The 139156-nt window shown below is 42.3% G+C and overlaps 2 protein-coding genes across 2 annotated transcripts; both read left to right on the forward strand.

The window, feature by feature from the left end:
- Nucleotides 1–24659: 24659 nt before the first annotated feature.
- LOC121451365 (beta-galactosidase-1-like protein 3) lies at nucleotides 24660–53446 on the forward strand. The gene is made up of 20 exons (XM_041656828.1): nucleotides 24660–24787; nucleotides 26501–26614; nucleotides 26768–26980; nucleotides 30565–30633; nucleotides 31218–31313; nucleotides 32515–32623; nucleotides 34104–34196; nucleotides 37618–37699; nucleotides 38566–38630; nucleotides 40391–40475; nucleotides 42089–42226; nucleotides 42755–42835; nucleotides 43533–43639; nucleotides 44459–44599; nucleotides 44919–44990; nucleotides 45436–45514; nucleotides 45963–46050; nucleotides 46336–46447; nucleotides 53062–53178; nucleotides 53309–53446. The coding sequence occupies exons 1-20, from the start codon at nucleotides 24660–24662 to the stop codon at nucleotides 53378–53380; spliced, it is 2061 nt and encodes a 686-aa protein (XP_041512762.1). The 3' UTR covers nucleotides 53381–53446.
- Nucleotides 53447–74825: 21379 nt separating this feature from the next.
- LOC121451366 (beta-galactosidase-1-like protein 2) lies at nucleotides 74826–114275 on the forward strand. Its single transcript, XM_041656829.1, has 19 exons — nucleotides 74826–74917; nucleotides 75461–75658; nucleotides 79915–79983; nucleotides 80971–81066; nucleotides 81891–81999; nucleotides 85525–85617; nucleotides 99382–99463; nucleotides 100486–100550; nucleotides 101244–101328; nucleotides 102123–102260; nucleotides 102858–102938; nucleotides 103517–103623; nucleotides 106668–106814; nucleotides 111252–111320; nucleotides 111771–111858; nucleotides 112613–112700; nucleotides 113141–113261; nucleotides 113945–114061; nucleotides 114171–114275. Exons 1-19 carry the CDS (start codon nucleotides 74826–74828, stop codon nucleotides 114273–114275), a joined length of 1950 nt encoding a protein of 649 aa, XP_041512763.1.
- The last annotated feature ends 24881 nt before the right edge of the window (nucleotides 114276–139156 follow it).

Below are 139156 nucleotides of genomic sequence, written 5' to 3' on the forward strand. Positions count from 1 at the left end.
GACCCAGGAACTGGGTTTCTTCACAACAACCCTGCTTGAGCACTGACCTCTACACACACCAGTGGCTTCAGTGGTGAGTTTTCCCGATCCAGAACCCTAGGAATAGATCATTGTGCCAGAGGCAATCCTATGGTGTTGCTAGAAACAAGGGGATTGCCCCGACCACACTCTTCATGGCTACGGTTGAGCCCTTCACTGACATTCATGTCTGCTTGCCTCCCATAGCTAAAAATATGATTGGATGACCCAGGGAGGTCGTCCCACAGTACCACAGCTCATAGTGAGCAGTGCATTTGCTGTGGGAAAAGGGGTCCCTCAGGTTTTTCTTTCTCTTTTTCTTTTCTTTTGGACTACTTGTAGTGGTCCCCCACTGTGAGAGACTGCTCGGAGTGGCCTCTGGCCTCTCCGGCTTCCAAGTTGCCCAGACTGGGGCCAGTTGGCTTCATTAACAGGCAGCCTGTAGAGAGAAGACATTCTCCCACAGGCCTTGTGGAGTCACTGTTTTGGCAGGTTTTCACGCTTTCAGCTATGGAATATAAAACTTCAAACTATCAACCACCCGTCTCTAAATGCTCTACTGGTGGCCCGCCAGCTCTGCTTTTCCTTTCTCTGGGCAGCCCCTTCCCACCTGCCTGTTAAATGCTCTTTTACTCACTTCCATTCCTTCTGTTCTGTCTCTGCCACCGACAAGAGTAGTCAGATCCAAGAGGCAGCTGTTCTCAATTCCAGGCCTTGCTCCCCACGGCAGCTTGTGATACAGCAGCTCAGCAGCAGGGCAGATCCCACCTCTAGGTCGCTCTTGTTATTATGTTGAAAACTCCCACCACTCAAAAACCATGGCATCTCCATACAGCATGTGACCACCCCTATTCTGACTGAGGTCAGGTAACCATACCGCCATCTTAACTGAGGTCCGGTGACCTCACTGCTATCTTAACTGAGGGCCAGATCATGTGACCAAGTCCTGCTATCTTTACTGAAGTATTCCCTGCCTGGTCCTCCAATGTTTACTATGTTATATTTGTGTTTTGTGCAGTGGCATGCCTTTGGTAGGGTCCAACAAGAGCATCCATTTTATAAAATTCCTGTTTAATGTGTGTGTGTGTGTGCATGTATACGTGTGACTTAAATGCATATATGTTTACTGTTAAATATTATAGTTGTCTGCCCATTTTATCTCATTCCAGAGTCACAAAAGTAATAAATTTCGTGTCATAAATTGGTATGTAGTTTTAAGACTTTTACAAAAATACTATATATTTAATCCAACCCTGCTTTAAAATACATTAAGCTGTTCTCTACTATTGTCAGTTCTGCCATTAAGCTTCTATTACAAGCAGTTTTTTTTCTTCTTTCTGTCTTTTATAGGTATAAATCTTAACTGTTAAGAGCCAGTACAATCAAGCTTGGACCCAGCTCTCCAGGCAGATTCTATAACTTATCTATACCTGGTAAACACCCTCAACTGCTCAGAGATCTGGGAATATCACATTTAAATGCTTAATTATTAAAAAAAAACCTTTTCATAACAAAAAGAGACAGATTGGCTCCTAGCAGCAGCACTCTATTTCCTCCAAAGAAGACAGAAGACAAATGGGGAGAAAACAACATCCACCTACAATTCGCTGACCACTGGGAAAAACTGCCTTTCATCTAAACTGAAGATCTTCAGACAGTAGATAGAATCACTAGAATTGACAGCCTAGCTGGTCAGGTAAATGTAGGCCTGTCTTCATACAGATTTCTTAACCTACAGGATTTTCTGGAGCCTGGAAGGTCCTGTGATAAACAGCAAAAGGCAAATATGGCTCTCAGCAACCATGGAGGACCCTGAGGAGTAGCTCTAGGTGCCAACCAAGTAAGTTCTCTGTCATTTTTTTTAGTAAATAACTAAAGTAAAATTTAATCCTTCTCAAAGATCTCTGATGCAGTTGGACAGCTGGGAGGTTTTGTCAATTTAAAAGGACAACCTCACCAAACAAATTTCAGTAAAATTAAAACACAAGTTATTAAGGTGTGTACCTGCAAGTTATACAGGTGTGAGGACAAACACTAGTTATCAAATCTCTTTTTCACGCTGCCTTCCATAGTCTTAAAAATACTATTTATTGTGAAAAAATATCTGTCACAGTCATTCTGATATAAATATGCTGCTCTTTTAAAACTTATGTTTTCACAAACCCAAAAACTTCTTGTGAGTTCCAGAGAGCCAAATTAAAGTGTCCACCTTAAACAGGTCAGATACACCCCTCTCAATTACCTGGTCCTAAAAGAATTTTTTTTCCTAAACTTTTTGTCCTCTGTTCTGTCAATATCCTAAACAAGTCTAAGAGATACTGGATTCCATACCATAAATACTAGAGAGGAACAAAGAGACCAGCTACCCCGGGATGTGACCAGCACCCAGCTTTCTCAGGTTTCCCCAAGACAATAGCCACAAATAAGCAGGAAACAGTCTTGAGAATCCACTATCCCAATTCCTTTAACCTGTTGTGCCTAATCTCCTGCCTTTTTATTATAAAAAAAAAGAGATGGGAATGTAATGGTCTATCCTGTTCCTCTAAGAAACAAGCCCCATCCAATCCCCGATTCTGCCAAGGCAAGCAGATCTTCCTTCTGCTTCTAGTCTGCAATCTCTGGGCCCTGTCTCTCTTTGGAAGAGGTGGCTGTTGCCATGCCTTTTCTCCTCTTCACCCTACTCTGTTTCTCTCTCTCTCTCTCCCTCCTTCCCTCCCCTCCTCCCTCTCTCTCCCCATCTCTCCCCCTTCTTTTTCCTTCCATAACCCACTAAATAAATACTCACTCTGTCATGCCTATCCATCTCCTACCTGCTACAGTGCCTCATGGGACCAGCTGCCCCACCACCGACCCACCGAGGTCTCTCACCTGCTGCCTCCCATCCACCTGTGACCCACAGAGGCCTCAGGTGGTGGGACCCAGCTGTCCCTCATGGCCCACTGCTGCCCCTCAGGAACTTGTGCCATTTTATCATTTCACTATGAGAAAGTTAGACTGTGAAGATAGATGGGGACCCCTGGTTAGGTGTCAAATGCACAACTAGCAAAATCTGAATTTAAGATGATAATTATGTAGGGTTAAGCCAGTCCCTTTAGGGGGCGGGTTTGCCTCGGGCAAATGTGTATGGATAAATCGGGCGCGCGGGAGGCGGCTTGTCCCTTTTCCTGCCTCCTGTGAAACGGCTGTGCGGGAACCTCAGTTCTGTAAGTTTATTTAAACATTAAAGCTGGATATATTCTTTAATATCTGCCTTGCATTTATTTACGCCGATACATTTGGTGCCTGCCCCGTGGGGCTTTGCGGATACCCGCCCCAAAATCGGAGGCTCCTGGGGGTGACCGCTCCCAGTGGCACCTCCCCCCGGAGGTCTCCCTGAGCGCGCTGCACCATGCCAGTCAGACTACGGCTGCGGACGCAGCTGAGATTCTGAGCGACTCGATCTTTCCTGGTGCCTGCTAAAAAGTCAAACGGGATGGAGTATTAGCACTCCCCGGCCCCGCCCTGTCTGACAGTGGCACAAGTGCCTCTGTAACAGCGTGATCAGTCTCTGTTTCCCTCCCACCTCCACCGGCCAGCGCTCGGGTCACATGACAGCAGCCCTGCGAGCCGGCTCAAACACGCCAGCATTCCTTTGATTTGTTCACTTTGGCGGCTTTTCTCTCTGTTCCCTTTCTGGCCCAATTGCTATTTATCAGCCTGGTGTCTGCTCCAATTTTTGTTTTTGAGTCATTTATTTCAGACTTAGGCCACGTGGACTCAAGTGGACACTTTCGCCACCACTGGCAGGAACCGGTCATTGCAGGTAAAAGAATTTTTTCTTTTATAAATAAAATGTCTGAAAACGTGACTGTTTTAGGTTTTCACAGATTTTTTGAGTGTACCATATGGGAGATTTTACAAGAGGTGTCTATCACCCCACATCTATGGATATTTCTAGGATTCGTAATTTTCCTTAGCACTATATGGTTTGATAATAGGAAAATGATGAAGTCTCTTAAGGCAGAGGTTGAACGTTCAAAAACTATTGAGAATGACAACAATCTTCTCAAGAGTCAGTTTGAAGTTCTCCAGGAAGAAAACTCGGTTAACTGAGCAGAAAAGGTACAGGCTGATGTTAAGGAGAAATTCATTACTATGGAAGAAGGAACAGCTGAATTGGATCATAAGTTCCAGCAGTCCCTTTCTGTATGAACTGAAACATTAACTGAGAGAATCAAAACTGCTGAATGTGACAATCGAATTTTGTCTAAAGCTTATGACAGATTGGCGGAAAGATTGTCAATACAAGAAGGCGCGGTTTATGCTATAAAAATTATGTCCAAAGATGACAAGTTATCTCTAATGGACAAATTTCATACTTTAGAATCCTCAATAAAGGCTTTGGAACATAATTCTGGACAGGAGATTCAGACATTGCAAAAAGCAATGGTGAATAGAATTAAAAAGATTGAGGAATTTCTAAATTCTGATGAAGAAGAGCAAAGGTTAGAAAGGCAAATTTTAACTACATCTGTGGATAAATCCCTCCGGGACAATTTCCACAAAGCTCTACCTACAGCTCTACATGCCTTTCCAGTAATAACAACAGAAAAAGTGATTGATTCCAGAAACCCTAGGGTCATCAAGGAAGATACATGGGAGCCTGTGCGTATGAATGATCTCAAAGAAATTAAACAGGCTGTCATGACTTTTGGGATGCATGCCTCTTTTGTTAAAGAGATGCTAAAATCTTGGGCCACAACAAGCAGAGCAAGCCCCTCGGACTGGCTCCAGCTGAGCTCCGAGGTCCTTGAGAGTGGACCGCAATTGAAATGGAAATGCTTATTCAGGCAAGAGGCTAGACTTTTAGAACAGCAGGAAAAGGCGAAGGGAATTGACATTTCCCTAGATAAAATTCTAGGTGAAGGGCTCTTTGCCGACACTAAGGAACAAGCTAATTTGGATGAAAACACACTCTCCATGTGTACTACAGCAGCCTTAAGGGCTTGGGACAGGGTACAAGACCCAGGACAGAGAATGGAATCATTTGTCAGAGTTAAACACGGTCAGAGAGAACCCTTTAGTGACTTTTTACAAAGACTAGCTAGGCTGTACAAATAGGGATATCTGACCCAGAAGCAAGACGTATAATGATTGAGTCTTTGGCTTATGAAAATGCAAATGTGGAATGCAAAAAGATCTTGGGGCCTTTAAAGTTCAGATCAGCGCCCTTGGAAGAATGGGTCTTGCATACACTGAATGTTGACACATTTGACTATGGCACTGAAGCATGGGTAGAAGAAGCAATTTCCAATGGTAAAAGGAGACACCAGAATACCAAATGTTTTAATTATGGCAAAATGGGTCATATGAAAAGGAATTGTAAACAACGAATTTTAAGAAACAATAATAATGCATCTTCTAGAAATAACAGAAATAGAAGGACTCAGCCTTCAGGTTTATGTGGAAAAGGCAGACATTGGACGAATTAATGCAGGTCTAAAGAGATAGACAAGGCAATCTGATACAGATGGGAAATGTGAGAGGGGGGGCCTCACAGGCCCCCATGGCAAAAATGGTTCAGTCATTTCCAGTTTCTGCAGAGAACATGCCTCATCATGACAATTAGGAAGCCACATGCCTACTGTTACAAGCAATAGTGATCAGAAAGATGAGTTACGTGTGTTTTGGCAAACTTCTATAAATGATCGAAGACCTAAGCTGAGAGTGTGTGTAAATGGCATTTTTATTACTGGCCTGCTGGACACAGGTGCTGATGTAAATATCATTACCCCAGAATCTTGACATCCATATTGGCCTCTTCAGAATGTAAATGTTCAGCTCCTGGGAATTGGAACCCTATCTCGAGTAAGGCAGAGCATGAGATGGGTTGAATGTATAGGGCCAGAGGGACAAATAGGAAAATTAAGGCCATATGTAGCCAATATTGCAATGAATTTATGGGGTCGTGACCTATTACAACAATGGAATACCCAAATTAACATTCCTGCTACTTCTAGAGCCTATATTTCTGAGAATAATATTAAAAGATATTACAAACAGAGAAAACCGGCCATTAGGGCTGTGCAAGAACAAGCAATTGATGTCCCTTCAGAGATACCAACAGCCTTGCCTCTAAAATGGTTGACTGATAAACCAATATGGACAAAGCAATGGCCTTTAGCTGAGGAAAAGTTACAGGCTTTAGAACAGCTGGTACAAGAACAACTAGATGCTGGACATATAGAAGAATCTACCAGCCCTTGGAATTCTCCTGTATTTGTGGTTAAGAAAAAATCAGGTAAATGGAGAATGGTGACAGATCTCAGGGCCATCAACAAGGTTATTCAACCTATGGGCCCTCTGCAATCTGGAATTCCTTTGCCCTCTTTATTACCAAAAGGATGGCCTCTCATAGTTATTGATTTAAAGGATTGTTTTTTCACTATACCTTTGCAAAAAGAAGATAGAGAAAAAATTGCCTTCACAGTGCCTACTTATAACAATTCTCAACCTTTGAGGAGGTACCACTGGACCGTCCTCTCCCAGGGTATGTTAAATAGCCCCTCCCTGTGCCAATATTTTGTGAACCAACCATTGCAAATAATACGCAAGAAATTTCCCAAATCTATAGTATACCATTACATGGATGACATATTGTTATCCGATTCAAACATAGATACCTTGAACAGACTGTTTGAAGAAATACAGATACTTTTACCCAAATGGGGACTGCAAATTGCTCCTGAAAAGATTCAGAAGGGAGATTCTTTTAATTATTTAGGTTATAGAATAGGTTTGCAAAAAATTAAGACACAAAAGGCACAAATTCGGAGAGATCGCCTATGGACTCTTAATGACTTTCAAAGACTGTTAGGAGACATTTCCAGTCTACGACCGGCTATTGGAATAACACCTGATCTAATAATTCATTTGAACAAAACCTTGGATGGTGATAAAGATTTAAACAGTCCCAGAGAATTAACAGCTGAAGCAGAAAAGGAACTGACAATGATTGAGGAAAAATTACAACAGGCACATGTGGACAGGGTGAATCCAGAGCTCGATTGTATTCTCGTCATACTACCATCAAAAATTTCTACTACAGGAATTTTAATGCAGAGAGATGATATTATCTTGGAAAGGATCTTTTTACCACATAAACCAAGTAAGAAACTGAAAACTTATGTGGAAAAAGTCTCTGAGTTAATTATAAAAGGCAAGCTGAGACTTCGTCAACTAGCAGGCATAGACCCAGCAGAAATTATAGTGCCTTTCACTGCTGATGAACTAAAGAAATTATGGGAAGATAATGAACCATGGCAAAGAGCTTGTGCTAATTTTTGGGGAGACATTAATAACAACTATCCAAAAAGCAAGCGGCCTAACTTCATAAAGAGAACTTCTTGGATCCTTCCTCGAATCGTCCGTGATGCTCCAATAACTGGAGCCCATACATTCTATACTGATGCCAATAAATCAGGGAAGGCAGGTTACAAATCAGAAGACTTGGGTAAGGTGGAACAAAGTCCCAATGATTCTGTCCAGAAGGCAGAATTATATGCCATTCTTATGGTACTAAGAGATTTTAAAAAACCTATTAATATAGTTACTGATTCACAATACACAGAGTTATTTTACATATTGAAACTGCTGAATTTATACCTGATGATACAGAACTAACCTCATTGTTTATCCAGGTTCAAGATCTGATCAGGAACAGGCTTTGCCCTATGTACATAACACACATCCGATCCCATATGGGTCTTCCAGGTCCTCTAGCACAAGGTAATGCAGAAATTGATCAATTATTGATTGGTAGTGTGCTACAAGCCTCTGAATTTCATAAAAAAAAACATCATGTTAATAGCAGAGGTTTGAAGAAAGAGTTTTCTATTACATGGCAACAAGCTAAGGAGATTGTATAGAAATGCCCTACCTGCTCTTTCTATAACCAAACACCACTGTCAGCAGGGGATAATCCGAAGGGCACCCATAGGAATGAAATCTGGCAGATGGATGTGTTCCACTTTGCAGAATTTGGCAAATTGAAGTATGTTCATCACACCATTGACACTTATTCAGGCTTTCAGTGGGCAACTGCTTTAAGTTCAGAAAAAGCTGATTCAGTAATCACTCATGTATTAGAAGTCATAGCTATCATGGGTATACCTACACAAATAAAGACAGATAATGGTCCTGCTTATGTCTCTAGGAAAATGAAACAGTTTTTTGATTATTACAATATCAAGCATGTTACAGGTATACCATACAATCCTACAGGTCAAGCAGTCATAGAAAGATCAAATCGAACTATAAAGGATATTTTGAGCAAACAGAAAGGGGTGGAAAACACCCCCAGAAATAGGTTACATAATGCTTTGTTAACCTTGAATTTTCTCAACGCTAATGAGAAGGGAACGACGGCTGCAGAAAGACATTGGATAATGGAAAAGTCTGCTGAACTAAATCAACCAGTTTATTTCAAGGATGTGCTGACCTCACAATGGAAGCCAGGAAATGTGCTGCGTTGGGGAAGGGGTTTTGCTCTTATCTCCACAGGTGAGGAAAAATTATGGATACCGTCAAAATTAATAAGGATTCGGTTTGAAGAAGAGAAGTCACTTGGAAAAGATAAATAACAATTCATTCACAAGGATGGCGAGCATACTGAGGGTAAGGTTTACAGACTGGTTGGGGGCAGGGTTCTTTTCTTATCTCCACAGGAAAATACTCATCTTCAAAGAATTTAAGGGACCCTGAGTATTTAATTACTGATGGATGGAAAATAGTTACGACCCACTAAGTATCAACAATAAAATTCTATACATACTGTAAGTATTGATTTTTTTTATATATATTTATATGTTTTATTGAACACTTCTTTATAAATTTGTAGAGCTGGTTTTGGAGTTGGACTATGGTTCAGTCCCTCTTCAATTCCAAGCCTGCTGATAAGAGATATTTCAGTTTCTGTCTCAGGTCAGGAGCCATGAAATGGGACAGAATAAGAATAATTTTATATGTGATGAACTTTCTTTGCCTTTCCTCATATCTGTGTCTTTCTTTATATGTCAGTATATGTCCTTGTTGTTAATGTTTAAATTTCCCATAACAAGCAACATATTTTCCTACAGTAATCTTTGAAGTTTCCAGGATGAAGATGGGGCCCCACAACATCAACTCAATCTGGTTTTTATGACGTCTTGAATTTCTTTTTTTTAAGCGCTAATATTAGACCTGTTTTTTGGTACCAACTGCAGGAGACAATTTCGAATGATGCACATTTTTGACAACACTCTGGCCGGACATTCTCAAAACGCTCAGAGACTAGTTATAATTTTCTTAGGTCAAAGGTTAATTTGGGAATTTTACCATCATTTGCTTTCACAGGGACCCCAAAGAAGAACGTCGCCCCCATGTCAGCTAGAAGCAATCTAAGAGGACAACGTTCCCTCTCCCAACAGAGTTTGCCTACAGGGTTAGGGACATCTTTTAGTGGTTGGTTTAGGGTTGAGGGGATGGGGAGATATTGTATGGAATTAGGGTTATATTAAAAAAAGGGGGGGGATTAACTGGTTTGATGGGATGATTGGTATTTGTGACTTACTGTTTTTAGAAAATTATATTGGTACTGTTTCTTGTATATTGATATATTGAATATTGAATGTGAGTGTTCCTACCTCTATTTTTGTATAAGAGTATGCTTAGCCGGGCGGTGGTGGCGCACGCCTTTAATCCCAGCACTCGGGAGGCAGAGGCAGGTGGATCTCTGTGAGTTCGAGACCAGCCTGGTCTACAGAGCTAGTTCCAGGACAGGCTCCAAAGCCACAGAGAAACCCTGTCTCGAAAAACCAAAAAAAAAAAAAGAGTATGCTTATATTGTATGGATACATCTATCATATCACAATGTAAATTTCTACCTCTGATACTATTTATGTAATAACATTGTTTACATTTGATATGTAATGACATTGTTTACAGGTGAAGATCATTGTCTTCATATATTGCACAGTTGTTTATTCTCTTAGTTTTCAAATTAGATAAGTATTGAGAATTATATGTTTGTCATATTTATTTTTAGGTTAATCAGGTCTTTTAGATACATAGAGATTATATTTAGTATAGATAGTATAATCTTTAACCTCTTTGAAGAGCTGTAGAAAATGGCCTTTAATCTAACCTAGAATTCTGTGCCAATGAGACAAATTACTCCTGGCAACACCACTCTACTCCCGAGAGAACGTTGAGCACCAAAGACACTCCACTGGGAGATTGTCTTCTTGGCAGAACTGGCCTTTGGGTTAAGAAAAGCCCATACCTCAACTATTGACTAAGATATGAAACAGGATTGTCTTATCTTGCCAAGACAGGGAAGGATAATTCTAAGAAAGTTCCTTGCACTTGATAATGATATGTCAGTTATGTTAGGCCTTAGCCAAAGTTGGTTGACTCAACATTGCAAACGAGACTTTGGGTGATTGCCCAGGTAGTCAGTTGTCTCTGTCATTTGTTGCACATTTTGGATATCTCTCATTTTTTAAGTAATATTTATTCCCTTCTCAGATCTTTGATGGAGTTGAAGATTATTTAATTGTAGTTACTCTCTATATTATTTAGACTACTTGAGATAGAATGTCTAGGAAAACTTTTGTTCTCAATATTGTTTGTTATATTTATCATTTGTTATTATTGTTTATAATTATATTTGGTTTAGTTCTGTCTTATTTAGACAAACGGGGGAGATGTAGGGTTAAGCCAGCCCCTTAAGGGGGCGGGTTTGCCTCGGACGAACGCATATGGATAAATCGGGCTCGCTGGAGGCGGCTCGTCCCTTTTCCTGCCTCCTGTGAAACGGCTGCACGAGAACCTCGGTTCTGTAAGTTTATTTAAACATTAAAGCTGTATATATTCTTTAATATCTGCCTTGCATTTATTTACGCTGATACATAATTACAGACTCTCAGAGGAAGGAGACATTCCCAAATAAGAGTCTTTGGAAAGAATTCAGACAGTATTGCAAACTTCCTTAAGAATATGTGCTCAATACCACTCTTGGGAATATACCCAAGAGATGCCCTATCATACAACAAAAGTATATGCTCAACTATGTTCATAGCAGCATTTTTTGTAATAGCCAGAACCTGGAAACAACTGAGATGCCCTTCAATGGAAGAATGGATGAAGAAAGCATGGAATATATACATATTAGAGTACTACTCAGCAGTAAAATACAAGGACTTCTTAAATTTTGCATACAAATGGACGGAAATAGAAAACACTATCCTGAGTGAGGTAAGCCAGACCCAAAAAGAGGAACATGGGATGTACTCACTCATATTTGGTTTCTAGCCATAAACAACGGACATTGAGCCTATAAATCGTGATCCTAGAGAAGCTAAATAAGAAGGTGAACCCAAAGAAAAACATATAGGCATCCTCCTGAATATTAACCTGCATCAGGCGATGAAAGGAGACAGAGACAGAGACCCACATTGGAGCACTGGACAGAAATCTCAAGGTCCAAATCAGGAGCAGAAGGAGAGGGAGCACGAGCAAGGAACTCAGGACCGCGAGGGGTACATCCACACCCTGAGACAATGGGGATGTTCTATCAGGAATTCACCAAGGCCAGCTGGCCTGGGTCTGAAAAAACATGGGATAAAACTGGACTCTCTGAACATAGCGGACAATGAGAACTACTGAGAACTCAAGAACAATGGCAATGGGTTTTTGATCCTACTGCACGTACTGGCTTTGTGGGAGCCTAGGCAGTTTGGATGCTCACCTTACTAGACCTGGAAGGAGGTGGGAGGTCCTTGGACTTCCCACAGGGCAGGGAACCCTGATTGCTCTTTGGGCTGATAAGGGAGGGGGACTTGATCGGGGGAGGGGGAGGGAAATGGGAGGCGGTGGAGGGGAGGAGGCAGAAATCTTTAATAAATAAATAAAATAAAATAAGAATATGTGCTCACCTATGTTCATAGCAGCATTATTCAGAGTTCTCAGAACCTAGAAACAACCTAGATGCCCCTCAAACAAGGAATGGATAAAGAAAATGTGGTACATTTATACAATGGAATACTACTCAGTGGCAAAAATAATGGCATCTTGAAATTTGCAGGCAAATAGATGGATCTAAAAAATCCATATTAAGTGAGGTAATCCAGACCCAGAAAACCAAATATAACCAAATGTACTCATGCATAAGTGGCTTTTAGACATAAAACAAAGAAAAACCAGCCTACAGTCCATAGCCCCAGAAAACCTGGGAAAAAGTGGACCCTAAGAGAGACATACATGGATCTACATAGGAAGGAGAAAAAGACAAGATTTTTTGAGTAAATTGGGAGCATGGGGGTTATGGGGGAGGGTAGAAGAGGAGAAGAAAGTAAGGGAAGGGAGTGGAGAAAAATGTATAACTCAATAAAAAACAACAAAAAATTCTTATGTGTGAAATAATCTGGCATGTAAATTGCCCTCTAACACTAAAATTCTGAAAGTTTAAAAAAGCCATATAAATGAATATAGGTCTTTTCATGATTTGAGGACTATAAACATATTGTATAATATATTCATTCCATCATGAAATTCTTCAGCAACTGTTATACTGGGAAAAAATGGGTAGTTTTCAACTTGTTCCTTCAGGGTTGTTCTGAGGTTTATTTCTCTTGTTTTGTGTGAGTGTGTGTGCATGCATGTGTGTGTGTGTGTGTGTGTGTGTATTTGGTGAGCAGCTTTTACTTTAGGTTATGTTTGCTTGCTTGGGGAATTTTTATTTTTTTATTTTGGTGTTGGTTTTACTGTTTGTTTGTTTGTTTTTACAGCATACTTGAAGGCAAAGGCAAAGATTGTTGTTTGCTTTTGAAAACAAGAATCCAGCATCAAAAGCCTCCTAATACTTCTGGGTGCTTTCATCTCCGAATTTCAAAAGCTCTCCTTGTTTGCCTGCACAAGACTTGCCTGAGAACAATCCAGTCAATAGTCCAACACAGGGAGCAGAGGGGCTCACAAGCACCAACCCTAGCTGAGGACTGACAGTTGATGAGTAGGGGGAGGGAGAGTCCTGTTTTTTAAGGGTATGGTTCTGGGGCTCAAGCACCAGTGGATGGCCCCACGACCTACCACTGAGTATATGAGTATATTTAACTCCATAGTTTATTTAAAAACAAAAGGAGGAAATAAAGTTTTTAAAAAAGATGGCATAAAGTGAGAAGGAGGTGAGCTGGGGATAGATCTAGGAAGAATTAGGGGTAGGTGTAGGGGTGGTGAATATCATCAAAACATTTTACCCATGTATGAAATATGAAAAGTTATATTAAAAATTCTCCTATTATCTTTGGTGAGATTTTAGCTAAAGACTTTAGAATTCTCTGAGACTGTATACTTCTGCCTCATTAGGTACCAATACTGTTGGAACGAAAGAGGAGATACTGGTCAACAGCAAATGAACGGGGAAATAGCAGGTTTCAGGCTGGTGAGATAGGCATTCTAGAACTGAGAAAACAACTACAATAATTAAATCTTGCTCAAGGAAATTATTTCCAGATTTATGGTACCAAGCTCTATTCAAGACAGTAAAAAGCAATTCTTTGTTTCTGACATCACCTAAATGGTGAGCAAAGATTTCCAAATAACCTAAAGATTACATTCGTCATGGACATTCTCAGATTTGGGTTATTAGGGAATCTTTAGGTTAGTGTGATCTAGTCCATCAAACAGTGTTGTAATACGAGCGGCGGGGCTGCGTCCCCAGCACCCGGCCGCCCACATGGCTAGCTCTAGCTTATGCCCCGAAATAATTACACGGAAACTGTATTCTTTTAAACACCACTTGGCCCATTTCTATCTAGCCTCTTCTCGGCTAACTCTCGCACCTGGACTAGCCCATTTCTAATAATCTATGTAGCCCAAGAGCTGGCTTACCAGGAATGATCTTAACCTGCATCTGCCTGGAGTGGGAGAATCATGGCGACTCCTTGACTCAGCTTCTTTCTCCCAGCATTCTGTTCTGTTTACTCCACCCACCTATGTTTTAACCTATGAGGGCCAAGCAGTTTCTTTATTGCTTAACCAATGAAATCAACAGATATAAAGATGACCGTCCTCCAACAAAACAGCTTTTGTATGAACAGCATTTGGGAAAAATGAAAAAGATGAACTATTTGCTTAATAAGGAGGAGCTGACCAGACAGTGGAGACCTTTTATCCCAGCACTCAGGAGAGAGAGGCGAGTTCGAGGCCAGCCTGGTCTGCAGAGTGAGTTTCAGGACATCCAGGGCTGTTACACAGAGAAAATCTGTCCCACAAAACAATAGCAAAAGGTGCAGCTGGAGAAAAGAGTCAGCAGTTAAAATCATTGGCTGCTCTAGGCTGGGGTTCTGTGCCCAACACCCACAGGGTAGCTTACAACCACCAGTAACTCCAGTTCTAAGGGACCCACTGCCCTCTTCTATTCTCTGGAAGTACTACACACTGGTAGAGCTCTTACATACAGAAAAGCAAAACACTCAAACAGAAAATAAAGATAAAAAACTTTAATTAAAGAAAACTACCTTTTCAAAATACCTACTAAACTTTCAATGGTCCAGTTCTAGATGAGTGTGACTCCCGAACCCAGACCTAAGTCTCTTTAAAATTGTGTATGATAGAGACTTTCTAGCCTCTATGATAATTGCTATATCTGGTAAGTTTGGAGATTAAGCTGGAATTAAACAGGAGGTACAGCAATTCAGCCACATTCTGATGCCTTTCTATTAATCTGTGCTTTCTGGATTTTCACATCCAAAGGATGGGCCACTCCATCCCATTTACTCACGATAAAAGATGCTGATAAAACCTGGAACCTAAAGAAAGCACTGACCAACAGCTAAAAAGTGAACAGAGCATGAAGAGATGGCTCATTGGGTAATCGCTCTTGCCATGAAAGCCTGGCAGATTTGGTTTGATCTCCAGAAACCAGGTAAATGTGAAAGGAGAGAACCTGCTCCTCAAAGTTGTTATCTGACCTCCACACATGCACCATGATACACATGTACCTATAACACACACACACACACACACACACACACACACACACACACACACACACACAGTTTTCTAAAAAGTAAAGGTAGAAAGAACTCTGTCTTATACTACTAAGGACCAATACCTCACTGACTACAGAGGAAGATATTTCTAACCTCTCCTCACATCCTCCCTGGACCTGAAAGAAGAGCTTATGTATTTATTCTAAACACATGATAACTAATGTAAGTTATCTCCCCCATCTTCAGCTAACATATATGTGAAAGAAAGAAAGAGAGAAAGAAAGAAAGAAAGAAAGAAAGAAAGGAAGGAAGAAGAGAGAGAGAATACTTTTTTATCTGCGTTAAAACATGGAAGATACAACCCAAGAAAGATTCTGACCAACTTTGAATTTCAGAGAAAAAGACAAGAGACTATATTTAGAATAAAACATTCTACCCAATACCACTTCAAAGAAAGGAGAGGCTGCACATGAAGATTCCACCAACTGCTGGATTTTCTACCAAATATTCCACAAAAGCCTTTAACACCTAATTATGTATGCTGGCTAGTCTTATGTCAACTGGACATAAGCTAGAGTTATCTGAAAGGGGGATCCTCAATTGAGAAAATGCTTGAACAAGATCCAACGGCATGGCTGTTTGATTTGTTGTTGTTGTTTTGGACAGACTTTCTCTGTGTAACATCCATGACTTCTACTTTGTAGACCAGTCTGGCCTTAAACTCATAGGGATCTGCCTGTCTCTGCCTCCCTAATGCTAGGATCAAAGGCGCATGCCACCAACTCCCACCTTTTTCTCAGGTGCATGCTAATCTTCACTCTATCATTCCAATATTAATGTACGTGCTGTCAAAGTCAGCATGGTATTTTCTTAATTAGTGATTTTTGGTGGAAGGCCCAACTCATTGTGGGTGGTGTCATCTGTGCACTGGTGATCACGTAGTCTATAAGAATGCAGGCTGACTGCCAAGAGCAGCAAAGAAAAAACACAACCCTGACCATCACCCTTAAGACTGAGTGGGAAAAGGAGACCCACATGCCTACCCTGAGTGGAGGGGAGAAAAGAGAGGCCTGCCTGGTGCCTTGTGGCACAGGTGGTTTGGCACTATTACAGTAAGCAAATTTATGGTGGAGGATGTGTGTGTGTGTGTGTGTGTGTGTGTGTGTGTGTGTGAGAGAGAGAGAGAGAGAGAGAGAGAGAGAGAGAGAGAGAGAGAGAGAGGAACAGGCTGAGAAGAGTAGCTTCCTTGCCACTCACGGCCGTGTTGTGTCTAGGCATGAGCTGTTGCCAAGACCCATGTCTGGGTGCATGGCACTGCTGCAACTGTGGCCTGTGTTGATGTCCATGGTTCCTGTTAATATTGAAGGTCAATAGGCTAGGGCTGCAAAAAATGGCCCGCCCCTCATTGGCTGTAACACTAGGGATAACTGGCCCTGACCATCACCAGCTCCAGTATTCAGAACAGTCCTACACCTCCCCAGGGCAGCAGGGTAAAACTGACCGAGACTGGAGTGTCTGTGGGCATGCTGACGCTGAGGGCATGAGAATGGCAGATCTGGTCCCACTGCCCTTGTCTGCCGTGTGGTGGCATGGGTGAGGCAAAGATGCCCTCCCCCCTCCCTCACCTCTCACCACCTATGGCAAGAGGAAAGATGGCATAGCCCCTCACCAGCTTGGCAGCACAGGAGAGAGTGGCTCCTATCCCTCACCTAGGCAACACAGTAGGAGCTGACCCTTATAGCAGAAGTGTGGGTGATCCAGCCCTGAGGGCAGGAAAGCCTGAGAACTGGTCCTGCCCCTTGCTCCTTGCTGCATAGGTTGAACTAGCCAGGGCAGTGCTGGAGAGCTACCCTGGTGGTGAGGACAAGGGAAAGCTGGCAGGCTGACCAACTCTGGAACCAATTAGGCCCAGAACCAGGGCTATGGGGTCACCCACCCCAACACCTACACCATCTATGATCTGCTGGAGCATGTGAAGGGATTGGTCCTGCAGATCCAAACTTGCAGGATCTCAATGACACAAAACAACATATTACCCAAGAGGACTACCAGAGAGGGCCCAGTGTTGATAGTGTATCGGAAACCAGAAACCTTGAACCATACCTATGACTCTTTGCAATGAACATCTACAAGGAAAGGCATATGAACTAAAGGGTATACTGTGTGACTCAGTGTCACACTACAGTTCCTATGATGATAGTTTTCTTTTTCTTTTTTTCTTTCTTTTCTTTCTCTTAAATTTTATTTGTTTTTGCGGGGAGTTTGGTAGGGCAGAGGGAGGATATGAAGGTACAGAGTGATGCATGGCATGCAGATATATGATGTGAAAGTCACGAATAATAGATTAAAAGCTTAAAAACAGAAAAAGAAAAAAAGACAGCAGAATGAGCAAGACATAGAGAAGAAATCAGTAAGTAGTGATCGTCTGTCAGCACCTGCCTCCTGTTTCCTGCTTTGAGTTCCTGTCTTGACCTCTTTTGGTGATGAACTATCAGCTGGAAATGTAAGCTGAAATAAACCCTTTCCTTCCAAAATTTGTGGGTCATAATGTTTCCTGACAGCAACAGAATCCCTAACTAAGACACCTTGCTCCCTTAACATGAAGGTTTGAGACAGAAAACATTACACTCCTTAGGGCTGGTCTTAAATATACCCACTTCCTGCCACCAATATTTCTTCTGTGTTTTCACTACAGCAACCAACCCAGAATCCTACCTTTCTACTAAAAGCACCAGCAGATGAGAACGAGTTTCCCAAAAGCACCAGCGATGGCCCATTTCCTGACTTTGTCCTCTGGGAGGAAGGTCACCATTTGATCCCTCTAACCGTATTTACTTCTCATCTGACATAAGACCCACATGCTTCCCAAAGTAACCTCACTAACTTGACCAATGATTGGAGGCTGTGGAAGAAAGTTCACTCTCTCCATTTCTCATCAAGTGGCTTTGAACTCCACTAAGGCTCGGGGTGAGCCAGTCATAGCCCCGTCACAACTCCTGTCTTCCCTAACATCATTTGCATAGATAGCATAATCGTGAGGGAAGACAGATAGAACTCGGCTTGTTTGAAAATCTCACCTGCATTTGATGAAGCTTAAGAAAAGAATCCTTCTCAAAGGCTGGCGTGTTGAGAGTGACCAATGCTGTAAAGAGAGAGAGGGGTGCCTCTGAAACATTGTGACTCGGGGTGAGTACACAGGGTGACAAGACAGTGTTTGTTACCTACTTTGCAAAGCACAAAGAACTGTCCTAGCTATTGCCACACCACACACAGAGGAACACTGTCTTTGATGATGAAGACAGTTAAATTTAACCACACTTTGAACATACAGGTGGACCAAGGCAAGGTCAGCTAACATAGCAACACCTAGGAGCTGAATGAAGGCTTTGGATCCCAGACTCTGCACTTTCCAGGGTATGGTAATAAGAGCAGATGTATCAAAAGGAAGAAGGAAGCAGTCCACAACAGCTGTCACCCTGCACTAGATGACCTCAGTATTGTCCCTGGACCCATTCACATGCTCTTGGCATTTTCCCATAATACTATCACTTCATGATCCTAATAAATTCTTTAGGATCTGCTAAGTATCTACGCTAAGTCTAGGACTATGTGATATCAGGACTGGTACTTTGGCCGAGGTGAGCTTGTTTACACCCGTCCAATAGTTCCCTATGTGACTGTCCATGTTAGTGGGGATGAGCAGGGCCCTGATCCATGTCCTGCACCAGCCTAGAACTTACCTGTGCAACCTGACTGCTCTTCAGACTGGAGAGGAAGGGGGAGAGGAGTGGGGGGGAGGGGGAGAGGAGTGGGGAAGGGGGGAGGGAAATGGGAGGCTGGGAGGAGGTGGAAATTTTTGTTTTTTTTCAATAAAAAATAAAAATAAAAAATAAAAGATAGATTCAGAATGAAGAGTTCCATCAATTCTCTGCTCAAAGGGGAAAAAAATAAATCAAAAATGACACACGTGGTATTTGAACTCTGAACTTTGATATTGAACCTCATTTTGTATCATATCAAATCTCTGGGATCCATCACAATAGACATGGGAAAGAGGATCAGTTCTCTTTGATACTTGTCTACAATTTCTATTGGCTGCCTAAGAGCCTTGGTTTTCCTATAAAGTGGCTGGGCCCTACCACACCAGCCATTCACCAGGTGTCCCACGGTGCTGAGCTATTGAAAGCATTCTCTTAGTTGAGGTTATCCCTTCCCAGATAACCTATCTTGTGTCTCATTGGTGAGGAAATTAATCATTGTGATAGGCAATTGATAGCTTCCAGGAGGGGATGAGTCAGAAGTACTGCCCCTGGGAAGCAGAACATGCTCTGGCAGAAGGCCACACATCTCAGACTATATGGCCAGAACTGAGTGGACGTTTTGGGTAAAAGAAAAAGAGGCTATGGGGGGCGGGGGGATGGATGGATATAATCAAGGCACATCACACAAAATTCTCAAAGAGTGCAGTTAAACAATTTTACGATAAAAACAAACCCTGGGGTCAAATTCCTGTACATCTCTGCATGTGGGCATGGTGGTCTTTTAACAAATCTGTCTCTAAAGCCGCTTGCCCTCTCCTCTCAAGACTGAAGACACAGAGAAAAGTACTTAAACTATTTTCAAGATTTGCCAAGATGCTATAATCTACAGATTGTCCAGTTCCAGGCACTGCCCTAAGCCTGGCAGAAATGGTAGTCCTTAAGGAGAAGGCCCCACCCACAAGCAGAAGGAAGGGATCATCTCCTAGGAACCAAATTACCCTCAAGGGATGCCTTTTCCAAGTCTTGCATATCCAGGACTAATCACCAAGCCCAGTTTTGCCAACCCTGCAGACTGTATAGTGTTTGTCCCCTCTTCCCTTAACCGTCAACACAGGGCTAACCCCTTGTTCTCTTTATTGTCCCAATATAGCTAGCTACATCAAATAAATTTCCTTTCTGCCTCTCAGAAAGGGAACTTAGTCAATTAACTGTTCAATTGACTTCTGGACTTCTTCAATTGACTTGATTTTGAGACTTCCCTAAGTTAGTTCCAGGGCACCTGTAACAAAGTTAGCTGAAGAAGCTACTGCTATAAATGGTAATTACAGCATCATTCTGCCATGCAAAGGTGGCATATATAAAGATGGAGAACACGGGGAGAAGTCTTGACTCACGTTCAGGAAGATCGTCCATGTCTAGGATTTAGCTACTTCAAGAAAGAAATTGTGGGTCAGTGTTACCTTTGGGTTTCCAATGGGCATAAAGCCCCAGAGGCTGGAGGAGCCCGTCTGAGTTGTGAGAAATAAACTCAGGGTTTCCAATCCCCAAGCTTTTTTCTGTGTAGTGTGGATGTGAATACAACTTGGTATGACCATTCCACAAGGTTCAAAGTCGTCCTCAGACATCATTTCTAGAAACCTCAGTCGCTTGGCTTTTACATAACGAAATCTTTTCTTGCCCTCAGTATTGTTTTATGAAAAAATTTACCTGATAAAGCATGGTGGCACAGAATGTTAAGCCAAGTTACAGCCAGAGGCAGAACAATCATTACAAGGCCACCCTGATTTACATAGCAGGATCCTGTGTGAAAGAGGAGGAGAAATAGGAGAAGGAGAAGCAAAGAAAGAAATGAGGGATGGAGGGAAGAGGGAGGAAAAGAGAAAGGAAAGAAAGGAAAATGTGCTTTGACACTGTATGTTGGAAATATCAGAGTTTATAGACATGGAATGGAGGATGTATACAGTTCTATTTTTAGGCTACATAGGTATTCCAGTGTCCCAGTAGAAGTGGATAGGAGTACCATCAATCCATAATGCTTTCAACAAGGCAATCTAATCAATGAAGTTAGATTTGTTCAATGCTATTATATTCATAATAGCGTATTCAATATATTCTTGTGTGTCCAGAGAAACCGATATTGACAAGGGACCAAAAGGAGAGACAGGAGTGTGCTCATGTTCTGTATTCTAGACGGCCACATCTCTATCCCGTGTTGTAAAAAGGAATCTGCACATCTGTGCTAATTCCTTAGTGTGCACACAGTATTAATGTTTGGCTGTGCTGAGTTGGCCTTCCCTGCTTTCCCAGACTAGACACCTTGGCGGAGTACAAAGGGGAGACCAGCAGAAACTGACTGTTTCTAGAAGTGTCTGAGTCCAGTCATCTGCAGGAGGGAATAGCGCAAAGGATGGGAATGAAACAGACAATCCGAGTGTCAAAGGCACTGCTGATCCCCTGACAAGGGGGAGGAGGGGCAAGGCTGAGCTCCAGAAACTGATTGTCCTTCCTGGCTACAGCCTTCTCCCTGTCTGATCAGAATTCTGGCAGGAGATGGGATGGAAGGAAGAGTTTAGGGTGTTCATGTGCAGTCTTTTCAGCCAGTACAACTTAATGATTCAATTCCTGTCTCTCAGGCCGTGGGCCTTTGCTGTGACAACATGAGCTTTGGTGTCTCCAGCTCTGGGGATTCTCCAGAGACACACATTTGAAACAACCCTCATCTACTCTCTCACAATGGGTCTTCCTCCGTGGGGAAGCTTCCACACAAACAGAGACGTTGCACTGAAAATGTCACTTGAGTGCCACCTCTCTACAAATGACCTCCAAAGCTGCAAGTACCAGAAGTCTAAACCATCTTCCCTGAATTTGACGCCTGAAAAGCCAACACTTTTATTTAAACTGATTTTAACAGTTTTAAAACATCAGCCCACACAGTATTGTTTTGTGCTCTGCCTAATCTAAAAGGAGTCACGAAGCATAGAACTCCTAATAACAAGAGCACTAAGGATTCCAGAGGTACAGACAACTGCCCACACTCTTATGAGTTCATACCCAAAACTGGATTTTCATTCTTTTTTCCTATTTCTCTTGTTGTTGTTGCTGAAACAAGATCTTTCTTATAGGCTGACATGTAACTACTAATCCTCCTGCCTCAGCCTCCCAGGTGCTGATATTCTTGGTGTGAGCCACCAAGTCCCAGATATCCTCTTTGTTTGTATTCTTTTTAGATTACTTTATGTGTATGAGCTTTTTGCCTGCATGTATTTACTTACATCACATGCATGACTGGTGTGCCTGGTACCCAGGGAGGCCAGAAGAGGGCATTGGATGCCCTGGAACAGGAGTTAGAGATCATTGTGAATGTATTAGGTATTAAATGCAAATCCTCGCCAAGAGTAACAAGCACTTCGAACCACTGAGTCATCTCTTCAACCCCATCATAATATCCTTTAAAGGCAATTGTGTTTCTTCATCTGCATAGCACTGTTTATTAGATAAATCATAAACTGTCACTCTTAACTATTAGTTTCACTCTTTCAAATGGGTTACTGAGGAGTGTTGGCCAAGCCTGGTTTAGGGCACAGGCTGTGAACCCCAAGTTTGATAACCATATCACCGCCAGATGATCTCAGTTTTCTGTGACAAGGCCCTGGAGCCAGGAACAATTGTGTTCTGAGAGCCAGTTTATTCTCAAAACAACAGAGACTTCTTTGGAACATCGTATACAATTCACAGTGAGGAAGTGATTGGTCAGATAATATCAGCATTTAGAACTACATTATTCTTGTCTTTCATTTTGGTTTATTTTCCTTTGCGCCTCTCTGAAAAGTTTCTGCATCCCATTAAGTCTCTCTGCTGATGCAGCAATCCAAATCACACCAAATCAAACTGAATTAGAAAAGGCCTAAGCTTATTAAATATAACACTCCCAGGTGATTTTCCAGTTCACCAGAGAGGAAGGAGATCAGAAAGAAAGACCAGAAAACCACCTGTATATTTTCCTGGGAGGCATTTAAATACATTGTGGGAGTGGACTTGAGCATCTCTGGGGAAAGGGTCATCATTTGGCAGGCTATCTGAGATGCAGGAGAATTTGGAGAGAGATGGGGTAGGGGGCTTGAAGTGGAACTTCCACTAGAACATTCCAGACACTTTGGATATATGGATGCCAGGGCCTGGGTAAAGTTATAACCCAAACACTTGTTGAGGGTATGCTGCATACCAGACATTCTGGAGCTGCTGGGATCCAGTAAAGAATTAGACACTGATGGTCTCTGCTTCACCAGAGCACAGGTTGATAGACATGGCATACTATAGAATCCCAATCCTTCGCTTCAGTCTTGCTCAAGATATGGAACTGAAACCTAGGATACATGGGGTTTGGAGTGTGGACCAATGGTAGGGTGCTTGCAGGAGTCAAGGTAAGACAAAGGCTCACAATTCAAAGTGGTATCAAGGTCAACCTAAATGTCCTGAGAGTGAAAAGTTCTAGATTATTGTTTCCCTCTGCTGTGGAGATGAAGGAGAAGATTCTGGCAATGTTCAGTTAGTTCTCAAAAGGACCCAAAGAGTGCCAAGAGCTGCCCATGGGTGATGTTTCTGAAGGTATTAGTGGACATTCCTCGTGTCTTCCCATCAAATGAAGTTTTTGATGCATTTGCTAAGGAAGGCGAGAAGCTCTCCTCTTCGAGACTATATCAGTTTTAAGGAATGATGATAAAATTTTTGCTCTCCAATGTGGACTTTTTCCTTGAATTTTTATTTCTTAAGTTGTTAGAGTTGAGCATGGAACTGTGGGCATGCTTGACAAGCGAGAACCAAGTTACCTCCATTCCTGGAAGGAAGTCTTGAGATTCCTGAAGCTGAGGTGTAGCTTTATGTGGTTGCTGTGGATAATTTATTCTCTTTACCGCCTTTGACTCCAAGGAGTGCGCTGGATGTGTTTACTGCAATGTCAGGAACTGAAATGTCCCTTAGCTGTGTCCTACGCCATGCCTCACTAACCATAGTCTGTGGTGTTGCCGTTCTTTAAATGACCGGTGCCCTTGCTAGTCCTAAGACAATAGATACTTTGGTTTTGACTTTATGAAATGTCCATGACCATATTAAAATAAAACATTATGATGTCTAAGACAGGAATTTCTATCCCTTTTCAGTGTTAAGAATTGAACTCAGGGTCTCATATATGTTAAACATATATACTATCATTATATATAAATGAAATGTTTATTTCATATATATTTCATAAATATATATGAAAGCCTGAGTTCAGCAAAAACTTTTTTTTTTTGGTTTTTTTTGGTTTTTTGAGACAGTGTTTCTTCGTAGCTTTGGTGCCTGTCCTGGAACTAGTTCTTGTAGACAAGGCTGACCCTACCTCTGCCTCCTGAGTGCTGGGATTAAAGGCATGCTCCAACACCGGAGGGCTTAGCAAATTCTTTTTTTTTTTTTTAATGCAAAGAACAATCGCAGTTGGTTTTTGATCCTACTGCACGCACTGGCTTTGGGGGAGCCTAGGCAGTTTGGATGCTCACCTTACGAGACCTGGATAGAGGTGGGTGGTTCTTGGGCTTCCCACAGGTCAGGGAACCCTGATTGCTCTTCCAGCAGATGAGGGAGGGGGACTTGATCGGGGGAGGGGGAGGGAAATGGGAAGCGGTTGCGGGGAGGAGGCAGAAATCCTTAATAAATAAATAAATAAAAGAAAAAAAAACATGTCTATCTAAAGTTCATGGTGGAAAAGAGCAAAACAAATAAACAAAATCCCCAAGAAATGAGTGGACAAGTAAACAATGTAACATCAGGTAGATGCTAGCAAGGAAATATCCAAGACATTCAATGCAAGAACACAATCGCTTCTGCTTAGAGTATCATGGCCTTTGGAGAACTACTCTGTGAGGATGAAGACAGTGAGCTATCAACAGAGTTCTACCAGTGTGAGCATGCACAAGGCTTTGAGACAGCTGTTGGGAACTGGGTAGAGAAGGGATGCGAGAGTAGGTGATTTGCCTGTGTCTCAAGCCCTGGGCATTTTCTCCCAGCTGTGTCTTGTGGTCTTTGGGTTTCTTGTTTTGCCAGTTATGTGTTTTTCCATCCAGAATCTGGCATTACAGCCACAAACAGGTATTAAAGGTGTGTTTATTCAGGGCAGTATTTTTTTCCGTTCCTTTGGGTAGTTTTTTTGGGTGCTGAATTTTTATAAAAATTATAATTATTTTGTGATATTTTTCTAGACTAACTCAGAGCATGTGGTCTGTAGTGGACGGAGGAAAGAATACATGTGCTGAAAGCAGAAGAATAATTCACAAAACCTGAAAACATGAGCGAATAAACAGAAAATCCAGAATCAAAGACGCCCATGGGAAATGACAGAAGTCCTAATATTCATATCACTGAGTGATGGGAGGAGACGGGGAAACAGCAGGCTGAAGAAGTATTTGATAAAATAATACATCAAACATATCTATGGTTAGATTGGCTCTGGAAGATTTTTTTAAAAGGCTATTGGGCATGAACTTGCTTCCCTGATTTCTTTGTCAGTCTTTCTTGGTAGAAAGGAAGGCTGTTGATTCTGGTATATTAATTTTGTAACCTGTGACTTCCCTCAAAGGGCTTATCAACTTTGAATTCCCTGAAGTAATCTCCTATTTTCCCTACCCTCTCTGACCTTGTTGTTGTGAGACAGCTGCCTGTACACACTGCGTGAGAAGGCCAAGGCCGAGATAACCCTGGTGATCCATCCTCCCCTCTCATTGCCAGCACTGAGAGGCATTTGTGTGCTAAGGGAGTCTGGGACACCCTGCAGTCTCTGATGCACACTGTCCAGGAAGACCCTGACCTAGTCATTGGCTGTAGTGACTGCTGGCCTGGGGTGGCACGGTGGTGTCAAGGTTCTGGGACCAGCCCCCAGCTTTTGAGGAATTTCATCCAGTCAGCAGCACTGAATTGAGGCTGGATCAGGCCTGGCAGCTGTTAGTCCTGACTGAAGGTCGTGTTTCTGAGGCACCCGAGAGAGCAGGAGCTGCCTGGTCCTCTTCTCCCTGACTTCCTGCAATGGCATACCTCAGGTGACCTTTTCTGCTTCCTCTGGGGTTACCAGACTCTAAGATTCAAGTTCTGCCAGCTCTTAGAGACACATGCCCTTCCTGAACTCCCTCAACCCCATTATCCTGAGTGTGCTCGTGGGGTGGCCTCTAGACTTCTCACAGGGTATTCTGTAGGTCTGCCAGTCAGTCATGTGCAAGGATTTGTGGTGCTAGCACCCAGATTCCCATTTCAAGTCTCTCTACCCCAGCTCTTTCCTCTGCAGTTTCTTCTCTACCTTGCCCTGCTCACGGCTCTGTACGATAACTCTGAACTTGACAGTGTAGTTGTGGATGGCGAGGAGGTGCTTTGGCGGTGTCCTCCCTGGATCCTGTGCATGGAGAGCCCCACCTTTCCTGAATCCCGTACCCCAATATCCCAGCCTTGTCCTGTCGTGGTGTATCCTGTTTCAGGTGCTAAGGGGAAGGATTTGTGGGATCCCTGGAATTGGGGGACTTGGGTGGAGCCAGTGGAGCTACAGCCTCTTTTACACTAGGTTTTTTGGGAAAACACCTGCCCACGATGGGTGTCCTTTGCCATGGGCCTCTAGAAGTTTCTGGAACAGCCTCCTAGCCCCTATGGCTCAAGGAGCCACTGTGTTCCCCTTGTCAATGTCTCTTTTCCTTGCAGAAAGTGTCCTTCCTGGAGGAGAATTCTGGCCATCTTCTTCTTGCCACTTGTCTTCTCAGGTCTTGGTCCTCACTCTGAATTCAGAGATGACGTGTTTCAAGTGTCTCCTGCCAGGTTGGTGTGAGCAGGGAGCGGGGAGCTTTGTTTCTTTTCCTGGGGAGACTAACGAACACAAGCAGTCTAGTGTGCCCTGCTAACAGGAGCCTCATTGGTCCAGAGGCCCACATTGGCCTTGACACACCCTCCTCTCTTTCCCCTCCACTCCAGGTTTAGGTGGTCTCGTTTGACCCCTTCCAAGCTGAAGGACAGATCTGTAGGACTTAGCACTGAAAAGAATGCTCAGGGCCAAGTGTACTTCACCCTGGAAGGTCACAAGTTCATGATCATTGGAGGCTCCATCCACTACTTCCGAGTGCCCAGGGAGTATTGGAAGGACCGCTTGCTGAAGCTTCAGGCCTGTGGTTTCAACACTGTCACCACGTGAGTACCTCTCTCCAGCCTTTATGGCCAGCTGTAGCCTACAGGGCTCCTGTCAGGGTTGCAGACTGGCAAAGTCAGGGTTCTGTGTTTGAGAGCACAGCAGGAAGACTCAGCTGTGGACCAGCCATTTCCAGCTGGTGCTTTTACATTGTGTCCAGTTGTCCCTTAAATAGCATCCTTAGTTTGCTTTGTGATCAAAGTCTTGGATAAAGTTGATAGAGTATGTGTGCTTTTACAGAAAGTGTCATTAGTTTACTTGGCGGAGATATAAACAAAATGATCTTAATTTCAAACTTCTATAATAGCTACTCGTTCATTATTTTCTTATTCTCTGGCAATCTCTACATGTATATAGTGAATTTTGGTCATTTTCACCTTCCTTTACATCTCAGCTTCCCACTGAAACTCTGCTTTTCTACAAATGCCTTTTCTATTTCATGTCTATTTTCACAGACTCGGTTTAGTTAGGGTTTCTTGCATGAGTATGAATGGGAGGGTATTTCCTGGGGCATGGACCTATCATCAGTGGCCACACCACTAAAGGAAGTGATGTCCCTTCCTTCTCTAGCCTATCAGTTGTCCCTGGGAGGTTCATGAACCTTTCTTTCTTCCATGACAAAATGCTGTCAGGTCCAGTCTTGTGAAGATCTTTACAGGTAACAACAGCCCTCCTGAGGTCATGAATGCAATGACCATGTCATGTCCAGAAAAATTCTTCCAAAGTACCCCTCACCATCCTTTTGTTCTTCTATTTTTTCCATCTTCTCTTTGGTGACATTTCCTCAGCCCTGGAGTGCTGGCACAACAGACAGTGTAGAGTGAGCACCACAGCATTCCTTCTTCACAGCAGTTTGATCAGCTCCTATTACTTGAAATTAATTTGATGATGGCCAAGAGCAGCGCTAATCTATGGATATAAACACAAGCATTTATCCAGTCACTTTACGGTCCTTTAATGAACTCTAGTGACAACACATCCCCAGGTGTACATGCATGCATCGACTAGTAGACATGGTTTCGTAGTGATTTGTTATAAGTATGTTTATCTATGGTTATAAGTGAAATTGATTTAAATTTTATGTGCACCTTTGTCCAGTTTCATCTCAGTCTTATATGTAAGGTCACAGAGTGAATCTTTTTCTACTCACTGAAAATGATTTACACAGACTTACCCTTACCCATAAATGCTCTTAAAGTTTTACCTGTAAGAGCATGGGATGTAATCCACGCCTATGGGGTGATGATTTAGGGCCCTTGTTGATTATGACATCATGTCTTCTCTTTCCCCTGAATGTATTTGATGATGTCTTTTCCTTTCCTTTCTATTTATGGATTTATTCAGACTAAAATTTTTCCATTTTTCTGTCCTGTGCTTGCCAGAAATTATACATAGTGTTGTGCAGTTGGGCTATTCTTCCTTTCTTAATCTCATCTTTTGCTTTTTTGTCTTTCCAAACAAGTAGTTTACAGCTTTCCTGGTGACTTTTCCAAAGATTAACTAAGGCTGTACTATTTGCTTTTCTATTTCAATTCATTTAATATCTCCTTCTCTTACATCTTCTTTTCTTCTGAGTTGAACTCTACTTTAAAATATTTCATCAATTTGGTGGTATTTTTCTTCTTGACCTATTAGCTATTTGGAGATATGCTTTCTTTTATTTATTTATCTTCGTGTTTATCATTTTTAGCTGTCATTTTATAATTTTGTTGCAATATGGACCTATTAATGACATTTACTGTGATAGGCCCTGTTAATATTATTTAGTTGCCTTTTCGAAACAGGATGTGGCCAGGTGTGGTATGGTCGTGTGTCTGTAGTGTCAGCACACTGAGGGGCTGAGGCAGGAGGATTGTGAATTAGAAGCCACCTTGAACTACATAGGGTATTGAAAATTAGTCTTAACAACACCTCATATAAATTTGTTGGTTATTGAATTATTTATGCTTTTAGTAGACATGCCATGTGTATGTCTGTGTATACTGTGTGTGTGTGTGTGTTTGTGTGTACGTGTGTGTGTCTGTCCTCATTGTTTACCTTGTTTGATATGGAAACTCTGCTGTCTTTTCATTGTGTGTGCCAGGATAACTGACCAGTGGGTTTCTCAGAATTTTCCTGTCTTCTCTTCCACCCCAGGCAGGACCATTGTGGTTAAAGATGATTGAGGTACACATCCTGTTTTTATACTCATGAGTTCTAGAGATTTTCACTCAGGTCCTCACACTTGTGGGACAAGCCCTTGTCCCTGGACCACCTCCTCGGCCCAGATCCTGAAGTTAGTTGTCCATTGAAATCTGTATCCGTATCATTCCTTTGCTGTTTTTATCTTTGTTTCTTATCCATTTCATCCCTCTAACTCTGGCTTTAGAGCTGCTCTCTCTACCTCCTCTCAGCCAGTTTCTTCTTTACTCAATGCTACATTATTAAGTGGATAGAAAGCCGTGAGAGTGCGTTTGCTGGATGGATCCTCTTTTCCCATTTTTATTTCAGGCCACATTTATTATCTGTTCACGATTTAGAATTGATTTTCCTGCTAATAGTTAGAGGAGCAATTTTACCTTATCTCTTTATTTTTTATTTTTATTTTTATACTTTTTCCTTAATGTCACTTGTTAGTAGCATTCAAAATTTTCATTTTGTCCTCTCAAGTTATAATTATAAGTGTTGCTATGGATATTCTTTTCAGCAGACTAAATTTTTCACTTCTTCACCTAAATGCACTTAGTTCCATTGTGATACACCACATTTTATCACCCCAAATCACTCACTGCACAAAAACCGCATGTTTAAAAATCAATTAGTAGGAAACAGGATGTTAGGAGTCCTAATTCCAAACTGTGTTGTTGACACACACAAAGTCACATAGTATGAACCAAACACATGTCCTTTGACACGGGGTACCCTTAGCCCTGTGGGTGTTGGCCCTGGCTGCCTCTCTCCTTCCTGAGCATGAGAGGGTGGGACTGTCCTTTATCATTCTTGCTCATAGAAACTATTGACTTTTCTTGTTTTAGTTAATTCTTACTAATAATTGTTGAAAACTGTACATATTTTTGGTTGTGTTTTCCCATTTTTTAATATCATTTCGTAGTTATTTAAAAGAGTTGGCCAGGGTGGAGTTGCAGGCTGGTAGGACTTACTGAAGGAGACAGAGACAAAAGGATCTGGAGTTCAGGGCCAACATGAACTATACACTTTTATCTGGGATATGGTGGCCCATGAGTTTAATCTAACGACTCAGGAGGCAGAAGGAAGTGAATGTCTAATTCGAGGCCAGCTTGAACTACAGCAGTGAATTCCAGGATAGGCAACAAAGATACAGAGAAATCCTGTCTCTAAAAACAAAACAAACAAATAAAATAGAAGGCTGTGGAAGAACATATATAATCCAATGAAAATCTAGGATTATTGGTTATCTTGAAACACAGTTGAATAATAAGGGAGAGATGGTTATACCTGTGTAGCGGAGGTTAATTTTCATTGGAAACCTCAACTTGATGCAACATAAACACACACTAGGGCTTGGTATGTTGTATGAATAGGGGGAAATATGATGCTTATTGTACTTCTTTGTACCCTCTTCCAGCTACATCCCTTGGAACCTCCATGAGCAAGAGAAGGGGAAATTTGACTTCTCTGAGATCCTGGACCTGGAGTATGTGGTCATTCTGTTACTGTGAGATAACCCAAGCAAGTTTTTTGCTGGGGAGGAGTATGCTTGACTTTTAAGAGGAGCCCTCATCATGTCTTAGCTCTGAAGACTTGTTCTTAGGAGAAAGGGTCTGCACACAGAGTCTGAACACTCCCTAGCCATGACCTGCCATCCTGTAACTTCTGACCTCCCCTTTCACAGAAGCTAGGGGTCTAAGACACTAGAAGTTGCCAAACTATAGAAGAGTCAATCACCTGAGTTGGGATGGGGACTTCCTCAGGTTAGCAAGGCTGAAGATAGGGACTGAGCCCCTGTACTCAGTGTGACCCTTCCAGTAGAGTCCTGGGAATGGTTGTGATACTGAGAGTTAGTAGAGACCCAGCACAGAGGGCCTCTGGTCTCCTTCCTGGAGCAGGGGTTCCCTGCTGTCGTGGGTTTAGGGGAAGTCACTCCCCACCAATGGTTGGGAGAGGAAGGGAAGGAAGATGGAGGACATCCCTACATCCTGTTGTGTCTGTGGGCTCCCTCTATGCCCAGCCTCCCCTTTAAGCCAACCAGAAAGGGGCTGACTTTGTTTCCCTTCCTAGGGCCTATGTTTCGCTGGCCGCATCTATAGGGCTGTGGGTGATTCTGCGACCAGGGCCATACATCTGTGCTGAGGTTGACCTAGGTGGGTTACCCAGGTGAGTTACCCCAGAATCCAGAGCTGTGACTTAGGCAGGTGCTTTGCTTTACAATAAATAACTTCTCAAGCTGGTGAGCATGATTGCTCCTGGCACTGTTTGTGCCCTGAATTGAACTCTGCACTTCCTGCCCCGGCAGTTATGCCAGGCATGTGGTGGGGAGGTTGTGTTCTGAGGTCACCCTGGGTTGCAGAATCAGACTTGAGATGTGGGTCCTGGTGCACTGAGCATGTGCCCATGAACAGCAGTGCGAGGGCAGCTGTGGCAATGCCAGGGTCACTATACTGCTCCTCCACAGAAAAGGGGTAATGGACACCTGTGTTCTTTTCATGAGCTGGAAGAAAGGGACTGAAATCTCTCAGGGAACATGAAGACAACATCTGGGATTGTCCCAGAGAGCTCAGTTCCTTCTCTGTCTTCTTGCTTTTCTGGCATGTTCTCTCATCATAACACTGGCCATTCCCTTATCCCGGTTGATAGAGGCCCAGGTGAGAACACAGGGTCCTTTCCCAGCATCCTTCTGTGTGACAGGACACTAGTACTTCCAGGTTCGGCCATCAGGTTATCCCTGTGGCTCCTCAGGTCATAAATCAAAACAGAGCATTTCTTCAAGCTAAGGATATGCGACATCAGGTGATGCATAGCAAAAGCCCGAGCTTAAGCTGTGGGAGCATTGGGGAAGCCAATTGCTCCATGAATGTCCTGGCAGCCTGGCACTTACTCTCCCCAGGGACACATGTAGGATGTTTCTTGGCCTGTGAGCTACTGTTTTGCTTGGAGTCTTAGAACTTAGTGAAATAAGTGGCCATTTGTGTGAGGAGTAGAGGCCATGAGAGCTAAAGGTCGTGTTCTATCCTAGAGAGCTAAGGAGAATGGAGGCCTGGGTAGCGTGGAAAAAAGCTTAGACTTGGGAGATTTTCCTGATCAGTCAGTACCTCAGCTTGATTCTTCAGAGCTGGGAAGGCCTCTTTCCTTGTATGACTCACACATCTCTGGAGTCCTAGAGGATACTGTGAAAAGCTGATACGATACAGATCCCTTGAGCCCACTGAATTTTCCAATGCTAGGGTTATTAGGTAGACAGAAAGACATCTGGAAATAGGCGGCTCTGAGCAGAGACCTTTGCTGAGCTCAGCTGGCCAGACCCATCTTCTTTCACGCTTCCTGTTTCATGAACTAATGTTTTGCCTCTTGTCCCCAGCTGGCTTCTGCGCGACCCCAAGCCACAACTGCGAACAACCCACTGGAACTTTGTTGAGGCTGTTGATAAGTACTTTGATCATCTGATTCCCAGGATTCTTCCTCTGCAGGTAATCAATGTCCCTGCTCACGTTCGTCAGAAAGAGCAGGCAGCTGTAGAAGACAGCAGTTGGGATGAGGGGTTCTTCAGACGCACTTTAGTAGCAGGTTAGAGAATCACGGACTGCAGTGAGAAGAGCAATGGTTTCATACCACAGGCAGCATGATGGCGTCTCAAGAGCTACTCAAGTCCCAGAAGACAGGGGGAGTTTGTAATTCTGAAGGCTTTATTGTGTTTTGGAGAGGTCAGCATGAGCTCCATTCTAAGTGACCTAGCTTGACCTAGCCTGTATGTCAGGAGTCACAGGCAGGGAAACACTAGATAGAAGTGAGATGGTAGCTCAGACTTTCACAACACGGTTTATGAGTTCTCAGTCTCAGAGACCTGCAAGCTCGGCCTGATTTCTGAAGGGTGAGGGCTGCTAGAAGATCTGTGACTAACAACATTCACTTCAGAGAACCACTGTGGCTCACCGTCCAGTAGTCATTCCCAGTGCCTCTGGGATATTACACTGACTTTCTTACAAGCTAGGTCTAGACCCTCAAGGTAAGCATAGAACCATTGTTTTGCTCTTGTGGCTTAGCCCCAGAGCTTCTAAAAAGGTATCACTGAGACAGGGATCACATAAAGTTAGCTCTAGTTCTCTCTATGCACCTGATATCTGCTAACCTCACTGATCAGCTAGCTCATTGATAAAGAATACTCTAAATCATCTTGTTGTTTTACATGGTTAATGTTGGGAGAAATTAAAAAATGTATAAAAATTATGAAAAATTAAATTCATCCAATGCTGTCTCATAGTAACTTAGTTGTCTTTTTAGGGGACAACCATTTTTAACAATATTTTTATATAACTAACCCCCCCACAATTTTCAGCGTTTAAAAGTGTGTGTATACATGTTCTTTCTAATATAAAGTATAAAACTCCTCATGATTGAAAACAAGAAACTGATGACTAATGAAGCCAGCTGTGTTCTTCCTGGATATTGGTAGCATCCAATTAGTCCTTACTGAGCACAGGCTCTGTGCAACTTCCATGGTGACAGGTTATGTGTTGACAGCAATGCAAATCAGTCATTTTAGAAGGAAAAGAGGACAGTCCATAAAAGAGAGGGGGGCTCATGGGGGTGGGTTGGGGAAGGGAATGGAGGGGGTGCATTCTAAGGCAGGAGGAGTGCAGAGGAAGCCTACACGATGGATTAAGTGTAAAGGTAGATAGGGTAGATGTGGAAGGAGTTCATAGGTTTGAGAGCTCATAGCTAATGAACATGAGAAACAGAATGGAACCCGCTGATCCTGTATCCACAAAGCCCTGTGGAGGTAGAACACCTCAGGAGCTTACATGCCTGGAGATGAATGAAGGTGCCTGACTCCAACAGACTCGAGAGAAAGCACCTATCACTTCTGGTATCTTTATTAGCAATCCTGGACTCTAGACTTCTGCTCCAATAGTGAGGCTGCTCTTCAACCATCATCTGTTTGCTTCTCAGTACCACCATGGTGGCCCTGTTATTGCTGTCCAAGTAGAAAATGAATATGGGTCGTTTAGGAAAGATGGGAGCTACATGGAATACATTAAGGAGGTAAGAATAGTTTTTTGCACCTGTATTTTTATTGCTTTTTTTTCTAATTTCGTGCCTTGCTACAATGTATACCTGATTTTCAGTAGCATGGGTGTTATGTGACTTTTCTTGGGGAGATGTGATCAACTTACTAGGAAACTAGTGATCGAATGAAGTATTGCTTTCACCCAAGTCTAGGTTAATGAATCAGTGAGCATTTTGGGGTTACCTGGAGGAGCATGGGTGAGTCAAGGATAGCTGCCTCACTGAAAAGCCCATCCAGCACTCTCTTTGGAGCTCCCGGCATGATATGCAGGGAATTTGGCCTGTTGTCATCGCCTCTCTACAGAAGTTGTTACTGATTGTGTAACTCTGGGAGGAGCCTTGTGAATCTCCTGTTTCATTGTATGTTTTGTTTACTTCTTGGGCTTTGGAGGCTTCCTTTACTTTCCTCGTTTTATATGTTTGTCTCTTCCAACCAGGAGGTACTGTTTCAATTTGGAGCAGATACATACTTACTCATGATCTCCATCATGAACATGTGAACATCAAGTTTCATTTTTTTATAAATTTCCTACATAACAATGTCAATCAAGCTAAATATGAATAGCTTTGTTATTAGACAATATAGCTGTATGTTTCTCTTCTGCACACCACTTCCTGAATAATCATTCACAGGCTTTGCTTCCTTGCCAGCTGACTGGTGTCTCTAGGACTCTTTTCTTCTCTTCTATCTCTGCTTGGATTTCCCACCCGGCTCTATCCTGCCTTGCCTATATTCACAGCAGAGAGAAAGACATCCCACAGTAGACAAAATGCGATGTTAGAAATCATTGTTCAAAGGACCTTCTTAAAACGTGAAAATTTGGTATTCCCATTCAAAGTCCACCATGGCTTGCAGCTTTTTGGTTCATAGTATTTATATCTGTCTTCTTGGGGGCAGCGGTTATTCACAGCCATGCTAGTGTCCTTTCTTGTAGCTTAGACCCTCCTTATGTAGACTTTCCTTGCTTAAGGAATCCAGAGGTCTCCAATCTCAATGGTCCAATGGCCTCAGGGTACACAGCATGTTATAAATTCCAGGTTCTGAGATGACTCAACCAGACATGGTGCTGCCTACTTGGCTCTGCCAACTGGAGACAGATAGCCTGAACTTCATCATTGATGTTCAGCTAGTATTATTTTTTTCTTGATTTTTTTTTAAGGTTACTGAGCTGGATGGGTGGTGTTTGCCTGTAATCTCAGCACTTGGGAGGCAGAGGCAGGAGGATCAAGAGATCAGGAGCATCCTCAACTCTATAGCAAGTTCAAGGGCAACTTAGGCTACAAGAAAGAATATTTTTTTAATTTTTTATTTAAAAGGTTTTTTTCTTTTAACATGCCAACTACAGTTAACCTTCCCTCCTCTTCTCCTGCCCCTCTACTTTCCCACTACCTAATCCCCATCTATTCCTCTTAAAGGGTAAGGCCTCCCATGGGAAGTCTACAAAGTCTGGCATATCAAGGTGAGGCAGGACCAAGCCACTCCTTACTGTATCATGGCTGAGCAAGGTATCCCTCCATAGAGTATGGGCTCCAAAAAGCCAGTTCATGCACTAGGGATAAATCCTGATTTAATGCCAGTGGCCCCACAGACTGGCCAAGCCACAGAGCTGTCACCCATAGTCAGAGGGCCTAGTTAGTTACTATTCAGGTTCCCCAGCTGTCAGTCCAGAGTCAGTCAGGTCCCACTAGCTCGGGGTTTGTCTCATGGGTTTTATTATTATCTCTACCCCTCTGCTCATATAATCCCTCCTCCCTCTCTTCGACTGGACTCAGTCCAGGGCTTATCTGTGGACCTCTGCATCTGAAGAAGCCCTATTTAAACATTAGTAACAGCAACAGTTACCACTTAACTTTATTCCCAGGACTCTATGTGTCTACATGAATGCAAGAGATGTATAGGAAAGACCCTGGGCTTTCTGAGCCATCAGTCTGAACTCTAGGATCCAAGCAGAATTTTCAGAATCTAGCACCTCTTTCCCACACAGTAGAATTTCTTGTTTCTGCTGATAGAATCCACATAGAACTCAAGTTAGTTTATTGGTACTCTTAGGACCCAACCAGGTCAGCCTTTCCTGTATAGTGTTGGGAAATTTGAAATCACTGAGAAAGTCCACCAAACAAAACTTGAGTTTAAAAGGTAAAAATACAAGTTTATTTAGAGCAACATCACGACAATAGCCACTTTTGCCAACCTGGAACCTGCTGCAAAAGGGGAAGACAGACAGGGGCTGGAGATTTTAAAGGCACAAACCACAATTCTCTCAACCCTAGGGATTTTCTGCTATGTGAGACATTGGCCTTTTTCTCCTGAGCAAGTAGAAGTTAAGCGAGGTAATAGAAGCAGACCGAGAATCTGGTTGATATTGTTGAATAGTAATTATAAAATAAAAGGGGAGGGAAACAATTTGGGGGAATAAGTCAAGTGGCTTTGAGATCAGTGTCCTCTTTAGATTGCTTAAGGTCAACTTCTGACAAGGCTGACATTATAGAGAGTCATGATCTAGGCATACTGTAGTCACCAAGCCTTGGGCTAAGAATAAGGTCCTCTTGATTCCTAGGTTTTTTCTTTTTCACACGGCAGCTTAGCTTGAAATGAAAATAGTTTTTAAGTATTACAGTAGCACCAAATTTCTTCCATTTCTTTCTTTGTTATATTTACATACTTCCGTAGTGTGGTCATTGAGAAACTCAACTTTCATTTACCAAGCCTGTAAAGGGCCTCAGCCCTCCACTGTTTTAGTGAAGTATCTCGAACCACACCAAACTGAGCCTAAAGCAGCAATTTTAATGGCCTAAGTTGTACATGGTCACTCTGACTGTACACCTTTCCCACCACTGTAGCAGATACCTTAATACAATCAAAGCAGTCATATGCATGTATGAAAACTTGTGATAAAAAACTATTATTCTATATACTTACTATACACCAATTACAAAGTAAAAGATACCTGAAATAATCAACCTACAGGCACAATAGACTTACATTCAAGAACAGAGTTATCATTCAGTTCATGATTGTTCAGCGCTAACGCACTTGTATTGAAAGACAGTGCACATGGCCACAGAAGTACCAGACAGAACCAAGCCACTTACTTCCTGACCTGGTAGGGTAGAGAAAGAGAAACACATAGAATTACCACTGTCTCCTTTCAGAATGTATCTCCAGTGACCTAAAGATCTCCCCTTGGGCTCACTTTCTAAGTTGTCTGCCATCTCCCACCAACATGCTGAGCACCAACCCCTTACCATATGGACATTTGGAGACATTTCTTATATCTGTTTTGAAGATCACACACCTTCCATCTGAGTCAAACTGTCTTTGTTATCTAATTTCCCAATCTCTGCTCTTTGCCGTGGAGCAAGAAACATGGATTAATAATCTTCATTTTCCCAACAGGCTCTGCTGAAGAGAGGGATTGTAGAGTTCCTCTTGACCTCAGATAATGACAATGGGATTGAGACTGGCTCTGTCGAAGGAGGTACTGGCTTACAGCTGCTTTATAGGAAAACCAAGGCTCTTAGGCAGCCAATAGAAATTGTAGACAAGTATCAAAGAGAACTGATCCTCTTTCCCGTGTCTATTGTGATGGGTCCCAGAGATTTGATATGATACTAAATGAAGTTCAATATCAAAGCTCAGAGTTCAAATACCACGTGTGTCATTTTTTATTTATTTTTCCCCTTTGAGCAGAGCATTGATGGAACTCTTCATTCTGAATCTATCTTTTATTTTTTAAAATAATTGCACAAGTAAGATCTAGGCTGGTGCAGGACATGGATCAGGGCCCTGCTCATCTCCACTAACATGGACAGTCACATAGGGAACTATTGGATGGGTGTAAACAAGCTCACCTCAGCCAAAGTTCCAGTCCTGATATCACAGTCATAGACTCAGCTTAAATACTGAGCAGATCTTAAAAAATTTATTAGAATCATGAAGTGATAGTATTATGGGAAAATGCCAAGAGCATGTGAATGGGTCCAGGGACAATACTGAGGTCATCTCTAGTGCAGAGTGACAGCTGTTGTGGACTGCTTCCTTCTTCCTTTTGATACATCTGCTCTTATTACCATACCCTGGAAAGTGAAGAGTCTGGGATCCAAAGCCTTCATTCAGCTCCTAGGTGTTGCTATGTTAGCTGGCCTTGCCTTGGTCCACCTGTATGTTCAAAGTGTGGTTAAATTTAACTGTCTTCATCAACAAAGACAGTGTTCCTCCGTGTGCGGTGTGGCAATAGCTAGGACAGTTCTTTGTGCTTTGCAAAGTAGGTAACAAACACTGTCTTGTCACCCTGTCTACTCGCCCCTGTCACAATGTTTCAGAGGCACCTTTCTCTTTCTACAGCATTGACGACTCTCAACATGCCAGCCTTTGAGAAGGATTCTTTTCTTAAGCTTCAACAAATACAGGTGAGATTTTCAAGCAACACTGGGTTCTATGTGTCTTCTGATAGATTTTGCTATCTTTGCCAATGACGTTAGGGAAGACAGGAGTTGTGACAGGGAGATGACTGACTCACCCAGATAGGGTGGTAAATATTAAGAATAGACACACAACCCAGCCATTTTTTTCTGTGAATGATTTGTATGATTAGTGTTTTTCTGGCTTAGCATAACTGGAGATGAGAATTGACTGTAAGTTCATTAACGTCTTGCCGCTTTGTTCTTCTCATTCAATCCTCTGACCTGGTACTGTGTTAAAGGAGAGCATCTTGCCTCAAAATAGAATTTTTCCTAGCCGGACTGAGTACTTGGTTGATTTTCTAAGGGGAAAATATGTCTGCTTATATTTCAAATGATAGGAGTGATTCCATATATGAGAACTGTGATGTGGCTTCAACACTGACTGGAGATGGATTTAGAGAGTTAAAATACAATAACGCCAAAACCAAACCAAATCAAACACACACACAAAACCAATTTATTACTTTCTGCTTTCTGCCAAGAAGTAGAATAAGATCTTTCACTACTGTCAGAAGCTTCAGCTTGGCTTCTTTCTCAGAATCCTTATTAAGCAGGAACATGAATGATTATACATGATGGGATGGAGAGATGGCTCAGTGGTTAAGAGCATTGCCTGCTCTTCCAAAGGTCCTGAGTTCAATTCCTGGCAACAACATGATGGCTCACAACCATCTGTAATAAGGTCTGGTGCCGTCTTCTGATCTGCAGACATACAGACAGAATATTGTATACATAATAAATAAATATTTTTTTTAAAAAAGAATATACATGAGGAGCTTTATCCAATTTACCTAACTTTTGACAAAATGATTCTAATTAAGAAATGGTGCGACATTTTAAGGATTCTTTAGGCGGCCATCAGTCACAAGAATCTAGCATATAAACTGGCTGATTCATGTTTTGGTAATACGCCACTCTTTCTCAGTCAGAGACCCAGAACAGTAATTTGCCCACTTAGTGAATATGTAGCTCCTGGCACTAAAACTACAACACACATTCTAGGAAACAAGTTATAAGAAAAAGAACAAATAAAAAACTCAACCAACACATGAATATTCTTCCAAGAAATACATTTTCCTGGAACTTGCTGCCCCCCTGGCTTTCATCTTACATTAACATTGCATATCCAGAACATCTGGAACCTCTGTCCAAACCTCATACAGAGGAAAAGCCAGATCAGGACAGCTCAGGTCAGTTTGTGTCAGCTCATATGGCAGAGTGACCTGAGCAAGGTCAGATGGTGGTTTAAGCTTCAAACCTGGAAATACAGAGCCCCAGTGTGGTTGTACCTAGGCCAGAACTTATCGTTGGGTAAGACAAGATACAGTCAAGTGAATGAAGTTCTCCAAAATTATCAAATGAGTATTTTCAAGCATTATGGAACTGGGAGGTAGGTCCAATTCCCAGCACCATGAGGTCGCTCCCGCCCACCTACGATACAGTCTGATGCCCTCTTCTCCTGTGCTGGTGTTTATGCACATAGAGCACAGCATGCAGAAAGTAAGTTAATCTTGAAAACTACAAATTAAATGAGTGTGAGAGAATTTGAATCGAAATAGGAACACATCTGCATTAAGGAAAAGGTGGGAAGCTTTGCAACTGCTCTCTCTCTCTCTCTCTCTCTCTCTCTCTCTCTCTCTCTCGGTACCGCTGTTCTACCTTATTTTCCAGTGTTACACTTAGCATTTGATTTGCTTTCTTTCTAGGATGATAAACCCATTATGGTCATGGAATACTGGACTGGCTGGTATGACACGTGGGGGCAAAGACACAATGTTAAAAGTGCAACTGGTAAGTGAATCATAGTTTTTGGCTCTGATCAGGAAGGTCCTGTGCCATGGGTCATGCACACAGCTCTCGGTTTATGGACATGCCTGCACAGGCACAAATATCCATCTAATCTTTGCTAATTGCAAGCACCATCCATGATCTGAAGATGACCTTGCGAGTACAAATTGTATGATACTTACCCTACAGGAATCGTACAGTTGAGTGAAACCAGCAGATTGGTAGAAATTGAGAGAGAGAGAAAAAGAGAGAGAGAGAGAGAGAGAGAGAGAGAGAGAGAGGACAGAGAGAGAGAGAGAGAGAGAGAGAGAAATGTGTGGTCTTGTGCACCCCTCGTGGTCTTGACTTCCTTGCTCATCTTCTCCCTCCTTCTGCTCCTCATTGAGACCTTGGGAGCTCAGTCCAGTGCTCCAGTGTGGGTCTCTGTCTCTATCTCCATCCATAACCAGATAAAGTTTCTTCTTATTTAGCTTCTTTAAGTTCACCAATTGTAGACTCCGTGACCCTTATTTATGGCTAGAAACCTATTGTGAGTGAGTACATCCCATGTTCATCTTTTTGGGTCTGGGTTACCTAACTCACGATAGTGTTTTCTATTTCTATCCATTTGCATGCAAAATTTGAGAAGTCATTGTTTTTTACCACAGCATAGTACTCTAATGTGTATATATTCCACACTTTCTTCATCCATTCTTCCATTGAAGGGCATCTAGGTTGTTTCCAGGTTCTGGCTATTACAAATAATATTGCTATGAACATAGTTGACTGGGACAGTGGGGCTGATCTATTGGGAGCTCACCAAGGCCAGCTGGACTGTGACTGAAAAAGCATGGGATAAAACCGGACTCTCTGAACGTGGCGAACAATGAGGATTGATGAGAAGCCAAGGACAATGGCACGGGGTTTTGATCCTACTTCATGTTCGGGCTTTGTGGGAGCCTAGCCAGTTTGGATGTTCACCTTCCTAGACATGGACAGAGCGGGGAGGACCTTGGACTTTCCACAGGGCAGGGAACCCTGACTGCTCTTTGGACTGGAGAGGGAGGGGGAGAGGATTGGGAGGAGGGGGAGGGAAATGGAAGGCTGGGAGGAGGCGAAAACTTTTTTTCTTTTCAAAAAAAAAAAAAAAAACCACACAGGAAGGAGCACAGCCAGAGTCAAGACCCAGGCTAAACTGCCATCTCCCAATTACTTCCGACAGCCAGATTAAACAAGAACCCACTGTTAAACATGAGTGCAAAAATGGAAATTTTTGTGGCAAAAATTATAAATAGTCATAGGCCTAATACAGTGATATAACATCCTAAGAAGAAAGGAATTACAGCATAGTAGTTATGTGCAAATAATTATAAAATTTAGATATTTATGAGACAAGATTTTGATCACTTAATACATGGAGTTTGGATACAATTTGTACCAAACATATGGTGCAGTGAGAAGAAAAATTTTAAAAACAGTGCTGCAAGCACCAGGACATATTATTCTACAAGAGTGGTTCTGGGTGGTTCCACCCAGTTGTTGGTAAGAAAGAAAAAAGGACTGGCTATGGTGGATGGAGCTGGAGATGATATTTCTTCACCTACAGTCTCTGTCTCCCCTGTTTTCACCCCCAACAGAAATCCAACTTACTGTGTCTAGATTTCTCCGATCTGGAATCTCCTTCAACATGTATATGTTCCATGGAGGAACCAACTTTGGTTTTATCAATGGAGCCCAGAGTATCTACCAGCACCGAGGTGTTGTGACTAGCTATGGCAAGTGATGATCGTGGGGGTCTCTTCTCTGGGATGGGTGTTCGTAGAATCTGAGGGAGGAGACTCCACAGTCATGTTCTTGTATCATGAGATTTCAGCAGGCAGTCTGTGCTGAGCAATGAGGCTTTTGTCTGTGCCCCTTTATTCTTTGACATTTATGCTGCCCAGAGCTGCCATTCTAGCAGCTAGGAATCCTGGCACTCAGTGCTCGGCTACATTTGTGTGCACTGACCCCATTGTTACCAGAACTGGCTAGGTGGGGAAAGGATACCAGGTAGAAGAGAAAGAGCATCTGTGAGAAAGTCAAAGAGCAGGGTGAGCCCCGTGTTTGCAGATAGGATTTGGGGAATGTTTCCAGGTTGACAGTTCACACCTACATCTCAGCCTGTTACAGAATGTGACAGAGACAGAGGCTGTGTGTTCCATCTATCTCAACTTGGATGAATCTGGGCTGTCACGTGTCCCCATGCAGAAGCAGGGGCTGCTGTGGAGGACTGTGTGGCCCAAACAGGGTGCTCTGTGTTGTAGACTATGATGCCGTGCTGACCGAGGCTGGAGATTACACAGAAAAGTATTTCAAGCTGCGGAAACTTTTTGCTTCTGCTTCAGGTACTTAGCCCCTTAGTGGGGGATGCCACTCTCATGGGCTGCCCATAGCTGTGGAGGAGCGAGAAAAGGGAGGAGTCTTTTTTAGGGGGTAGAAGCTTGTGAGCTCTTGAGGGACAGGGCAATCTTACATCACATATCAGGTTTCCCACTGAAAAGCCAGATGGGCTGTGTGAGCCTTCTAAACCTTTTACTTTCTTTCCTGATGTATGAAAATAATGAACGAAACTGGATTTCCATGTGATGATGTAGGTGAAAGAATTTCCCATTTGCAAAGCTGTAGTATTATGTGCTATGTAGTAACCACATATGCAGAAAGAAAACATTATATTGACTTTAACTAAATGCATCCAATTAGGTGTCCAGTGAGAGTTAGAAAAGAGCTAAAAACCAGCATTGCAAAAGGTGTAACACACAGCTTTCTACTAGTCCTCTGTCTCTACGTCACTAGGTACAGGAGGTACACATGTTATTAGGTACATGTGTCCACCAGGAAGTAGTATTAACTAGATATGTATCCATACTAGACCTCAAAATGAAAAATGGCACCAGTTATCTCCCTTAGAGAAACCTGTTCTAGTATAAATCTCATTTTCTCCCTAACTCTCTCTGGATATAAAGGACACAGGTAGTCATGAGAATATTAAGAGAAAAAACATTCGTTTTAGTCATTTAGTCCCACGATCCATTCTCATTGCAGCAGGTTCCCTGCCTCGGTTGCCTCCTCGTACTCCCAAGACTGTATACCCAACTGTGGGTCTATCATTCTACTTGCCGTTATTTGAAATCCTACCATACTTAAATAAGGTGAGAACTGCTTGGGCACTGGAGTGGCAGGGGTTGAGGGCGGGGCCATGGAGTAATAAGGGAGCAGGATGTGTATCTCAGAGGAGATATTCCATCAAGGAACTTTTCTAAGGGAGTGTTTGAAAATTACTCCATGGCATTGTATCTGAACCTGGAATTATCGGCCAGGAGCCAATTGTTTCTATGGGGAAGATGATAAAGAACTTACTTGCAGAATTAAGGAGAAAACAGGCATAGCAGGATATGGCGCTCATGGAGGATCCTACTCCCAGCTTAAAGGACTCACTTGGTGAATGTTATCACAGGATCCACAGATGGAAATCTCTTAGCTATGAATCCATGAAAACAATCTTCTTTATTACTCATTACTTAGCTTGTATTTTCATTAATTATATGTGTTTTCTCTCCCTCTAAATGAGAAACCTGTCTTATCTGTAGAAACCAAACTCTTGAATTTTTATTGGCTTCACCTCATCTGTTGCTATTTTAGACAAAAGCAGTGGTCAGTAAATGCTCTGTATAAATCAATGTTTGTTGACTTGAATATTTTTTTCTCATCTTCAGTTATTTTGCAATACATATGTTTACTGACTAATGTTTATGAATATAGTGCTTATGCAGTCGATACAATGCCCTGTTGTCTTGGTCAGTAAATGTGTTATCATAGAAGCATTGTTATAGCATCTATTACACAACTGTTTTTATTCAAAAAATCCTTGAAGACCACGGTGTGATCCAACAAATACTGACAGGAGTGTTAAGAGAAGGATCATAGCTTCTTCTCATTTGTCTTCTGTTTCTACCTTGTTTCCATCCTAGCCTGTCGTGTTATACAATCCAGACACCATGGAGAATCTTCCAATAAACAACGGCAGTGGTCAGCCCTTTGGACTGGTCCTTTATGAGACTTCCATCTGCTCTGGTGGCCAGCTCTATGCTCACGTCCGCGATTCAGCACAGGTAGGCAGCAGCAGGTATCTCTGGTGGCATGTGTCCCTCCTCTGCCTCTTAAGAGTCTATCACAGATTTTCTTCACCATATGCTAATATTTATTTTACTAATATGATGGAAACATAGAAAACTTACAGCCAAACCAAATATACTTCTACAGTTTGTTTTGCTCTAACTCAGAGTCTGCTGGGGAATCCTGTTCAGCTTCTAGTCTCCTGAGCACTAAAGTCACTACCCATCTTGCTCTTCCTCATGACCACCTTCTAACTAAAGCTCTGTCCTGCAGGCAGGCCTATCAACCTGTCTGATGCAGGTTCTTCTTTCGTAGGTGTTCTTGAATGACACAAGGATAGGAGATCTTGATGAGGATACTTTTGACCTGACTATTCCTCAAATTCAGGTCAGCAATATGCAGTCCAGGTGAAGGGTACTTCACTGCCCCTTTAAGGCCGCCTGGTTCTGGAGCTTGACTGCCACCTCTTTCCACTGGTCTTCTCCCAAAGGCTGTAGCAGGAAGGTGAAGGGCTGTAATCTTAAGGCATCTTCAAAGCTTTGGGGGTCTAGGTACCTATAAGATAAATTATTTAGCAAGAGTAGAAGTTCTTCTTGGGTTCCATTCAACCCCCCAGCTCCTGTTTGGATCGCCTATCAAAGCAGAATGAAAGATTCTTTCTGCCTGTCCTAACAGGAACAGCAATAAAGAAAGAGTAGATGAGCCCAGTAGGGTGCATGTGTGTAGGAGGGTGGAGGGGCAGAGACAGAGAGATGTACTCAAAACAGGAATGTGTTCTAGAATATGAGCTCTAGGCAGATATTTTGTTTCCACTAACTGTTTGCCTAAGCAGGATTGTCAGCTTTTGAGGATCCTGGTTGAGAACCAAGGCCGGGTCCATTATTCATGGAATATTCAATATGAATGGAAAGGTAGGCTTTCGTGCTGAGATGTATGTGTATCTTTGCTTCATTTACCTAAAGCTTATAGCTGTGGCTGTTCTGGGGGATGGAAAGACAGAAATCATTCCCTGAAAAGTGGGATACTTCAGCCCTACAAGTGATGATGTTACTTCGTGCCTCCTTTGTTCTGCCCTTTCTTGCTACCCAAGGTGGGAAAGAAGAACAAGTATGTTGGATGCTGGCCCATCTTAGATCAGGACTTGGTCTTCTGAGAAAAATCCCTATACTAAGTAGGAAATGCTTTTAGTAGTGTGGAAGCATACAACAAGAAAATTTAAGGGACAATAGGTCAGCACAGTATTTATTCTCTTGGCTGTATTCCTTGACAGATAGTATCTATACTCTTTATTTCTCTGTCGCAATCATTGATGAATATCCAGTCCCTGTTGCCAATCTTTTTTCTGCCTTCTGTCCACAGGATTAGATGCTGATGTTAGCATCAATGACACTTTGCTGACAAATTTCACCATCTATTCTCTGGACTTGAAGATGAGTTTCTTCAAGAGGTAGGTTGTTTGCTACCCCCAGTGCATCCTGAGGATCTGAGAGGTCATGAATTCTTCCTGTGTGCTGACAAAAAGCTCAAGATTTAGACACGTGGAGTGGGAGACTCCAGATCTCAGATGCTCCACTTCAGCACTAGAACCAAAGAGGCATTCTGATTGCTACTTCAGTACTTCCAGTTAAACATGGAGATGAAATCCTGGCCTCTGTGGGAGAAGGCTGCCTCAGTATTGTGAGGAGAGCTGGGAAGAGTTCTCCTTAGCTACCTCTTTTGATCCTTCCTGCAGGCTCCTGTCTGCCACCTGGAGGCTTGCTCCAGAAAATTATCTAGGTCCTGCCTTCTATAGGGGGACCTTGAAGGCTGGCTCTTCCCCCAAGGATACCTTCTTGGACCTTTCAGTAAGTAAGCCTCCTCTTCTTCTCTGAAGTTCCAATATGTCTTTTCTTTTGAGATATATTTTATTTTAAAAATTAATGTATGTATGTGTGTTTGTATGTATGTATACATGAATGTGTGTGGTCTTTCTTGGAGGTCAGGAGAGGGCATCAGATCCCCTGGTGTTGGAGATAGAAGCAGTTTTGAGCTGCTTGAAACAGCTGCTGGTAACTGAATTCAGGTCTTCTGCAAGAGCAGTCTGGGTTCTTAACCACTCGGCCATTTCTCAAGTCCCACACACAGCATTTTGAAGACTCTAGGACATTGCAGGAGAGGTGGCAGAACAAATGTCCGAGCATGAATGACTCCACAGAAGCACTGTCTCTGCATGCAGCAGAGCAGAGACATGAACTTGCAGTGCTGTGACAGCATGTGTAAGACCTGTGCACACCTAAGCAAGAGCAAATCCCAGAATGGAGAGCTGGGCATAAAGTTCCACCACTAGCTCAGGAGCGATTGGCAATTCTTAGAAGCTGGGAGTTGTTCATGGTTCTACCATGATCCAGTGGTATGTGGACACAGCCAAGATTTGGGAAGCACAAACTGACCTTGAGAGGGGGAAAAAAAGCTCAAAGTCTAGTAGGAATAGAGGCAGTGATGGAGGGGTTTGGGGGGGAGTTTGAATATGGTCAATATATATATAAAATTCTCAGAGTATATATATGTGTATATATATATATATATATATATATATGTATATATATTAAAACATGTATAAAAGTAAAGCAAATAAAACCCAAGCAAGGCCATGATATACCTGGAAGAATATTTATTTTGTACTTCCAATAAAACTGTATGATCTTCTTCAATCATCCTAACTTATTGCTATTTCTAAGGTATATGAAAATACAATATAAAATTCAAACAATTATAAAGAACATCTACAGAACAAATGGCAGAACTCTCTTTCAAACTTATCATATTCCACTTATCTGTGTTTGCCCAAAGTACATATTTACGTTTAAATGTGCTTCAATATTCAACAATAAAATTTCTTCTTGGTCAGTCTACTAATGGTTTGTAATTTTGCCTTTTTAAAAAAGCAAATGATAGTTTTAGTGATACTTTGTATTGTTTTCTTAAAATCTCCATTTCATCTTTTGTCTACTTTTTGTTACTTCTTTCCCATTGACTTGAATTTGTGACAATGAGCCTGGCTTTCCCTTCTGGTGCTGGGAATATAGATATGACCTACCACACTCGACCAGTTTTTTAAATCTTGGTTGAGTCTCTCATCTCTTCCTTCTATATATTTACTCTGTCTGGGACTTTTGCATTTTAATTGCTTTTCTGGTTTTAGTTGTCATGGTTTTGCCTTCAGATGTCGAACTCAATTCTCGGGACTGCTGGAATCCCCCAGTTTCCTGTTGTCTTGGGGAGGATTTACTTCTCTTTCATTTCTGAGGGACGTGTGTTCTAGGCATTGTGTTTTCTCTTTCTGGACTTTGGAAATGCCAGCTTATTCGCTGTTGCCTGTAAGTTTTCTTCTGAGAAAAGCACAGCTACCCTATCGAAGATTCCCTTCTGAGCAGCTGATGCTTTTATCTTACTGATGCTGAATTCTCTTTGAAGTTTTGTTGGCTTCAGAGAAAACCTTTTTTGGTAGAATGTAATTGAGGTTCTTTGAACTTCTTGAGTGTCTGGGTCTTTTCCAATATTTGGGGAATTTTTATTATTATTTTACCAAGTATGTTTCTATGCCACTTCTCCTCTTCATTCCTGCTGTGATGTTTATGATGTGAACATTTGTTTGTCTACTGACATTTCATAAGTGTTATAGGCTGCCTCCTCCTTTTTCTCGTTCCCTACCCCCTTTATTCCTCCTCCTTTTTTTTCTTTACTAGTATAATTCACAGTGTTGAATTTCCGAAGCCCTTCTGCTTGATCTGATCTGTTGTTGAGGCTTTCAACTGTGTTTCTTATTTACATTTTTAACTTTGTTGTTACTAACGACATTTTTCTGATTGTCTCTTCTTCAAAATAACATCTATCTTTGCAACTTATGTCATAAGTAGTTATGTCTTTAAATGCTGTAATAAAACAAAACAAAGAAGCAAATTATTATGTGAGTCCCCAGGGGTCCTAAGACTTACTTTATAACAACAACAACAACAACAATAATAATAGTAAACCAATCTCAGATCCTTTTATTCAGCACACCTAAGCGGTCATGGCTCACTTTCAGCATATCTTTGTATGGTGGGCAAAGGTGGCAAATTTGTTAGTAGCTAAATGAAACAAGTGTCCATAAGGGGCATAAATCTTTTTGAGAAAAAGAAGTTCAACATGCCTATAGGACTTTTTTCCATCTTTTTTTAAAATTTATTTATTTACATTTTAACAAACCATCTTTTTACATTTTTGCATACCAATCCCAGTTTCCACTCCTTCTCCTCCTCCCTCTCTATCCATCTTCCCTCAACTCAATCCTCATCCACTCTTCAGAGAGAGTAAGGCTTCCCATGGTGAGGCAACAAAGTCTAGCACATCACTTTGAGGAAGGACCAAGGTCCTTCTAACTATGTCCAGGCTGAGCAAGGTATCCCTCCAAAGTGAATGAGTTTCATAAAGCCAGTTAAAGCAGTAGGGATAAATCATGGTCCAACTGCCACTGGCATCAAACTCTGCCCCAACCATACAACTGTAAGCCACATTCAGAGGGCCTACTTCATCTTATACTGGTTCCCCAGTTGTCAGATTGGAGCCAATGACCTCCCATTAGGTCAGGTAAGCTGTTTCAATAGATATCTCCATCATGGGCTTGACCCCTTTGCTCACATTATTGCTCCTTCCTCTCATCAATTAGACTTTGGAAGCTCAGATCTGTGCTTCACTGTGAATCTTCACATCGGCTTCTGTCAGTCACTGGATGAAGGTTCTATGATGACAATTAAGGTTGTCATCAATCTGATTACAGGGAAGGCCAGTTCAGGCACCCTCTTCACTATTACTTAGGGTCTTAGCTGGAGTCATCCTTGTGTGTCTTCCATATTAATGACATAAGTTAATTATGCCCAGAAGTGTTCCTCTTAACACTTAAGCACGTGTCCCATGACCTTGAACTCTTGCTTAGGAACATGTCCACCATCTTTTCTTATTGAGTTATGACTTTAAACTGAGCACACTCATTAACATACGTCTTAAACTGAGGTTTCTCATGAATGTGCTGCTTTCTTTCAAAATGCTTTACTATACAAATATGTACAGGCTTCCTAACTGAAATTGCCAGAATAACTCTGACAATGTTATTTATTGTGTTACTTTGGGGAATATCTCCAAAAGCCAGGATGCATTTCTTATTAACTTTAAAAAGTGGGAATGGAAACAGAAGAGAGACAGTTGTGATAGAATGAATCTGTCCTTGGTGAGCCAGAATATGATAAAGTGATTTGGCTGTTGAACACTAGTTTGACCCTTCTCTTTTGAAGAGAAATGGCCCAGGCCATATCGTTAAGTACTATCTTTAGGGTTTTAAATCAAGTGTTCACGATCCCCCTCCAGAGCAAAATGTTTTGTCAGGTGTACACCAAAATTCACTTTCCTGGTTTCAAGGCAAATACTCAGAGGGCTTTATTATTTTTCAAGAACAATGTTTGTTAGCTGGGCCAGAGTTTACTTTCTTGAGATGGTAGATGATTAGAATTGTCATCAGATGCCTCTAGAGAGAAGTTTGACAATCTGTCTGTCTGTCTGTCTGTCTATATCACAGCCATGGGTATAAACAAACCTCCATCAAAGAAATATCTTGTTTCTAGCACATTGGTTCTGTGCTATCTTTACTCTGGTATAATAAATCCAGGGGCCTATGCTTGAATGAATATTCAGTAAGGTTGTGATAGTTTGAATAAGAATGGCCCCATGGGTTCATATATTTGAATGCTTCATAATAATGGAGTAGCATTATTTGGAAAGGTTTAGGAAGTGTAGTCTTGTTAGGAGAGCATGTCACTAGGGGTCAGCTTTGAGCTTTCAAAACCCATACTAGGTTCAGCTCTCTGTTTCTCCACGCCTCCCCTGCCCGGCAGTATTGATCAGGATGTAGCTCTCAAAGACTTCTCCAGCACTGCCATCCACGCCTGTCACCCATCTTCCCACCTTGATGACACTGGACTAAGCCTCTGATAAGTCTTAGGAAAATGAGTGTGTGGTACAGGGCTGCCCAAGGAGACAGGCTTAGCTAATCTAGGTAGGGATTCTGTGTAAGAGAAGGATTTCAGGTTGCAGTAATCTGGAAGATGTGGCTTATAGTTTCTGCACAATTTGATCAATCACTCGGAAACATTAATCCTCGGACCAGACAAAGGCTTTGCCAATTCCCTGAGCCTAATCTGGGGAAGCCTTTGTCTACACAGATGAGAAATGTCTGAAAGGCTACTGTTTTGTTTTGAAATGTCTTCCTCAGAGTAGGAAGGAATGATTTAGGTAGAGGCAGAGAGGGGACAAAAGAAAGGCAAAGAATCTGGACAAGCCCACACACTTCACTTTAATGCCAGCTGGAGTTTTCTTTTTCTGTTTCTGAGTCTTCCCTTCTGTGTCCTCTGCAGTACATGACTGCCATCTCTTCTGAGTCCTTTACTGCCTGAAGCAACCTGTGAATCCTCCTTCTGTGTTAGATTTCTTTTCCATCTGTGTTTAGAGGACTTCTTTCTTTCTAGATTATACCATGACCATGAAAACCAAAAAGGCATATCTGGAATCTACAAAATAAAGCTAATGATCTTCTCTGTTTTCTACTTCTGAGTCAGGATTAAATGCTCAGACTTTTGCATCAAAGACTTTTGTCTTGTGTCAAAGGTTTTTTGGCTTCAGTAGCCCCATGGGATAAGACTGTTGTGTACCCAGCTTGCTACCATAGATTGGCTCCATCTGCATATTATATTTTTTTCCTCACTTCAGTAGAGCTCAGTTTGTATTTTTATTTTTCTTTCTGCTTGATCTAGCTGGTTATTAGCTCTGAGCAGGCATATAGTAGAAGATCTTGTGAAAGAGATAAGAGAATGACTGGAATAAGGTTTTGACAAGATTTTAAAGTAAAATAGGGGGCTGGTGATGAGTCTGTTGACCAAGGGTGGCACTGTAATCATTATTCCCTTATTAGAGACCTAGTGTGGGATTCAGACTGCCATGGCTGTCTTGTAATAGTCTTTTGTTGTCTTTTATTAAACAGTGAAGGTTTAGCAACTGACCTTAAGCATGACTACCAACCCCAAGGAGGCGTCTGATTGTTGGATGGCCACCACCTTTCGTGAGGGGACCACGGCCTGTATAAACACCAGCAGCAAGCCTTAGGCTTTTTTAATAATATTTTTAAATTATTATACAGTTACATAGTTTCCCCCTTCCCTTTCTTCCTTCCAGCTCCTCTCATATACTCGCCTTATTTTCTCTCAAGTTCATGGCCTCTCTTTCTTTAATTATTGAATCTACATACTTATATATTCATAAATATATACATTAAAAAGTTCAGTACCTATAACGTTAGCGATATGTATATGATCTCAGGGATGACCACTTAGTATTTTTATGTGCATTTAAATTAAATACCTATATATGTCTGGTATATTGAATACAATACATGCATTATTGACCTTGGGTTTTAAAAGCTTTGATTATTGTGTTTATCACCATTTAAATAAACCAGTCTTTAGTTTGTTCAGCTGTTTTATGGAGGTTTTACAGTGAAGACAAAATTGGAATCATAGAGAATTTTGCTCCTAAGGGTGACTGTGTCACTCTGCTGATAGCTTATTAAGGCTCTGGTGAATGAACAATTTCTATTTCACCCTTTCCTAGAGTATAGTCCCTTAGAGTCCCAACTCAAACAGTACATTCTTTGATGAGCTTCTTTGATAGCCTTTTTTTTTTCCTGTTTGCGAGCTAAGAAAGGCTCTATTTAGGCTCTCAGCAGCTCCCTGAGCAAGATTTCTCTAGTGGAAAAAAAATCATCAAGAGGTCTCCTTGTCTCTTTGTTTTCTTGTCCTAAATATTCTTCCTGTAACTGTGATGTGATGTATTGCCAGTAGATTATAAAAGATTATATTCGGCCTGGAGAGATGGCTTAGCAGTTAAGAGCACAGGCTGCTCTTTCAGAGACTCTGGGTTCAGTTCTTAACACCCAGTTCTTAGCTCACAACTTTCTATCTCCAGTACCAGGGGGTCTGATGCCTTCTTCCGACCTCACCTAGAAGAAGGTATTCGAATACACATATGTACATTGAGGCAGAATACTTACATCTTTACAAATAAAATGAAGAAACATAAAAATATAATTAAAAGCAAGCATCTTCCCTCACCCTCAGCAGTACTGTTCGTCCGTTTACCTTGTTCTTACTTGGGAAATAAAAATCCCTGCTTTTAAATGCAGCGCACACAACGTTCACCAGCAGACAGCAGCATCTCCGGGGAAGGCTGGCTCCACTGTCTTCTTGCTCACTCTCACACAGTGGGAAGAAGCTCTAGATGTTTCCCATTCTAAGATGTCCATACTCGGTACCCTGAACTCCTTCATCTTGCTCTCAGGCCACAGTGTCTTAGGTTTCACTCTCTGTCCCTATGTCCCAAACCCCCATTCCTACAGAACTGGCATTATGGGTTCGTGTTCATCAATGGACGCAATCTAGGAAGATATCAGGACATTGGGCCTCAGAGGACACTGTACCTTCCTGGCCCCTGGCTTCGGCCGAAAGACAATGAGGTGAGTTACCCAGCCTTGCCTCGAGGTGTCGTCAACTTTTAGGTGGGCCTTTGTCCTCAGTTTCAGTGTCTTCTTCATCTTGTGCACACCAGGCCTGACTGTTCTCACCACCAGTTTTCTTCCCTCCCAGATCATCATGTTTGAGATGATAGAGAAGGGTTTTTACATCCGAACTACAAACAAACCCCAGCTGCAAGGCTAGGACAACACAAGTCTTGGATTGTTGGAGCCATCCCAGAATGTTTCCACGGGATTTTGATCACTGCTAAGAATATCAAACATCGAGTTGCGTGCAGAAAAATACAACACTAACCTTAATTCCCAGAGAAATTATTACTTATCTTACACTATCCATTTACTTCCTGTTTTTAGGCTATAGCCTTGAAAATCTTTAATAAATGAATTTATCTAGCTAAATGCTTACTCCTTAATAAATTCTTATTCTTTGTCCAGATATGCCTTTGGAAAGGAACAAAATAAAAACAAGTATTACTTCTACTTCCTCGTGCTTAGTTGGGAGGAATATAATTATCTCTAACTTAGGGAAGAAGAAGCAAGCTGGTCTTCCACTGGAGAATGGTCTTTGTGGTGTGTGTGTGTGTGTGTGTGTATGTGTGTGTGTGTGTGTGTGTGTTGGAGGAGGCAATATAGGTCACTGATCAGTGTATTTAGACATTTCCATGTCTTGTTTGTCTTCAAGGTGATCTCTTGGGTCAAATCCAATCAAAGGTCAAATAGACATTTGCTTTGGTTCTGACATATGTAGTGGCAAAACCTAGCACTGAGACCGCTAAAGTTTATTACTTCGTGGTTATTTGGATGTAGTGGAAGCTTTTCCTGTCAATGAAAAAGTATTAGTGAGATTAGCACACATCCATTAATAATCCAACCAATCCCAAATCACACCATTTGAAGTCAAACATATTCTCTCATATAAAGAATGTTCTGGCCCAAGCTCCAGTCACTAACCTTCCATGATCTTACCCCGATTATTATAGTATTATATATATAATATGTAATAACATATTATTATATATAGGGATTCAAGCAACGTAGTAGGTAGTCAAGTCAAATGTTTAAAAGAGGAAGAAACCACTCCCTTTATATATTCTAATTTTGAGCATCAGATTTTTGCTTGGTTTCCGTAAACATGGAAATACAGGAAGAGGACACTGATCAAGGAGTCTTTTCTTTTAACAAGATTTTCAGTAGTGAACGTGTGTGGAGCTGTAGTTGCAGGAGGCTTTGAGCCACCCAATGTGGGTTCCGGAACTGCAATCCTGGTCTTCTGCAAGAGCGGTGCCCACTTTTACGGGCTGAGCCCTCTCTAGTCCCCAGGTCTTTTAAAGTAAGAAGCAGACTGTGGGTGACCAGGAAGGGTGACCAGGAAGCACAAGCAGCTGCTAGTTCTCCGGGAAGCCAGCGTCTTAGGTTTGACATCACCTGTAAAAGCGCTGGGAGAGTCGCACAGGCGATGGAGATGGACACAATTCACAATAACTGGACTCTCACATGTGTAATCAAATCTCAGCTCGCAAGAGATGGTTCTTTGATTTTATCGTTTACTGGTCACATTTTCCTATCAAATACTACACCTTTTCTTCAAAATTTCCCCTCCAAAGTATAAGTTGTATGAAAAAAAATCATAAATTCACTTTTTCACCAGGCAGTTTAAAATACACAATTCCAATGTTACAAGTCCATTTGCATACTGATAAAATCCCATTGACGTTTGGATAATCTGATACACTATATCAAATCAGGGCATAGGGGAAACAAAAACACTTAGGTCTGTTACATAAGAGATTCAGCTCTTCAGCCTAGAGACACTCAGTCACATTGTCCCTCTTCAGCACTAGTGTGGTTCTACATGTGAACATGCTCCCTCCTGTAATGTCATGTTCCATTAATATTCCAAGCCAGAATTCAAATTTCAAAATCAGCCAGCTAAGCCAAACAGGTAAACAGATGTCGACCTTCTCAAGACCTTAATCCCAATAGCTATGAAACTGATTTAGTGGTGTGACTCCAAACACCAGAAGGTGATAACAAATATTAGGTTCAGCTCCCATGGTCCTATTTTACTGTAGCATACTTGGTAGAACTCAGAGTAGAATCCGGCATTGATTCTAATTCCATACAAAGTCTAAGCAAGTCATTTGGATTAGTTATTAGCATGGGACAATAAATTTTTACTCAATGTATAAAGGTGTCCTGATACACTTTCTTTTACAACTATAATAAAACCCATGAGTTGCATACTACACAGGGAACATAGGCTTCTCTATCGCAATGTTCTAGCAATTCAAAGCACAGAATGAACATCTTCCATCCTCTTATGAAACAATGGGAGTCATGAAGGGAAGAAATTCAGGTCATGAGTCAGAGGCATGAGGCGTTCAGGAGATGGATTTGCTGCTGAAGTAGCAATTCACTTCAAGAAAAATAACTTGGGTGGTCTGAGGACTGAAGGCAGCACCCCTAGTGATCTAACTAAGTTATTTTACCCACCCTATCCCTTAGGCTTCTGCTGCCTTACAACTGCACCCTGAGGATCAAGATTCTAGAACATGAACCTTTGAGAAACAAACATAAATTGTAGGGAAGTGTTGGTAATGGTGAAGGAAATTTAACTGATGAGGGAAAAACAATTTTAAACTCAATTTCCTAAAATATGTAGTCAGAAATATGTATTTCCAGTTCCATGAAGAAATAGACAATAGAAATGTTTCATATTGAGAAAAACTTGTACTACTTTTAAAATTGAGATATAATCAATTACACATGTGTTTATGAATCATAAACCCTTTTGAAAATTACAACTCAGTAGTTTTTAGTATGATCTGTTGACTGAGGTTTTCTGTCCTGCTCAGTCCTGCAGCCATTAAATCCCAAAGAATCCCACAGTGGTCTACATTAGTTCTAAACTGATTGGTCTATTAACTCAGGCTTCTTATTTACTAATTCTTATAACTTACATTAGCCCATAATTCTTGTCTGAGTTAGCCACGTGGCTTGATACCTTTTTCGGGGAGGCAGTCATATCTTGCTTCCTCTGAGGCTGGGTCACAACTGCTAACTGAAACTTCTCTCTTCCCAGAACTCTCATTGCCCCATCTCTACTTCCTGCCTTGTCACCCTGCCTATAGTTCCTACCTGGCTACTGGCCAATCAGCATTTATTTAAAATATAGGTAACAGGGTACAGACCATTGTCCCACAACAATGACCTGTTCACAAAGCTTTAAAAATAACACCACGTTGTCAGTAGTTTTTCATTGCTATGACAAAATGCATGTTTAAAGCCACTTAAGAAAGAAAGGGGTTTATTTTGCCGCACAATTTGAAGATAACGTCCATCGTGATGGGAAAGTCATGGTGGCTGGCGCATGAACTGGCTGGCTAAGTTGAATCCCTCTTTGGGATGGAGAGAGATTATACACTGGTTCTCAGTTTGCTGTCTTCTTTTTATGCAGCTTAGGACTGCAGCCCATGGGATAGTGTCACCCACAGTCAGGGTGGGTTTTCCCACAGCAATTAACCCAATCTACATATTTTCTTAAAGATACACTCATGGGTTTGTCTGCTAGGTGATTCTAGATTCTGTTAATAATGACTATAAATTATCACATCAATATTGGTCATTACTCTCATAAATACCATCTAATTCTAGCATGCTTTCCCCGCACCAAGAAGAAATCCTTAGGTCTTTAGCAGTCACTTATCATTCTCCTTTTTCAGGATTTCCTGGTAGCTACTCATCCTTCTTTGTGTCTTTGGGATGGACTATTCTGAAAACTTTGTGTTCATGTAATCATAAAATATATGGGCCTTTGTGTTTGGCTTTTATTACTTTTCTTTCTTTCTGCCTTCCTCCTTTCTTTCCTTTCTTCCTTCCTCCCTCCCTCCCTCTGTCCCTCCCTCCCTCCCTCCCTCTCTCTCTCCCTTTCTCTCTCTCTCTCTCTCTCTCTCTCTCTTTCTTTCTTTCTTTCTTTCTTTGTGTGTCATTAGGTCAGAAGACAACTTTCAGTAATTGTGTATGGGTCTGGATCAAACTCAGGTCAGAAGCTTTTATCTTTTGCTGTGATAAAAACACCAGGGCTTAAAGCAACTGAGAGTAGAAAAGAATTTGTCTCAGCTATGGTTCCAGAGGGGATCTAGTCCATTATGGCAGGGAAAGTAGAGCAGCAGCAGGCGTGGTGGAAGATGCTTGCAGAAAGGTGAGGGAGGTTGTGTGTGTTTGCCACCTATCCAACCCCTACCTCTAGATCTTTGCTCAGTTAACATTATCCAGGGAGCCTTTCTTCTCTGCAACCCTCTAGAGGCCACACTAACCCTGTTCTTTACCTACTTTTATTTTGTTTTGGTGTTTAGTACCTTTGAACATCTTCTAAAGTGTCCTGTTTTACTATGTTTATTTTTGTCAGTTTTCTTTCCCAGCCAGAACAATGAGTTTTAAAGGGAAGGAATGTTTGCCTGTTGGGTCCTCTGATATACCCAAAGTGCCTGAAAGAATCTGAAACAGTGCTCAGCATTTAACAAGTGTTACTAAACATTTGTTGTTTATTTTTATTTAAATAATATAATTGCATTATTTCCCACTTTTTTTTCCTCACTCCAAACCATCCCATGTACCCCTGCTTGTTCTCTTTCAAATTCAGGGTCTCTTTTTTATTGTCGTTACACACTTACACATACACAGAATACATACACACACAAAATACATGAGCCTGTAGAGTCTGCATAATGAACAATTTATAAAACATATATTTGTATGAATGCATTTTCAGGCCCTACTGTTTTGCATTAGATAACCAGTTTGTGTTCTCTTCCCTGGAGAATATTATTTCTCACACTCTCAGGATTCCTTAGCTGTCTGTACTTCTTTGTGTGTGCTGAGGCCTCATGAATCTTCCCAGCCCTTGTTGGCCTATATTTAAGTGAATATAATGGTACTGTACTAGATCGTAGTCACCCAGTCTTCCAAAGACTGAGCTTGGGGATGATGGCTTTGGACTATGAAGGCTGCAGACATGGTTCTGGGCATTCCTTGGGTGTACCTCAGTGTCGTGACAGCATCATTGGCATCTGGAGCTTTGTCTGACTCTCCGCTTAGTTCTTTTTTCCCCCAAGGCTAAAGTTTTCATTTTAGGATTTCCTATTTCCCTTTTTGTCTGTGATTGAACTGTTCCGAACTTATTTCCAGAAAATCCCCCATAATCTTAATTTCTTTTTTTATGAGCCCTGACACTTGTCACCATAACTGGAAATGATTCCTCCGAGCAAAGTGTTATCTGGGACAACCTCTCATGCTTTGCCCATGTAATGTCAGGAAGGAGGCTTTTTTCTAGCATAGCTAAACACTTGGTAAAGTAACAAACTGCGGAGCAGGGAAGCAAAAGCTAACTTGTTACCTTTGTTCTTGGAACTGGAATTTTTCTTAGTACTTACTGGCTTCACCTGTTAGTCCAAACCCAAATTGCAGTTCTAGAGATACTCTACAAATCCACTCTGAAAACCTGTGTTATGCTGAGGCATAGATGCCACCAAATATCTGATAATATGCTTGGGACACTTCTGTGTCAGAGGAACTATATTCAGTCTGTCCTAAAATGTAATAATCATTTTTTAATTTTTATCATTTTTTTTTGTTTTCACGGCAATATACATTTTTCTCTGCTGGAGAAATGGCTCAGCTGTTTACAGCAGAGGACCTGGATTTGTTTCCTAGTGTCCACACTGGCGGCTCACAACAGCCTGGAATTCCTGCTCAATGTGGGAGGGTGAGGTCTAGCGCAATTCCCGGCCTCCACCGGTGCCTGCAATCACAGCTGAGCCATCTCTCCAGGGCCTTGTCAGAGAAAACTGAGATCATCTGGGGGTAACACGGTTATCAAACTTAGGGTTCACAGCCTGTGCCTCAAACCATGCTTGGCTGCCCCTTCTCAGTAAGCCAATTAAGAGTGAAGCTAACAGTGAAGAGTGGTAGCTTATGACTTACCTAATAAACAGTGCTCTGCAGATGAAGAAACACAGTTGCCATTTAGAGGATATTATGATGGGTTGAAGAGATGACTCAGTGGTTAGAAGCACTTGTTACTCTTTACGAGGGCTAGGATTCAACACCTAGTATGTTCACAATGATCACTAACTCCAGTTGCAGAGAGTCCAAAGCCCTCTTGAGACATCCCTGGGTACAAAGCACACCAGTTATGCATGTGGAATATGTATATACATGCAGGCAAAACACACACACACACACACACACACACAAAATAAATCTAATAGGATACAAATAAAAGGATATTTGAGACTCAGTGGTGCACACCAAGAAAATCAGCACCTGGGAGGCTGAGGCAGGAGGATTAGTAGTTACATGTCAGCCTATATGAAAGATCTTGTTACAAGAACAGCAAAAGAAATAGGTAAACGAATGAACATCCAGTGTTGGGTATGGACTCATTGGAGCGTGGGCAGTTGTCTGTACCTCCAGAATCGTTAGTGCTCCTGTTATTAGGAGCACCAAGCAATACTGTGCGGGCTACTGTTTTAAAACTGTTAAAATCAGTTTAAATAAAAGTGTTGGCTTTTCAGGCGTCAAATTCAGGGAAGATGGTTTAGACTTCTGGTACTTGCAGCTTTGGAGGTCATTTCTAGAGAGGTGGCACTCAAGTGCCATTTTCAGTGCCACATCTCTGTTTGTGTGGAAGCTTCCCCACAGAGGAAGACCCATTGTGAGAGAGTAGATGAGGGTTGTTTCAAATGTGTGTCTGTGGAGAATCCCCAGAGCTGTAGACACCAAAGCTCATGTTGTCACAGCAAAGGCCCACGGCCTGAGAGACAGGAATTGAATCATTAAGTTGTACTGGCTGAAAAGACTGCACATGAACACCCTAAACTCTTCCTTCCATCCCATCTCCTGCCAGAATTCTGATCAGACAGGGAGAAGGCTGTAGCCAGGAAGGACAATCAGTTTCTGGAGCTCAGCCTTGCCCCTCCTCCCCCTTGTCAGGAGATCAGCAGTGCCTTTGATACTCGGATTGTCTGTTTCATTTCCATCCGTTGCGCTATTCCCTCCTTCTGCAGATGACTGGACTCAGACACTTCTAGAAACAGTCAGTTTCTGCTGGTATCCCCTTTGTACTCCTCCAAGGTGTCTAGTCTGGGAAAGCAGGGAAGGCCAACTCAGCACAGCCAAACATTAATACTGTGTGCACACTAAGGTATTAGCACAGATGTGCAGATTCCTTTTTACAACACGGGATAGAGATGTGGCCTTCTAGAATACAGAACATGAGCACACTCCTGTCTCTCCTTTTGGTCCCTTGTCAGTACCGGTTTCTCTGGACGAACTGGAATGTATTGAATACTCTCTTATGAATATAATAGCATAGAACAAATCTGGCTGCATTGATTAGATTGCCTTGTTGAAAGCATTATGGATTGACAGAACTCCTATCTACTCCCACTGGAATACTGGAATATCTATGTGGCCTAAAAACAAACTGTATACATCCTCCATGTCTATAAACTCTGATATTTCCAACATACATTGTCAAAGCACATTTTCCTTCCTTCCTTTCTTTTCCTTCCTTTCTTTCTTTCCACCTTCTTCTCTTACTCCTCCTCTTCTTCCTTCTCCTTCAAACAGGATCTTACTATTGTAAATCAGGCTGGCATTGAACTTGCAATGATTGTTCTGCTTCTGTCTATTTACTTGGGTTACCAAGCTATGCCACCATGCTTGGCTTGGCTTCAAAGTGTGTTTTTATCAGGTAAAAAAATTTCATGAACCAAGAAGTGAGTGCAAGAAAAACCTTTCTCATGTAAAAGTCAAGAGATTGAGCTTTCTAGAAATGATGTCTGAGAACGACCTTGAACCTTTAGGAACGGTCATACCAAGTTGTATTCACACCCACACTACACAGAAAAAAGCTTGGAGACTGGAAACCCTGAGTTTACTTTTCACAACTCAGACAGGCTCCTCCAGACTCTGGGGCTTTATGCCCATTGGAAACCCAAAGGTAACACTGACCCACGATTTCTTTCTTGAAGTAGCTAAATCCTAGACATGGACGATCTTCCTGAGCGTGAGTCAGGACTTCTCTGTTATCCTGGACCTGACCTCCCCGTGTTCTCCATCCTTATACACTCCACCTTTGCGTGGCAGAATGATCCTGTAATTAACATTTATAGCAGTAGCCTCTTCAGCTAACTTTGCTACAGGAGCCCTGGGCTACAGAGGACTAACTTAGGGAAGTCTCAAAATCAGGTCTGGCCGTTCACCCCAGAAGTCAACTGAACAGTTAATTGACTAAGTTCCCTTTCTGAGAGGCAGAAAGGGAATTTATTTGATGTAGCTAGCTATAGTGGGGCAATAAAAAGATTAAGGGGTTAGCCCTGTGTTGAGGGTTAAGGACGCTAGCACAGGGACCCCATAGGGAAGGGGGGGGACAAACACTATATAGTCTGCAGAGTTGGCAAAACTGGGCTTGGTAATTAGTCCTGGATATGCAAGACTTGGAGAAGACATCTCTTGAGGATAATTTGGTTCCTAGGAGATGATCCCCTCCTTCTGCTTGTGCGTGGTGCCTTCTCCTTAAGGGCTACTGTTCCTCCCAGGCTTAGGGCAGTGCCCAGAACTGGACAATCTGGAGATTATAGCATCTTGGCAAATCTTAAAAATAGTTTAAGTACTTTTCTCTGTGTCTTCAGTCTTGAGAGAAGAGGGCAAGCAGCTTTAGAGACAGATTTGTTAAAAGACCACCATGCCCATGTGCAGTGCAGGAATCTGGCCCCGGGGTTTGTTTTTATTATAAAATTGTTTAACTGCACTCTTTGAGAATTTTGTATGATGTGTCTTGATTATATTTGCCCATTCCCCCAGACATCCTCTTTTTCTTTTATCTAGCAAGTCCATTTTGTTCTGGCCATCTATTCTGAAATGTGTGGCCCTCTGCCAGAACATGGTCTGCTTCCCAGGGGCAGTACTTCTGACTCATCCTCTCTCGGAAACTAGCAATTGCCTATCATGCTGATTAACTTTCTCATCAACTTGACACAAGCTAGGTTATCTGGGAACCTCAGCCTGTAAGCAAGCCCCTGGGACACTCCATGAATGGCTGGTGTGGTAGGGCCCACCATGGAGTTGAGCTCATGAGGTGCTCCTCAATTCCAGCCTGTTAATGAACAGGTCTGGTTTTCTGCCAGGACAATGTGCTTTTATTTCTATAGTTCTGTAGAGCAACTTGAAATCTGGGATAGTTGATACCTCTAGGAATGTTTTTTATCATTCGGGGCATTTTTAGCTATCTTGGGTCTTTTGTGCTTTCTTGAGAAATTTAAGAATGTATTTTCAGTGTCTGTGCAGAGTTGTGCTGACGTTTTGGTAGCGGTTGCCTTGGATCTGCAATTATTTTGGCCATTGTCACAATATTATTCCTACTAACCCATTGGCAGGGGAGGTCTTTCCATCCTCTGGTATCTTGATCTTTTCAGAGTCTTAAAATTTTTGTTGTATAAATCTTTCACTTCCTTGACTGGATTTGTTCAAGACATTTGTTGAGCCTACTGTGAATGATATGTTTCCCCCTTTTTTCTGAGTGTTTTTCATTTCTGTATAAGAAAGCTACTGGCTTTTTGTGTGTCAACTTGTATCCTGATACTTCAATGAGTGTTTATCTCTTGTAGGAATTTTCTGATCAAATATTTATGGTCTTTTATGTACTGAAAAACTAATAAGAATACTCTGACTCCTTCATTTCATGTTTGTATTGCCTTCCTTTGTCCAATTCTCTAGCTAAGACTTCAAGGACTATATTGAACAGGCCATGTCTTCATTCTGTTCCTGATTTTAGTGGAATGCCTAAATGTTTCTCAGTTTATTAAGATGTTGCCTATGGCTTGTTGTTTATTGCCTTTATGTTGAGCATTCTCAACGCTCTCAAACTAAGGTTACTCCCCCTTGTTTTCTTCTCCTTAGCATATGTAGAGAATGGTCTTGAGGTGACATGATCTTATTACACTACCTAAAACAGATCACTGGTTACCTGAGGCTAGGAAGAGGCCAAAGGCAGAGGCAGTGTGGTCATAAGTGCACACTGTGGGGAATGCGGGTCAGGTGCACGCTCTGCACCTTCATTTGGTTAAGGTCAGGGTCCTGGCTGGAGTTTTGCAAACTGTTAGTTATCCCTGGGAGAAACACTAGGGAAAGGTGTGAGCAGTTCTGTGTTGTTGTTTTTTTTTCTCATAACGGTCACTTAGAAACTGCTTTTGCTATTTTTTTTAATAGTTTTTCTTGACTCCATAGGTGACTAAAATCAGGATAAAGCCTGAGATTTCTGTACTTTGTGTTGGTTTTGGCTTTACATCAAGCAATGAAAAGTCATTGTGTGATTCTGAACAGGCATTTTAACCACTCAAGAAGTATCTGTCTGACTTATTTCACACACACACACACACACACACACACACACACACACACACACACACACGTGTGTATGTATTTGCCAGATGTGTGCAGGTGCCTGTGGAGAACAGAAAAGTCAGATCTACTGAAGCTGCAATAATTACAGGCAATTGTGAGCTCCCTGATGTGGGTGCAGGGGACTGACCCAGATCCTCTGGCAGAACAGCAGGATCTCTTCCCTGCGCTATCTCTCCAGACCTTATTTCACAGTCTTTTACAGCTGAAGGCACAGCGATAAGTCATTGTTGCAAGGCTGTAGTCAGAGTCCGGAAAGTCACCAGCCCCCTGGCTGATGGCAATCATCTACAGGGAGGAGGCTGTGCCCTGGAGCATAAGTAGTCATTTTCTGAGAACAGTTTGTGACTTCCGTCCCTCTCACCTCCCCAACAATAGCAACTTTCTTGTTTACCTTGCTTGGCCAGCATTGAGAACTTGCTGCTCACTGGGAGCTGCAGCTTGCTGAGGACTGCTCAGTCCTGCACACCTCTTATCCTCTGCCCCGTGCTTCCTCTGTTTACATGCGAGGCCACGACAGCCCAAAGTTTGAGCAGGGATCACTGAACCCCTTTATTTGTTCCTCTTCCCGACATGCTGACTCGCTCTCTTCTGTATGCTTTTCCTCATTGTCCCTTTGATTAGTGGGGTTTTAAAGACCAGAGAGTCGCTTATCTTGGCTAGTCAGGATGGCCAGAGCCTGGGTTCTGGTTACAATATTGTAAAATGTGCTTGAAGGTGGCTCAGTGTGCTGGCAGTGGTGGCACACACCTTTAATCCCAGAGGCAGGCAGATCTCTGAGTTTAAGACCTGCCTTGTCCATAGAGTGAGTTTTGGACCAGCCTAAGCCATACATTGAGACTCTATCTCTCTGTGTCTCTATCTCTCTTTTTCTCTTGGCTTAGTTGGTAGAGATGCCCACCATCAAGCCTGCCAACCACACACACACACACACACACACACTCACACACTCACACACACACACTAAATAAACAAAACAAAAGTTCTTAGACTGGAGACATGGATCAGCAATGTCATGGACAACAGGAACTCAGCGTTGTCAACACCTCAACCCCATGCCCTCCATAGGAAGGAATTTCAGGGTAAGTCAGAGAAAAGCAAGGCTAGTGAGTTTATCAATTAGACGGGAAGACAAGACGCACTTGAGAGGCAGGTGCAGGCATTGGGGAGGATGCACCTAGGAGCCTCGGCACTCAGAGATGGGAAGCCACTTAACGTGCACCTCAGTTCAGATATACGAGGAAGTATATTTCAGTATATAGTTATCCACAGAATTATCCTTTACGACAGAATTTTCTTTCGTATGTATACTGTACAGGCTTGCTAGAGCTAGTGGGGATAAAACATTAAAAATAAGTGACCCTCACTGTCCTGCTGGAAATGACAGTGACAAACTGAAGGTACAGCTGTAAATACATTTACTAGACTAAAATAATATGACAATTATTTAATCAAAAAAATTTAAATATTTATTTATTTCGAGTTTTTGAGACAGGGTCTCCCTCCATAGCTTTGGCTGCTCCTGAAATTCACTATGTAGATCAGACTGGCTTCAAATTCACAGAGATCCCCTGACTCTGCCTCCTTAGTGCTATGATTAAGCATATGTTTAATAGAATTTTTTATTTTATTATTTTTAAATGTGTGTGAGTGTTTTGCCTGCATGAGTATCTATGCACCAATTTTGTGTCTGATACTCACAGAGGTCAGAAAATGGTGCCATATCCCTTGGAATGGGAATTATGAACAGTTGTGAGAAGCCATGTGGATGCTGGGAATTGAACCTAGGTCCTCTGGAAGAGCAGTCAGTGCTCTTAAATGCTGACCCATCACTAGAAAATACTAAGTAAAAACAATTAATTTTACTAGCAGAGACGATGCAGCAGGCGGATTCTCTCAAAGAACTGCTGACCCAGACTCCAGTTAAAGTTACCTTATATGCAAGTGCCAGATGCACATAGATGAGCAGGCTAGAGAACCAGTTGCCTATCCTGGGACTTGCTCTTTGGTTAAAGGCTGCCATGTGTCATTAGGAGCTAAACTCTAACTGTATAAGACGTCACAAGTCACTGGAGTCAGGCTTCAGGCATTAAGGTCTGATTGTTAAGGCACTGAATGTTTGCTTTTGTCTTTGGTCTTTTTGTCTACACTTATGCATAATTCACAAGGGGACTGGATCCAGGACATTATCCATTAGTCATTTGGTCATCTTGAGCTATCTTGCCTGTGATACTTCCCAGAAATGGGAATATCATTCCTTTGGGATGCAGTTCCTGATTCTCAAAAACCTCAAAGAGAAACACAGATTTCTTTCTTTTCCCTTCCCCTCCTCCTTTGAGGATAGAGTTCCATGTGTTCCTAATGTCTAATTTATGTCTGCTGGGGACTGCAGCTGGGAGATCACAAATGTAGGCAAGTGCTCTGCGCTCGAGCCGTGTTTCCAGCCTTGACATGGAGATGTTTGTAATAAATGATACTCATAGATGATTCGTGTGCTGAAGAAAAAATATACATGACTATTCAGGATGAAATGACAGTATCCACGTGTCAATACTCATATGAGCGAGAACATGTTCAGAAATGTAAATTTTCTAATTGCATATATTTGGAAATAGGAACAAATGAAAATAAGCTAAGCAGTCCTATTGAGAAACGAGCACAGGAAAAAAAAATCTTGCAAATTAAAAAAAAATCAATAAACCCAAACCAAGAAAATTATTCAGCACTTTAGTAAAATAAAGATTGTAAAATTATAGTTGAAAGAACCAGTAACACAATTGATCATTCAAATTAATGGTAGCAGGTGCAAATAGAAAATTAAATAAAGAGAAACATGAAATGACACAAATTCCTAAAATCAATGGGATGATGGAGGAAGGTCATTGGCTAATAAAGGAACTGCCCTGGCCCATTTTATTGGTTAGAGGATAGGTGGGAGGAGTAAACAGAACAAAATGCTGGGAGGAAGAGGAAGTGAGCTCAGAGACTCGACCGCTTTCCTCTCGGGAGCAGACGCCTGAGAGAGACGCCATGCCCTTATTACTTCAATGGGAGAATGAGAAAATTGAGTAAGGTGAAAGAAAATGAAGTTGCACTAACTAGATCTGAGATGTCAGTTTAATTTAAGATCATATTGAAATTGAGCCACCTGAGGTAATGCACACCTATAATTCAGGCAGCCTTGACTAGAGAAAAAAAAATTGAAGCCAGCATGAGTTATATGAGACTTGGTATCAAACAATATCAACAGCAAACCTGAAAACAAACAAACCCAACCACCAACAACAGAAAAACACGTCTCTGCAAATGACAGAACAATTACAGACCATTACATAGTATATGACTAGAACAATTTTACATCAAAATCAAACAGGCCTGGTAAAGCTAAATGAAAACAAACTAAAGAAAACTGAGCCCATGACAGAAACTTGCATGGTTAAGATGGAAATCTGTTATTTAAAGTTTACCTGCTCTGAAATCATGCTTGCCTGCTGTATGCACATGTACACACACACACACACACACACACACACACACACAGCGCTCACACACACACACTTAATGCATGGAAATGTGTGCTCAGTACACAGTTCTGCCATGTTCAAATACAATAAGAAAATTGTAAGTATATCTTTATCAGTGGCCCATAATGCTAGCCCTTCAGAAATAGAAATGTTTTGCCAATCCCTTTTCCCTAAAAGTGATTACAACACCACAACCAAGTGTGAGGCCAAAGGCAACAGAAGCAGAGCCAGACTTCCGCCCCTGTTGTTCCAACACAATAAACCAGCTCTGCACTGTGCACTCGGAGGCAGCTGAAAAATCCGTCTTCACGTCAATTTAGTAGCTGTGTAGGTAGTTTCTGAAATACAGAAAACACCTGACTTTGGAGGCTGTAACATTTTTCAGGCTGAGCTCAGTCTCCCAGTGTGTTTGATGCCCCCTCTTTCTGCCAGGCTCTGCGTGAAACCCACTCTGGGGCCGTATGTGCCACCTGGGAACTCTAGATGCTGCCCTGCACGGAGAGGTCTCTCCCAGTAGGCTGTCCTCGGCAAGTGTCCAGGGGAAAAGGGCTAAGCAGTACCTCTGGTTCCAGGACTGGAAAGCAGACTGGGAGACTACTGTTAACCAAATCTCAGACTCAGATTTGGGCTCCTCTAGTGAATTGTTCCCCCACAATGAGGCAGCACCCAATTCCTTTCCATCCTTTTAAGAAACAACCTTAATTTTTAGCCAGTTGGTAACCAGAGGATAGTAAGATACTCAGGCAGATCTGAGGCCAGCCTGGTCTATGAGAGCTAGTTCCAGGACAGGCTCCAAAACTACAGAGAAACCCTGTCTCAAAATTCTAAAGAAAAAAAAAAGCAAGTTTTGCCAACACAAGTCCTAACTCCTGACTGCTAAGGGGATATCATTTCCAATTCTCTTGTGTTTTGGACAGTTTTGTTTATTTGTTGTTGTTAGGTGGGACTCTTGCAGTGTTTCTCAAGGAATTCCCTTATTCTGGGCAAGGGAGATATTCTGAGCCGTCCCCACTCCCTTACCTGTCACCTCCCATGACCTCAAGCTGTACATGGAGCTGTTGCTTTGTGAAACAGACTGCCTGCATCTCCTTTCCTGCGTTGTAATCCTACACAGAGCAAAATGTTTGTAACCTACGTTAATCCTGACTAGGTACTCTCATTCTCCGTCAGCAAGGATCCAGAAGGTGTCTGTGTGCTTCAGTTTGCTATGGGATGCTGTGCCCTCTTTCCTTGGCGCTAACCCTCTCCACTCCAGCCTGTCCCCACAGATCATTTACTTCCCGTACCACCATTGTTCTCATTACAGCAAAGCTCCCTTAAAGGATGCACTACGTTAATTGATCCACTTTCCCCCTCCTGCTCTCAAGGGAACCTAATCCAGGGTTTCTCCCTAGCCTTCACTTAACTGCCTTTAAAGTATCCAGGTAACCACATTCAATGACCAATTCTTAGCTGACTCACAGTTAATAATGTAGTTGATCCTACTTCCTATCTAAACTCGCCCCTTTCCTCCTTTTTATAGTCCAGGTTTCAGTGCATGCTGGGTTCTAATACTGAACACTACTGGCTATCTATAATGTTCCTAATGATATTCTGACTTCTGCTATTCTCATAGATGGGTATGTAGCTCAATAGTCATCAGAAAGGCTTCATCCAGCAACTAATAGAAACAGATGCAGACCTACAGCCAAACATTAGGTAGAGCTCAGGGAATCCTGAAGAAGAGGGGGAGAAAGGATTGTGGGAGCCAGAAGGTCAAGGACACCACAAAAAAACTCACAAAAATTAACCGCCTGGGCTCATAAGAACTCACAGAAACTGAACTGACAACCAGAAAGCCTGAATGGGACTGACCTAGGCTTGGTCTTCTGGAACTCCAAACAGTGGAAACGGGCTATCTTTGACTCTTTCACTGGCTTTTGGAAGGCTACTTGTCACCCTGGGTGAACTTTCCCAGTCTTAATATGTGGGAGATGTTTAGTCTTACTGCAACGTGATAGGCCATGTTTTGTTGATACCCATGGGAGATCTGCCCTTTCTTAAGCAGAAATGGAGGAGTGGATTGGGGGTGGGAACAGAGATGGGCTGAATAAGGAGAGATTCGGAGAAGAGGAAGGAAAAACTGTTGCCAGGATGTAAAATTAAATTAAATTAATTAATTAGTTGGAGTTTTAATTTAATTCTTCTGTTAACTGTAAATCTTACATTTGTGTTCATGAAGTTTTTATTTAATAAAGTTTAGTGTTATTTGGGAAAAAACCCAAGTTCCTGTTTTCATTCCTATTTAATCAATGACAATTCAATTTTCCCACTTTTTCCAGGAGAAAATACCTTGGAGTCACCCTTTAACGTCACAATGACATCCAGCCAATTAGTAAATCATGGTGGCTTTACCTCTTTAGGACTGGTCTAATCCATCATGTCTTCTCACCTCATTGTAACTGGAGCTTTCTCTCCTACCAGTTCCCAAATAAACACTCTGGGGCTATTAATTACAAACAGTTTGGCCTCTTGGTTCAGGCTTCTTACTGGCAAGCTCTACAAATAAATTAACCCATTTCTAGTAATCTGTTTATCGCCATGTACCCAATGGATTACAGGCAATGCTCTGGCATCTTACTTCTCCAGTGGCTGCTCCCAGACTCTGCCTCCTTTTCCCCTTTATCTTTATCTTGGATTTCCAGCCCGATTCTATTCTATTGGCCAAATCCGCTTCTTTATTAACCAGTAATAAAATACATTCACAGCTTCACAGTATACAGAAGGGCATCCCATGGCATCTGTAACCAGAAGCTTCCCTCCCATCTGCCAGTTCCCAAATAACCACTCAGAGGCTTAATATTAATTACAAACTATTGGGCCTATCAGCTCAGGCTGATTATTACCTAGCTCTTACAACTTAAATTAACCCATTTCTATTAATCTATGCATTGCCACGTGGCCTTAGCATTACCTCACATCTTGCTTCTCTGGTAGCTGCTGATGTCTCCCTGATTCTGCCTTTCTTTTCCCTTTATCTCTGCTTGGATTTCCTGCCTGGCTCTGTTCTGCCTGGTTATTGCCCAAATCAGCTTCATTATTAACCAATGGTAATAAAACACATTCACAGCATACAGACACACCCACATCATCTCATTTTGACCCTGGCATTTTAGATTATGTTAATATGCAACTCAGATCATGTCATTCATTGGATCAAACACCCCAACGCCTTCGCAGCCTACAGCAAAAATTAAAGCCCTTCCTTTGATCTCTCAATGCCACAGATTTAGGCTGTGCATTAGCCTCTCTGATCTATCAGCCTCCAGTTTCCTAAGTTCCTCGTGCCTCTATGGCTTTTTCCAGCTCATCAAAGTGTTCCTGCCACAGTGCCTTTGTTCTTGCAGTCCTGTCCAAGGTGGTTTTACATTATGCATTAAAACGACTCACTTTTTACTTAAGTTGCTTGCATATTGTAAGGACATGGAAAATTTTAAGGAACTTCGTGCTTGCTTAGGAGCTGGTTAGGGCCCTGGGATCAAATGCAAGGCGTCTAGGACTAGTTGAAAACAGGATGTCTAACTAGGACTCTGAGCTGAAAGCACACACCACAAAGTGTTCCTGGCAGCAGGCCACCTGTTAACACCTAGCTCTGTGAGCGGGCTATCAGGGAACAGGAAAATCTACCGCTTTGGGGAAGGCTTTGGGGAGGGGGGCCTGCTAGGAATAACTACTTTGGGGAGGGGGCCTGCTAGACATAACCACTTTGGGGAGGGGGCTGTTAGAGATAAGGCACACCTGCTGTTATGCAAGACTAACTCCCTTGACCCAGAATGAACCTGGCTTGCCGTTTTTGCCTATAAAATGTCAACCCCAAATGATGAGGGGACTCTCTTCCCCACTGTGCTGCATCGTGAGTAGTGGACAAGTCCCCAGCCTGGCTGACTAGCGCATGTGCACTGAATAAACCTTGCTTTGGCATTCTGGACTTGACTGGATCCTAGTGGTCTCTCTGGGGATCGCGACTTGGGTACAACAATATAATCACCCTTGTGAGAGACCCTACTTGACACCCCCTGCCTAAAACACTGTCTGATTTTGGCATCATTCTTCTCTTCTCTTCACCTCTCCACTCTTCCCACACTTTCTGCTTTGTCTTTCCCTAACGTACCCATTACCTGGTAACACAGTATAAATATTAGTGTTGTTCCTCTCTGTTGTGTTTTGCTGTGCGAGAATGTAAGCTCCACAAGCACAGAATTTTGTTGGCTTTCCCCCACACTGTTGCATTACCAGCATTCTTAACAGAGCTTAAAACAGTAGGCTCATCTTAAACTTCGCTAAGAGCACCAAGCACCAGCATTATTTTGATAATACATGAATGGACATATGAAACATTTGAAACTGTGTCTGGCAAGCGCTAGACTCCTAGTATGTAACTGATCCAGCATACAAAGAGCAATGAAATAAATAGTCCAGAAGCAAATAGAGTTGTTAATTTAGTATACAAGTGTATAATAAATAATTTTTTCAAAATTAGGAAAGAATCAAATTTTAGAGTAATCTGCTCGTAATTTGTAACTAAAAACGTCAAATTTACCCACTTTGATCACTTATATTTAAATTTACTCTTTATCACTTATATTTAAATTCACTCTTTAAAGACCAAAGATTCAAATGAAAAGTTATACAGGCTCTTTGTGTATCTTGTCCTCGTCTGTGTGAGTCCAGACTGTGACAGGAGAGCATGGGGCCATTGTTGCCCACCTCAGTTAGGTTTAAAAAAGGTGGAATTACCAGTAAAAGTGGAAGTAGAGAACATAAATGTTATGGGTGATGCCAAGTAGAGGAGAATTTATGGGAAAATCATGAGCTAAAATCTTAGTGGTAAATGGGTGATCCTGCCCATGCCTTTAATCCCAGTACTTGGGAAGCAGAGGCAGGCAGATCTCGGTGAGGTTGAGGCTATCCTGGTCTACATAGCGAGTTCCAGGACAGCCTGAGCTGCACAGTGAAACCCTGCCCGGGGGTAGGGGGAGAATCATAGTGTAAATGAAGAAGGTGACAGAAAAGGTAAACTCCATTAGCTGACTGGATTTCCCAGGGGAGTCCATGCTGACACACTCCAGGGAAGGCACAGGGGAAAGACAGTGGTCTGCAAAGCACGAGTAGAGAAGAGATTTCTTCTTTAATAAGTGCAAGTCTTCAGTAAAGGAAATCAATTTGTGTGTGTGGGGGGGGGGGATCATTAATCTCAGTGCTTCATCCAGCGTCAGACTGCAACTGTTTGGTGGCGAAAACCAAAGGAAAGTGTAACACGAGCCACAGTTAGCGTGCAAGGAGAAGACCTGGAAAATACAGTCTGACCCAGGAGAAGTCAGTAATGGGAGCACTGGCCAACTCTGGGGGAAGTTAGCCTGCTGGTGGCTTGGGCCCACAGGGTGCCCTGCTCTTTTGCAGGTAAAGAGGAATTTTCACTTTCTTTGGAGCTGGAAGAAAGATAAACTGTGTTGACAGAATATGAAACAGAGCGTCCTTTCACCCACGAGGTCCTCCACCCACAGTCTGAGAGAAGGGAAAGACCACAAATGTCTGGGCACCTGGGCTCAGCCTGCCCCACGTTGGGACAGGAAGCTGCAGACTGCAGTGGTCAGGAGAGGCTCGCGGTGCAGTGCTGTGGCTGCTGGCTGACAGTGACTGGCTTCGAGAAGAGACCAGTCCAGTAAGGTACCGGCATCTCCTAGAGGCCCTTGATGCACGGCTGGTATCCAAGGGAGGGCGTGTATGGCAAGCACTTGGCATGTGCCGGTCAGGACACCCGGTACTGGCTTGTGGTCATCGGTGCGGGCAGAGCCACCATGCCAGTATAGAGCCCGACCTAGACAAGGCTATGCGATAGTGCCAGGCTCTGGGAACATTACTTGGTGCCAGTGGCCTCTGGAACAGCTAAGGGCAAAGCCTGGTTTGGCCTGAGGAGCTGCCAAGTTGTCCCCAGATGCGTATTCTCTGGGCTGTCCTCTCTGCACCGTGGACTCTGGCAATCCCCTCCTTTAAAGGCTGGCTGCCTCTGCTGGGGGTTTCCGCAGAGACTGGCTGAGGACTCCCCTTGGGGCTCTCCTTCAGGTTCCCTTGAAGTTTTGCTTCATGCCTGCTCTTCTCCCTGGAAAGCTTGCCAGAGCGTCCTCTATGCTTTCCCAGCTCCCAAAGCTGCCCTGTGTCCGGACAGCACTTCCTCACTATCTATGCTTCATTTAAAGCTTGGTTGTTTTTAAATTTTCCTGTGACTTTTCAAATTTTACCCATTCCCCGCTCTGCCTAGATGTAGATGTTTTTACTAATGCTAACAATTTAGCATTTGTGCAGAAATGATGATGGTAGTGGTGGTGGTAGTGATTTCAATAAGGAGGAGTGATTACTCCAGGCTGAGAAGACGTGTATGTGTGTGGGGGAGAGAGAGAGAGAAAGAGAGAGAGAGAATAAAAGGATGATGCATTTGAAACATCATTTTTCATTGATTTAATAATAGGCATATAATGAGTTTGTGTTAATTAAATTATTTTTAAACTAAACAAAATGGAACATCAACCATTTTAATTAGAAAACTTTGTAGAGTCAAGCACCACCGTAGGCTCAGATGTCACCCACACCCTGGAAACAGCGTCATGCAGACTCTGCCAAGTGAGTTCTGTCTAGCCTGAACTCATGAGGTTTTGATGCATTTCCCAGACCGGGCACCAAAAAGACATCAACAGGCCCTAAAAACAATAAGATTTGTATTCTGGAAACCCAACAGTTCTGGAAATCTAGGTTGATCTCCAACAGTAACAATCAAATGAAAGATGGAGTTGGAGACAAAGAATTGATCTGCCCTGTGTAGTAATAAGAGCGGCGGGGCTGCGTCCCCAGCACCCCGGCCGCCTGCTAGCTTATGCCCCGAAATAACAACACACAAATTGTATTCATTTAAACACTGCTTGGCCCATTAGCTCTAGCCCTTACTGGCTAATTTTGATATCCCGATCAACCCATCTCTAATAAATTGTGTAGAACCAGTCTTACCGGGAAAGATTCACCATGTCTGACCTGGCGGCTTGCTTCATCGCGTGCATGCATGCGTGTGCCCAGGAGAGGGGAGCATGGCGTCTCTGAGCTCACTTCCTCTTCCTCTCAGCATTCTGTTCTGTTTACTCCTCCCACCTATGTTTTAACCTATCAGGGCCAAGCAGTTTCTTTATTGCTTAACCAATGAAATCAACAGATTGATATATGACACTCCCACATCAGCCCTGTGAAGAAATTCCTGCTCCGCTAAGCAGGACAGCACTGGGGTCCATTTCTCAGCATCTGGGCAGCTGTAGGAGGTCTCGGGGTTATGCTTTACTGTAGTAAAAACAGTACTTGACTGGACCTTGACCAGCATCAAATGTATATGTTGCCTGAGAACCCAGCTATGTGGGCAGCAATTGCTATTGTCTTCTTCTTCCAGCCAGCAGCCTTGGCTTCAAGACGCTGTCCAGATTCCAGCTGATGCAAAAGCCCAGGAACAAATTTTGTCTTTGCAGTAGACCACCCTCTCTCTTCTTCAAGGAAGGCCTCCTTTAGCCCCTAGCTGATTCTTTTCTGAACCCCTATTTCTCACCTCCCTATTCTGTCCCATTTAGCATGTGGACCTTCCTGGGGAGACCTGAGTGTATTCTGTGTCTGTTTTCTGTCTTATCCGTGATGGCTCCGTCCAGGGATAAGCAGTTACCCAGGTACGTATATTCAAAACAATGAAGAGGTCCCATGTAAGGTATACCTAGAGTCCCTAAGGGAAAAGCTTTTAAAAACTCTGTGTGTGTGGATGTGCACACAAGCATATGATGGATATGTGCATGTTTGTGTGCATGTGACATGGTGCCTATGTGGAGGTCAGAGGACATCTTCAGATGTCAGTCTTTGATTTCCACCTCGTTGGAGACAGGGTCTCCCTTGTTGTCCACCGCTTCCATGGATTCTCCTCTCTCTGCCTCCCATTCCCATATAAAGGTGCTGGGATTAGATACATGCACTATTACGTTTGACATGGCCTTTATCCAGATGCTGGGAATCTGTAAGCACTTTCCACATTGAGCCACATCCGTAGCTTCTTTCTCTTCCTTTTCCTCCCTCCCTCTCCTTGCTTTCCTTTCCTCTCTTCTCTTTCTTTGGAAACAGAGTGGGCTTTATATCCCAGACTGACTTTGAACTCCAGCTTTTCTGGGACTTTTGGCTCAGCAACCTGTGCTCTAGATTTGAATACCTTCTTGTCCTTGCAGGCTTAATCAAACTCACCTGACTCCCTTGTTACTACGGATTCGAAAGGTAGGTCTGAAAGTTGAGGGATCACAATTCACACTGGAAGGTTCCCCATTCCGGATCCTATCTGGCACTATGGACTACTTCCGGATACCTAGGCCGAACTGGAGACTCAGCTTGAGGAAGATGAAAGTTGGTGGCTTCAACACCCTTACCACGTGAGTTGCTGTTCCAGGTTCTTGTTGAAGAATTTGCTCAAATGAATCCTGAGACTTCATTTGAACAGTCATTTTAAAATTAGTATTAAGAAGGATAATTATTAGTTAGGGTTTCCTAAAGGGACAGTATACATACATACATACATACATACATATACATACATATGGGATTAATAGAGTGGTTTCCTGTAGTCTGAGTAGGATGTGTCCTGGTGGAAAGGCCAAAGATCTGATAATTGTTCAGTCCATGAAACTGGGTGCCTTAGCAGCCCTAATCTGATGCTCGAGTCCCACGGAAGTTCTCAAGAGTTGCTGCTCTTCAGTCTGCATTGGAATCCCATAGAAGCTGGTTCTAATACCAGCAAAGATAAACTTGCCAGCTATAGAGAGGGCAAGCAGGCAAAAATCAAACGCTTCCTTCTTCCATGTCATCTTTTGTGGGCTGTCCAAATTTTAGAGAGGGTCTTTTGTCCTCAGATGATCTACATTTGAAGCATCGCTTCCCACCTCAAATGATCCATTTAAGAGAATCCCTCACAAGCATGGTAGATGTTTGAGTTTTAGTTAATTCCAGATTTAATCATCTTTAGTGGTTTTTTTACAAAAATGGCCCACAAAGGGAGTGTCACTATAAGCAGATGTGGTCTTGTTGGAGGAAGCGTGTCATTGTGGAAGCTGATTTGAGGTCTCATATATGTTTAAGCCACACCCAGTGTCTAAGACGACTTCCTATTACCTATGCAAGATATATAACTCTCAGCTACTACCTCTCCAGCACCATGTCTACCTGCCTGCATGGTTCCCACCTTGATGATAATAGACTAAATAAACCTCTAAACTGTAAGACAGACCCAATTATATGTTTTCTTTTATAAGAGTTGCTGAATCATGGTGTATCTTCACAGCAATAGAAACCCTAACTGAAACAACCAAGATTAGTCATCATGATCTGGAGAGATGACTCAAAGGTTACAAGCACTGGCTGCTCTTCTAGAGGACCTTATTTCAATTCCCAGCAACCACAGGATGGCTCACAATCATCTATAATGAGATCTGGTACCCTCTTCTGGCGTACGCTCATACATTCAGGCAGAACACTACATACTTAATAAATAAATCTTTAAAAAAAGATTAGTCATCATATCAAGCTTGTGGAATAGGCCTAGAATCTCTATATTTAGGAAAAAGAGCCAGGAGAATTGTTTAAGACCAGTTCCAGTTACATAGAAAATGGAAACTAGCCTAGGCTGCATAAGATTTGTCAAGAAAACAAAACAACAAACACAACTAATCAATCAACAATCAAAAACCACCACCGAAATAGCAACTAACCAGAAAGGTGTGCAGTATGTCATGGATGTCTTGGGTACCTATTTGCTACCATAACATAGATTTGAAAGACTTTATCTCCATGTCAAGAAGAGAGCAGGCTGGAAGCAGACTTCTTTCACGCTGGCTATGATTCAGGGAAATGGTCTCCTTGGAGCTTTGTTGAGAACAGAGTCCCCTGGGTGCCTGTCAAATGGTGACTGTTTGCCTCCCCAGAAGGAGCAGAAGGGAACATTCTCTCTCTACAGTGAGAATTTATGCTCCAGGAGGTAAATATCATGAAAATGTGGGGACCGTACCCCACAAGCATTTCCCTATTGCAGTGTTGTTAAACCACCAAGATTATCTGCACTGAATCTCAGTTGATGAGGTGAAGTTTGAGTTTTCTTAAACAATGTGGGCTCCAGCAAAGGCTTCTCTTTGTGAGGACCAGCTCCTGCTAGGCTGTGTTCTCAGAATCCTCTGTGGTCGTCAGGTTTCTCCTGGGAAGCACAATCAGCAGGTGTCTTAGGTTTCTGTGGCTGTGATGAAACACCATGACCAAAAAGCAAGTTGGGGACGAAAGGGTTTATTAGGCTTACACTACAGCATTGCTGTTCATTACTCAAGGAAGTCAGGATAGGAAGTCGAAGAGGGCAGGATTCTGGAAGCAAGAGCTGATGCAGAGGCCATGGAGGGGAGCTGCTTACTGGTTTGTTACTGTTTGAGAGATTCAGTCCATTAACATCATGTCAGGGAGCATGGCTGTGTGCAGGCTGACATGGTGCTGGAGCTGAGAGTACTACATCTTGCAGACAACAGGAAGTCAACTGATTGTCCCACTGAGGGAAACTTGAAAAAAAGACCTCACAGCCCACCCCAATGGTGACAAACTTCCTCCAACAAGACCACACCTTCCAATAGTGATATTCCCTTTGGGTGCCATATTTCTTTCAAACCACCACAGCAGGTAAAGGATGGTTATAATGAATTGCTCACAAAGTTGTGGGGGATGGAAACTCTTTATGGATGCAGTTAGGAGGTTGGAAACTCTAGACAGCAGAGAATAAACTTGCTTTGAAGTCTTTAGGGTTATGAGCAAGATGTCTGATGGAGAAAGTTCCAGTTCAAAATCAGGCAGAGTATAAACCCCAAAACAAGGGCTGAGAGCAGCAATACACACCTGTGAGCCTAACATGTAGGAGGTCGATCAGGAGGATCACAGGCATGAGGTCAGTCTGGGATACATAGTAAGATCCTGCCACAGAACAAAACTGAAAGATTGTTTTGGAGACTCACCCACATGGCTACATATACTGCTTTTTTTCATTAACAAAACCACATGGAATTCTAAGGATAATCACACTACAATGTGTTTATCATATAGATATATAATATCTTTTTATCATATATATAATCTTGTGTATACATCTTGTTTATATTTTATCTTGTGTGTATATACATATATAAAATATATATTCAGTATATAATATTACATATGCATTTATATAAAATGTGTGTATATATATGAAATATTGTAGATAAAAAGAAATATATTGTAGATAAAAAGAAATAGAACGCATATGACAAAAAATGTTAAGGTAACCCACAGAACAGCATGAGAAGTTGTCTACCAGAACTGGATCTGAAGTAAACAGACCTGCAGAGGTCGGAAGGAGACTCCAGGAACTGAGGTTATGGATGGTTGAGGATACTGGGAGTCAAACCTGGGTCCTCTGCAAGAACAACCATTACTTAACCACTGAGCCATCTCCTCTGTTGAGATTCTTGAGGTAGATTCTATATATAGTTGTTTTGATTTTTTTATCAAATTTGGAGAAGTTTGTTTGTTTTGTTTTGGTTTGGTTTGGTTTTTGAGAGGGTTTCTCTGTAGCTTTGGGGCCTGTCTCAGAACTAGCTCTTGTAGACCAGGCTAGCCTCAAACTCAGAGATTAGCCTGCCTCTGCTTCCCATGTGCTTGGAGTAAAGACATGCACCACCACTGCCTGGCAGAGAAGTTTAACTTTTTTCCACTTATTTTTCTACTACATTCCTTGCTGCAGGGCTCCAATGACCTGTATGTTAGATTCTTGACCAGATCTCACATTACATTAAAGCACTATTTATTCAATCTTCTTTTTTATCCTATTATACTTTTCAATAGCTTAATTCATTATAACTTTCTTTCTTTCTTTCTTATTTAGGGGGTTGGAGGGAGTTTTTTGAGAGGATATTTTATTTCTTTTTCTTTATTGTACTCAGAATATCTTCCATTTCTCTCTCTCTCTCTCTCTCTCTCTCTCTCTCACACACACACACACACACACACACACACACACACACTCCACTGAACTAGTTGCACAGTCTTTTTTACTTTTCATTTTGAGACAGGGTCTTGCTAAATTGCTGAAGCTACCCTTGAACTCTCTACCAGAATTAGTCATTGAACTTTGCATCCCTGTGCCTTATCAGCCGTATCTGGAATTAAGGACATGACATGTTTCACCAGATCTGGTATGTTTTTGTTTTCTTTTGTTTTGTTTATGGCAGATTCTCATTATGTAGCCTAGGCTGGCCTCAAACTTGTGAGCCTCTCCATTCAGTCCCCAAAGTGATGGTATTACAGGCATGTACCACAACACCCAACAGTTTTTGTTTGTTTTTAAGGTTGTTTTTCAACACACAGCTTGCTATATAGACAACTGGCCTTTAACTCATGATCCTCCTGCTTCAGGTTCCTCAGTGCTTGGAATGCAGGTGCCACACTGGAGGCTTAGGTGTGGAAACATTCAGCTTTCTCCAAGTGAAAGACACTTGCTTCTAGGTTAAAAGTAGAGCAGTCAGTACTGAAGAAGCACATGATGGGGGAGCTTCTTATGTTCCTCTTTTTCTACATGACAGGCATGTATGATGGGGGAGCTTCTTATGTTTTTTTTCCCACATGACAGGCATGTTCCTTGGAACCTTCATGAGCCAACAGTGGGCCAATTTCACTTCACTGAAAACTTGGACCTCATGTATGTGTTCATACTTTAATTTCTTGATTCTGAGATTCAGATAGGGATGTGCCTGGGGAACTGGGTGAAGGAATGGCTGTATAGCTCTGCTTCTTGGTTGTTTTTGTTGTTGTTGTTGTTTTGAGGCAGGGTCTGTCAGACCATGTAACTCCACCTAGCCTGGAATTCTCTATGTAAATCAGGCTGGTGACATTCACAGAGAACTGCTTACCTCTATTTCCTTACTGCTAGAATTAAAGGTGTGTGACATCAACCCTTGGCCTATAATTCTGTTTTAATAGCCAGCCAAAAGCTCTAATAACTTTTTGCCTGACTTGAAGCCTCCTTGAGTCATTGGTCTATGGCTTATATAGGCCATAGCCTACTATTACAATATGGTCTGCATCTTGTTTTAGCCAGCATTCTACAGAATGCATCATGAAGAACCTGCTTTCTTAGTTATAGTGTCAGATTTCTGAGCTATAGTTTATAATATAGAGAGAAAGGCAAATACAACATATTGAGGCAATACAATCTATTCCAGTCCCAGCTAGGGTCAAGTCAGGAAAGACAGTGATGATGACAAAGTTGAATCAAGTTTTGAAGTTGCTCAGAAGTATATGTGAAGGGACTGTGTGCAGCAGAGACAAAGTCAGAGATATGAAAAAGCAGTGCATGTCACTCAAAGTGATGTTAGATGGTATAACATGTAAGCCTCACGTCCCTGCAAAAGTAAAAGTCTGTTTTCATTTAAATGGAATCTTCCTGACTGGCATATTTTTCTCTTCTAATAAATAATACTGAAAGAGAATTCAGGGTAACTTTGTCTTAAATCTTCAACACTGATGTCTAAGTCATAGTCAATTTGGGTACTGAGCCCACAAGAGGAAGAAAGAGAAGGAGGAAAGGAAGGAAGGAAGGAAGGAAGGAAGGAAGGAAGGAAGGAAGAGAGCTGCTGTGCCAAGCCATTATTTGAGGGAAATGTCACTGTGACTGCTTTCTTTCCAGAGCTTTTGTCACCATGGCTTCAGACGAGGGGCTCTGGGTCATTCTGTGTCCAGGTCCCTACATTGGCAGTGACCTGGACCTTGGAGGCTTGCCCAGGTGAGTTGTGGTCTGAAGATCCCTGGGTGGGTAACACATTCACAGGACTTTATTTCTGGATATATTTAGAAAACCTACACCATTTTGTTTCCTAATGGCAGGTACTTAAAGGTACGGTTTTGAATCTAGCTGTCTTCTCTTAGTTAACACTTTCAAAGTTTATGCATGTGGTAGCAGGACCATTTATCTGTGCTGTTTCCCTTTTTCTAGCTGAGTATTTTCTGAGACGGTCAGGTTCTCCATCCCTCACACACACAAAGCAAGAACTTCCAAACAGCCTTATGACTGTCTCATTCTAGAATACAGGCTGATAATTTTTTCCTGAAAAAGACTAGATAGTAATCCCAGCTGAGATGCAAGGATTTTCACAAATTTGGGGCCATCCTAGGCTGCATAATGATGTAGACTACTAGGAGAGTCAGTGCTACATAGTACGATTTTGATTCAAAGTCCTAATGGCAAATATTTTAGGTTTTCCAAGCCACATGCAGCCTCTGTAATTAGCCTGAAAACTGAAGGAAAATATGGGTACAATTGTGCTGACAAAATTATTTAATAAACAGAGAGCGGGTCAGACTTGGCTTTTGGGCTGTACTTTGTTGAGCTCTGTCTTGAATCACAGTTAAAAAATTCTCTTACATGTTTGGGTCATGGGGCTGTTTCTCATTGGCAGAGACTGCTCTTTCTTGAAGCTGGACCACATCCTCACATCTCACCGTCTCTACGGCCTTGCAAATAGGGGCCCTGTGTTAGATCTCCTTTGCTGTAGTGTTTCCTATCACCGGTTCCCATCCTGAGTCTGAATCTCACCTTTTTAATCACAGCTGGTTACTCAAGGATCCCAAAATGAAGCTGCGGACAACTTACAAGGGATTCACCAGAGCGATGAATGAGTATTTCGATCATCTGGTTCCCAAGATAGCAATGTTCCAGGTAAAATCCAGTCCTCATCTCTGCCGATAAGGGAAGTGATTGACAGCTTGATTTCCTAGCTAGTTGCTAGGTTGCTGCTCGCTGCTTTCTGTGCTCTGAGAAGCAGGGAGCATATGCTGGCTACTGTGTGTGTTTGCAGCCAGGATTTCCAGATTCTATCTAAGGAAGCTTCTGCCTTTAGACTCTAATTGGACATGATGGCACATGCTGTTTTTCCTGCCTTTGATAGTGAAGTGACAGGATCTAGCCTGAGCTACCTACTGAGTCCTTTTCTCAAAGCAGGGACAGGATCTGGATTTAATTACTCTCCTTTTGTCTTCCCACAGGAGCTGTTCAACTCTGATCTATCTATCTATCTATCTATCTATCTATCACCTATGTACTGATCAATTGTGTGAGATGGAACTCAGGTCATCAGGTTTTGTGGTAATTTTTTTTTTTTGCTTTAAGAGCCATCTTGCCTTCCCAGTTTGACTTTTTCAATATTTATTTTTATCTTACCTATAATTATATGTGTGTGTATGTATGTATGTATGTATTTTGTCATGCTTGGTGCATAAGGAACCTGAAAAGAGTGTTGGATCCCTTAGAACAGGAATTATAAAGAGTCGTGAGCTACCATGTGTTTCTGAGAATTGAACCCCAGTCCTCCAGAAGAGCATCAAGTGTTCTTAGTTATTGAGCCATCTCTCCTGCCTCTCTTTGTCACTCTGAGTTTGACTTTGAATTTGAGTCTTAGATCTTTTCCTGATCTAACAATTAGTGTTGTAAGGTTTTCTTGCATTATTAGGCAGTGGTAATGGGTTCACAGATCCTGGGCAGCCATGCTCTCCCAAGGAAAATAACGTGTTCTCCAGTGATTTGGGGTTCTCAGCTGTGGTCCTCAGTGTTTAGTGCCTTTTTACCAAACAATATTTTCTTATCTTTTTTTATAAAAAGCTTTTGTTGATTTTTACATATCTGAGCCTGGATGAATGTCTGTGCACCACACGTGTGCATTGCCCAAGGAGGCCCTTGGGACTGAGTTGCAGAGAGTTGTGAGCCACAGTGTAGGTGTTGGGAATTGAACCCAGGTCCCCATGAACAGTAGCCAGTACTCTTAGCCTCTGGTCCATCTCTCCAGCCCCAAAACAATATTTTCAATTTAGGTTGGCTTCAGTTGAGACAGAACTGCACATTAGGCTAAAGAATGTCTATTCCATGTAGAAAATGAGTAGAGAGTGATAAATTTTAATTACTTTGGTCTCAGTTAGGATTTCTGTGGCTGTGAAGAGATAACATGAGCACAGCAACTCTTAGAAAGGAAAAGTTTAATCAGGACTGGCTTACAGTTGAGAGGTTTAGTTCATTATCATCATGGCAGGAAGCCTGGCAGCATGAAGGCTGATATGGTACTGGAGAGGTAGCTGAGGGTTCTGCATCTTGATCTGCAGGCATCAGGAAGTGACAGTGACACACTGGCCAGGCTTGAGCTTCTGAGACCTCAATGCCCACTCTCCTAGTGACACACCTCTTGTAAAAAAGCCACACCTACTCCGTCAAGGCCATACCTCCTAATAGTGCCACTCCCTATGGACCTATGGGGGCCATTTTCATTCAAGCCATCACAACATCTATTAGATATCAACTTTTCACTAGGAAATCAGTACTTACCAAACTTATTTTATCCTCACAGTAATTATTTTAGATTAGTATATATTAAATGGAGGCAATGCCAAAACATGCATTTGTTTAGATGAATGCTTCACATGGTTGAACGTTTTGGGGGAATAGACTATCATTGCTCCAGAAAGATATTAAAACTCATGAGTGACCAACTACACAAGCCAGTGCACATTTGAGAGATAAGTAAGATGGCCTTTTTCAGAGACATGGTGTCCATAGGCACATGTAGCTGCTTAAATCAATGTAAACAAAGTACAATTAGAACTTAAGTTTCCAGGGCACACACTTCTCCTTCACCGTACCAATAACTACAAGCAGCTGGTTGCTATTATATTGACAGTATATACAAACAGATCCTCAGGATACGGTAGTAACTCAATTGGTAGAGTGCCTGCCTTCTACAAAAGCCCTGAGTTCAATCCTCAGCTTCAATAAACCAGCGTGGTTTTCCAAGTTTGCAGTTCCAGAAGTTAGGGGGTAGAGGAAATAGGGCCAGAAGATTGCCTTCCTGGTCATAAGGAGTTTGAGACCAGTTTTTGATATAAGAGACCCTGCCTCAAAAATTAAAAAACAAGTTGGGTATGGTGGTGTACATGTTTAATCTCAACACTTAGGGGACAGAGTCAGGCAGATCTCTGTGAGCTCAAGGACAAACCATCTACATAGGGAATTCCAGGCCAGTCAGGGCTCCATCGTGAGAAGCTGTTTCCAGAACAGAACTGAACACAGGACATTTTCATCTCTGCAGCCATTTGTGCTCACCCTTCCTAATTTAGAATATTGCAGCCTTAAAACTGCAACCTGGAATCCCTAAGTGAGTTCTACCTCTTCCAGGGATGAGTTTTGTCCAGGTGATGCTGCGAGGTCTTGGAAACGCCCCCTGCAGCCTCATGGGTCAGTACTCCCATACCACTGAGCAATCCTCTCTAGAATATTTCAATCAAACTTATCACATTCCAGCTCTTTTGCCTCAGGTCATTCTGGGTCCTGACAGCTTCTGGATCTTTCTTCTTTTTGCTCTGTTCTTCATCAGAGAGATACAGAGCCTAAGACAAAAGAGAAGAAGCTGCTTTTGAAAATCTTTCCATGTTTGTTAGCTAAGAGTATGCGCTTTAGAAAATTAAAGCACGCCTTTAGTCTTGGTGTTTGTTTTACTTCCCTGCTAAATAATTTAGGGATGATGCTTGCTTGCTTAGAATAGATGCTTGCTCACTATCTTCCCTTTTCAACTCTGGCTGTCTTGAGTATCTCCTCAGTCATTATGGTCAGATTTGGGTATGCAAACACTTCAGTCAAAGGAGTACAGAATCCTGGACGCTCCCATGTCGCTAACATTGTCATGGAGTTGAATGCCTTAGAGTGTCTCTCTCCCCACATGTGAGACACCTTCCGGTTAGCCTACATGTTCCTGAAGGAAGTTTGAGGAAATAGTTTAAGTTTGGCTACGAAAGTGAAAAGGCCAAGATGGAGTCAATAGAGGGGCTGGTCGTCCATGCAAGTTAATCTTCATGTAGGACTTAACGCATCTTAAATGAAGATGACGGTGCCAAAGGCAGTGCCCCCTAAATGTGAAGCTTTTGGGCGATGGGGAGGGTGACTCTGGAAGTTTGAGCCCTCACAATGAACACATTAAAGTATGCATAAATGGTGGTTATTCATGGGATACTTTTAAAGGAACTGTTTTGGAAGCATTTGACTTCTCACATAGAGTCACTCTGATGGTGAGTGAGAGAAATGACCAGCACTGAGGTTCAGTCTGGAGTTGGGTGTGCTGTTTTTAGGTGTGTGCCTAGGATTCAGAAAATCCAGTCTTTTCCCATCAATATCTCACTCTTCTATTCTTACCTCCTTGACCCTCAGTATACAAAAGGAGGCCCTATCATTGCTGTGCAAATTGAGAATGAATATGGCTCCTACAATATGGATAAGAAGTATATGGCATATGTCAAAGCGGTAAGTGCTCTGCTTCTGTGGTTTGTTATATTGTGGCGCAAACACATCCCAGATGCCTGTAGCTTGCCTGGAACTGTGAACTGTGCGGATGGATAGAGTCCAGTTTTATGTTTGATCTTTGGTTATATTCTAGTCGGTGGCCTGGCAATAACACGAATGTTTCTGACAGAAGGCAGAGACCCACACTAGGACAGCTTCACTCTGTATGACTCTCAACTTCCTTCTGAGTGACATTTTACATGTGCTTTTCCATTCTTTTACTTTCAGCTGTAACTATTTTTTAGGATACTAATAAACAGTACATAATATACACAGCCAGATTTGCTGTTGCGCTGGGAGTGGTGAAGGTCCGAGGGTCGGCAGTTCAAGATCACCCTCAGCTACATAGTGAGTTGGAGGTCAGCCTGTGTGACATGAGACCCTGTCTCAAAACACCACTGTCTGAGTTTCCTTTTCTGTGGCTGTGGTAAAATATTCTGACGAATTTGAACTCAGGCTTCTATGGGCAGTCCAGCCAGCTGGGGAAAAGTGAAATCAGCTTAGCTTGAAACAGTGGCTCGCATTACATCTATTGCCAGGAAGCAGAGAGAGAGAGAGAGACATGGTTGCTTGCTAGTGCTTAGCCTGCTTTCTGTGTTTTACGGAGCCAAGGATTCCCAGAGCAATAATGATCCTGCTCACAATTCAGATGGATCTTCCTAATTCAGTTAATGTAATTGAGACAATCCTGCATAGGCTTAAAAGCCCATCCCTCCAGTGATTGCATATCCTGTCAGGTTGAGCGTGAACAATCACCATTCCAACCACCAGCAAGTAGGCCTTTTGTGATTGGGAATTAGCCTGTTCACACTCATTGCTAAAACATCTGGCCTAGCTCTGGAGCAGTGTTGCCTTGCATTTGTTCCACTTCTGGCTTTGTGGTCCCATGCCCTCCTGCTGTCAGGATGACTTTGAATTTTTGATCCCCCTGCCTCCACCTCCCAAGTGCTCGGATAGGAAATGGTTATCATCACATCTAGTCTATGTGTTACTGAGGCTGCAGTCCAAGGTTTTTTGCATGATACACAAACACTCCACCAACAAAGTCATTCACCCAGTTTTTAAAAAATAAATTACAAAAGGTTTTAAATTGTAAAAGTTAATGTTTCTTTATATGTGTCAGGATATATGTCTCACCATGTACATGTGGTGGTCAGAAGACATCTTGAGGGAGCCAAGTAGGCTCTTCTTCCACCTTGTAGGTCGCAGGAATTGAATTCGAGTATCAGGCTTGTCAGCAGGTGCTGTTACGCACCCAGTCTTCTCCAGACACTGAATATTTTCACCATCCCATTTTCTAGAATCAGCTACTGCCTCCTTTCCTTACTGGGATCTCAGGCCCTTACATTCTGTCTCTGTCTAAGTTCTCCAACTAAATCTTTAGGAAATACTTTGCTCAGCTGTGCAGTTGTGATAGAAAGGTCAGTGGGAGCTGAGGCAGCAACCTCCACAGGAGTAGGTACAAGGGAGCAACCGCCAAAGGAGCAGGCCAGAGGCAGAGACCTCTATAGGACAGGGCATGAGTCAGGGACCTCTGAGGGAGCAGACCAGAGTCAGGAATATCTGTGGGAACAAGCCTGAGCCAGCAACCTCCTCCAAAGCAAGCCTGAGTCAGGTACCTCAGCTGGAGCAGACTTGGGGCAGAGACCTCCACAGAAGCAGGCTTGAGACAGTGACCTCCTCAGGAGCAGACCTGAGGCAATGATATCCATAGGAGAAGGCACAAGGGAGCCACTGTTGAGGGAGCAGGCCTGAGCCAGAGATCTCTGCAGGTCCCTCAGGTCCGACACGATTAAGAACCTCTGAGGGAGCATGTCCAAACCAGAGACCTTGGACCAGGCCCAAGCAAGAGACTTCAGCGGGAACAGGCCCAAGACAGGAATATCTACAGAAACATGCCTGAGCCAGTGACCACTGCCAGAGCAGGTCCAAGACAGCGACCTCAGCAGAAGCTGCCCCAAGAATGCAACCTCCCTGGGAGCAGGCCTGAATGACCCCCGGTATTGCAGAGCGACACCCAGGAACACTGAGCAACCTCCAGGAACACCTAGTGAACTCTGGGGTGGTTGGAAGCATGGCCCCGAATGCACCACAAGGAGCAACCATCTGAGCCTTGGATCTACTGGCACCTGGAAGACTGATGACCAGAAACACAGCCCCAAGTACACCAATCAGAAGAAAACATGGGTAGACAAGGTAAGAATACACTTGACCTCTCAATGAAAACAATGAAAGCCAGAAGGTCCTGGTCAAGCATTATGCAGTCATTAAGAGATCACAAATGCCAGCCCAGACCACTATACCCAGGAAAACGTCAATCAACATAGAAGAACAAAACAAGATATTCCATGACAGAATCAGATTTAACCAATACCTATCCACAAACCCAGCCCTACACAAAGTAATAAAGAAAAACTCCAGCCCAAGGAAGTTGGCTACATCCACAAAAACACAGAAAATAGATGATTTCACAGCAGCAAATTCCAAAAAAGGGGAAACACACACACACAATAACATCACCAACAACAAAAACTAAAATAACAGGAACTAACAGTAACTGGTTATTAATATCCCTTAATATGAATGAACTCAACTCACCTATAAAAAGACACAGGCTAACAGATTGGATACTGAAACAGAATTCAACCTTCTGCTGCATACAAGAAACACACCTCAACTTCAAAGACAGACATCACCATAGAGTAATGAGTTGGGGAAAAAAATTCCAACCAAATGAATCTAAGAAACAAGCTAATGTAGCTATTCTATTATCTAACAAAATAGACTTTAAATTAAAATCAATCAAAAGAGACAATGAAGGACATTTCATATTAGTCACAGGAAAAATCTATCAAGAGGAAATCTCAATACTGAACATGCATGCTCCAAATAAAAGGCACCTTCATATGTTAAAAAAAAAAACCCAAACTTCTAAAGCTTAAACCACACATTAAAGCCCACTAATACTAATAGTGGGAGACTTCAACACCCCACTCTCACCACTGGAAAGGATTGTCAGACAGAAAATTAACAGAGAAATAAGGGAACTAACAGATGTTATGACTCAAATGGACTTAACAGACATCTATAGAACATTTAATCCTAACATAAAAGAATATACCTTCTGCTCAGCAGCTCATGGAACCTTCTAAAAATTGACCAACATACTAGGTAACATAGCAAACCTCAACAGATACCAAAAAATTGGAATAACCTCATATTTCTTATCATGTCACCATGGTTTAAAATTAGAATTTAACGGCAACACTAATTCCAGAAAGCCCACAAACACACGGAAATTAAACAATGCTCACCTGAATCATCAAAGGGTCAAGTGAGAAATTAAAGATTTTACTAAAATTCAATGAAAATGACCAACACATACCCAAATTTATGGGACACAATGAAAGCAATGTTAAGAGGAAAGTTCATAGCACAAATGTCTACATAAAGAAGCTGGGGGAAAAAAATCCCACAGGAGTAGTAAACAGATCATTTGAAAACTCTAGAACAAAAGGAAGCAAACTCACTGAGGGGGACTAGACAATAAGAATTAATCAAATTGAGAGCTGAAATCAACAAAATAGAAACAAAGAAAACAAAACAAAGAATCAATGAGACAAAGAGTTGGTTCTTCAAGAAAATCAGCAAAATAGACAAACCTTTATCCAAACTAACCAAAGGCACAGAGAGAATATCCAAATTAACAAAATCAAAAATAAAAAGGGGGACATAATAAAAGACATGGAGGAAATCCAGAGAATCATCAGGTCATATTTGAAAAACCTGTGCTCCACCAAAATGGAAAACTTAAAGGAAATTGACAATTTTCTGGATAAATAACACTTACAAAAATTAAATCACGACCAGATAAGCAAATTAAGAAATAGAAATAGTCATCAAGTCTCCCAACCAAAAAAAAAAAAAATATCCAGGTCCAGATGGTTTCAGCTCAGAATGCTACAAGATTTCAAAGAACTAATACCAATACTCTTCAAATTGTCCCACACAAGAGAAACAGAAGGAACATTGCAAAACTCTTTTTATGAGAATACAATTACCCTGATACACAACCCACACAAACACATTAACTAAGAAAGAGAATTACAGACCAGTCTCACTCATAATCATTGATGCAAAAAATACTCAATAAAATACTGGCAAATCGAATCCAAGAACACATCAGAAAAATCATTCACCATGATCAAGTTGGCTTCACCCCAGAGATGTAGGGCTGGCTCAACATACCAAAATCTGTCAATGTAATCCACCTTATAAACAAATTGGAAAAAAAAATACATGATCATCTCATTAGATGCTGGAAAAACCTTTGACAAAATACAACATACCTTCATAATAAAGGTCTAGGAGAGAGCAGAGATACAAGTAACATACCTAAACATAAAAAAGTCAATATACCGCAAGCTAACAGCCAGCATCAAACTACATGGAAAGAAACTCACAGCGATCCTTCTGAAATCAAGAACAAGACAATGTTGTCCACTCTCTCCATATCTATTCAATATAGTTCTTGAGGTCCTTGCTAGAGCAATAAGACAACAAAAGGAGATCAAGGGGATACAAATCAGAAAAGAAGAAGTCAAACTCTCACTATTTGCTGATGATATGATAGTTTACATAAGCAAACCCAAAAGTCTACAGAGGAACTTCTACAATTCATAAATACCTCTAGTAATGCATCAGGATACAAGATTAACTAAAAAAGGCAGAGGCGTAGAGGCGCAGGGTCCAGATGTGGGGGAGAGGCGCGGCGTTCAGACGCGGCAGAGAGGCAGCACAATCAGGAAGAGGCTTTGGGGGACCTGCAGGGAGGCAGACGTAAGCGGCGGGGATGGGCATGCAATAACAAGAGCAGATCGCCCTACTACAATTAAATCAAAGAGGTAGGCCTTTTGTTGGCGAGGTCACTGGCAAATGGGGAGCCTGGTCCTGTCCTGAAGACACTTCGGAGGGGTGAGAGGGTTCTTGTCCTGCGGCAGGAACCAGGCAACAGAGCAAGAGCATTTTGTAAGCGGAGCCCTTGGCCAGCAGGGAAACCTGATCCGGTTTTTAAAAGACCCATTAGATAGAATCAATAGGAGGAGATGGGCAGGCGCCAATGCAAGAATTCACCCAATAATCTGAAAAACAACATGAAAACACCAGAACCCAATGATCTTACAACAGAAGTATTTGAACAACCTAACACAGAAGAAGTAGAAAAAATTGACTTTATGAAAGCAATAGAGTCCCTTAAACAACATGTAAAAAATGCCCTTATAGAAATGGACGAGAAGTATAACAAAAAGTTTGAAGAAATGAGTAAATACGTACATGATACCCTGGGAAACCAAGAAAAAACGATCAAACAGGTAATGAAAACAGTTCAAGAATTGAAAACTGAAATGAAGGCAAGTAAGAAAATACAAACTGAGGACCAGCTGGATATGGAAAATCTAGGTCAATGAGCAGAGTCTACAGAAACAAGCAAAATCAATAGAATACAAGAGATAGAAGAAAGAATCTCAGATTCTGAGGACACCATAGAGAAAATAAACGAACAGATCAAAGAAAATAGCAAAGCCAACAAATTCTCAACACAAAACATTCAGGAAATATGGGACACAATAAAAACACCAAACCTAAGAGTAATAGGAATAGAAGAAGGAGAAGAGTCACAGCTTAAAGGCCCAGAAAATATTTTTAACAAAATTATGGAAGAAAACTTTCCCAACATAAAGAAAGTATTCATTTAAATATTCAAGAAGCATACAGAACACCAAACAGACTGGATCAAAGAAAAACATCTCCTCGCCATATAATAATCAAAACACAAAATATACAGGTTAAAGAAAAAATATTAAGAGCTGCAAAGGAAAAAGGGCAAGTTACTTATAAAGGTAAACCTATCACACTTACACCTGACTTCTCTATGGAAACCATGAAAGCCAGAAGGTCCTGGATAGATGTACTGCAGAAGTTAAGAAACCAGGGATGCAAACCCAAACTACAATACCCAGCCAAGCTATCATTCACTATCAATGGAGAAAACAAGACATTCCAGGATAAGAACAAATTTAAACAATACATAGCTACAAATCCAGCCCTACAGAAAGTAATAGAAGGAAAATCGCAACCCAAGGAATCCAACACTGCCAACACTGCTACAATGACTCAGGCATCTAGCGACCCTTCACCAGCACAACTCAAAGAAGGGAGACACACAATCTCTACTACCAAAAACAATAAGAATAACCGGAGTAAAAAACCACTGGTCATTAATATCACTTAATATTAATGGGCTCAGTTCACCTATAAAAAGGCACAGGCTAAGAGATTGGATATGAAAGCAGCATCCAACATTCTGCTGTTTGCAAGAAACACATCTCAACCACAAAGACAGGTACCTTCTCAGAGTAAAGGGTTGGGAAAAGGTGTTTCAAGCAAATGATCCTAAGAAAAAGGCAGGTGTGGCCATACTAATTTCTAACAAAACTGACTTCAAACTAAAATCAATCAGAAGAGACTGAGATGGTCACTTTATACTCATAACAGGAACAATTCATCAGGATGATGTCTCAATCCTAAATATCTACACCCCTAATACAAAAGCACCCACTTATGTAAAAGAAATATTACTAGAACTCAAGGCAGACATCAAACCACACACACTAGTAGTAGGAGACTTCAACACACCTCTCTCTCCAAGGGACAGGTCAATCAGACAGAAACCTAATATAGAATTAAGAGAATTATTGGAGGTAATGAAGCAAATGGACTTAACAGACATCTATAGAACATTCCACCCAAATAGGAAAGAATATACCTTCTTCTCTGCAGCTCATGGAACCTTCTCAAAAATTGACCACATACTCGGAAACAAAGGAAACCTCCACAGATACAAAAAAATATCAGTGTCCACCTGTGTCCTATCTGATCACCACGGATTAAAGTTAGAAGGCAACAACAATGCTACCCACAGAAAGCCGACAAACTCATGGAAACTGAACAGTCAACTACTGAACCACACCTGGGTCAAGGAAGAAATTAAGAAAGAAATTAAAGTCTTCCTTAAATTTAATGAAAATAAAGAGACAACATACTCAAACTTATGGGACACGATGAAAGCAGTCCTAAGAGGAAAGTTCATAGCACTAAGTGCCCACTTAAAGAAAACAGAAAAAGCACACATAGGAGACTTAACAGCTCACCTGAAAGCTCTAGAAAAAAAAGAAGCAGACTCACCTAGGAGGAGTAGAAGATTGGAAATGATCAAACTGAGGGCTGAAATCAACAAAATAGAAACACAGAAAACAGTCCAAAGAATCAATGAAACAAAAAAACTAGTTCCTGGAGAAAATCAACAAGATTGATAAACCCCTATCCAAACTAATCAAACGGCAGAGAGAGAATATGCAAATCAATAGGATCAGAAATGAAAAGGGGGACATAACCACAGACAGAGGAAATTCAGAGAATCATTAGATCTTACTACAAAAGCCTGTGTGCCACAAAACTGGAAAATGTAAAAGAAATGGACATTTTTTTAAATAAGTACCATATACCAAAGCTAAACCAAGACCAGGTGAATGATCTAAATAGACCTGTTATTCGCGAAGAATTAGAAACGGTTATCAAAAATCTGCCTTCGAAAAAAAGCCCAGGACCAGATGGTTTCAATGCAGAATTCTACCAGAACTTCCAAACAGAACTAATACCTATACTCCTTAATGTATTTCACAATATAGAAACAGAAGAGTCATTGCCAAATTCCTTTTATGAAGCTACAGTTACCCTGATACCAAAACCACACAAAGACCCAACCAAGAAAGAGAATTACAGGCCTATCTCATTCATGAATATCGACGAAAAATTCTCAATAAAATACTGGCAAAGCAAATCCAAGAACACATTAGAAAAATTATCCATTATGATCAAGTAGGCTTCATCCCAGAGATGCAGGGCTGGTTCAACATACGCAAATCTATCAATGTAATCCACCATATAAATAAACTGAAAGAAAAAAAAACATGTAATCATTTCATTAGATGCTGAAAAAGCATTCGACAAAATTCAACACCCCTTTATGATAAAGGTCTTGGAGAGAATAGGGATACAAGGGTCCTACCTAAATATAATAAAAGCTATTTACAGCAAGCCGACAGCTAACATTAAATTGAATGGAGAAAAACTCAAAGCCATCCCACTAAAATCAGAAACACTACAAGGATGTCCACTCTCTCCATACCTCTTCAATATAGTGCTTGAAGTTCTAGCAATAGCAATAAGACAACATAAGGAGATCAAGGGGATTCGTATTGGAAAGGAAGAAGTTAAGCTTTCGTTATTTGCAGATGATATGATAAGTATACATAAGCGACCCCAAAAATTCTACCAAAGAACTCCTACAGCTGATAAACACCTTTAGTAATGTGGCAGGATACAAGATCAACTCTAAAAAATCAGTTGCCTTCCTATACACTAAGGATAAGGAAGCAGAGAGGGAAATCAGAGAAGCATCACCTTTCACAATAGTCACAAATAGCATAAAATATCTTGGGGTAACTCTGACCAAGGAAGTGAAAGATCTATTTGACAAGAACTATAAGTTTTTGAAGAAAGAAATTGAAGAGGACACCAGAAAATGGAAGGACCTCCCTTGCTCTTGGATTGGGAGGATCAACATAGTAAAAATGGCAATTCTACCAAAAGCAATCTATAGATTCAATGCAATTCCCATCAAAATCCCATCAAAATTCTTCACAGATCTGGAGAAGACAATAATCAACTTTATATGGATAAACAAAAAACCCAGGATAGCAAAAACAATCTTATACAATAAAGGATTGTCTGGAGGCATTACCATCCCTGACTTCAGACTCTATTACAGAGCTACAGTATTGAAAACAGCTTGGTATTGGCATAAAAACAGAGAAGTCGACCAATGGAATCGAATAGAAGACCCTGACTTTAACCCACAATCCTATGAACACCTGATTTTCGATAAAGGAGCTGAAAGTGTACAATGGAAAAAAGGGAGCATCTTCAACAAATAGTGCTGGCAAAACTGGATGTCAATCTGTAGAAGAATGAAAATAGATCCATATCTATCACCATGCACAAAACTCAAGTCCAAATGGATTAAAAACCTCAATATCAGTCCGAACATACTGAACCTGATAGAAGAGAAAGTGGGAAGTACTCTACAACACATGGGCACAGGAGACCACTTTCTACGTATAACCTCAGCAGTACAGACACTAAGGGCATCATTGAATAAATGGGACCTCCTGAGACTGAGAAGCTTCTCTAAAGCAAAGGACACTGTCACTAAGACAAAAAGGCAACCCACTTACTGGGAGAAGATCTTCACCAACCCCGCAACTGACAAAGGTCTGATCTCCAAAATATATAAAGATCTCAAGAAACTAGACCTTAAAAGGCTAATCAACCCAATTATAAAATGGGGCATTGAGCTGAACAGAGAATTGTCAACAGAAGAACTTCAAATGGCCAAAAGACACTTAAGGTCATGCTCAACTTCCTTAGTGATCAGGGAAATGCAAATCAAGACAACTTTAAGATACCATCTTACACCTGTCAGAATGGCTAAAATCAAAAACACCAATGATAGCCTTTGCTGGAGAGGTTGTGGAGAAAGGGGTACACTCACCCATTGCTGGTGGGAATGCAAACTTGTGCAACCACTCTGGAAAGCAGTGTTTCGGTTTCTCACGAAATTCGGGATCAACCTACCCCTGGATCCAGCAATACCACTCTTGGGAATATACCCAAGAGAGGCCCTATCATACAACAAAAGTATATGCTCAACTATGTTCATAGCAGCATTGTTTGTAATAGCCAGAACCTGGAAACAACCTAGATGCCCTTCAATGGAAGAATGGATGAAGAAAGTATGGAATATATACATATTAGAGTATTACTCAGCAGTAAAAAACAAGGACTTCTTGAATTTTGCATACAAATGGATGGAAATAGAAAACACTATCCTGAGTGAGGTAAGCCAGACCCAAAAAGAGGAACATGGGATATACTCACTCATATTTGGTTTCTAGCCATAAATAAAGGACATTGAGCTTATAATTCATGTTCCTAGAGAAGCTAAATAAGAAGGTGAATCCAAAGACAAACACATAGGCATCCTCATGAATATTAACCTTCATCAGGTGACGAAAGGAGACAAAGACAGAGATCCACATTGGAGCACAGGACTGAATTCTCAAGGTCCAAATCAGGAGCAGAAGGAGAGAGAGCACGAGCAAGGAACTCAGGACCGCAAGGGGTGCACCCACACACTGAGACAATGGGGATGTTCTATCGGGAACTCACCAAGGCCAGCTGGCCTGGGTCTGTAAAAACATGGGATAAATCCGGACTCGCTGAACATAGTGGACAATGAGGAATACTGAGAACTCAAGAACAATTGCAGCTCTTAGTATTCTTTCTTTGACCTGTATATTTTGTGTTTTGATTATTATATGGCGGAAAAGCCTGGGATAAAACCGGACTCTCTGAACATAGCGGACAATGAGGACTACTGAGAACTCAAGAACAATGGCAATGGATTTTTGATCCTACTGCACGCACTGGCTTTGTGGGAGCCTAGGCAGTTTGGATGCTCAACTTACTAGACCTGGATGGAAGTGGGGGTTCCTTGGACTTCCCACAGGACAGGGAACCCTGATTGCTTTTTGGTCTGAGAGGGGGAGACTTAATTGGGGGAGGGGGAGGGAAATGGGAGGCGGTGGTGGGGAAGAGACAGAAATCTTTAATAATTAAATAAATTTAAAAAAAAAGAACAATTGCAGTGGGTTTTTGATCCTACTGCACATACTGGCTTTGGGGAAGTCTAGGCGGTTTGGATGCTCACCTTACTAGACCTGGGTAGAGGTGGGCGGTCCTTAGGCTTCCCACAGGTCAGGGAACCCTGATTGCTCTTCGAGCAGATGGGGGAGGGGGTCTTGATCGGGGGAGGGGGAGGGAAATGGGAGGAAGAAATCCTTAATAAATAAATAAATTTTTAAAAAAAAGATTAACTAAAAAAAAATCAGTAGCCCTCCTATACAGAGATGATAAAATGGGCTGTGAAAAAATCAGAGAAATATCACTCTTCGCAATAGCCACAAATAGCATAAAATATCTTGAAGTAACTATAACCAAACAAGTGGAAGATCTGTATGACAAGAACTTTAAATCTCTGAAGAAAGAAATTGAAGAAGACACCAGAAAGTGGAAAGATATCCCAGGCTCTTGGGTAGGCAGAATTAACATAGTAAAAATGGCAATCTTACCAAAAGTAATCTACAGATTTAATGCAATGCCCATCAAAATCCCAGCAAAATTCTTCTCAGACCTCGAAAGAACAGTACTCAACTTCATAATGAAAAGCAAAAAAAAAAAAAAAAAAAAAAACAGGATAGCCAAAACAATCCCGTACAATAAAAGAACTTCTGGAGGCATCACAATCCCTGACTTCAAACTCTACTACAGAGCTACAGTACTGAAAACAGTCTGGTATTGGAATAAAAACAGACAGAAGGACCAATGGAACTGAATCAAGACCCAGATATCAATTCACACACCTATGAACACCTAGTTTTCGTCAAAAAAAGCAAAAAGTATATGTATGAAGAGGCTGCTTGTTCATCCCCGCAACCCAGAACCAAAATAACCACACAGAAACTATATTAATTAAAACACTGCTTGGCCCATTTGCTCTTACTTCTTACTGTTTAACTCTTACATCTTAATTTAATCCATTTCTAGTAATCTGTGCATCACCATGAGGTCATGGCCTATCAGCAACATTTCTACACTCTGTCTCTGGTGGCAGATCCATGGCTTCTCCCTGACTCTGCCTTCTTTCTCCCAGAATTCCCTTTAGTTTTTCTCACCTACCTCTTTCTGCCCTGTTCTGCTATGGGCTCAAAGCAGTCCTTTATTAGTCAATGGTATTCATAGCATACAGAAGGGAATCCAACATCACCTCCCCTTTTCTGTTTAAATAAAAAAAGGAAGGTTTTAACTTTAACATAGTAAAATTACATATAACAAGACATGTATCAAGAATTATAGTTACAATATGTATATCTACTTTATCTTCTATCATAACTAAGAAAAACTATAACTATAAATTCTTCAACTCCATCAAAGACTCCAGAGGAATATAATACTATGCTAGTAAACAAGAAGTACATTGTAAGGAACTTCCAAAACTCTAGAATTGACAGAGACATCTCACTACCTGGACAGTCACTGAAAGTTTTTCTGTATCGTTGGGGCATCCATCTTTGGGTTACAGGCCAACAGTATCCAACAGACTTTTTCATGATGCAGAAAATTTCAAAGACAGTTCGGCCTATATTAGCAGTTGGCCAATCACTTTTTCTGTGTGCTGCAGAATGTCTGGTAGACTCTTTCATGAAGCAGGAACCCCCAAAGGAACATCTCACCTTTAGGCACATTTAGCAGGCATTTCTCTATTGGTCCTGCTTGTCCAGTTCATCAAACAGTCCAGGCAAGACCAGTTTCTTGCACAAATGGATAACCAAATCCATGAGGAGCCTCTTTGATGCCCATCTTCCTCTTGAAGTAAATTGGTGCTTCCAGGAGCACATGTGTCTCACTGTCACGAAAAGTCCTAAATTCTTAAAACACTTTAAATGTCATATTCTGTAGTCTTTGAAAGATTTGAAGAATCCCTGTCCATGTGAAATATTTCTCTGTACATCTAGAATATCTAACTACCATGACTACAAGCTTGACTATTACAGATGACTATTTACCTATAATTCTTAATTATATGTTGTGATCCAGCTGCCCTCGCTCCCGCTGACCCACCGGGGAACTTCCTTGTGGTCTGTAACTGACAAGGATGTTTATATTCTTTCTGGCCGGTGGGTCTCTACAGAAGGAGTAGAGGTATAAAAGGTTGCTGGGCAAAATAAAGGTTGCTGTTCTTCCACCTAAAGAGAAGCCTACGTGTCTCAATCTGGGCACCCCTTGCCAGTCTTGGCATCCAGGCTGCAAAGGTGCAGCAATTATACATTACACTTTTAAATGAGCTGCACAATCAAAATACCTGAATCAAGAGCAGAAATATATACACAGTATAACAAAAATTGACCTTAAATTTGTATCCATGAACTAAGATGTATACCAATGCAAATCTCTATAGCATATCCCCCTTTAAATATAAAGAATTTTAAATATAGGAACATTTAAGGGTCACACGGGTAAAGGTGCCAAAATGGGTGGAGTAATCACAATTTACGTGCTCTTACCACTGACTGAAGAAACTACGGACAGAAGTGGATCCTGTGGATTTGGCTCATGAGGTATGGTGATTTGGTGACAGCATGGACAGAAGCATTCATTTTTCTACTCTGTGGCTTGGAGCAACCCCTGGAGGTCCTTGGGGGAAAGCACTGCATTGGGTGATACAATTGCCCCTCTGCCTCTTCTCTGAAGTTTGGAATTTGACTGCTGTTGAGTGTGACAGAGGCAGGACTTATATTTTTGTTTTAAATTTTTAAAATAAAGTGGTTGCATGGGGAATGAAGCCTTTCTCTCCATGTCTCAACTGAACAGTGGTATTTCCATGGCTATAGTTCTTTTGTTTGTTTTTTTTTTCCACCCCTAGAAAGAAGCAAACTCATGGGCCTAGGGCAACCCATTTATTTCTCTTACTGACTTTCTCCCCAGGCTTTGGTGTCAAGAGGGATCAGTGAGCTGCTCATGACTGCCGACGATGGCCTGAATCTGAGAAAAGGCCACTTGAAAAACGGTATGGTATTGTCTGCATTTGTTCCTACACTGGCCAAGTTGAAAAAGCACAAGTCTTTCTATGGTTCATCCTTTCATTTCCTGGTGGTAAGAACTTGTGGTCAAAACTGAGTTAGGACGTAGGGCCCAACCTTGGTGCACAGCACCTGTTATGACCAGAGCGTTACTCCTCCCTTTCAAATGTTGAGTGGCCTAGCACAGGGAACAGCTGAGACACAAATAAGTTGTCTCCAGCTCTGACAAGAGTCCCTGACTGAACCACAGAATGGAGGGGTTTCAGAGCAGTGGTACTGCCAGGAACCCATGGCCCTGGCCGTTCTCGGAACAAATGTGTCCAGAGAATAAAAGCAGGGTTGGGAGTCGAGTGGGAGGGAGTAATAGTCAGGGGTAGAGCACTTGCTTAGCATGTGTACATGGGATGAACATGCTAAGAGGAAAGAATGGATGCATAGGGACCAAGACTATGAAAAGCAATAAAGCAATTCTTGTATTCTTTCCTCTAAGTGATTTTGTCAACTCCATTCTCTTCCAATGCTCTTGTCCCAAAAAAGTGTGTGTGTGTGTGTGTGTGTGTGTGTGTGTGTGTGTGCGTGTGTGCATGTGTGTCTTTCTCTGTTGTAATTTAAAGGTTACAATAGTGATCTGATCTAGAACACAAGCATAAAAGAGATCTTGGATTTGACCGACACAACCAAAAACATCAAATTTTAGAATCTCAATTGCTTGATTTTCTTTTTATCTATTAATTTGTGTCATGAGGTGTATTTTAACCACTTTTTAACATTCAAGACCATCACCATAAGTTCTAAGTGAAGGGCAATATGTAAATCAATTCGTATGTGCTTCTGTGGCTATCAGTGTGACATCTTATCTTTATCGCTAGCTCTGGATACTGCAGTATTGAAGTGAGAATTTGGGACGCAGATGTCCAAGAGATGTGGTCCGGATTCTGCAGCGTGGTTCTGGGAGAGTCTGTTCTGTGTGGTCATGGCAGGATCTCACATGTGTTCTTTCCACCCACAGTGCTGGCCACTGTCCACATGAAGAATATAAAGAAAGAAACATATGAAGAACTCCAATCCATTCAAGTAAAGGCCTTCAGACATGACAGCCACTTTGCTTCTTACCCTACCCAGGACTTCTTGGCTCACTTATTGAGGAAAACCTTAGTAGTAATTAGTTTAATTAAAATCTGAGTCCTCGGTGTCCTTAACTATCTATTTCAGGTGGTTTTAGGTTCAAATTGTATACATCCAGAACACTTGGTCCACAGGCCATAGTGTTTGAGTGCTGTAGTCCTAACTCTTATTCACTCTGGTTTTGAGGACATTGCTTTCAGCCATAATTGAAAGCCCAGCACTTGTCATGATCCCTTCACCTATGCAGCCCCCTGTAATTGAACATTGAGATCCTTCCTCTGTGTCTGCTGTTTCTTACCAGACCTCTACTCAGGTCACCCAGGAGAATAAAAAGTTTCTATTTTTAGAAATTTCCAAATTCTACTTTTAGGATGTCTTGAAAGCATAATATTAAAATAGCAGTTGATACTCTTCCCATCCCCGAAGCTTGGCAAAAAATGAAGTCAGTGAAGTCACACGAGGAGACGATGTGGCTGGGAAGATCACGTGGGAATGGGAGAGTAGGACTCTGCACTCCTGGGGGCAGCAGGCTGCTCTCAGTTAAAGTGCTGAAGCCCTGGGCATCACAGCTCTTTTGCAGGTTGTTCAGGGCTGCAGAATTGGGGAAGAGCTTCCTAAACTGATGTGTTTCTTTTCCTTCAGGGCAGAAGCCCCATACTGATGATGGTGTATACGACAGACTCTTCTGACACATGGGGAACTCCCCGCCAGTTTGGAGATCCACAGAGTGAGCCCTCCTTATGACTTTACAGGAGCACTGGTCTGGTTCTTTGTTTTTGGTTGCTTGTTTGTTTGTTTGTTGTTTGTTAGTATACTTGAGGTTTAGGGTCAAGATTCTCAGATGTTGTATAATATAACATCAACTTAGCTAAGTAGATACCATCTAGACATCTGCTCACATGGAGTGGCCATAGGCTGAGCACCTATGGGATCATTAGAAGAGGAAGTTAAGTTTCTGAAATTTTCGTTTTATATACATTTCACTATGCTATAAAAGTAATGAGAATGAGTTCTTCTGGGAGGGGGAAATACGATGAAGGTGTGCTGGGAATAGATGCAGGAAGTGGTATAATCCCTACTGGGCTGATTTTGACTCATCACTCTCTTACTCTCCCTGGAGAACGGACAATGGCCATTTAAGTGGAGTTGAAGGTAAATGTGACTGGTGCCATCATTTCAGACTTGTCATTAAGAAGTTCACAAGTGCTTTAGAAATAGACTAGACATAGGTATGGCCCTAAAAAGTCATGAGCAATACTTCATATGCAGTTCGTATGCTAGAAAGAAAGATTCCCTCAAATTTGAAACCTAGATAAAAAAGTAATAAGTGATTTTGGATCATGAAAACAAACACTGTCATCTACTCTAACCAGGCCTGGCTCATCTGATATGATTTTCTGCTCACAGGCTCTAGCAGATCTTGAGGATTTCAGGTCTAGGTAGCTTGAACATCCATTACAAACTGAATTCTTCCATCCTAATCTTACCCCTGCTTCCTCCTTTCTTCCCACCTTTCTGCAGTGCTGTTGAAGGATGTGCGGGAGATGTTCATCCTTGGGTTCTCCTTCAACTTCTACATGTTCCATGGGGGCACCAACTTCGGTTTAATAGGTGGCGCTAGCTCTTCTGATGGTTATCTACCTGTAGTAACCAGCTATGGCAAGTACTTGGTTCCCTGAATTATCTCTCATCTGGGCGGCTTCCTTGTTGAATCTGAAACATGCCAGGTTAGGCCCCTAAGGGAAGTTTCTTCCTCTGTCTTGAGTTTCTGTGTGCTGGAGACTGAACATTTAGTATTTTTGTGACCACACTAGATCTTGGGGTCTTGGCTTTTTGTAACGTTGTGAGCAGTCAGAAGATAGCTTCGTCCAGCCTATCTGTTGTGTAGAACCTTGCTTCACCTGTTGTTTTGGATCCCCTAAGAGTGCCAGAATACCCACAAATGTGTCTTTCTTAGCCTCTGTCTAATTAGGGTTTCTGTTGTTATGAGGAGACACCATGACCGGTAACTCTTATAAAGAGAAACATTTAATGGGGTGGCAGCTCACAGGCCCACAGATTGGAGCAATTTGCCTCTGGGGTAACACCTGCATACCCATCATAGCTTAGCAGATGCCTTTTAGTTTGGACTAACATATACAGAATTCTTTTACCATATACCCAGAGCTCTCCTCTGGGTGTTGAATAATCATGGATCTTTTTGCTTAGAGCTAAGGGATTCTTGGGGAAAATGACACATTTTTCTTTGTTCTTTAGATTACTGTGCGGTGCTGACAGAATCGGGCGATTACACACCCGAGTATCGGGTGTTTCAAATGTTTTTTCACTATGTTACAGGTACCTGGCAGCGACTTCTGTGTGAATGGTGATTTCGATTTCTCCAGTGGGATTTGCTCTGGGAGGAGGGGTAGGGGATGTGTGAAGACCTTTTGGGGAGAAATCCAGTATATCATCAGCACTGGAAATCTACAAGAGGCAGGGTCTGCTCTCATGGGCTTAGCATGAGACCACTTTGCTTGATCTTAGCTGTGCCCGCCATCCTCTAAAACTTCCAAAAGGTAGAGGTTCCAGGTCCCCTTCTTCTGAGCTATTCAGCAAGCATGTCTGAGTTGAGGTGGGGAAGAAAGGGTAGAACCCGAGAGCAAACACATTTGTAGCTGGATTCTAGGAGGATCTAATGAACTAGCAGCTTGATCAACATGCTCCTCTTTTCTAGGACAATAAAAGTCCTTTTTTTTTTGGATATTTAAGGACCCTTACTCATTAGCACGAACCTTACCTTCTCCTGGAGTTAAGATATAAGAGCATGTGACTGTCCTTCATCTGTGGAGGCTGTGGGACAGCGGGGTGCCTGATGTCTCTGAATGGTGTTGGAGTAGGTCCTACGATGGCCAGCCATGTGCTTTTCATTGCAGATGTTTCCACAGTCACTCGACCAAAAGCTACAAACACGGTTGCCTATAAGCAACTCATACTCTTACATTTCCTGACCCTGTGGGATGTCCTGCCCCATCTGGACCAGGTGACTTTTTTTTTTTTTTTTTTGGATATCGACACATGGTATCATTTCTGTGATATTTTCTTCCTTCATGGTATTTTCTTCCTTCATCTCTCTTTTTTTAAAGATTCATTTGATGTGCGAGTGTTTTGCCTGCATGTTTGTAAGTGGACCACACATGTGTCTGTAGAGGCCTCGGATCCCCTGGACCTGTAGTTAGAGACTATTGTGTGTGATTGCATGGGTGCTGGGAACTGAATCCAAGTCGTTTGCAAGAGCAGTGCCCTGCTCTCACCACTCAGCCCTCTCTCCAGCCCTATCCCCTGCTTTATTAAGGTGTTAGAATAAACTCAACCTAGGGCAATGACTTTTAATCTTTTGTCTTCACAGAGGGAGGCTTTCTCTAAACTTATCATTAAGTTTAACATATAAAACATAAACTAAGTTAGTCAGGGTGTTAGTTCTAGGCGCTGAACTCTCCTCCCCTGAAAGCAGCGGCCATCCCTTCTCTATGACGCTGTCACTTCTAACTAGGGTTCCTGGAAGCACAGATTGAAAACTGCTCTAAGGAAGCACTGCATGCTCATCCCTATAAAACTCACCAAATGTCAGTCTTGGAACAGTATTATCAGGATGTTAGTCTAGACAGCTTCCAGTCTAATGAGTAAGAAGAATGAATGAAGAACCGACAGGAGGGATATTGGTCATAGGTGGAGGAACTGAGCTTCATCATCAGAGCTATGGAGATACAGGCCTTGTGCTGGGCAGTCCCAAGATTCCACAGACATTCGGTCAGTGCTGCATCATGGCTGAAAGACTGAACAGGAGTAAATGACATGGCAGCAGGGTGATGTGGGAGGCAGAGAAACTGAGGCCCTCTGGGATCCACTTGCAAAGACAGGGAGGACTGTACGTTTGGAGAACTGTGTTTAGGACTGCACAGGAACGTTCCGTGTGGACAGTGTCACAACAGAAGCCAGGTGTCACAGAAGGAGCTGAGTACAGACTTGTAGCAGCATGTTGGGTTTACGTGGTAGTGGGAACCAGGCTCTGTACTCTATCAACTAAGTAGCATATTTTCTATTTTTGTTTTTACTTATTTATATTTTGGGGATATTTATAGTACATCAATAGAAAGTCAGTTGTCAAAAATTTCCTGAAGCAACTCTTGTTTTAGGAAATTATAATAATCACTGTTTTATTATGATTTTGTTACCATAGTGATGACTTCTTTTAACCTCCACCTACTTTTTTATTAAGATGAATGTTGTATTTTGGTGGGATCTGAGATAAGCTTAAAATAATCCTCTAGAGCTAGTGTTGACTGAGGTTTCTGTCCTGCCTGGTTGCCCACAGTCTCAACGAAAATCACAAAGATCTACATTAATTAATAAACTGACTGGCTTATTAGCTCAGGCTTCTTATTAACTCTTATAACTTATATTAGCCCATAATACTTGTCTTTGTTAGCCACATGGCATGGTACCTTTTTCCGTGAGGCCTTCACATGTTGCTTGCTCTGTGTCTGGCTTCCTCTATGTCTGGGTGATGACTGCAGACTTTCTCTTTCTATTTTCTATTCCCGGAATTCTCCTGTCCTTGTCGCTCCACTTCCTGCCTATACTTCCTGCCTGGCTACTGGCCAATCAGCATTTTATTAAAAATAATAGAAGAGACAGGATAAAAGACCATTGTCCCACAGCAAGCTAGCAGAATGGCTCCATGGTTAAGAGCTCTTATTACCCTTCCACAGTACCCAAAGGACTCCACTATCTGCTACTCCTGTTCCTCTTCAGGGCTCCATAGGTACTGCATGCACATTTTGCACAGACACACAGGCAGGCAAACCCCCATACATGTAAATACTAACATAAAATTATTCTATAAAAACTGGGGCAGAAAGACAGAGGTACAGGTGAAATGAGATCAGCCATGTTGATAAAGAAAGCCAACATTTCATTAAATGCCTTGAAAACACTTTAATTTTATATTTGCTTTGTATTTATTAACTTCAGTTATAGGCAACTTCTTTCATCAGCTTTTTACCTATAAGTATGGTTTGTATAGAAAATGGGTGAGTTCAAGTATTTTCTTTAATCAGAAAAATAAATCCATGTGACTTCCAAAGGTGCAGTGGGATGTTTTGCTGCTGGGGTTCTTTGTATGGTTATAAATGTGCACAGTTTGGCATGTTTGTATGCCACCATAGTCTCTTTGATGCTCACAGTGGCCCATTGTAGTCGATCAGGACCATTCTTGGCTTCTGTGTCTTCTTGACAGGACACTCAGAGCTGTTAGCATCTTTGTTGTTTGTTCTTCTGGAGGATCTAGGCTGTGAGCCTCCTCAGACTGGGACTCATCTGTTTCTCCAAGGGGTTCTTAGGGCTTTTGTTGTTCTTGTGTGTAGTACACATAAGTGTGTGCATGTGTGCCTGCGTGTGTGTTTCACATATGTGAAAATGCATGTGGGGGTCCAAAGTTGATGTCATGTGCTTTTCCTGATCATTCTGCACTTTTTCATTTTTATTATTCATATTTTGTTTGCTTTTTCAAGACAGAGTTTTTTGTGTAGCTCTGACTCTCCTGGAACTAGCTCTGTAGACCAGGCTGGCTTCAATTTATTTATTTGTTTATGTATATATGTATGTATACATGTATGTCTTTATTTATTTTGAGGCAGAATGTCTTCATCAAACTTGCAACTCTTCAATTCTGACTAGTCCTTCTGGTGACTTGCCACAGAAATCCCCTGTTTCTCTTCACCATCTACTGGGATTACAGGCATATGCCACAATGCCTGTGCTTTTCTTGATTTCAGCTTTTCATCTAAATTATGAGATTAGTTCATTGGCCGGCATGTACAGTGGAATTTGAGATTGGTTGAGAAACCAAAAAAGATAATATCTATGCTATGCATAAGACTGATTATCATTGTGTATTCCTTCTCGGTACTCCCATTGGCAAGGCTATTGGGGTCATCCCTCTAGAGGAGTAGGTTATGGGTGACAACTTCTGAGATTCTGGTCTCTAGCCTGAACCTTTGTTTGTCACTTCTGTCTTTGCCTTAGCCAGCCAAGTCTGTCAAGCCACTCTCCATGGAGCAGCTGCCTGTGAACCAAGGGTATGGCCAGTCCTTTGGGTACACGCTTTATGAGACCACAATTGGCAATGGAGGCCTCCTCACCACAAAGGGTCATATTCAAGACCGAGGGCAGGTAGGGAATCTGTGGTTCTTAATGGCACTCTCCTGTTAATATCACCCTGTGGTACTGAGGTGAATGTCTAATTGGTGGTCAACTCATTTGTCCTTCAGACAATTATCTCTGTTGCTTGTCATCTGTCCTTCAGTAAAGTCTTCTAGACATAGACATGCTTAGGTATATACTTTTATAGGAGATGATAATGTTCTTAAGTCCAGGAGGTACTTTTGTAGTCCCTATTCTTACCATGCATTAATCCCTAATATTTATGAGACCTTGCTCTTGTCATTTAAGTCTTAAAGCACCAAGCTGTGATGTATTCCAAGTAGAAAATCCTCAGGAATCATGAAAGCCTTTCAAAGCAGGTGCAGCTGGGAAGGAACAGTGCAGTTGCTGAAGGTTCCATCCCACTCCAAGCTAAGAGCTGGTCTTTGTATTCTGACGGTTCCCTGCTCTTCGTCTTTTCCACATCACCTTTTCCCGAGGCTTCGGGTTGGGTATTCCTAGTCCACAGTTAGAAATGCTCAGTGAAAGTGTAATGTGCAAACAATTCCAGATGGGACTGGGGGGATAATTCAGAGGGAACAGTGTTCACTGCAAAATATGAAGACCTGGGCTCAGACTCCCAGCACCTATTTAGAAAGTCAGGCATGGTTCCATATGTCTATGAGACCAGCTCAGGGGAGTGGAGACAGGAAGATCCTAGGAGTTCAAATGGTCAGTCAGTCAATCTAGCTGAAACACGAGCTCCAAGTTCAATGAAGAGACCCTCCCTGTCTTAAAATAAGGTAGGAGTGATTGGTGATGCCCTGTGTTAACCGCTTTCCTCCCCAGGCACATGCATGGGCATGTGGACCCACCATACATGAATACACACACATGCACACACACATAAACACACACACATGCACACACATGCATTTCAGAGAGATATTTTACTTTTTAAAACATACAACATTTTATCAATTCTTTGAAATTTTCATACAATGTATTTGATAGTTTTACTCCCATTCCTCCCACTAACTCCTCCAGGCCCACACCTTACTCCTTCCAGCTCTGTGTCTTCTTCCGCTTCCCCCTCTTTTTCCTCTTCTCCCCCTTCTCCTTGTCCATGCCCTCCTCCTCTTCTTTCTTCTTTTTCTTTTTTAATAACCCACAGAGTCTAATTGGGCTGCCTATGAGTATGGGAATGTGGTCAATCTACTGGGATCACATCCTTAAAGGAAAAAACTCTCCCTTTCCCAGAAGCTATCAACTGTCAATGGCCCCTCACTTACCATTGGGGATTACTGAGCTTCTCCCATCCCCATGTTAGAATATAGTCAGGCTGGGTCTTCTTTAGGTCTTACATAGGCAACCACAACTACTGCGAGTTCACGGGCAGCGTGTTCCTGGCATGTGCAGAAGACAATGTCTTGGTCTGGCCCCCCGACATCTGGCCCATACAATCTTATCCTCCACTTTCTCAAGGAGATCCCTGAGATTTGGGTGGGGAGTGATAGAGATCCCACTTGTGGCTGTGCAGTCCTCAAGTACTTGTTCTCTGCACTTTGGTCAGGAAGTTTCTGCTTAACCACTGCCCATGAAGAAACTGCAGAAAGAAACTTCTCTGATGAGGACCGGAAGCTACTGTAGTCTATGAGTAGTGTGATGGGTTCAGAATTTGTGTCCATTTAGAAGAATAATAGTTCTCTTCTGTGACCTGTGAGCTCCTCAACCATAGCTTATTCGGATGTATGAGACTACATATATGTTTTCTCCTTGAGCGGGACTTATATCCCATCAGAAGGCCATTGTTTATCCCCATAACATTCACGCCATTATTGTACCTTGTGCATATGTTGACACATGATCATTATGGTAGCTCACAGCAATCGAAGATGGGTCAGTCTGTTGATAACTCTTTTCCCCAGGAGCCTACATAACAATTTCTGGTACAAGCTCTTTCTAATGTTCTATTTTCTATCATCTATCTATCCTAGGATATATGCATATATAAATATGGTTTTTCAAGACATGGTTTCTCTGTGTAATGGTGCTAGCAGTCTTGGAATTATCTCTATAGACCAGATTGGATTGAACTCACAGAGGTCCAACTGCCTATCCTCCCATTGTAAGGATTAAATAACTTCTAACGTCTGTGAAAATCCAAACCCTGAAAACCTCCCAAATCTGAAATGCTTATGCCTTAAGCATTTTGGATAAATAGTACTCACCCTATACTTCTGGTTTTCGTTTGTTTGTATTTGACATTGAACCTAAACTATGTAGCCCAGGCTGGCCTCAAGTGGACAGAGATCTATGTGCCCCTGACTCCCGAGGTTCGAGATTAGATTTGACCATATACTGCTATCAGATCCTATACTTCTATATGCCCTCAGTTTTGGAATCATAAAGATATACAGATAGATGTATAAGAACAAAACTTTTCCATATATCTTTATGATTCCAATCTTCTCCCTCTCCCATTCACGATCTTTCTTTCCTTTCTTTCTTTTTCTTCCTTTCTTCCTTTCTTTTGTTTTCTCTTTTCCTTTCATTCTCCCTTCTTTCCTTTAATTCCTTCTTTACCTTTCTTTCTTTTCTTTATTTTCCTTTTCTCTCTTTCATTCTCTCTACCTTCATTCCTTTAATTCCTTCCTTAATTCCTTTGTTTCTTTTTTTACTTTTTCTCTATTTCTCACTCTCTTCCTTCTTTCCTTCCTCCCTTCCATTTATTCTTTTTCTTCCTCCCTTTCTTTTTGCTGCAGAGACAGCTTTCTTACACGTTGGTAGACGTTTATCTGTACTCAATATATACACCATTGACTTTTCCCAGGGTGTATGCACTGCTCTCCTAAGTCAGCCCTGTGCTCGTTTGTAGACTCAGCTCCCACATATAATCTCTATCCAGAAATTCCTTTGTCACCTTGTCTTTGTTCCATATTTTCTCATGGCCCCTGTGAGGTGTATCAGTTCTTGCCCATTGCTTTCTCATGTAGGCCTCTGCTGCTTTAGTTGGTATCTTCTCTGAAAATACAAAGCTAATATTCCTGTAGAGACCCTTCCATCACTTTCTACCTTCCTCTCCTACTTGTATCCCTCAGAGTGCCACGACTCTTTTGCATAGGACAAACATTCTGTCTTACACATCTCTGCTTGCTGCCAACCTCCAGCTGACTCGAAGGGCCAGCATTCTCCATGTCTGCAAAGCAGCCCAGCTATGGCCTGTTCTTCTCTCTCATGACCTACACACAAGTCTGCTCATAGCACCGTGACTGTTCTTGGAGGATGTTGTGATCATTTCTTTGTGCTCTTCAAACTAGGCACACTGTATTCAAGGAAGACTTTTCAACAGCAGCCTTTTGATAAATGATTATCAAATAAGTAACTTCTGTGATTAGACTCGGTTAATCTTAAATTCGGAAAACTTGTGTTTTCTGACTTAAGGATTTTTATTGTTACAGTTTACTAGCCAAATTGCATTTGAAAAAACTGATTTAGATTAATTAATCTAGGAAGTAAATTATTCTTATGTTGTCTTGCCTGACTAAGGTTCTCTGGTGGTTTATCTGGTGTTTAATCACGATAGTAGTTATATTAGTTTGTTTTTCTGCTATTGTCATAAACACCATGACCCAGAATGGCAATGGGAAGGAAAGGCTTATTTGTCTTGGAGGTTACAGTCTATCATCATGGGAAGCCTTTCCAGGACCTCAAGGCAAGACCCAGGAGATTAGAGCTGGCTTACTGCATGTACCTCACCCAGCCTGCTTTCTTACACAACCCAGAACCACTGGCTCTAGGTGGCACCACCCACATTGGCTGAGCTCTCCCACACGAATCATTCATTAATAAGATTGCCCACAGGCTTGCTGACAGGCCAGTCTATCTGAGACTTTTCTCAATTGATGTTCCTGCTTCTCAGGTGACAATAGTTGGTCAAGTACACATAATCTCCCAGCAGAGTGGGTAATAGGGAAAATGGATCCATGCAGGGCACCCCTAAAATCAGTTAGGATGTGACAGCTGGTGCTCCAGACACAAATTGGGACTGTCTAGCAGAATTGAGCCCCTGGAAGGGTTGAACGCATGTGGGTAAGGAAGACAAACACAGAACAGTATGTCTCTCAGTTCCATCTCCTCACTTGCTAACATTTCCTTGATAATGTTTAACGATTCCTATCTCCCTTCTCCTCTAGTTTCCTACAGGTCTTTTAAACATCTCCCCCTCCTTGCCTACACTTGATCCAGGTTCCAGTTTTCATTGAGAGCTCTGGCCCAGGCTGCACTTCCTGCATCTTCTCACAGCACTACTTAAACTATCACCTGTTCTTAGTGATTCTATGAGTCTATGCAGCTCTGGGAGACGTGGAATTCATTCTGCTTCTTGCTTAGTTTATTGCATTTTCAAGACTGAGTTCCTTCCTTTCTTTATGAGGCACTAACAGTCGTCTCTTCTTTCTTTTCCAGGTGTTTTTGGATAACAAATTCATAGGAGTCCTGGATCGTTTCAAGAGCGAGCTGCTTCTTGTGAAAAATGTATTTAACACAGTTCATAGATGAGCCATTCCAGTTCCAGCTAGGCCTGGGACCAAGAGTTAGTGAGGGCTTATTATAGATCATTCTCACTCCTCTGCCTGTGGTCCCTTCCAGCAATCCCAGGAAGGGTTGTTTACATCTTAGAGGTCTTGGTGAATGTTCTTTGAGAAAACACCACACTCCCCCCACTTGAATATTCATTGTCTAGGGCAGGATGGCTTGGTCACCATCCAAGAGAGTCCTTGTTTAAATGTTCAGGTGACTTTTTCAGGGAAGGAAGAGGAAAAACAATGTTACAGGGGTTTGCCTCTCCCATATCTTGGAGACCTACGAGGTTTTGTGGCCTGCGATCTGTCAGTCACCAGCTCATGGCCTGTCCCAGCTCTAGGGAGGCCTAGGAAGTCTAAGGGAGGGGGCCAAGTGAGGTTTACTCTGGTCTCTCTTGAATAGCCCTCCAAGAAAACCCAGATCCTGAGGATCCTGGTGGAGAACCTAGGCCGACTCTCTTCTGGGTTGGATATCAACAAAGAGAGAAAAGGTGGGTCCTAGAAGAAGATGGCTAAGGTAGTGGAGCTTCAGAAGCTATTGTTCCTCTGCAGGACAATGGAAGTTGGGAACAGGTTTGTGTTTGCAAAAGAGCATATGTATTTTGGTTGCGAGGCACCTCTATACAGAAACTGTGATATTTTTGTGTTCTTTGGTTGCCAAGCTAGAGACAAAACACTAGACAAAACTTAGTGAGAGTTTTTGAAAGTGGTGCCAGTAGAAAAATCTATGGTGATGTGCCAGGTTAGGGCTCCTCTCTAGGGATACCAAGTCTTCACTGTCAGGAATCCAAGGCTTGTGTTTATCCTTCTGCTTGAGTCCAGTCCTGAGCAGAGTCACACCACACACAATTTTCGCCATAAGTGCTTTGACAACCCTGTGTATCAGGCTAGCCCAAAGTTCTGTGCTGATCAGAACTGAAGTGATTGTCGTGATTTTGTGCTGTTAAAATGGACTGTGAGGCCCTTTTTAGGCGTGTACACTTAAAAGGATAATATCTGCGTAGGGTTTGGGCTTAGGTAACATAATGGTAGAATATTTGCCTAGCATGCCTGAACCCTTTGAGTCCAGGTGGTTTAATCCTCAGCACCACCAAGAGAAAGGGGGAAATCTTTGGGGTTTATAGAAACCTTCCAGCCAGATGAGGCCAAGAGAGCAACTTCCTTCAGGGAGAACCCCGACTTCAGCCTGTGCATATCTTTGCCCTGCTCAACTCCTTCACACCCACCTCCATTCCTGTTCCACAGGTCTAACTGGAGACATCTATCTGGACAAGACTCCTCTGAGACAATTTAGAATATACAGCCTGGAAATGAAAAACGCTGTCATACAAACGTAGGTGCCTTAACTTCAGCTGATGGAAAGTGGCCAGGGTGGAGTTATAGGTCAGGGATAGAGCATTTTACCCAGCAATGTGTGGTCCTGAGTCCAGTCACTGAACTGTAGATGAAGAAAATAAAATAAAACATACCTCAAATTGGTGAATGTGGAGAGCTGGAGGGATGCTCAGAGGTCTGCAGATGAAGCCTTTGATTTCGAGAGAGAAAAATCAAACCTGATGCAGAGTACTAATGAGATGATGCCAAGCTTCATAGATGCCTGGGAGAAGAGGAGTGATTGTCCCTTTGTCTGCTGGTTAATTCCTACTGTATCATGAATGCCAAGGACATAGCAGTTACCACAGTGGGCGTGGGATGCCAGGCTTCATAGAAGAGGTCACAGGTGGCACATCAGAGCAAACGTATGACATCTCACTGGTTCTTGATCCCCCATAGAAAACTTCCGAGGTTTCCTGACTCCTGGAAAGTAGTTACAAGCCATGTTCGGGGACCTGCGTTTTTCCTCAGTCACTTGAGAGCTGGAGATCCTCCCCTGGACACCTTCATAAACATAAAGGTTGGTGCCACTTTTCTCCTGCTATTGTGACCCAGCCCCAGCACTAAAGAACCTCAGAAAAGCTCCCCAGTAAGTGAACCTCATTGTGTGACAGGGAACCAAGGTCCCCCTGGTCACAGCAAGTCATAGACATTCAAAGGATGAAGTCTTTGAGGACCCTTAGGCTAGGACAAGGACAGTGAAGAGATACAGCAGAAGCCTGAGCGGAGAGTGCTAGTGAGACTGGCTGGTGCAAGCTCTGTAGCAAGGATAGAGTGAGTGTGACCCAGTAGCTCTCACATGTAACCCCAGATGTAGATACCCCTACCACTGACATGAGTTCACCATCCAAGACATGCCATCCAGGGCATGTTAGCAACCATTCCTGCTATTATACAGTTTGATCTATGTTTTAAAAGCCTGATGTGTTTTGGTGATAATTAAATTGTAAGACATCCCTTCTGATGGCTTGTGCCAGCTCTGGAAAGATGAGATAGAAATTAGAATCTTCCGTGAGGCTGATGCTGAGCCACCTCCAAGGCAGGGCAGTGGCAAAAGCTCATATGTTGCACACCCTCCCACTTATGACTCCACTTGTCTATCTTGGCCCATGCTAAGGTTTAATGTGCCATTGGGATAGAGGTCTATTTGTTTTCTATTTTTCATGTAGAAGTTAGAATCTGAAACCTCCCTATCTTGTTCAGGGCTGGATAAAGGGTGTCATATTCATCAATGGACAAACCCTAGGACGATACTGGAATATCGGTCCCCAGGAAACCCTGTATGTCCCTGCTTCCTGGCTCCATCCTGGAATTAATGAGGTGATTTTTCTCAGTGTCCCCTGCTTCCTAGTCCCCTTTCTTTGAACTCTGTTCTGCTTCAGAAGGAGAGTTGGAATCTTCTGGCTGATTTGCTTACTTCTTTGTACAGATCATAATATTTGAGGAGTTGAAAGGAGGCATAAGGATCTACTTCTCAAGAGAGGCTAAACTCGGTATGACACTCTATGTCATTTCAGCACCTGCCCCTCTTTAGCCCTTGTGCAATAGATGGATTTTCTATTATGCTGTCACAGTCCCACTCATCCCTCCCATTTTAAGATGACTTAACCTGCCTATTCCTCCATCAGCCTCATCCTGACTTTCTCGGTCTCTCTTTCTGACAGTCCCTCCATGTTGTCAGGACTCCAGTTTCATACAATCTTAGCACCTTTCACTTCTGTCCCTATGGCTCTTTCTTAGGCTGCCATCTTAGATACTTCCCAGACACCCTTTCTTATGCCCTTTAGCCAGTGTTCATGGGAAGGAACGCATGGAGCAATTACATTGGACACAAGCAGTGTCCCTATAAGGCAGTTGCATTTTGGGTACCCAGTCTCCCTTGAACCTTTTTTTTTTTATAGCAAGAGACAGATATCCTCTGACACCTACCTAGCATCAAGCTTGAGACTTTGTGTATGCCATGTGAATGTTTTTCTAAGGACTCAAGGTCCAGCCCGAGACAGTCTTATGTAGAATCACTTGTCTTTCTTTAGTGGATTCTTTAAACCTTCTGAGCAAGGTTTCTTGTCCCTACAGGTCAAAGTTCTACCCTCATGTTTTGGGAGTGTGGCACACAGTAGGCTAATGAGATTTTCTTTTTCAGGACATTGAGTGTCAACTATTGTGAAATAAAGTAAAAGACAGACAGCTGAATCCCATCCACCGTGGTGGTGGGCGTATCCCATGAGTCCTGACACATAGGTGGGTCTCTGCATCCACCCTGGCTTCTCTTTCTACCCCATGCCAGGCTCAGTTCTACCATCCATCTCCTCCTTTGAGAGCAAACATAACTTTTGACTTGTTAGCTCATTTGTGCTGATGTTTACACAAAATGGGCTTTCCGTGTCCACTTCCTTTGCCATGTTTCTTTATAAATTTTCTTCTACCGGCAAATAAAATTTTGGGAAAAACAAAGCAAGAAGATGTTCAGACTACTTGATATTGCTAGTATAACTCTGAGAATATTTTCAAGAAATCAAATAAAATAGAAACTGCAGGCAATGACAGAAGATATCATATATGGTTTCTGCTTTGAGAGTATAAATCCAGCAATGATATTTTCTTCTATTTTTCTAGTGGTCATGTCACACTATTGATTTTTTGTATCCACATAAAACTTTTGCTTCTTGGAGGCTGTGTCAGTCTTTTAGCCTTTCCATTCCACCTTTAGCTTCTGATTTAAAGTCCCTGTTGATTACCTGATCTATACTTGGTCCTCCTAAGCTATTTTCAACTCCACTGAACTGAATCAAAGGGCACAGAGAGTTGCCCAAGTTCCTGTGGTAAAACAAGTTGGGGGGCCGTGCTCAGGCTGTAGAGGGAAGATCCATTTTTTTTTAATTTATTTATTTATTAAGGATTTCTGCCTCGTCCCCACAACCGCTTCCCATTTCCCTCCCCCTCCCCCGATCAAGTCCCCCCCCCCCCCCTCATCTGCTCGAAGAGCAATCAGGGTTCCCTGATAAGAACTACTACAAATTCTAGTGTAGTGTGAACAGACCCTGAGTTAGGTTACAGACTGTGGGGAGAGGACTTGAGAGAGGATCCCCCAAGAAATGAATTTTCATGATGCCCAGCAATATCGTGGAGGCTTATAGAGAAATACCAGTTAGACCTCAGAGGCTCTAATGACTGTAGCTGAGTTAGGCTATATGCCCAGGAACACCAGGTTGTGTTAGCCCAGGAGTTAATTTAACATCATGTGGTAACTCATGCCTGTAATACCAGGCCAGCCAAGGTTCATAGTAAGACTCTGTGCCTCAAAGTCTTTTCTTGTTGCTCTGACAAATGCAGCTTTATAAAGAAAGGATTTGTTTTGGCATTTGTTAGGATGGAGATGTCCAAGTGTCAGGAACTGGAAGTTGCTGCCACAATGTATCCACAGTCAAGAATCAGAGTGTAATGAGTGCATGCTAGTGCTCTGACTCATTTCTCCCAGTATGCAGTTCAGAACCCCGTGCCCAGAGAATGCTGGGCTCCACAGTTAAGATGAGTCTTCCCACATCAAGTAGCAGCAGCATCAAGAAAATCCTCCTAAGGCATGCCTAGAGAATCATCTCCTAAGTGACTGTAGAATCTCTTTCTTTTTTTTTTTTTTTTTTCCGAGACAGGGTTTCTCTGTGGTTTTGGAGCCTGTCCTGGAACTAGCTCTTGTAGACCAGGCTGGTCTCGAACTCACAGAGATCCGCCTGCCTCTGCCTCCCAAGTGCTGGGATTAAAGGCGTGCGCCACCACCGCCCGGCTTGTAGAATCTCTTAAGTTGATAATTAACACTATTGTATCTTGTTTCAAAAATACCCTATGCATTACCTGACCTGCCTGAAGGACTTCAGAACTAGGAATCCACATCCGGCTCCTTGTCCAGAACGTTTCCTAGGTTTCTTAGGCCCTGTGTTTGGACATTCAAGCCTCTGCATTGGATGCCAGATGTAATGAGTCTTTTTCTGTCTCACCACCCAGCTCCGAAATGATGACATGGAGATTTCTTATTAATTATGAAAGCTCAGCCTATAGCTTAGGCTTATTCCTAACTAGTTCTTACAACTGAAATTAATCATTTCTATTAATCTACGTTCTATCACATGGCATTACTTCTCTTCCATCTTTCACCTCCTGTATTCTCTCCATGTCCCTGGCTGCTCCTGTGTGCCTAGATTTTCTCCTCCTTCTCCTTACTCTCCCTGGAAATCCCACCTAGATCTCCCACCTAGCTATTGGCTCTTCAGATTTTTATTACATCAATCACAGTAAATACATCTTCACACAATGTACAAAAGTCCCACAACAGAGTCAGTGCTAGTATCACCCCCCACCCCCTTCACAAATTCAGACAACTAAGAGATGTAGAGAAGTGACTACAGCTAATCAAACTTCAAAAACATCACACAGTTTACAAATTTAGGGAACACTTCTGCTGATCCAATACAGACTTTAAAAATAACAAAATGCTTATATCATGATAAATAGAAACAGACAAGGTTTTACATAGGATGATTGACCAAATAGAAAATTTAAAAAGTATGAATTCGGGGATGGAAGAGACAACAGGAACCTGCCCAGTGCCACTGAGCCTGGGGCCCCCCACCCTGGGCTGGGAGGAGACAACACGGGTGACCATGCTGTATTACTGTGAGCAAATCCAGGGTGGGGGTATCAAGGAGTGAGAGACAGAATCGTTCACATCCTGTGGAGAGAAGCAGATCTGAAGAGGTGACGGCAGCGAGGAGTGTACTGATGTGGGTGACCTGCTTGCCACTGGGGGCCATGGGGATATCCAAGCTTGGGCTTCTGCCAGGGGCCATTGCCTGTGGCCCGGCTGCATTCATGGTCTGTGCTAATGTGTGTGTCCTGTTAGTACTAAAGCATGAGAGGACAGGGCTACACAGAATTGGCCTGTTCCCCACTGGCTGCAGGACTAGAGAGAACTGGCCCCTCACTGGGGAACTCAGAAGAACAAACCCTGCACCTCACCTGGACAACACGACAGAGCTGACTCTGCTGACCACTGTGTGAGGGTGAGAACTGGTTCTGCCCCTTTTATCTGCCATGGAGTAGCGTGAGGGAAAGAAAGATGCCCTCCTCTCCTTGCCTCCTCCCACCTATGGCAGCTGGGAGAACTGACCCAGTCCCTCACCAGTTGTAAAACTAGGGAGAGCAGGCCCTGCTCCTCACCCAGGCAGCATAGTTGATCTGACCCTGTTGACGGGCATGCACGAGCTGGTCCAGAGAATGTGAACATGGGAGATCGGGCCCCACCCCTCATCTGCCATATGGCAATGAGGGAACGATGCCTTCCACCCTCACACCCCACCCCTGTCCCTCATCACCCATGGCAGCAGGAGAGCGACCCCTGGATCATAAGCATGGAGGAGACTGCCCTGTGATTCAATGGCTGCAGCACTTGGAAGAACAGGCCCAGCATGCCTTGCCTGGATAGCACTGTGGAGCTGATCCTATCATCGGCAGGGATGAGAGTTGGGTAGCTGGCCCCACCCTCCCCTGTCCCTTGCTCCTAGCAACCTATGGCAGGCCAGAGAACTGATCCTACCCTTCATCAACTGCAGTACTCAAGAGAGTGGGCCCTTCGCCTTACCTGGGCAGCACAGTAGAGCTGACCCTGTCACTGGGGACATTGGTGAGCCACATGGTGGTGTGAGTGAGGGGGAGATGCCCCCCACTGCCCCTCACGGCCTGTGGTGGGTGGGAGAACTGGTCCTAAGGATGTGAGAGCTGGAGAGGTGGTTCTGCTTCTCACCAGCTGCAGCACTCAAGAGAGTGGCCTTGAGCCTTGACAACACGGTGGGGCTGGCCCTGGTGGCACAGCTGCAGGTGAGCTGGCCCTGACAGTGTGAGAGGAGGAGAACCGACCCCACCCTGTTGGAATACATCCCTGGCTGGTTACAGCTCACAGTCTGCGTGGGTGGGCAGCTTCTCTAAATAGCTGGGTAGTATGGAGCTCCTTCCCCCAGTAAAGCTTCCTGCTCTCTGCCTGTTTTTATCTGGGGGATGTCCCCAGGCCTGGAGCACTGACCTTTATCTAGAAGCAGTCTCTAAACCAGACACCTCATTTATCTTTACCTTGACCCTTGGCATAGATCTCTGCTAAGAAGACTTGTGCTAGGAACTCTGCTTTAGGACCCTATTGCTTCCTACTAAGGTTTGTGATAGGAGCAGGCCAACTAATGTGAATTAGGGTTGTCCCCAGGCTGTCCAATCCTATATATTCCTTATACTCCGGAACAGGGCTGAGCTGATTGACCGAAGTCTGTGTCTGGGAGCCTCCCTCTGTGCTCATGTGTGGAGCTTTCTGCCTCCCCTTCTTCCTCTTTCCCCTCTCAATCTGGTGACCAACAGGTGGGGAGGGAAAGAAGACCCCCACAGCGCCCTTTTCAGTTTACTGAATAGGGTAAGCTAGCCTGGGTGGTGTTGGAGAGCCCACCCCCGTGTTGAGGATGAGGGAGAGTCTGCTGTGGGATGACCAACCCAGCAGCAATCCAGACCCACAACCAGGGCTATGAGTTGACCCATCCTAACATCCACCCCGTCTATGATCTGCTGGAGCACAGTCCCAACGTTGCAGGATCTCCATGACACAGGACAACGGAATATCCAAGAGGACCCTGTGAGGGCCCAATGTCAATAGTACAGCAGAAACCAGAGGCCTCGAACCAAACCAGTGTTACTCATTACAATGAACACTTGCATGTAAAGAAGTATGGACTAAAGGGTGTACTGTGGGACTCACTGTCACATCCCAGCTTCCACGATGAGATTTGACTTTTCTTTCTTATTTATTATTTTGTTTTATATTTTGGGGGAGGTTTCAGGGGCAAAGGTCAGATTTAAAGGGATGGGGAAATGAGTGGAATTGAGATGTATGATGTGAAATCCACAAAGAGTCAATAAAAAGTCATCAAAAAGTGAATTCTGCAAAATTTGAAGACTATTTAGATAAAGCTGAGACGCACAGCTCTCTATATTTCTAGTCTCAGACACATTAGAAATTACATGACTAAAACCACCTTAAAATAGCAATTGTTTATAGAGTTGCTGTGTGAGAGGCTTTAAACAAACCGAGAGATTTGTGTAAACCTTGGCTTTATTAAAACTATTTCCTGATAGTCAAAGCCTGAGCAAATCACCAGGAAATAAAAGAAATTATCTTAACAAAATATAAATTCCTTTCCTCTAAACCCACTCTTTTCTCTTATATCACTAAGAACAGAACAATATTTTGATAAAAATCTGTTGCCTTAATATAGACAATTAGGTTCTATCCTAGTGTAGTAAATCCTCTAGATGAATTTATATTTTAAAATACTTTTTACAAAAATGTCTCTTAACTTAGCAAAAATGTTAATAAAATAAATTTTACACCTTTTAATATTTTTCTCATAAATTTCTTTTAAATTCCTTCATATTTTCTGCACATAGATTTCAAATGCTAGTTATAATTTTAATGCTAAATAATCTTATCCTTTGTTAAAAAATCAGGAAGAAATCTATATATTGATAGTTTATGAAAACTTATTAATAATATTACATGTATTCTAAAAGAGATCTGTTCCAAATTATTTTTATGACAGGAGGAAACAGTTTACATTAACACATCTACATAGCTGGTTTGTTGTTTCCATCACATCCAGGGGTGCTCTCCCACCCAGTCAGCTTTCAGGCAGAATGCTTAGGAACTCCAGGCTTCAGCATTTGCAGGTCCTATGGCTGCCCATGCACCATCAGCATTTAAGCAAACCACCCCCTGGGCCCTTATGCCCTATGTAATCTACGCGGCATGGTCACATAATCTACAAGTTTTGTAGCTACGTTGAGCTCCTATGCACAGGTCCTTTAGAAATGGAACATGCCCGACCCACCCTCTCTCTCCCCACATTGATTGCAGACAGGCCTGTACACTACCCTCTTTTCCCTCTGCTTGTTCTGTCAATAAAATTGTTGAAGTTGAAGTTTCATTGTATAGTTTGTGGTCTGTTCTCACTCCCGGTAATATCACCGGTGCCGAGACTTGACAGGCTTTCTTGCCTGCCATTTTCCCCACCACCCGCCGGGGCCGGGCCCCTGAACTGGGTTCATCCACAACTGCCCATATTCCACCTGCCAGGCGGCTGGATTGCTGTGCACAACACTGTCTACTTCAGTTGGTGAGTTTTCCCTTCCCAGTTGGTGTAAAAGTTTTCTAGAACCCTTAGGAGTTGATCAGTTAGGAGCTGATCATCCAGCACCCTTCTGCTGCTCCTGGGAATGGGGGTACACTCAGCCATGGCCTTCAAGGCTACAAATGGCCCCCTTTGCAGACAAACATCTCTGGCGATTCTCCACAGCTGAGGACTGAGGCCTCATTCCTTGTCTCAGACTTTGTCCCTCATTTATGGTTGCTCAGACTGTTGTCACTTGGGCTTCTCAGCTCCAGCCTCAGCTCCCTGCTCCAACAGAACTTGGAGAGACTTGAACCCGCTCACTTGAGCCTTGCTTTATCTCAGGGACATGTGTGATTAATAAAGCCATTTGATCTCATTTATCTTTCTCTACCTCAGCCATGGGAAATAAGCCATGGAATAATACAAGCCCGACCTCTCCTCTGGGATGTCTTTTAGAAACCCTCAAACCTCTAAGATTAATGCCCTATCTAAAGACTGGTGAGTTTATCTGCCTTTGCACTAAGAAATGGCCTAAATACCCCTTACATAACAACCTAAAGTGATGGCTCCTTAGACCCCAATATTTTACGGGAACTTTCTAACTTCTGCCAGGTAAGAGGCAAATGGAAAGAGTTTCCATATTTCCAAGTCTTTCTTCTATCTCAGGTCTAAGCCCTCTGTCCTTGCCTCCTGTTCTCCCACTCCCATATTCCTAGCTATGCCATCTAAGCCAGAGGAACACCCTACTTCTGCTCTGGACCCTGCTAAAGAAGCCACACCTTTCCAACTTCAGCAGTTACTCCTACTTCTCCGGCCCTTCCCCTCTCTTCAGCAACTGTTCCTCCAGCCTCTCTCGTTCCTTTCCTCTCGGGTATCGTGCCACTGCAAGCGCCCTACTCTGGCACCCACTTTCACCCCTCCTCTCATGCTGCTAAGAAACCCCACCAATACAGCCACATTTTTTCCTTTGCAAGAGGTAGCCGGAACGGACAGACTGGTCAAGGTACATGTCCCTTTCTCACTATCAGAACTCTCTTAGGTAGAATAAAAATTAGGCTCCTATATGACTAATTCTAACTCTTTCATAAAAAATTGCAATATTACCCAATCTTATAGTCTCATAATAACATATGACCCTAACTTATAATCTACTTCCTGAGGCACGTACACAAGTTTGGGAGCAGGCTAGAATACATGCAGACATAATTCACTAGACTAATGCAGCCCATCCCCCCAGGGCAGAGGTGGTCCGGGATCAAGATCCATGCTGGGATTACAACACCACAGGTGACATTCTAGGTAGAGATCAGTTTACAGCTTGTCTCCTGGCAGGTCTCCATAAGGTGTCCTAAAGCCAGTGAATTAGGATAAACTCCTGGGTATCGTTCAGGACAAACAGGAAAATCCATCTCAGTTCCTAGCATACCTCACAAAGACTCTAGCAGTCCACTAACCTAGATCCTGAGAGCCCAGAGAACAAACAGCTCCTTATGACCCATTTATTTTCCCAGAGCTTCCCTGACCTTAGGGCTAAGCTTAAGCATCTGGAAAACCCTCGGGGATCCAACAGGCAGAAGTCTTAGCGCTGACTTCTAAGGTGTACCACGGAAGAGATGATAAAGTCCATAAACAAACATACCAAATTCTGGCCAAGGCCATCCAACTAGCTCAGTGACTGCCTGTGCTCCCTAGCCCCCCAACCCCGGGGCTCAGAGACCACCAGGCCCCTGTTTTAAATGTGGAGACGATGAGTATTAGGCCCCCTAATCCAAACCTCAGTCTCCCCAGAATGTGTCCAAAGTGTCACCGGGAGCACGGCATTGGGCGATCAATTGTCCCCATGCACCTCATGACATAGAGACATCAGACACATACCACCCTCCGACTGACCTTCCAGGTCTGGCCATGGAAAATTGGGGATGCCCATGCTCCTCTGACATGAATACCATCTCTACCAGTGAGCTACAAGTAGACATCATGGCCTCAGAGCAGTCCATTTCTCTTGGACACCGGAGCCACATACTCAGTACTGATGGAGTTTTAGGGACACATCTCTTCTCTTTAGGGGGATAGCCTTATCTACCTCATCAGACCCCACCACTCAGTTGTGGTTTTAGGGGTATTCCTCTCACTCATTCATTTTTGGTCATGCCAACCTGCCCTGTACCTCTTATGGGAAGAGATTTTTTAAGCTAAAGCGGAGCTTCTATTTTGTTTGCTCCCTCAATTTGCTTGACCTCAGGCTCATTAGCATCTCCTCTCCTCCTCCTAGCCTCCCCCCTACCAGTTCCAATGAGCCATTTCCTTTGCCAGCCTCTCAGGTGAATCCTCAAGTCCGGGATACTCAAAATCCTTCTGCTGCTAGACACCTTTCCCCCACTGTCATTCAATGGCAGGATCCTACCAGGTACATTATCCAAGCTCGGTACCCACTCTCACTCCAGAGTCTTAGGAGACTTAAGCCTATCATCTCCTACCTCCTAAGAAAAGAGCTATTTCATCCCGCCTCTTCTCCTTTCAACACCCCTATACTTGCAGTTAAGAAATCTAATGAAACCTACAGCCTTGTTCAAGACCTTCTGCTCATTAATTCTGCAGTAGTCCCTCTCTATCCTGTAGTGCCTAACCCCTACACACTTCTTTCCACTACCCCTCCAGGAACCTCCCACTTCTCAGTTCTGGATCTCAAAGATGCCTTTTCTCTATCCCTCTCTGCTCTCAGTCTCAAAATATCTTTGCCTTCACTTGGACTGACCCTGACATTCACTTCTCCACACAGCTCACCTGGACTGTCCTACCCCAGGGATTCCGGGACAGTCCACACCTACTTGGCCAAACTCTAGGTTCTGATCTTCTCTCACTGTCTCTCCTCAAATCTAAACTCACACAGTATGTAGATGAAATTTTACTTTGCAGTACATCCTTAAAAATCAGCCAAGCTAATACCTCCGCTCTTTTAATTTCCTGTCCAAAAAGGGCTATAGAGTCTCACCTTCCAAGATCCAACTGTCTACCTCTCTGGTCATTTACTTGGGATTAGCTATTACCCCAACCCAAAAAGCTATTACCTTAGACAGAAAAACTAACTGAGTCTCTTGCAGTCCCTTCTACTAAAGAGGAGATTTTATCATTCCTAGCAATATCTGGCTTCCTGCGTTCCAGAATCCCCTTTTTCTCTACTTGCTCACCCCTATATGAGGCAGCTCTCAGCTCTCTGCAGGAGCTGCTTCCCCATCCTGTTACTCAGCTCTTTCCGAGCTTCCAACAGGCTCTTCTCCAGGCTCCAGCTTTCATCTCCCAGATCCAACTCCTCCTTTCTCCCTCTACGTAACAGAGAAGGAGGGATACGCCCTTGGGGTTCTAGGACACCAGCTGGGCCCTTCCTTTGCACCTATAACACACATGTCAAAGAAACTAGATCTGACCACTCAGGGATGGGCACCCTGCATACAAGCTTCAGCAGCTTATTCATGGATCAAAGAACCTAATCTTTGGGTCACCTGTCACTGTCTTCTCACATCACAACCTGTTCCATCTCCTAACATATAAGGGTTTACAAACTCTACCACCTTCCAAGATTTTTCTCTCCAAGTGGCCCTAGTGGAAGATGCTACACTTATTTTCCAATCTTACCCACTCCTCAATATCTCAAATCTTCTTCCTCAACCTAATGCTGACTATACTCCATCTCATTCCTGCATGGAAACTTTAGAGGAACTACTGCCCCACCCCTCACACATACAGGCATTGCCTCAGGCCACCTATACCTGGTACACAGATGGCAGCTCCTTTTAACAGGAGGGGACTTGTAAAGCAGGCTATGCCATAGTGTCAAATACTAGGGTGGTGGAGGCACAGGCACTCCCAACCCACACCATTAACCAATAGTCTGAATTGATAGCTCTCATCTGTGCCTTCCAGTTGGCACAGGGACAATCCCTAATTGTTTACACATACTTCAAATATGTCTTTCATATCCTCCTGTCCCACATTGCTATCTGGAAAGAGCGTGGGCTTCTTACAACAAAAAGAGGATCTATAACTAACTCAGACCACAGTATAGCCATGTTGAAGGCCTCCTATCTACCCAAAGCTATAGGAATTATTCACTGCTGGTCTCATCAGACAGCTCCATTATCTCTAAGGAAAAAAAAAAACAAGCTGACCAGGTAGCCAGGACAGCAGCCCTCCAAAGCCCAGACTCACCTCATCCACCTCAGAGAGTCCATACAGAACAACCCACATCCTCAGTCACCCCCTGACACCCATCAAATTTTGTCCTACCTACATCAGCTCCTTCATCCTAATAGTCAGGCTTTGTCTCACTTTGTCAAGGCTCACCTCCAATGCACCCCTGAAGTCTTACAGTTCTTAAAAACTATCACTGCCTCTTGTAAAATCTGTCAAAGGTCAGAACCCAATTCTGTAGCTTCCCTTTTCCTACCCACCAGGCCTGGAGCTCCCTTCCAGGAACTGACTAGCAGCTTGATTTTATTCACATGCCCACAGTTAGTTAGGTTAAATATCTCCTGGTCTTAGTAGTCTGGGTAAGTAGCAGCATTTCCACCTACTAAAAAGAGGGCCCAGACAGTTTCTGAAGTCCTTCTCTGGAAAATTATTCCCCAGTTCAGAATTCCAACCTCTCTTCAGTCAGACAATGGATCTGAGTTCACCTCTCAGATCTCTCAAACTCTATCTAAGGCTTTCAACATTCCCCTGGCATTTTCATATCCCATACCATCCTCAGTCTTCAGGGAAGGTAGAGCAACCTAACCACTCCTGAAAAAAACATTCTTGTTAAAACAGCAACTTCACCTTGACTGGGTAAAGCTTTTGCCTATGGCTCTTTTCAGGGTCCAGGCCGATGACTCATTTCCATCTCTCCCTTTGAACTCATGGATGGGTGGCCGATTCTGACTCCCAGTCTCTCATCTGAACCCTCACCCCTCCCTGATCACCTGCTTACCCCGTTATAGTATCACCTCTGTTCCCTCCTATGGAACTTTACTGACCATTCCCTATCTCAACCATGTGCCAACCCCTGCCCATCTCCAATCAGTATCGGGGATCAGGTCCGTCTCTCTCCTCCAGACTAACTCCCCTCACCCCTTTTCCCTAAGTGTCAGGGCCCCTTTAAGTTAATTCTTGTAACTCCCACAGTTGCTGCGCTGGAGGGCCTCCCTCATTGTATACCTGTCTCAAACCCTTTATTCCCCCACCTCACGATAATCTCTCCTCATACACAGTGACTCAAACAGGGCCCTGTTCCCTTAGGTTCCAGAGGACGCTGAGATCAACTCCTGTTCCAAAAAGATGAAGTCTCACTCCAAAACCATACTCAACTCTCCTGCATCAAGAACCCTATATATTTTCCTTCCTGATCCCCCTGCCTCTTTTTCTGTCTGCTTTGCCAGTCTCTCTGTCCAATATGTCTCCGATGACATATTCAAATATCTAATTGACTACTCACCTGTTTTTACAGGGATCACATTAGCCACAGAGCCAGAGGTGCAAAGACTATCAGAGATGCCCAGGTGGTAAGAAACTCCAGAGACAGTCACACCCGCAGACTCAAAAGAGATAGTCACAAAACAAATATTAATATAACAGGTTTATTATTGACTACCCTTAGCAATCAGTCACCAGTATCTCCTGGATGTTAAGGTGATACCATGGTGTTTAAAGAAAAAAAAAAAAACAGGTGCCTTAAAATTTGTTTCAGGTGATAATTAAAAGGTTTAATATTCTCTCTCTCTCTCTCTCTCTCTCTCTCTCTCTCTCTCCCTCTCTCTTTCTTGCTATGTGACTGTCCAGGACCTTAACACTAACCAAGAAAATTTTGATAAGCTATTAACCCAAATCTACCAAAAATACTAAACACTATTCTTAAGCTCAGAATTTTAAACTCCCTTTGGTTGCTTCTTAATATGTCTAAAACATCTGTTTTACAAACTTAAAAATTCTTATAAGCTCTAGGAATCCGAATTGGACCCACCCTGATCAGATCAGATTCACCCAAAATAAGTATTATTCAACTTTTCTTTGGTCTTGGGGCTCCCTTCCAACATCTTGTGACCTGGGAAACACCTCCACCCATCTTGAGACCCTCCTCCCTCAATTTCCAGGATCTAAAGAAAGTCCTCTAAACTTCATCTTCTGCCTTGCCAACATCTTCTCAGGTCCAGGCTGTCAGCCAGACGTTTCCACAAAACAATGGGAAGGAAACAGCCGCCTCAGGACAAGCCCCCAGATATGACTGACCCCTACCAAGTCATATTAGATTTATTATTATTATTATTATTATTTATTAGATTTTTTAAAAAAATACCAATCCAAATTCCCACTCTTTCTCCTCCTTCCCCTCAAATACCCTCCCACCCTGCCCCCATCTAATCCTAAGGTAAGGCACATTGCTTTGTGGAAGGTCCAAAGCCCTCCCTACTATATCTAGGCTACACAAGATATACATCCAAAGAGAATAGGATACCAAAAAGTCAGTACATGCAGTAGAGATAAATTCTGGTGCCACTACCAGTGGCCCTTCAGTCTGCCCCAGCCATATAATGTCAACCACATTCAGAGGGACTAGTTTGGTCCTATGCTTGTTCCTTCCCAGCCCAGCTGGAGTTGGTGAGCTCTCATTAGCTCAGGTAGACTGTTTCAGTGGATGAACCTATAATGGTCTTGACCTCTTTGCTCATATTCTCATTCCTTCCACTCTTCAACTGGACCTTGGGAGCACAGTCCAGTGCTCCGATGTAGGTCTCTGCCTCTGTTTCCTTCTGTTGTTGGACAAAGGTTCTATGGTGATATTTAAGATAATCGTCAGTCTTACTACAGGGAAAGTCAAAATGGAGCCCCCCTCTCCTCTATTGCTTAGGGTCTTAAGCAGGGTCATCCTTGTGGAGTCCTAAGAATTTCTCTAGAGCAAGGTTTCTGCTAACCCTATAATGGCTCCCTCAATCAAGATATATCATTCCTTGCTCTCATCTCTGTCCTTCCTCCATCTCGACTATCCCATTCCCTCAAGATCTCCTCAACTCTTCCCTTCTCCCCTCCTCTTTTCCTTCTACCCTCCTTTCTCCCCCTGCCCTCATGCTCCCAATTTTGTCAAAGGATCTTGTCTGTTTCCAATTTCCAGGTGGGTCTATATTTGTTTTTTCTTTGGGTTCACCTTATTATTTAGCTTCTCCAGGATCATGAACTATGGCTTTGTTTATGGCTAATATCCATTTATGAGTGAGAACATACCATATTCATCTTTTTGGAGCTGGGTTACCTCTCTCTGGATAGTGTTTTCTAATTTCATCCATTTGCATGCAAAATTCAAGATGTCATTGGTTTTTACCACTGAGTAGTACTCTAATGTGTAGATGTGCCACACTTTCTTTCTCCATTCTTCAGTTGAGGGGCGTCTAGGTTGTTTCCAGGCTCTGGCTATTACAAATAATGCTGCTATGGACATAGTTGAACAAATGCTTTTGTAGTATGGTTGAGTATCTTTGGGGTATATTTCCAAGAGTGGTATTGCTGGATCCTGAGGTAGGTTGATTCCCAGTTTTCTGAGAAACGGCCACACTGATTTCCAAAGTGGTTGCACTCCCACCAGCAATGGAGGAGTGTTCCCCTTACACCACATCCTCTCCAGCATGAGCTATCATTAGTGTTTTTGATCTTAGCTATTCTGACAAGTATAAGATGGTATCTCAGAGTTGTTTTGATTTGCATTTCCCTGATAGCTAAGGAAGTTGAACATATCCTTAAGTATCTTTTGACCTTTGAAATTCTTCTGTTGAGAATTTTCTGTTTAGTTCAGTACACCATTTTTTAATTGAGTTATTTAGAACTTTAATGTCTAATTTCTTGAGGTCTTTATATATTTTGGAGATCAGTCATTTGCTTGATGTGGGGTTGGTGAAGATATTTTTCCATTCAGTAGGCTGCCTTTTTGCCTTATTGACTGTGTCCTTTGCTTTAAAGAAGCTTCTCAGTTTTAGGAGGTCCCATTTATTTATTGTTGCTCTCTGTGTCTGTGCCACTGGGGTTATATTTAGGAAGTGGTCTCCTGTGCCCATGTATTGGAGACTACTTCCCACTTTCTCCTCTATCAGGTTCAAGGTAGTTGGATTTATAATGAGTCTTTAATCCATTTGGACTTAAGTTTTGTGCACGATGATAGATATGGGTCTATTTTCATTCTTCTACATGTTGACATCCAGTTATGCCAACACCATTTGTTGAAGATGCTTTCTTTTTTCCATTGTATAATTTTAGATTCTTTGTCAAAAATCAGGTGTTCATAGGTGTGTGGATTAATATCTGGGTCTTCTATTCAATTCCATTGGTCAACATTTCTGTTTTTATGCCAATACCAAGTTGTTTTGATTACTGTAGCTCTGTAATAAAGCTTGATTTCAGGGATGATAATGCCTCCAGAAGATCCTTTATTGTATAGGATTGTTTTGGGTTTTTTTTGTCTTTCCATAGGAAGTTGATCATTGTTCTTTCAAAGTCTGTGAAGAATTTTGTTGGGGTTTTGATGGGGATTACATTGAATCTATAGCTTGCTTTTGGTAGGATTGCCATTTTTACTATGTTGATCCTTCCTATCCAAGAGCATGGTATATCTTTCCATTTTCTGGTATCTTCTTCAATTTCTTTCTTCAAAGATTTAAAGTTCTTGTCAAATAGGTCTTTCACTTCTTTGGTTAGTGTTACCCCAAGATATTTTATGTTATTTGTGGCTATTGTGAAAGGTGATGTTTCTCTGATTTCCCTCTCAGCTTCTTTATCCTTTGTGTATAGGAGGGCTACTGATTTTTTTGAGTTGATGTTATATCCTGCCACATCAATGAAGGTATTTATAAGCTGTAGGAGTTCTCTGGAAGAGCGTTTGGGGTCACTTATGTACACTATCATATCATCTGCAAATAACGAAAGTTTGACTTCTTTCCAATTTGAATCCCCTTGATCTCATTATGTTGTCTTTTTTATGGTTTATAGAAACAGGGTTTCTCTGAAGCTTTGGAGCCTGCCCTGGAACTAGCTCTTGTATACCAGACTGGCCTCAAACTCACAGAGATCCACCTGCTTCAACCTCCCAAGTGCTGGGATTAAAGTTGTGCACCACCACCACCCAGCTTTTCCCTTGATCTCCTTATGTTGTCTTAATCGCTATTGCTAAAACTATGTTGAAGAGATATGGACAGCCTTGTCTTGTTCCTGATTTTAGTGGAATCGCTTTGAGTTTCTCTCCATTTAATTTGATATTAGCTGCCAGCTCGTTATATATTGCTTTTATTATATTTAGATATGATTCTTGTATCCCTAATCTCTCCAAGACCTTTATAATAAAGGGTGTTGAATTTTGTGAAATGCTTTTTCAGTATCTAATGAAATGATTATATTTTTTTCTTTCAGTTTATTTATATGATGGATTATATTGATAGATTTTTGTATGTTGAACCAGCCCTGCATCTCTGGGATAAAACCTATTTGATCATGATGGACGATTTTTTTTATGTGCTCTTGGATTTGATTTGCCAGTATTTTATTGAGAATTTTTACATCCATGTTCATAAGTGAGATCGGTCTGTAATTCTATTCCTTGGTTGAGTCTTTGTGCAGTTTTGGTATCAGGGTAACTGTAGCCTCATAAAAAAGTTTGGCAATGACCCTTCTGTTTCTATTATGTGGAACACTTTGAGGAGTATAGGTATTAGCTCTTCTTGAAAGTTCTGGTATAATTCTGCACTAAAACCATCTGACTCTGGGCTTTTTTTGGTTGGGAGGATTTTTATGACAGCTTCTATCTCCTCACAGTTTATAGGTCTATTTAAATTGCTCACCTGGTCTTGATTTAATTTTAGTGTATGTTATTTATCTAAAAAAATGTCCATTTCCTTTACATTTTCCATTTTTGTGGAGTATAGTTTTTTGTAGCATAACCTAATGATTCTCTGTACTTCCTCAGTGTATATTGCTATGTCCCCCTTTTCATTTCTGATTTTGTTAATTTGGATGTTCTCTCTCTGCCTTTTGATTAGTTTGGATAAGGGCTTGTCAATCTTGTTGATTTTCTCAAAAAAAAAGCTCTTTGTTTAATCAATTCTTTGTATTGTTTTCTTTGTTTCTATTTGTTGATTTCAGTCCTCAATTTTATTATTTCCTGTCTTCTACTCCTCCTGGGTGAGTCTGCTTCTTTTTGTTCTAGAGCTTTCAGGTATGCTGTTAAGTCACTAATGTGAGCTTTCTCCATTTTCATTATGTGGGCACTTAGTGCTGTGTACTTTCCTCTAAGCACTGCTTTCATAGTGTACCATAGGTTTAGATATATTGTGCCTTCATTTTTATTGAATTAAACGAAGATTTTAATTTCTTTCTTTATTTCTTCCTCTACCCAGGGGTGGTTCAGTAGTTGACTGTTCAGTTTCCATGAGTTTGTAGGCTTTCAGGGAGTAGTCTTGTTGTTGAATTCTAACTTTACTCCATAGTGATCTGATAAGACACAGGGGATTACTCCAATTTTTTTGTATCTGTGGATGTTTGCTTTGTTACCAAGTATGTGATCAATTTTAGAGAAGGTTCCATGAGGTGCTGAGAAGAAGGTATATTCTTTTGTGTTTGAGTGGAATGGTCTATAGATGTCTGTTAAGTCCATTTGACTCATGACATCTGTTAGTTCTCTTATTTCTTGGTTAAGTTTCTGTCTGGTTGACCTGTCCATTGGTGAAAGAGGAATGTTGAAGTCTCCTACTATTAGTGTGTGGGATTTGATGTGCGATTTAAGTTTTAGTAATGTTTCTTTTATATGTTGGTGCTCTTGTATTAAGGACATAGATATTCAGAATTGAGACTACATCTTGATGAATTATCCCTGTTATGAGTATAAAGTGTCCTTCTCCATCTCTTCTGACTGATTTTAGTTTGAAATCAATTTTGTTAGATGTTAGATAGCCACACCCATTTCTTTTTTAGGTCCTTTTGATTGGAAAACCTTTTCCCAACCCTTTATTCTGAGGTAGTGTCTGTCTTTGAAGTTGAGGTGTGTTTCTTGTAAACAGCATAAGGCTGGATCCTGTTTTTGTTTCCATTCTCTTAGTCTGTTTCTTTTTATAGGTGAATTGAGTCCATTGATATTAAGTGATATTAATGATCAGTGGTTGTTAACTCTGGTTATTTTTTGGTAGTAGTGTTTGTGTGTTCCCTTCTTTGAGCTATGCTGGTGGGGAGTTATAAGATACCTGTGTTATTGTGGGTGTAGTTAGCTTCTTTGGGTTGAGGTTTTCCTTCTAGTACTTTCTGTAAGGTTGGGTTTGTGGATACGTATTATTTAAATCTGTTTTTGCCATGGAATATTTTGTTTTCTCCATTGATGGTGAATGAAAGCTTTGCTGGGTATAGTAGTCTGGGCTTGCATCCATGGTCTTTTAGTGTCTGCAGCACATTTATCTAGGACCTTCTGGCTTTTATGGTTTCCATTGAGAAGTCAGTCGTAATTCTGATAGGTCCACTTTTATATGTTACTCAACCTTTTTCCTTTGCAGCTCTTAATATTCTTTTTTTATTCTGTATGTTTTGTCCTCTGATTATTATATGGCAAGGGGATTTTTTTTTTATCCAGTCTATGTGGTGTTCTGTAAGCTTCTCATACCTTCATAGGAATATTCTTTTTCAGGTTGGGAAAGTTTTTTTTTCTATAATTTTCTTGAATATATTTTCTGTGCCTTTGAGCTGGAGTTCTTCTCCTTCTTCTACCCCTATTACACTTAGGTTGATCTTTTCACGGTGTCCCAGATTTCTTGAATGTTTTGTGTTAAGAATTTGTTGGATTTAATGTTTTCTTTGACCAATGAGTCTATTTCCTCTATAGTATCTTCAGTGCCTGAGATTCTTTCTTCTCTTATATTCTGTTGTTTATACTTGTCTCTGTAGTTTCTGTTCATTTACCCAGCTTTTCCATATCCAGAATTCCTTCTGTTGTTTTTTTTTTATTATTACTTTTATTTCAGTCTTCAAGTCTTGAACAGTTTCCTTCACCTGTTTGAATGCTTTTCTTGGTTTTCTTGGGTTTCTTTGAGGGATTTATTAATTTCTTCCCATTTTTTGTTTGTCTTCTCATCGATTTCGTTAAGGGAGTTTTTCATTTCCTCTTTAAAGGTCTCCATCATTTTCCTAAAGTTATGTTTAAAGTCATTTTCTTCAACTTCTTCTGGGTTAGGATGATCAAGTCTTCCTGTTGTATGGCTGCTGGGTTCTGTGTTACCATGTTGCTTTTTAGGATGTTGGAGGAATTCTTGCTTTGGACCTGCTCATCTCTTCCTTCAAATGAGGCCGGCAGTGTCTTTGCATCTTGGTCCAATCTTTGCAGTGGCTGTCTGAGTGTTTGGAAGTTTTTCTTGGTCTGCTCTGTACTGTCGGCATCTGTTTCAGAAAGCCTTGGAGGTCTCAATAAGCCTTCTCTCTTGGTCTTCTCTCCTGCTTTGCTCTCTTGGTGCTCTCTCATATCCCCTCAGTGTTGTATCAAGCTCTTGGTCCCCTCAGTATTATAGCAAGCTCTTAGCTTTTAGGCAGGGTGTGGCTAGTAGCTTGGGTGTTTCAGTGGATGGGTTTGGATTTTTCAGGAGCCTAGCCACAGGAAACTCCCTGCTGGCTGGCTAGAAAAGCTGAGGGAGTTTGGAGAGGGGCCTGGGGTTTTCTTCCTCTGGGGAGGACCTAGAGAGTGGGGTGTCCTGCTGGGTGGCTGCTCACTCACCTCTTAAGTCCCCTCAGAATTAGAGCTAGCTGTGTTTTAGAGTTCACTGAGGTTACAGGAGGATAGGAAGGTTTGGGAGCAGGATGTGGCTAGTAGTTTGGGTGGTTCCTGGATGTGTTTGTATTTTGGGGGAGCCTGACTACAGGGAACTTCCTGCTGGCTGGCTAGAAAAGCTGAGGGAGTTGGGGAAGGTTTTGTCCCACTGGGGAGGACCCAATGAGTTTCCGCCCTGTGGTTGTTTACTCACTTCTTAAGTCCCCTCAGTATTGGAGCAAGCTGGTTTCAGAGTTCCTCTGAGGTTGCAGGAGGATGCTACCAAGTCATATTAAAGCAACTTCGATAGACCCAATGCCCCCTTTCTCACCCACCTACTACCCTTTGCCCCCCATTTTTAAAATAAACAAAAGGGTGAAATGTTGTTATTTCCATCACACCCAGAGCTTCACCTCCACAACCACCAGCTATCAACATTCAGGCAGAATGCTTAGTCACCCCAGGCATCAGCACTTCCTGATCGTACAGCTGCTTGTTTACCATCACCGTTCAGGCAAACTGCCTAGGAACACTGGAGCCTTACACCCCGTGTAATCTACACAGCATGGTCATGTAATCTATGCATGTTGTAGCTACGTTGAGCTCCTATGTACATGCCCTAGACAGCCTTTAGAAATAGGACATGCCCAATCCACCCTTTCTCTCACCACATTGCTTGCAGACAGTCCAGTGCACTACCCTCTTTTCCTCCCCTTGTTCTATTAATAAAATTTTTAAAGGGGGTTTTGTTGTGTGTCTGGTGGTCCCTTCTAGTGCCTGGTAATCAAATCAAACTGAACACTGGGAGCCTGTGGTTTTAAAATTACCCTTTTTCTTCCCTCACTCCCAAATTCTAAAGTAAACTCTTGTAACTCTGTATGACCTAGACTTGGCTATGATCTTGAATCTTGAATCTTAAAAATCTTGATCTAGAATCTTGAAAAACTGGCTTTCCCGTCCAAATCCATACATTCTCCTAGACAGGTGTTTCAAATTATGAATGCCAAGAATAGTGATCTTAACAAATATGCAAAAATGTTGTGCCTGAGTCCTCAGACCCCCAAGAAGACTACCATGGAGTCACACTTCTGAATGCAAAAGCAAGTTTCCTTTATTAAGTACGGGCTAGCACGGGTCCTCTGCCTCACAGTCTGACACAGCAGATGGATGGGAAAGAATCTCGTCTACTATTGTAAGGGGTTTATAAAGGTAAATGTTGTAATAGGAGCTGCGGGTTACGTTCCTGGCACACAGCCGCCCGCACGGCTAGCTTTACCCGAAATAATTACACAGAAACTGTATTCTTTTAATCACTGCTTGGCCCATTAGTTCCAGCCTCTTATTGGCTAGCTCTTACATATTGATCTAACCCATTTCTAATATTCTATGCAGCCCACAGGTGGCTTACCAGGGAAGATCTTAACCTGCATCTTTCTGGAGTGAGAGAATCATGGCGACTCACTGACTCGGCTTCTTTCTCCCAGCATTCTGTTCTGTTTACTCCGCCTACCTAATTTTCTGTTCTATTAAAGGGCCAAGGCAGTTTCTTTATTTAACCAATGAAATCAACACAAAACAGAAGACTCCCACATCAGACAAAAACCACAAAACATTCCCACGGTTACAGTCTCAAAATACAAAATTATGTATCCTATATCATAATTGACCCAAGATTAAGTAAAGCTCATCTATTAGTTCCTAATAGGCTAGTATTATCTAAGGGGAATAGCACAACCCCCCACCCCGTTACATCCTCCAGATATCTGCTGATCCTTTGCCAACGGAAGGGGCTGTTTGGAATATTACCCAGCTGGTAGGGCAAGTTAGGTGGTCAACATTCTCTGTATGACTACAGATGGGGGAATGAGCTACAGTCAGCAACTTTGTGTCTCTATTAGCTAATACTTCCTCTAAAGAGGGATCCCACAGCCTTCAGCTTCTCCTGGGGACTGAGGGGTCAGCCTTTAGCTTATCCTGGGCCAAATGGGTCCAGCACAGAAATGGAATCTTTTCTGGCCTTACACCACAGGTTTGTTACTCAGTTTTTTTTTTTTTCAGGAATTCTTGGGCCAAATTAAGTTTTACTCTATGCTATCTTAAGATTCCTTTGGTTACAGGCTTATCTGGGTGTAGAAGCAAGAGTCAATGCTACAGGAGTGTTTTGAGTCATTAAGGAATTACTGTTCAATGTGAACCCATTCCCCAGTGTTACAGATGTTGCAGAGTGGGTATGGGTTCATGTGGATCCACCGATCCAGGGGGGTTCAGTCTCAAAGGACTGAAGCACTTTCCTTTCACACAGGACATTTCTGTTTTTCTCCATATTTACAGTTAAGACTGTTGATTTCCATATACTCAAAAAACCTGAATGAAGCTTCCAAAAACACAATGCCAAGTGCAAATTCTCCATTCATCAAGTACCACAGTTTTCTGGGTCTCCTGAATTCCAAAGGAGGCTTTGTCTCCTTTGGAAAGTCAGACAAGATTCACATAGGGAGACAAAAGGTATCTGCTAAACAAAAGATGGATTAGAGCTGGGAGTGAGCACTCTGGAGCTAGGCTAGGAGTGACCCAGTGGGGATGAATGCTAGGTGCTAACTCCCTGGCACCAGGCCAGGTGTAACCCAACAGGAATTCTGCCACATCCCAAAGGATCACAAATGGTCTGGTTTCTCTTGTATGTGTTAGAAAACCCCAATATCATTTGGTATAGAGTATCTCAGTGTGCCAGATGAATATCTTATATGCCACATAGTGGATGGATTCTCTGAGTTTCTTTCAAGCCAGGAATGGGGTGTGTTCTTCTGCTTTGACTCCTTATGGCTACTGCACACTGTGGTGTCAAATACTCCAGTGGCGGTTAACCTAATCGATGTGATGGAATTTAGAATCACCTAGGAGATGCATCACCTGGCATACCAATGAGAGCATTTCTAGAAAGCTTTAATCCTAAATGTGAATGTTGTTAAAATTCCTTCTCAGAAGGAGACATAAGCCAAGTCTACTCCTTCTCCTCAGGGCCTATTGCCAAATTGAGGCATGACTCTGCAAAAGTTTACTCTAAAGGAACCAAAGAGTATATTGGGCTTCTGTATAGAGCTTTGGTGAAGGGTTGCTTATGGGATGTGGATGATCCCCTCCAACAGGATGTTCAGCAGGAATGAGATGCCCGTAGATCATAGATAAAACATCCCTCTCCTGTCTTCCTTAGTTTGTATACTCTAGCCCCGCCCAAAGGCCATGGGAAAGTTTGCAGAGTTGCATATAACAGGTGGTAGAGAGCAGATGGACACTCAAAAAAGGGTTTTGTGACACTCCCTTTCCCTCCATGAAGAGGCATAAACAGTCAACAAGCCTATATGGGACCATCATTATGCAAGAATTACAGATCAGCTCTCCAAGATAGCAGTTGCTTAACTTACTTAGAGCAGAGTGGCAATTGTCTCAGTTTCTTTTCCTGTTGCTATGACAAAATGCCCTGACAAAAGCAACTCTAGGAAAAGGCTCACAGTTCAGAGAGACATTTTATCATGGTAGGGAAGTCAAAGTATCAGCAGCTTGAAGCAGCTGGTCACATGTTATCTGCAACATATCATCTGCAGTCAAGATCCAGAGAGCACAGCAGGGCATAGTGGCGCACACTTTTAATCCCAGGACTCAGGGGCAAGTGAATCTCTATGAGTTCAAGGTCAGCCTGGTCTACATAGTCAGTTCCAGGACAGCCAACACTATGTAGAGAGACCCTGTCTCAAAACAAGCATCCCCCCCCCAAAAAAAAACTATAAAAAGCAACAAGCAAAAGTAATAAGTAAGCAAACAAAGAAAACCAGAGAACAATACTCATTCCGTAAGCTCAGGAACCCCTGCCTAAGAATGGTCCTCTCCTGCACTCAGGATGGTGCTTCATATACCAATTAATGTGATCAAGATAGCTCCCCCCCCCAGGCATGTCCAGAGGTCCACCTCCCAGGTGATTGTGGGTTCTGTCAATTTAACAATTAACAGTGACCACCACAGTACTATGCCATGCACTGGGGTCACTAGTTGCAGAGGAAAAAGCAAATGGAGCCAGAATTCACCTCTCTGTCTGATTCCTGACTCTGTGAACCTGACTTTATGCAGCTGCTGGCATAGCCAGCGCCTCTGTCGCAGCCGTACCTTCCCTGGAATGATGGACTATACACTCACTCAAATGTGAGTAGCATCAACCTTTACCTTAAGTTGTTTTCATCAGGTATCTTGTGACGGCAATGAGAAAAGTTGATAAGCTCCTGTCAAGTCTACTAGAAGCCTAGTCATTCAAACTCCCATCGAGTTTGGTGCCCCACTGGACCTCATGGTAGATAAACGTCAAGTAGGAATTTGCCTACAGACACCCAGTTTTTCAGCCTCCATCAAGTCAATTGTCATAGACATACAGTCTAATAGAGAAATACATAAGATGACAACTAAAAAATGATTCCGAGTATACTTTTGTATAAATTGGCAATATGCCTGCTCCATTGTATGGTTAAAGGGAAAGTTTTTATTGAAGATATGAGAGAAAGAGTAGCCAGAGGAATCTGGAAAAGTACAGAGCAGAGAGAGAGAGAGAAAGGAGAGAAGTAAAATGCCCTGGCCATGAGAAGAGCAGGATTAGAGCATAGGAGAAGTTAGAAGGGAAGAAAGAAACATAGAGAGGGAAAGCAAGGGGAAGACAAAGAGAGGAAGACATGGGGTGGGGAGAAGGAGAGAGACAGAGAGAACGAGAACTTGTGAAAACACAGCAAGAATAGCAGTGTTATAAGGAGAATGAGTAGATGTGGGGAGAGAAGCTAATGAGCTGGAGAGAGTTTAGGGCAGGGGAGGAGGTTAGGAGACTAGGAGGCTAAATGTAACAGGTACTTGGCATACAAAGGGAGCCTGGAGGCCAGCATGCACTTTGATATTCTGATAGGTGCCACAGGTAGTCATATGTCCCTTCTGTCAGTGATAAAGGGATGGTAGAGCAGAATCAGTTTCACAAGTTCCTGAGGAATGTTGACTTTTATTTAACCTTCAGAAATTCTTTTGTAGTCCACATTGAGCTCATTTCTAGACATTTGGAATGCCTTTTGGTGTTCAGGATTTCAAGTTTCTTTTGCACCTGACATGTGCTGCTATTTTTTTTTTAATCCAGGCTTGAATAGCTGCAAGTGGCCAACACACAAAGGCAGTGATTTCTTCTTAACTGGTTTGATAAAGTTGTATGTAGAGTTTTAAAGGTAAAACCTTCAGTTCCAGAAAGGTAGACCTAGCAGCGTGTTCCTGTGTGCCCATCAGTGAGACAGAAATGCTGACTAACAGGGGAAAGTGATTTATTCAACCTGGACATGTAGAGAAGAGGAACAGATAAAGGAATCCAGTGACCCCCAAGTCTGTTTTATGGGTGCTACAAGATCTTTATGGTTAGAT

Source organism: Microtus oregoni, unplaced genomic scaffold (genome assembly GCF_018167655.1).
Source record: "Microtus oregoni isolate MIOR12 unplaced genomic scaffold, Mior012 000008F_ref0000371, whole genome shotgun sequence".
Taxonomy (NCBI): domain Eukaryota; kingdom Metazoa; phylum Chordata; class Mammalia; order Rodentia; family Cricetidae; genus Microtus; species Microtus oregoni.

Coding starts and splice junctions, on each gene's coding strand:
- LOC121451365 (XM_041656828.1), top strand. CDS start 24,660: ATGGCCTTTGGAGAACTACTCTGTGAGGATGAAGACAGTGAGCTATCA. Junction 42,227..42,754: donor AGGTGTTGTGACTAGCTATG/GCAAGTGATGAT, acceptor TCTGTGTTGTAG/ACTATGATGCCGTGCTGACC. Junction 53,179..53,308: donor TTCGGCCGAAAGACAATGAG/GTGAGTTACCCA, acceptor CTTCCCTCCCAG/ATCATCATGTTTGAGATGAT.
- LOC121451366 (XM_041656829.1), top strand. CDS start 74,826: ATGTGGACCTTCCTGGGGAGACCTGAGTGTATTCTGTGTCTGTTTTCT. Junction 81,067..81,890: donor GACCTTGGAGGCTTGCCCAG/GTGAGTTGTGGT, acceptor TTTTAATCACAG/CTGGTTACTCAAGGATCCCA. Junction 100,551..101,243: donor AAGAACTCCAATCCATTCAA/GTAAAGGCCTTC, acceptor CTTTTCCTTCAG/GGCAGAAGCCCCATACTGAT.